Source organism: Tetrao urogallus, assembly GCF_951394365.1.
Source record: "Tetrao urogallus genome assembly, chromosome: 2".
Lineage (NCBI taxonomy): Eukaryota > Metazoa > Chordata > Aves > Galliformes > Phasianidae > Tetrao > Tetrao urogallus.
Window position 1 is genome coordinate 54,715,311 of NC_136814.1, and position 144,179 is coordinate 54,859,489.

At 37.7% G+C, this 144,179-nt stretch overlaps 2 protein-coding genes across 4 annotated transcripts in view; one reads left to right on the top strand and one right to left on the bottom strand.

The window, feature by feature from the left end:
- Positions 1-14,245: 14,245 nt before the first annotated feature.
- AHI1 (Abelson helper integration site 1) lies at positions 14,246-98,744 on the top strand (the record flags this gene model as incomplete). The annotated part of the gene is made up of 25 exons (XM_079532790.1): positions 14,246-14,333; positions 15,177-15,298; positions 19,893-20,503; positions 20,748-20,905; positions 21,870-22,080; positions 22,819-23,011; positions 24,956-25,051; positions 26,905-27,090; positions 27,653-27,808; positions 29,620-29,752; positions 30,090-30,213; positions 32,355-32,584; positions 34,677-34,780; positions 35,293-35,411; positions 38,148-38,278; positions 39,822-39,962; positions 44,345-44,547; positions 56,138-56,255; positions 74,037-74,095; positions 79,117-79,182; positions 81,430-81,592; positions 82,834-82,934; positions 83,981-84,028; positions 93,664-93,743; positions 98,522-98,744. The coding sequence occupies exons 1-25, from the start codon at positions 14,324-14,326 to the stop codon at positions 98,742-98,744; spliced, it is 3,786 nt and encodes a 1,261-aa protein (XP_079388916.1). The 5' UTR covers positions 14,246-14,323.
- Positions 98,745-126,489: 27,745 nt separating this feature from the next.
- Positions 126,490-144,179, bottom strand: part of MYB (MYB proto-oncogene, transcription factor) — a gene marked incomplete at both ends in the record, with an annotated part of 24,532 nt that continues 6,842 nt past the window's right edge. The window contains 10 exons of one of the 3 annotated variants that reach the window (XM_079550687.1): positions 126,490-126,606; positions 135,188-135,295; positions 135,855-135,965; positions 136,645-136,770; positions 136,857-136,971; positions 137,381-137,523; positions 140,428-140,685; positions 142,019-142,123; positions 142,522-142,602; positions 143,384-143,618. In XM_079550687.1, the coding sequence (XP_079406813.1) occupies positions 126,490-126,606; positions 135,188-135,295; positions 135,855-135,965; positions 136,645-136,770; positions 136,857-136,971; positions 137,381-137,523; positions 140,428-140,685; positions 142,019-142,123; positions 142,522-142,602; positions 143,384-143,618 (1,399 nt within the window). The remainder of the gene's footprint in view (positions 126,607-135,187; positions 135,296-135,854; positions 135,966-136,644; positions 136,771-136,856; positions 136,972-137,380; positions 137,524-140,427; positions 140,686-142,018; positions 142,124-142,521; positions 142,603-143,383; positions 143,619-144,179) is intronic. The other 2 variants (XM_079550688.1, XM_079550689.1) reach the window with 2 other exon arrangements.

The following is a 144,179-nucleotide window of genomic DNA, read 5'->3' on the forward strand; positions in this document are numbered from 1 at the left end:
TGACTGAAGTAATAGCCATCATAGATGTGCTGAAAATAAATTGGTTTAGATCATACAGAGAGGGTAGCAAACTTCGGGTTTTAGGTAAGGATAACAGATGGCACACATCCTTCTTTTGTGTATATACATATATATTTCTTGTACTCACGTACAGCTTGCATAAGCAAGTCTGAGATATCTAGCCTAGAGAAAATGAGCATACAGGTGATACAAATGCTATTGAAAAACTGTTTAGAAGTAGCTGTTGTTAATTCACTGCCACCATGGAGGCAGTATTAATGTGAGATTTGCAGGAGTCTGTCCTGAGTCTGATACTATTTCATGTACTAGTTATTAATTGAATGTTGTAATTAAGAGGAAGCTTTTTCAACTGCTGGTTACACCAACCTATGAGAAACTGCAAGCATTTTAGACAAGAAGGCTATACTTCAAAGGGGCCTTGACAAATGGGAAATAAATCTGAAGAAAAGAGAATGCAATTCAGTAAGGATATGTACAAGACTACATGCAAAGCAGTGAACACATGTACAGCTTGAGGAATGTTTACCTGGCAGTTCTGAAACTACAGAGATCAAGAGCTGTACAAGAATCAACAATATCAATGCCACTGGAAAAAGCATTCATGACTATCATCCAAAAGATTGTTAAGAGAATTTTACTTCTTCAACACTAGGACCTTAGCTGCACTACTGCATTTAATTTAGGCACCATGCTTTTAAAAATGTTTGGAGCAACTCCAGGGAGTCTAGAATAGAGCGACAGGCATGGCTGAAGATCTATTAAATATCATCTATGGGGAAGGACTGAAAGTACTGAGATTGTTCAGGCTGGAGAAAAGATGGGAAAAGTGTTAACAGTGTTCACATTTTGAAGAGCTCTCCCCTTTACTGCTTCAAAGAGAAAGGCAGTAATCTATTCTCTCTGTGCTGAGTAAAAGACCTAAATGGTAGCAAAAGGCAGAACAATGTTCTAAGAACAAGCATAACCAGTCCTTGGAGACCTGTGATTGAAGACGTTGTGTAACCTCCAGTTCTGGAAGATTTTAAGAACTACCTGCAATAATAGAGATATCATTCTCTGTGCCTTAAAAAGAACAGATAGATTGCAGGTCACTTCAGAGCCCTATATTCTACATTTCTAGGGCAAGTGTATCAATCTTTTCTCTCCACAGCTCACTTGATTAGAGCTAATCACTGCAACTACTAGAACTAGCCAGTAGAATTAATCTAGTGGACTAGTCTGAGTTACTCAAGAGTGATCAGACCATAAAATACTTCAGTTCAGGCAGTGCAAGCAAAAGGTGAGAACTAAGACTGAGGCTATTCAAAAATGCACAGTAACACAAAGTATGCTAAAAAGAATAGTAAGAAGCAAAAATGGTTTTGTACCCATTCACTGGTAGCTGTATTTATCTATGTGGACTGCTTTCCAGCTTTATCCAATAACGCAGAGGAATACTGGGCTGTAGTGGGAAATGGAGACGAAAAACCATTTGGAAGAGAAGGTGATTTAATAAGCAGAATGTGAAAGTTTCAGACAGTTGGTGTAGTCTCAAAATTATCTTTTAATCCAGTTGGGATCTGCAAATCTGAGTAAGAGTAATGATAGAGACCAGACACATGAAAAAGTAAAATGATTGAATACAGAGGTAGAATTCTGATTATGGAGAATGATGGAAAACTAACATAACTGATAGGAATCTGAGTATCTAAAATCTTAGGGAAAGACTGCTAATGGAAAGGCTGTAGGCAAGAAACAGAATTGGTAAACTCACAAAAATGCAGAGAGAAACTGAGGGCAATCAAAACATGAAAAAGATGCAAGTAATAAAATATCTAAACTTCAGGAGGAAACCAGTGAACATTGACACTATTATTTTCCAACACAATGGTTTTGTATATGGTTTTGTATATGGTTATTTTCCAACACAATGGTTTTGCAATAGGGCTTCCATCTCTCTGATGTATGGATATGACTGATACCTCTGCTTCAGATGTGGTCAGGTTGCCATGTCCTTGTTTTACACAGCTCAAAAACAAAGGCAAAATACTTGAGTCTTCTACTTCCTGAAGCAAAAGAGGGCTTGCCATTATTCTTTTGCAGTCTCAAGAAGTAAGATCTGCCTTTAAGGTACCTAGTTGAACAGAAAAAGGACACAGACTATAAAAAAAGAAGCCAGTTTAAAAAAAAAAAAAAAAGACACAAACACAGAAAGAGGAGGCAATACTACATTAAGCACAAACTGCATTCCAAAAAACAGAGAAAACATTAAAGAAAACTGGAATGTAGAAGAGAGTATCAAGGATAATTCTTAGATTTCTGGTTTCAGAAGCAAAGTTAGGAGCTGAGTTACTACTAAGAACACTGAAATCAAAAACAGGGAAAATAGAAACTTTTGGCAAGAACCTCAAATGATGTTATGCCTTTGCTCAGGAGATAATAGAATCCAGACAGGCATGGAAGTGGGAATTAAAAATGCAGATTTGCTAATATGTACATAGAAACAATGGCTAAAATAGATATTAATTATGAGTTGTGACAAGATAAGGATGTATATAAAGAAGACTATCATGTCTTCATTGAAGAGATAGGGAAAGAAGAATGTAAAGGTAGCCAAAACTGAAAACTGAACAGGTTGAAAAGCATCTTCAGTCAATTCCTGGTTTCCAGCTCAACAAAAAGGGCAGAAATGGGAGAACTGAGATTAGACTTACGTGCTGAATATATGAATTACTTATCAGATTTTTTCTTTTTAATGATAAACATCATTTTAATTACAAGCATCTGTTATTGCTTTGCATACTATTTAAGGAGGAATATCCTGTGCAAAATCAGGTGCTGTTTTATTCTGCATAATCAAACCAACACGATATTTAATTAGCCATTTTGAGTTCATTTTACTCCAATAAATTTGAAATATTGTTCCAAAAGTAATGCCTCCTATTTATTTCCATAGAACTATAAGAGATACAAAGATAATAACATAATAATAAGCATAATAACACTATTTGTGGGGGCAAATTTTCAGCAAAACACTATTTTTCAGCCTTGTCACCACCATTAGCTATGCATTTTTGTCAGTGACAAACAAAAGCCTACATACCATAATGTAAAAATCTGTCAACCAGCCTCGTACTGGTTCAGCATGTTCTGACAAACTTGCATGTTTTTTCTGTTCCTGCATAAGCTTTCATGGGACCCACTTGGCTCAAACTTTGCAATATTCCACCATCATTTCCAATTAATTGAAGGTGATATTAAGCTTTTTGCAGTTTGCATGGATGAACTGATCAAGCTGCTCTCACTTCTGTAGTGTGCCAGCTGTGCATGGCCATCTGGAATGTATGTGTCTTTCACATTGTGATCATCACTGCTGAAATGCACCACTTACTGCCTAAATGTGCTCACATCCACTGTTTGGTCTCCATAAAAATTCAGCAAGCATTGGTGAAGGTCAGTGGGTGCCATTTCTTCCAATGGAGGAATTCAAGGACACACATTTGCTTCATATTTCCATGTCAGATGCCATTTTGTCCAACTGCCCCTCTGCTGTCATCTGTGACACAGCAACATGCAATGGAATACTGATGGGAAGGTTCAGACTCTACTGCCATACCACCAATATCCACCTCTGCCATCATGAGATATTAAAATAGCAGGCATTACCTTTGGAGCACATTTGTAAATTGACTTATAAAGTATCATTATAAATCACATGTGAACTTTGATAGAATGGTGCCTTTATGAGAAATTAAAGTTGTTTTTTTTTTTCTGTGCTAATACCAAAATTTGATTACATTGCTGCACCAATGCAACACCTTAACAAAGGCAGTCGCCTAATTACTCAGTGCCCATAACTGCAGAAATAAACTGCACATTTGTTTGAGAGCAGAATTTCATGAGAAAATGAGATTTCCCACCTTTTCTGATTCCAGATCTTTTCATTGCAAAATCGCAATGAAGTTAAACATTCACACTGCTTCATGTATTTCTCAGATACCTTCAGTGTAACTGCAGCAAGGCTCCACAACAGATGGATCAGAAACAAACAAAAACAAGGCTGCCCAACAACCCGCTTGCAATAGAAATTTGAGGTATTTCTGAAGTTAAATGGAACTCTTTTGCTGGCAGGAATACTGATTTTTATTCAACAGACCACACTGGAAGCTTGGAAAGAGATGAATATTAATAATACAAACAAATAAACTATTCCAATATGATAAGGAATGAGTAAAATAATATGCTTAAATATTCTGAAAACAAATATATAAGAACCTACCAGAAATCTATGAATTAAAATCTCTGAAACGACCTAATGATACAGATGATACAAATCAACAGAAACATTTTAAAGAATACATTAGTCTTCTAAGAAAAGATGGAGACCACAAGTAATCCACAAATAAAAAACTATTAATCATAGGATACAATAGGGATATACAGCAGAACCAAGCTCTCATCATTATTCTTTCATCATTATTCTTAATTAAAGCATATTGTATAACTGAAAAAATAACACAAACGGAAAACAGTGTAATTAAAATCCATGCAAAGATGCAGTAACCATAGAAGGGAAAAAATGACATTTTGAAAAGTTAAATAGTGCTGCACTTAGTTGCAGGAAAAAATTAGATCCAATAACCAGTGTTTTCAAACACTTCAGAAAAAAATCAGACTTAGTGACAAGTGCTGTTACTCTGCCATCGTGTGGCGAGGTACCTGCAGCTTCTAAACTGTTTCCTTGGCAAGAACCTGCGTTCAAGAATACAAGACTTTGTAAATATTATTGTTCTGAAGACAGGGGAAAACAAAACAAAACAAAAAAACAGTAGAGTTTTAGCTAGAGTTCAGGAGATAGTGCTGGAGAAACTTAAATCCTACTGAAATCACTATCAAAACTTTGCTGCAGAGGGCGATGACTTCTCTGCCAGAAAAGGCAATTTGAATCTATGGCTTCTGCATCCTTATTTTCTGGCAGTTAAACAAAATAAGCTTATATCATGCTTCTTCGTGTTCTAAAAATAAAGCACATTATCAAGACTGAACACATCAGTACACAACCTGAGATAAGAGGGTGTGTTGATAGGAACTTCCTATAAACTTCAACCTAATTAAAACAAAGAATTATTCATTCAAAAATAAGTAATCTAATATTGCCCATTAACACCAGATCATAGGACTGTGCTACTTTTTAGTTTCAACCTCGCTTCAACTCTCTCCATTACTAAGAAAAATAAGACTGAAGTTTCATAAAAGGTTCCTAAACTGAAAACATCTTCACATAGACAAAAGGAGATTTATCATTCAAATTAGTGCATTGATTTTCTGTTATCAGCCTACAGGTAAAAACTGTAGCAAACTGTGAAAGAAGACTTCTCCATTTCAGAAATTTTAGCTTTGGGGGAATTGTCACCCACAATTAAGTGACAAAGCAGAAAGGAAAAAATAATCCATTTTCTACTAAAATTTAGAATGATAACTGCAGCTCAAAAAAGTCAGTGAGGGTAAAGGACATTCAGAAGCACACGCAAAAATCTTTACTGAAAAAGGGCTGAATGTTACATGCTTATGTGTTCCCCTGAACTACAGATACTAACTTCAAGGGCTGTGTCAAGGTCTGAACTAACAAGGAAATCTTTTCATCTCAAAGAACTGAAGCTCTGAGAAAAGCCAATAGAAATCTACACTGCCAAATAAGCATGTACTGACATTCATAGTTACACTATCCAACTATTTAGGGAAAAAAAGATTTCCAAAATAGCTAGGCCTCACAATTTGCTTTCAAAGTGCTAAAATCTGGCATAGAAGATACACTGATCTCAGGATATCAAGTATCTTGCATGACTCATTTCTAAGCTTACTAAAGGAGCTGGTAATTGACATTAGACATTTTGTGGCATTTCTTTTCCTAATCAGTATCACTAAATTTTGTCTGTGAGTTGTCACATAAACTACACAAGCTTCAACTTATATGAAAAAGTTTGTTTGCTCAGAACACCCAACGCACCAGAAGCTAAATTAGATTAGCCTATGAAGAGAAAATAATTCACAAACAACTTCTGCTAGAATCCCACTGCATATTTAGACCTCTGTAAATTGCCCAATCTAAAATCCATTTTCTATTTCATGCCTTCAAGTGACACCTAGAGGTTATCCCCTGAATGGGACAGATTTTACCTTTCTGTTGTCAGTTAGGTACTGACAAGAGCCACAATCCATTCTTCATTATTTCAAAATGCCCGCAATATTTTCAAATACACATGATATCTGCAAACTTCCTTAATGTGGACTACAATACAACATCATTGTGCATGTCTGTATGGGAACTGCTGAGTCACGGCCTGAACCTCTGATTGATCACCTGAGGCGAGCCATGAGTCAGCCAGAGGAGCACAGGTGAAGGCAATTCACCTGTGCTGCCGGAAGGGGTGGAGCCTGGCTCCACCCCTCCTAGACCTATTTAAGAGCTGGCTACCAGAGGGGAAGGATCTCTTCTGGAGATCCCCTCTCTTGTTGTCTTCTGGTGAGCTCAGCCGAAGGGTAAGCTCTTCCGCTTATTCTCTTTGTGATCATTGTCTACCTTGCTTGATTCTCTCGATTATATTGTGATTACAACATCTTGATATCTGTTGATTAAACAACTATATTGCAATTATAGCATCTTGATTATACAATGTCCCTTTCTACTTCTCATACAGAAGTAATGGAAAACTTTTGATACACAATCTACTTCACTTCAAAGGTGAATACAGTGAATACAGACTTTCCAATTCATTGAAGAAAAAAATTCCATGTACCCATGTAACCTTTCTTTTTCAGGAGTCTTGTTTTTCCCCACACAGCTGAATAGTATTTTTGGTTATGTTTTTAGGGAGGATGCACTGTGTTTGGAATATGCATACTTTTTTTTTTTTTTTAGTCACCCAGAGGTCATCCATGTACAGACAAAATACATCCCATGATTTTCTGGGCTGACAAAGTTCCCAGCTGGACTCCCTTGACTTACATTGCTTTTGCAGTAACAAGTGACAAGTGAAGCTTAAATCTTTTCCAAATACATTTTACTATCAGGAAATGCAAAAGAAAAAAAAAAAAAGAAAAAAAAAAAAAGGATTTTTGTGACATTGACTTTGTTACACGTTGTAACATTCTGAGCTGTAGAGCAAATGTCATTTGTAACTTAAAGAACTGCCTGATAACAGTAAATCATGTTACATATTATGAAAAGCACATGGAAATATCTACACTTAAAGCAGCTTTCTATCCGGAATATTCTTAACGGCAGAATAGTGATTTTTAGCCATCCAAGGATGAAGGTACCAAATTTGACATAAACTTATACTCTTGGTTTTATCACAGAATACACCACATCTATTCCATATGACTACCAACAAAAGCTGAAGTGTTTTTTTCCGCTTATTCCCCAAAAACATCAAACTAAAGCCAGCTGAAGAGATGGGGTGAAATTCCCCTCCAACATGGAAAACTGTCCTAACAAAGACTTGTTTATAGAGCTCAGGCTGCAGAAATACTTAGAGTCCTTTATAAGTGTAATAGCTACAGAACTCTTTAAGGTGCTTTTATGAAAGAAGTATTCCTGGAAACTTGATGTCTGATGCCAGCTTTATTTATAAGGTCCTCTAGCCCATTACTACTGCTGACCTGTGCCAAATCTTTGACAATATCAAAGCCGGCTTCAATGTCAATGAGTAAAAGTGAGTGCTGTTGAATTCGAAGTGTAAATGAGCATCCTAACATTCATATGTCACTCTCTATGCCAGGCCCAGCTTTCATCCAAGCCATGAGGCCTTGCACAATCTTGCCTTTCAACAGCCTTAAAAGACATTTTTCAGCCTTGCTGTAATATCTACATGTCAACCTAAGTCCCAATACCTATAAATTACAACCCTGTATATCCTGAAAGTGAATTTATACGGTGGGCACCAATTCTTACCTGTGAGAATCTGGTGATTCTCATTTAATCCCAGTACTTAACAGGAAGCATAATGTCATGAGTGACAGCACTCTTCAGAGTTCACCATAAAGGGTTAATCACTTTCATCAGTACTCATTTCAATATGTCTCACTTTCCTCAAGTCTGTTGGCTTGCCAAATCCAGCAATATATTCTATGTTTCTTTCTGTCTCAACTAATTAGATTAATTTTAATCATAACCTAGAAGCTTCAATACAGTGAAGAGAACTCCATCTATGAGCCTTTCTCATAGAGCCCACTTCCTAAATCACTGCCATGAAGGTACAGCAGTACCATTTGCTTTTCAGTTCCTTCCATCTAGACAATACACAAACCATGTCATCAATAAAACTAAATGACTTTTAGCTTCCAAAAACCTTGCCTCAAATTCTCCTTTCTTCAGTTGTTACAATATCTGCGCAGGATACAGAACTACCTCTTCAGCTTTTGCTCTGCCTAATCTAATTCTAGGCTCTTCCCTCATCTGCAATGAAACTATTGCAATCCACTACTTGGGGTACTAGCATACACCATGAAACCTTGTCACTGCAGTCTCTCCCTCACAGTGTGGCCACGGAAAGGCAAAGCAGTGCTTATGCATTTTTATACCAGATAAATGTGAAACTTCACAAGCAATCTCTAAGGTTAGAGTTCAATATGGTACACAGAAGGCTTTTGGGACTCTTCACTACTCACTGACTCACAGTGGGCTCTTAAAGCTCAACAAAACTTATAAACCTGAAAGAATAGTGCTTAAGTCATCTATCTCCACCAGCTCCAGTTGATATACAACTCTGCACTTTGGGAGTGAAGATGATTGCTTTTCAACCCATGTTAGTTTAGTGTTAATACTGTATGTCTAACACCAAATTTACTCTTAGAAGAACTACATTCTAATTCTCTGTAATTAACAATAATTAAGCAAGCATCATATTCTGGAAAGATTCTGCATATATTCCCACACACATTCTAATTCTTTGTAATTAACAACAGCCATGTTAAGAAGTACTGCGTGAAAATACAAAGCATGAGGAAAAAAATATATAGAAACTCTATAGAAACTGTTAATTTGGGAGTAATTCTAATTACTCTAATTCTAATTGGCTTACAAGTTCTGTCTATTTATTCCAAATGCAGTAGTTGTGATACTGCCTCATTCTCTACCTATCACTTAGGTGCACGCATGCATTTCAGATTGCAGAGGGCAAGCGACTACTGGAAAAAGAAAGCATCTGCCACTGGTACAGATATTAGTAAGCAATTTCAGGAGCTACAATCTTCTGACAGATTGCTAGGGACGGCTCCCTTGGGAAGTGCGAATGTCATGATTGCAGAATCCTTCACGTTACCTCACCTCTAGGTTGTACCCAGGGCCCACAGCTACCGCGCGGCACCACCAGGAGTCCCGCTGGCGGGCAGCTCCCGCCACCTCAGGGCGCCAAGGCCCGCGGGAGCCACCAGCACCACCGAGACCGGCAAAGCACCGCCCTACACGCGCACAAACACCCGCCAGGCCGCCTGCCCCCGCTACGCGGCCACCGCCTCCACGCGGCGACAGCACTTCGCGCACGCGCTCCTTGCCGGCGGGAAGACCCACGAGCACGTTCTGCGCGAGCTAAACCCAGCGCTCTCCTTCCTCCGCGCGCATGCGCCAGACGCGCGGTTTCCCTGGCAGCGGGGGTTGTTTTCGGCTAAACCACCTGCGCGGCGCTGCGGAGGGGGGGAAGCGTTGCGTAAGGGAGAGCCCACTGACGGGGGAGACGGTGAGGTGCCACCGAGGCGGACGGGCCCGATGTGAGTGATGTCTTCATGCCGCGGGCGGGTGGGCGGGAAAGCGGGGCCGCGGCAAGCAGGGGACGGCTGGGGTCCGGAGGCGGGCAGATCGGGATCCGCCTCCAGCCCTCTGCTGTCTTTCCCCGCTCCCCTTGGCGGTCGGGGGTCGGCGGTGGATGCGGAGTGCGCTGTGACGCAGCCGTTGGTGCGCTCGGGCGGTGCTCGGCACGGGTGGCGGCGTGGAGAGGACGGGCGGGCCTCTGGGCGCGGGGGAACCCATCGATGGTGTCTGAGCCTCCTACAGGCTGAGCAGCCCTAGGTTCAGCCCCTCGGTTAGCCTTGTGTGTGCCGCTGGCAGTGTTGGTTTGTGTCCCTCTCGCTGCCGCCGCTGCTCCGTGAAAAGGGAAACTGCGCTCTGGAAACGCTCGCAGTAGTCTGCTGATGGGAATTACCGTTTGTAATCGTGATTAATAAGGCAGAGACTTGAAATGAAGTAAGCAGTGATAGAAATCTGTGCTTCCGCAGTGGGAGCTGAAATCCATAGTTTTGCCAGCAAGACAGCAGCTTTTCTTTTAGCCTTCTCAGGCCCCAAACGTAATGAGAAGAAAAAAAAATTCCTCAGTTACTGTGAGGCTTTTTGGTGTGCTAGTGCCAGAAAGTCGGAGAGCATTTTGTCCCATCCCTGGAGGTGCTCAAGGCCAGGTTGGATGGGGCCCTGGGCAGCCTGAGCATGTGGGGGCAGCCCTGCCCATGGCACGGGGTTGGGACTGGGTGGGCTTTAAGGTCCCTTCAGACCCAACCATCTTGTGGTTCTGTGATCGACTTTAAAAAATATCCTCTCAAAGTAGTGTGAACATAAGTTATTTGCAGGCATGTCTATGCAGCTCTCATAGGCTGTTTCGGTAGGCAAGTTCATAGATACTTGCGTGGCATCAATAAAGTTGGCTGTCAGCTTTCTTGACTTAAATACTAAATTTTTGTGAATAATGCCCCTGCTTTATAAACTCATATTTATCATTAGTAAAAATGAACAGATTTGGCTCAGTATTATTTTCCTGTATAATTCTGCATTAAAGCTTTTACATGAGTCTAGAAGTAGTGGTCTGTAGAGATACCTGAATGAGATCTTGGTAAAATCCAAGAACTCCTGCTGACCTCACCTAAAGGATGAGATGTAAACAAAGAGCTGCTGGAAGATTTCTGAATTTCCATAATATAATACAATGTATACAAAATGTAATGTGTTATAATATAGATTGCTTTTGAGTTTGTTATTCATTTATTAATAAAAGCACAGGGTAAAGTGACATGTTTTGCGTTGAGAATAGCTGGATTGTAGTTGTGGAATATAGTGATTCACTGTACTGCAAATGTGAAAACAACAGAAATTGATGCAGAATCAGTTAGAAGTACAGGTGAAATATTAGAGAAGAGCAAGTTGATTGATTTTTTTCTGGAAGGTCTCCATTGGTTCTTGAAAGATTTCATGATTTATTTTTCCTGGTTATTCCTGATGGCTGGAATATACTTCTGTTCCCAAATCTGCATTTTTGTTGTTCCTGGATTGCCTTACGTTAATTAACATGGAAAAGATTAAGTCTGGTCAGGCAAAAGTAACATTTTACCAGATTAATCTCAATGAGTTTATTTTAGGTTGGGTGTCAGGAGGCAGTTCTTTACTATGAGAGTGGTGAGGTGCTGGAACAGGCTGCCCAGAGAGGTTATGGATGTCCCATCCCTGGAGGTGTTCAAGGCCAGGTGGGATGGGGCCCTGGGCAACCTGGTCTAGTATTAAATGTGGAGGTTGGTGTCCCTGCCTGTAGCAGGGGGGTTGGAGATTTGTGATCCTCGAGGTCCCTTCCAACCTGGGCCATTCTGATGGCTTGTGGTTGTTGATCTCTAATGTAAGGTTAAATCTCTCCTATTTTAAGATGATGTTATATAAACTAAACAGTTCTTATCCATGTTGATCCCTGATGATCTATATTTATACCAGTCTAATAATTGCTTTAAGCATGTCAGATGTCATGTAATTCTGAACTGGAAATGTGTACGAAAGAAAAGCACTGTCATTATAGGCTTTAATCTCAGTTTTATTGAGCTAAGATGGTAGATACTTTTTTTCTGAATGCTCAGAGGTAAATGGAAAATGATGCAGTCCCTGGTGGATTTGGCAAATGTATGCATTTCACAGAGACTACTGGTCACGTAAGATGAGCCTGGCCTTGGGAAAGGTATTTTTTCCATTAAGAGGAAAAGTATCTGCAAAATTAATTTACCTGCAGGTTGTTTTTTTTTTGTTGTTGTTACGTGACTCACTTATCCTTTGGCTATAAAATATATCCGTACTTGAAGTAGGTTTGTACTTTCCTTACTGCACTGCTTTGCTCTATGTCATCTTGTATTTTTTGTTCTTGTGAAGTACGCTTTATCATTTCATTTGATTTTATAATTATATTTTTGGAGAGGTGGGTGAAATCAATAAACGAATCATAAGAGAATATTACACATTCCTGCCACTCACAGTGAATGATTCCAGTGTTAGCATGCAAAGTTTTGTCACTGTATTATTTTCTACTCCTTCAAATTATGAGTATTTCCTAGTTTATGATGAACTATACTTTTAAAATGGCCATTTTGTATAACAGTACACATTTCAAAGGCAGACGTACTTTCAGTAGTGTTTTCTTCTTTCATTCCCTGAAAGAATAAGGCATTTGTGTTTCTTCATAACAGTCACTGTTTAATTGTACTGATGAAGCTTTGCTCTACAGGTAGGAAGATTTTTAGTAAGGGAAAATATTTGTACCCTGGGTGAAAGGATGAAGCATATTACAGAATAGATCATTTCCTGTGGAGTCACTTTGGTCATCCTTGGGCATTTCAGATGTTCTTATGTTGTTGGATGGTTAGTACACAAAACTAACAACATTTGCCAACTGACTAAGCAACACTTATTTAACCTCAAACCAACCCATACACTCTGCCTATTTTTTTTTGTTTGTTTGTTTGCTCGTTTCTTAATTTGGTTTGGTTTTGTCATTTAACAGACCAAGCTACTGTAAGTAACTGAAAGCTTGTACCAGAAGGGGCTAAGGAAGAAGCAAATAACACTGCAAGAGACAGGAAGAACCTGAGGCTACCATAGTGCAGATGCTCAGGCACATAATCTGCACCAACTCCTAATCTGTATACAAGTATTGTTCAAGAGAGTGCTAGATGGTTTGGATTGAAGCTGTTCCAGGGAGAATTAATCAGTATAGTAAAATTTACCAGTACATCTTAATTTACTAGGACTGTTGTATTCTGGGTCCTGTGAGTCCTACATAACATAGGCTTTGTTATGTAGGAAGAACTTGGAGTTCTTGCCTGACATGCTATTGGAAAGGTAGGTAGGGATGATAGTGTATTGCATAGAAGGCCAAGGGAAACAATGCATTTATGGGTCATAGGAAGGTAGGTTCCATTAGTTCCACTGTTTACAAACTAGCTTTTTTTTTTTCTTTTTTTTTTTATTATACAACTGTAATGATTACAAGGAAGCAAAATTGCTTCTGACGTGTTCTTGGCAATACCAAGCAAAATATTCACAGGTAGACCAGTAATCTCAGGAGAGCTGAACTCACCTAACTACTGAAGGGGCTCTCTGGCTATGCAGCACTCCTCTTCAGGAAAAAGCCTAGGCCTAAGAGATATTCTCCCTACAGTGGCTGGCCCTTACATGAGTCCAGCCCAGCTCTACCCTGGGTCCAGCCCTTCTGGTCAGGTGGGGAACACAGGTGCAAACAATGTAGTTGTGCCCCCTGGGCCAGCCACCCCTTTATCAGGTGCTCCATCAACAATTCAAGCCCTGACCTAGCAGTTCCCCTACAACAACATTCTCATTTTTCTTGATGAGGTGATAAATGCGTGTAATATTTTTATTTGCCTTCCAGCTTTGTTTGTATTGCATTTTCAAGCTTTTCTCCACAGCCAGGAGGGTGTAACATTTTTTCTTTACAGAAAAGTTTCATGTAATTGCTTGTCTACTTCATACAAATACTTAAACATAACATGTAAACATAAATATTTATAGAACTGCACTAAAGTTAGATTTGCTAACAACTGTGAATCTTTTTCATTGTAGGCTATCGGTTGGCTAAAATGGGACTTCTTTAAGATGCTATCAGATAGGAATCTGATTAGGGAAGTTTCAGTATAAATGACTTCATATAAATGAAGTGTACAGTAGGGGTACTTGTTCTTTGAGGGCAGCACTACGGAAATACTTGCCATCTATTATCTATTTAACTTGCTATAGCTTTTTATTTTTTGCTTTGAAATAACAAGTATTTGGTGCTGATATTTGACAGCAGAGAACTTGTAATTTAGAGAAATACTTATTTCTAGACTGTCTGAAAGACCTGTACTCATACTTGATGTTAATGAATATGCATTCAATTTGTAGCTTCAAGTCCATGGACTAGTTGCGTTAATTAAAGTCGTTAATTACTTTGGAGAAAAAAAAAAAAAAAAAAAATGAATCCTGAGGAAGAAGCAGCTGTTCTGTTGAGCCGCCTTTAACTGAGGACTGAAAATGCCAACAGGTAAGAATATTTGTGTTTAACTTCTGATGTGTATTTTAATAGATAGAACTATGCAATAGGAGCTTCTTCTGTTGATGAATTTTTAAGCTGCATTGCTTTTGTTTTGTTCTGTTGGTTGTATCTGGTTTTTGAAGTACTATTTTTTTTTTTTTTTAATTTTTTAAATTTGTCTGCTTTTTTAAATATTTTAATTACTGTGGTACATATGCTTTAGCTGAGGACTCAGTAACCTTTTCTGGTGGTGTGCTGGATTACATTTTAAAGTTAGCTATAAATTAAGCATTGCCTGGGCATAGGGTGGCAGAGCTAGAACACCTGCTACTTCAAGGGTCAAAATGCTGCTGATAACAATATTGTGGTTCAGAGAAAGGCAGAGGCTCTCAACATTAGCTGGTTTCAGATCCATAGGTGCTTCTTCCTCTTGCAGATTTGTTTCAGGCTCAGTAAGAACCCAGAGCAGCTCCTTTTCGCGGAGACAGTATGTTAACCTCTTTTATCAGGGTACCTCTGCTCATAAATGATGAGGGCAGTCGCCTGTGCTCTGCTTTGGCTAGCCCAAGGTCTTTTGCTGATCCTGATGTGTGTGCGGTTCAAAAATCTGCTTTCTTCAGGAAACAGATTAAAAACTGTGCCAGTTTCATCAGTGAGTAGCAGCCGTGTTTGTACCATGTTGCCAAGTAATCCTCTTGCAGTTTACACTGTCAGTGGAAATTCTTAACTGAGTACTAAACACATTTCTTGGTAACTTTTTTCCTGATAAAAATAATTACTGCCTCCTGTCATGTTAAAGCACTTTTGTAGGAGTAGTGGTTTTCGAATCATAGGCTAATTTACTTTTTTCAGTTGAAAGTGAGGCAAAAGCAAAAACCAAGGTTCGCTTTGAGGAAATCTTCAGACAACATGCTGGCCTGGCAGACAAAAAGAATTCAAGGAAAAAGAAGTCCCACTCTCAGGAGAATATTGTGGTAAGTTTGAATGCATCCAGCTTTTGGTTAGCTGCCTTTCTCAATGGAAAAAGACCAGGAAAATGTACTTCAGAAGTGAAATGTGCTGAAATACAGTTTATACTCTGAACAAAATGCTTACATGTCTTTTGGCTTAACGTGGGTTTTATTTGTTGTTTGCATACCAGAAGTTTTACTTCAGCAGCATGTCAGAATTATTTGGTAAGTAATTTTGGAAAGGAATAAATGATAAGTGCACTCATTTGAAGTCTGTCAGTACTTTTTCCCATTATGTTTTTTTAAAATTGTTGCAGTTTTTAAATTCACTATTGACTTCAGTAGGAATCTGAATGATAGAATAATGTGGAATTGTAGCCATAACAGTATTTGGTTTTGAGAGTAATACAGATGTGTAATACATCTGTGAATTGAGAACTGATAAGAACTTAGATCATCATCAATTTCATTCCCTAAAGTTACTGATACAGGAATTTACAAACAGTAAATGGTACTTGAAATGTTTTTTCATTTTGATCTCCATAATAATGTATTTTTTGCATTTGCTGAACTATGCTGCTTTACCTGTGTCGCTGCATGTGTACTTATGCAGTACTCCCATTTTAAAGATCATGCCTTAGCTTAGACTTGCAGATTATGAATGCTTCTATCAAGATGACCGCATGGTTAGATGACTTCTTTGTTTGTGGCATGTCTCTAGTTAAAAGAACCCGAGAGATTCCTCTGAGTTTATATCATAACATTTTTCCTGAACAGAAACATAGTGTTTGAGTCCTATACAATCCCAGCTATTGACGACGATTGGAATTTCCAAGGAAAGGAATTTGCTTAAAAGACAAGTTTTTTGATTTTGTTTTTCTTATTTTCTTCCTGTTAGGTTTTATGCTGTCTTTTTTTCTAGCAGTTGCATCCATTCCACACGTTGGAAGTGAAAGTTCATTCTTGTGTAACTTGTTAAAGACAATGGAATGCTATTTTATATAATCTCAGATCTTTACATATATTTGTTATTTATTATGTGACTACTAAATATACTTAGAGATAAAACTTAAAGTTGTCTTATAGAAGCGTAAGTTTGTCGTTTGATCATATGAAGCTAGTATTTATGGGTACGTATATATGTATTTACTTTGTGAGCCTTGGAGCATGTATTGGGTTGTCAGTAGTATATACAGAGAATCAGTGTGATGTTTAAAATATAAAAAAGCCTTTTGCTTTGCTGGCAGGTGTAACTACAAGAGTACTCAGTTTTTAGGTTTACTTCAGTAGCAGAGAAGGAAAGAGCATCTGTGCTAAGTTGTTATGTATTACAGGTTTTGAAACATAGTATGCAAACATTGCCACAGTTAAATGCAACTAGTAACAGCTTAAGAAATTAAGTGTCAAAACATCCTTTTGAGTATCTCAACCATGCTTACATTTTGAACAATGCCTCTCCATTGCTTAAATAGTCCCTGATGCAATCAGAGACAATTGGAACTATGGCCCTGTTCTAGTTCTAAAGTAATCGAGAGAGGATCACCAAGCACTGTATTGCTGTTCTGAAGATCATTCCCTATGAAAAAGAAATACCACAGTGGATGAAGGTTGTTCTATGTTGAAGCTCAGTGCATTACTAGCTATTAAATTACTTAAGCCAGCAGTCACAGCTAACAACTCCTTGCAAGGTTACCATCATTTTCTGATATAAGACTTCTGCAAAAGTGATACTAAAAGCCCTGCTAACACAATAATACAGAAATCTTTTGCAGCACAAATTTGACTATATGGGTATTCTGATGCTGATGGGAGTAGGTGACCTTTAAAGCCACTTCCAACCCAAGCCGTTCTGTGCTTCTATGAAACATGAGTATTTTTTTTTAATTTGTAAATTTTAAGGATGATGTGTTTTTGAGCACATAATTGCATATTCACATGCAACTATATACTATCACATAAGAATCTAATGCTTATTTTGATTTTTAAGTTGGTTTTCAATTCAAATGTTTCTGATGTGAAAACACTACTGTTTTGGAGTCAGCTAGCAATGCCTGAAGTACAATCATGGTGAACAGAAGCAAAAGCTGATGCACACCAAAAAAGGAGCATTTTTAGTATTAGTGTGGGCGGAGCTGTGAGCTTAAACCAATCAAAAAACTAAACAAAAAAGAAAAATTGAGAACAATATGTATTGAAACCTTGCACTGATAGTTTTGAATATTTCCTTAAAGCCTGTCAAAGATTTAAGAGCTCACATTGATATTTTCCATGCTGCATTTAGGTAGGAATTTCTATGAGTGATTCAGCAAATGCCTTTCATTTCTTTGTGAGAAATAAATGTTTGTCAGAAAGCAAGAGAAAGAGATGGTGAGATTTGTCTGGTTCTCTGCCAGTTTTGCTCACTTCATATAACAACTGTATGGAGTATCGGATATCTTTAAGTAATGTGAAATTCATCAGTGATGTTTGTCTTTGTGCCACATACTTGCCATAAATGGTTTCCCAGGTTTGATAAGAAACAGGTCATAGCTGAGAGCATGTTTCCACTGGAAATGTCCCAGGCTGCTGCTTTTGTTCTTACCGAACCTAGTCTTTCTTAAAGTAATAAAACCTTTTCTTCGTAGTCCAATGTTTCCTTGAGATCTGAGTTTGGAACTGCAGGAGGTTGCTGTGATTTTTTTTAATTGTCAGATGTGATAAAGAGACTGCTCACCTGCTGCATTCTATGTTGCCTATTAGCAGGAGAGAAAGGAAGCAGTCTGACTGGAAGGGGAGAAGCCATGGCAGTAGGGCAGGATGAGTTTCAAGACACAACTGATAGGAATGAAGGGATTGTAATGCAAATGGATATAGATGTCAGCTGTGGCTGATGAAGATCTACTTTGCTGCTTAGTAGCCAGAGGTGCAGTGGCTCTGACACCTCCAGGCAGGGCTGAAAAAGCAAGACATCAAGACACAGTCAGGAAAGGAATTTGCTATTAACCCTTCCAAGGCTAACAGTCTCTATACTTATTTTTTCCCCCATTGTACCTCTTATTACAAGTTATTAGAATGAGCTAAACGTCAGATCAAGCAAGGATTTAATACATTTATGTCAATATAGATTTTCTGGTAGAAAAGAAGATATAAAACTAACAAAAAAAAAAAAAAGTCTATGAAGTTTTCTACCAGGTGACAAACAAGACTGTGAGTCAAGAAATTCTTTCCTAGTCTACAGCCTAACCAGCTGATAATACTGAGATGAGCATACATTGAAAACTAAGGTGTTATATTCAAGGCAGGACTGCATTATGTGTGTCCATTTCAGGCTTTCTTTTTACTATCTCACTGCAAGCAGAATCAGTGGCCAGCTCAGCCCTTCAGTGAGTTGGCAAGTGCTGGTTCTTATTCTTCGGAGGTGTATCTGTGTTGTGGGAAGACATACAGTTGCCCATGTAATGCTTGATATCATGAGCAAAACCAGTTTGTGTTTCCAGGTTTCCACACATGCACATTTGAGAAGTTTTTTATAAAAGAAACTGCTGTCAGCTCTGGAGTACAGGTGGCAAATGAAAAGTTAGCTTGTGTGTTAGCCAGCCTGTGTGCATTTGCCTGTGCCCGATCCTCTCCTGTCAAATCAGCTGCACAAGCAAACCTGTTCTTGGGCAGGTAGCTTCCTCTGCCCAGTTATCCTAATGTGACAGTCCTGAAAAAAGCCACCTTGTTTGTTCTATGCTTTAAGCTGATGAGGTCAGGACCAGATGTGCTGGAGTTATTCCAAAGGTATCACTGTCCTCTGAGCTGCTTTTCCAGATGGGGTGCTTTTTCTAACTTGGATCAAGTGTGTTATACATAGACAGTTGCTCTTAGCTGATCTCCCGTGGTTCTGCTTTTCAGATAGATGATCTTTCTAGCAGTGTCCTCTTGTCTGTCCAGCACCCAGTCTGATGCAAGTGATGTTTTAATTACTTTTTGTAATTAAATTGTATGTGTAGAAAACATGGCCCAAGTTAAGATCACACAGGCTGTGTGTCTGAGGAACTGCTTTTTTTATGTTTTAAATTTGCTTTCACAGTGACAAATATGTGTTGGAGCAGCTGAATCTGACACGAGGTGGTGCTGGTCTCTGCTCAGAGAGGCTATCCCTGCAGCTCTCTTGCTACTAACATTTTACCTTATAAGTTTAGTACAAGGCTTGATGGAGTAATGATCTATCAAAGGCTAACAGTCAACATGATCTTCTTTATGGTCCCTGAAGCTTGTCTCTAACTTGCATTTTAAAAGGGTGAAAATATTTGTTTTCATGCTGCATGTTGTTTTCCAGTCTGTCATAGTGTAAAGCATACTTACGCAGTATACTTACTGGAGTGGATTTACTGGTTTCTTTTTGCTAGATATGCATGAGTCATTCGAAAACATATGAAACTGTACTGAAGGTGAAGTGTCCAAATACATTTTTTTTTTTTTTTTTCCAGTGTGAATTATCTGTTGTCTTTCAGTCTGTCACTTGTTAATTTTAAACATAAGAACTATTAGATCCTTGATTTTACTTTGTGTAATATTGCTGAAGAGATAACAAAGTAGTATGTTCATCCTTAGAGCGTGATTTTATTATATTTCATATTCTTTTCATTTATAGCTTGACACTTTTAGAAGTAACATCGATCTAACAAAGGAAAGTGGGCACGATGAAGCAATTATAAACAACACGTACAATCCTGAAGAAGAGAGTCCTCGATTTACAAAAAATAAACTCAGAGAGAAAACATCAATCGCAGAGAAAATAAATAACGATGTTGTTAGTGGAGAGGCAAGCAAGCAAGCAAAGTCTAACAAGAAGAAAAAGAAATCATTGTTACAAGAACAATTTAATGAGGAGGAAAATTTATGTGAGGCTGAATTGGAGAGTTTTGGAAAAAAGCTTAATGATTTTCCAAAGAAAAAGACAAAAAGTAAATCACAAACAGACATACCTCATCAAGGAGGTGATGGAAAGGCAAAAAATTCCTTCACTGAAGTGAGAAATGCAATTGAATTAGAAGAGGAAGAAGAGCTAATTCAAGCCTATCAGTTGCATGTGGCTGAGAATGAGATAAATGCAATTAAAAAGAAAATAAGGATGAAACTTAAAGAACAGGTGTCTGAATTTACCTCTGCTGTTCAAAGCAATGAAGTTGCACTGAGCGACGAAGTGGGCAAAAAGAAGAAAAAGAAGAAAGAAGTAGCAGTTGTATGCAAAGCTGAAACAAGGTATTGTGATAAGTATACCACTTGTGTATGAATCTTAAGCAACGTTTTTCATATTAAGATAATTCAGTCAGGGAGCTTTTGTGTTTATACGTTAAGTGGTGAGATAACTGGATAATTCTGTTATGAAATAGATGTTACAGAACACTCTTGACATTAATATTAAATTTATGGATTCTGAATCTTCCATACAGTTTTTCCATATGTCACAGAATGCAATTGTTGACAGTAATCCATTACATTGCAGTGCAATGTCCCTTTCTGAGCTGCAGCATCATCCAGCAGAAGGTAATAATGAAAATCATTTGTTGGAAAGAGAATTTGTATCAGAAGAACAGAACCTGGAGGAAAGCATGGAAAAACAGAAACCTAAAGCAAAGAAGATTAAAAAGAAAACCAAAAAAGGTCTGCTAGCAAAATGAATGGTGTGCTGCTATATCCAAATCACTTTGTTGTTTTTTTCCTTTTGTTTTTCATCTAAATATTTTGCCACTAGTGCTCCCTCAATAGTGGTTGAGACTGGAATTGGAGTTGCATCTGTTTCTTTAAATAGTTGTATCTTTTTGCTTCCAATTCTAATAATCAATTGTAAGGAAGTTAATTTTGTGTATCTGTATATAATCTTGAGAATTCATTTACTGGAGTTAGTTTTAAAATTGTGAAGATGTTAAGTGTATTTTAGGAATAATACAGAATTTTATATATATACCCTAGCTTTATATATTACTATTTAGTTTCATATTCTGATTACCCTTTGATTATTTAATCACATCTTACTTTATAAATAGCGTATTGTTTTAACCTGTTGCTCAGTTCAAATGTAAGAAATACTTTTTCAGGTAGCATGTAGTCATACTGGAGAATTAATTTCTTCAAATATTGCAGAGTCCAAAATAGGAAGCAATTTTTTAAAAAAGGGGTGTTACACAAATTCATGTTTTGCTAACTATTAAGGATGGCAGTCTCTCTGTAACTTCTAAATTGGGATGTTCCTCAGCAGGTGTTTGGTAGATTCAGGGAGAGTGCACTAGAGAAAGCATCAGTCGTTGCTTATATAGTTTTTAAAAAATAAAATAAAATTATAGGCCATAGCCCAGGACAGGTTAGTGAACTATATCAATTTTAAGTAATTCTGGCAGAGAAGAGCTTATGTCAATCAAGAGGAAGACCTCTGATTTTAAATATTTTTAATAGAGATAGTTTACATGCATTTATATATATTCTTTCAGTCGTGTTTTCAATTGTGTTTAAACTGTAACCGTGTTGCAAATTTTATGGTGAACATGAAATATTTTTACTCATTAAGCTGCTACATTAATCTCTGGGTTTTGTTGTTGTTTTTTGTTTGTTTGTTTCTTACTGTTTATAGAAGATAACACAGGAGTTTCTGCAGAAAATGATGAAGAAATGAGGACTTCAGAAATTTCAACTCAGTCTAAATTTGGTTCTGATGATGATCTTGTGTTGGGAGTTTATATCCATCGATCTGATCGACTTAAGACTGATCTTGTATCTCATCCTGTCGTTAAAATCCATATCGTTGATCAGAAAAGTGGCTTATATGTCAAAAAGGAACATAGGTGACTTTTGCTTAGTAAACTGTTTCTGTTGTCTGTGATTGTTACAAATACGTATGTTTTTTTCTCCTGTTAAAATGGATCATGAAAATAACTCTGAACCTTATGAGGTCTCTTGGCAGCTTCTACATCTCTGATAATGCTTACAGTAAATTAGGATGATGTTCATTCTTTTTTGACTCTTTAAAATTATCTGTGCTATTTTTTTTAATTGCTTTTAAGGTCTGCATGTTTACTACACTGTTTATTCTGTATTCTTTCCTGAGAGACAGTGTCTCAAATTTTCTTGGCTCAGATGCCAAATTAGAATAAGCAAGCAAAACTCTTGTGGTGTAAGCAGCATTTGCCTTTTCATTTCCATAAAATAATTTCTAAAATCTTTAAGTGAAGTTCAGTCCTTTACATTTTTCTAATCACTTCTGTTACTTCATTTCACTGTTATTATCCATAATTATCCTGAAAAGCAAATTCTAACACTTTTTACGCCATAGACTCTATCAGAATCATTATGCATAAATGTGGTCACAGTGGCATGATTGTTAGAATTTAAAAATTCTACTGTGCCACTTTCTGTGTACTTCACCAATTGTTTTAATCTTTGTGTTTTTTGATTATTTTTTTTTCCCTAAAATCAAATGTTATCTTATATTTTTCTTTCATTAATCAAAGTTACTGTTTTGTTTGAGTTTTGTGGTTTTAAGACATTAAAACTATTATAACTTTTTGGAAACTTTTATACAGGGAGAGGAAAGTTGTGTCTTCCAGTGAGGAAGAGCAGATCGACCACATTCTTCCTATTATGACACAGCCATATGACTTTAGACAGTTTAAGTCAACAGTTCCAGATTGGGAGGAACAAATCATATTTAATGAGCGCTTTAATTATTTTATTCAAAACACTGAGGAAAGCCCTCAAGTAATTCTGTTTTTTGAGGTAAGATAAAATATTTCAATGTTTTGATTGTTTTGATTTTGTAAAGTTTGTGTGTAATTCAAGAGTGTATATATGGCTTATTCAAGTGTTTTATTTCAGTTATATTGAATTACAAGTGAAGCTTTAATATACAGCACTAAGTGGATGTTTCAAAAAGTAACATTGGTGTTTTTAACACCACTTATAAATAAGTCAAAAAAAACCCTGATCTGTAAGAATCAAGTTTTCTTATGAACTCAGCTAACAAACTCAATGTAAAGGCTCATTAAGATCACTTCAAATCATGAGGGATGATACCATGTAAAAAAAGATAACACTTTCTTTTCTACATTCATATTTGAAACATTGAATGGCTTGAGTTGGAAGGAATGTTAGGTTTTCAACCGCCTTGCTGTGGGCAGGGTTGTCACCCACCAGATCAGGTTACATAGAGCCCCATCCAACCTGGCCTTGAATGCCTTCAGGGATGGGGCACCCACAGCTTCTCTGGGCAGCCTGTGCCACTACTTCACCATCCTCTCAGTAAAGAATTCCTGTCTAACATCTGATCTGACTCTCCTTTTTCGTTTAAAAGTGTTCTCTCTTGTCCTGTCACTATGAGACTAAATAATATATATCTTTTTATAAGCTCCTTTTGAGTACAAGAAGAGCACAGTAAGCTCTTCTTAGAGTACTTCTCCTGAACAAGCCCAGGTCCCTCAGCCTTTCTGCATAGGAGAGGTTCTTCAGTGCTCTGATCATCTTCGTGGCCTCCTGGGCTGCAAGAGCACACTGCTGGCTCATGTCCAGCTTTTCATATGAGAGCCCTCAAGTCTTTCTCTGCAGGGCTGCTCTCAATGAATTCTCCCAGTCTGTACACATATCTGGGGTGGCAATTCTTGAAATATGAAAAGAAGCTTAAGTTCTTGAGGGGGGAAGGATGGGGGGAACTCAAAGACGGAGTCAGTGTGCTTGCAGCAGTGTGTCTTTTCCATTGTACCAATGAACAAGCCATTGCCCTGTTTTCTATTAACATTTTAGAAATTGTAGAGTAGGTTTTTAACATAATTTTCTGCTTAAGTATTTCAATTATTGTAAAAAGTGTATACAAAGAGAGATTCTGCAGTATTTAACTGAAATTGCAAAGCTAATATATTATTTCTTTATTCCTTGTTTTTCTAATTCAAATACCTTATATATACAATCTCACCGTCTGTTGCTTTTTTTTTTTTTAATTTTCTGTGACACTCGTAAATGAACATGTCTAGAATTAAGAGTCTCCAGTTACTTAGCACAGATCTAACTACAGTTGTGTTTAAAATTCTTTGTGGGAATTATGATGGTGGAGCCAAAAGTATGACTACACCAAAAACCTGCTGTTTGAACACCATGGTTTTTGAAGTATAACTTAGAAAATGAAATGATTGTAAGTTTTTTATATGCTTCATAAATTTAAAGGAGTTGCTATATATGAGAAGATTCTGATCTGATTAGAAAAATGAAGGCTCTTATAGGCTAACTGATGAAGTTAAGAAGGAAAATTAACTTTTTGACCGATCTTTTTCCAGTTAGATTATTTTACAGCTTGTTTTGCCTGTTAGGAATGTTATCTGTACGTATCATATGTGAACTGTAGGATTTATGTAAATTATTCATGATCTTTTTCCTTTTTTTAATTGAGGAAGAAGGGAGAAAAAAAAATGAACCTGATCTTAAAGAAAAAAAAAAAAACACTTCTTTTTTAAAACAGATCATAAATAGTCATCAGGTAAATGCAAAAGGTCCTTTTGCTTCTAATTGTGTCATTGTGTGGAGGAAGTACTTTTTTTTTTTTTTTTTTTTTGTAACTGTATAACACTGAAATCCGTAATAAATCACATCTAGTGCATTTTTAGTGGTATTTTTTTATTGCTGTAAAGTATATATTCACTAAAAGTACAGTTATATTCCTACTAATGCTTGCAGATCCTTGATTTTCTAAGTATGGATGAAGTGAGAGTCAACTCTGATGCACAAATTCAGGACTGTGGTTTCCGAAAAATCTGCTGGGCATTTCTAAAGGTATTGTGAATTTTTAAATGAAGAAAATATTAGAAATCTTTTTAATTAAATTATATAAAATAACTACTAGTAAGTGGTAAAATACTTTTGAATATTTTCAGGCAGTGGTGATGAAAAACAAGTCCTTTCCTGCCTGTTCACATCCTTCCTTCTCTCTTCTCTAGATCAAGTCCAGAGGAAATTCAGTAAAGAATAACTATTTTTTCAAGAGGGTATAGAATGTGGAATAATTTCCACATTTTATTTGCTCATCAAGAATAAGAGACTATCTTGGACAGGGAAAGTAGGAACTTGCTATTTTGAGTTGACCAGTTTTCAGAAAGACTCCCTAGCCTCATAATAAAATGACTGCCATTTTTAATTGCAGAGCTTGAGATGCTGCAGCAGTGAGATAGAGCCTGCATGTCGTGCTTTTTTAACTCTATTTAGGGGAAACTCAAGTGTCTTCGTTTGGGCTTTTAAGATCTAACAAGATTATTATATGTTTTAACCTGCTTCAGGGTTGTTAGTTTTTAACTACCTCAGTGGATGATAAATTTTGACAGCCGTGAAGCAGTCCATAACATGAGACATACAGGAGAAGATAAATGGACTGCAAGCTTACGGGAAAGCACAGGGACCTCCTGATCATTCTGTAATGATTCTTATCTCATCCCAAGATGATTCTACAGGAATCGGAATCCCCTGTCTGGGTGTGCATACAGCTAGAGCTGTGCTCCTGAATGAAAGGAAGGATGGACTTCAAGCTCATAAATACAAATAAAACTGACCTGTTCTTCATTACTGTTGCATCTGTCCGCATTATCCTTTCATCTGTCTACGAGTGTAGAAGTGTCTAGATAAATGTCAATGGCAGTAGGTACACAGAATGAAAAACATAAGTGTTAACTTCTGACTTGTTCTGACAGTATGACTTCATGTTCAGAGAGGAATTTACATCAATTTCCTCTGAAGTGTGAAATTTTTTATTATATCTTCTGCTCTGAGTCAGTCTTAGTAATGCCCTGAGCTCTAGAAATCAAAGTTATCATAGAATCACAGAATTGCCCTGGTTGGAAAAGACTTTTAAGATTATCAAGTCCAACTGCAACTTAACCATTCTACCCTAACTCTAACAACCCAAGTGTGGATGAGGAGGCAGATTTGGAAGAGATTTTTTATGGATTCACAGTCATTAAGGATTTCGGTGATTCCAGCAAATGATTATTTAAAAAAAAATAAATAAATGAGGCTGCAGAGGTCTTCCCATATGCAGGATATCATTGCTGTGCATGTGAAATATACTTTAAGAACTAGACCACTGTCTAAGTGTTAGTCTTTGTGATTTCATGATTAAGGTATTTCATTATTTCATTACCACTTTTAGGAATAATAATCTTCCCCAGAGGAAAGTGGATTTCAGAATTTATGCTATGTTCATTTGTAATATTAGAAATAATGAAAGATTTTTATTAGTTTTGTTTAAACATTTGTAGTGGAAATGTTAAGTCATGGCCTGAACCAGTGATTGAGCACCTGGTGGGAAGGTAGTGCCAACCTTGGGGAGCTCAGGTGTATGCAATGCACCTGAGTGACTGGAAGGGGTGGAGCCAGGATTCACTCCCTCCCAGGTGTCTTTTAAGGGTTGGCAGTGGAGGCAGGGGTATCTTGCTGGAATTCCTGGTTGCCTAAGGCTTTCTAATGGTGACCAGCATTTTTACTTTCATTTTTTTGCCATTGTTTCTGCATCTATGCCTACTGTGCTTGGGCTTATCCTCGCTTGCTGCAGCCTAGACCCTTCTACCCCACTGTCACTGCTGTGTTTTCAATCACATTACAGCATTACACGCTTCTCTTTTTAATCGCATTTACAGCTTGTTGGTGCAAATGGAGTTCTAAACGTTGATGGAAGACTCCGTCTGCAATTGTATTACCCACCTTCAAAGACCAGGTCACATTCAGACGTTGTTGAAGTTTATGACTGGTGGGCAAAATGTCCTAGAAGTCGTTACCCATCAACTTTATATGTTACTGTAAGAGGCATAAAACTGCCAGATCATGTAAGTTAAATTTTATGTATTTACTGGTACTAGGCTCCTACAGAAAAATCTGTGTAAATAGCTTCAGTGTGTGTCTCATATGTGTGCATGTATATAAATGCTAGCCTTGTGTGTAGAATGTAAAATAGTACATAACTAGCTATAATACAACTTTGCATCTTAAGATATTTGTTCCAAACTCAGTGCTTTGTGGCTATCTTTGGAAAAATAGATGCTTTCTCCCACTTGTAGCATTGCATATTCTGCCATTGACAGAAAATTCAGGGTATTTTCTGGAAAACAGATATTCCTTCTCATTAGGAGAAATGCTTTTTTTAGTCACTGGACTCATGCAAATGTGTAAATTCTGTGAGAGGAACAGTAAGTCACTTACTTATGAATTGCTTTAAATAAATTTCCTAATATTTGAATCTCATGTATGAGATTCTTTCCAGTCTCTTCGTTTTTTCGTCTGTAAAACAAACAACCCACTTGAAGTTAAAAGTACTTCCGAATCTTTTCAGATAAGACAATGTTTATTTTATGAACTTTTTCCCTAATAATTATTTTTTTTTGCCTTAAGGTTGCCCCTTCTTTCCATTCTATGGTGGCTGTTCAACAGGAACAAAGTAGTGCAACACTGTGTGAGCTCCGTGGGGAGGGATCTAAAAGATCATGTGAAGTCAGTTCTCTAGAGGAGAAAAAAGAGCGGCTGAAGTGGTCAAGGCTTCCTGGACAGGTGAGGTGTTTTATTTTCCTTTTGAAGTAAAACATAATTTAAAGTTTTATTACCTCTTAATAGCTTTATCTGTATGATGTGTTATGAGGCATTAAAACATGAGAGAACAAAACAACACTACTAAAAGCGCAAAATGCAAAGATCTCTCTGAGGTAGCAGAGAAAGCACAGCTTCCAACCAATATAATTCATCCAACTGTTTTTCCCAGAAGAGTCAAGTGTTTTCGTCTTCAGAATTCTCTAGGAATCTGAAAGGCTATTCAGGTACGTAAGTAAGGAAAGTAAGTAAGTTAGGAAGACAGTTCTCAAGCTTAAGCTAAATTGTACACCTACTTTCAAGGAGAACACTTCAATATATCTAAACCTTTATTTCCTAGTAATGTTTGCTAATTATAATCCTAAAGAATAGGTAAGACTGTTCCACAGTGCAGATTTTCTTGCTACAAATGGCAGGTTCCCTGAAATGTTTATTCATGTTAATGTTAATTTTCCAAAAATTGCCATTCTGCAAGTAAGTGTTTATTCAAAGAGAAGTGAAAGAAAAATCCTAAGAATATTAGTTTGCAATAAAAATAAAATTGACAGCTCCTTTATTCTTAACTAAACCTTTGTTACCAACAGTGATCTGTTTTGTGATATGATGTCCACTGAAAACATTTTTGTAATGTTAGGAGGATGTTGCTCTGAAGAATACTAAAGCCAATGTTTTTCTTAAAAAAAAAATAAATAAATAAATAAATAAAAAAAAATTCAAGGTTATTTTCTTTGTATACAGAAAAATTATTTTAAGAATAAATTATCTTTAAAATATATTTTTATCTGTCTCCATAAATATAGATAGATGATATTTTTCCAAAATGCTCTATTGTGAACTGAGTTTCCTATGAAATATTTTTATATGAACTCAAGCTATATGAAGTGTAAGTAAAATGTGTGGTTTTTTTTTTTTTTGGAAGCTGAAGTTGATTCAACGTTGTAATCTTTTAATTTAAAGAGAGGTTAAAAAGAAAAAATACACCTCCTCACATATATAGTTTTTACCAAGATGCATTTACTTGTATTCTTAAGTGACGAACATATACTAAATTATTTCATAAGCAGATCATAAGAATATTTGTATATTTTAAGTGCATAGAAATCTGTTCATTTGTCATTCTGAAAAATAAATCAAATTTAGGTTAAATAGTCAAATGACTATTCTGGTTTGTTTAGTTTCTCTTAAGTTTTGAATTTAGTTTTGAGGAAAAAGCCCATGGATAAAAGAGGTGTTTTAAGAGATGATAAAACACTAATACCAATATAACTTTTTGACAGTTAAACATTGGAAAAATATTAATAATGGGGAATTACAATACCAATGAGGAATGCTGAAGGTGATTTGGCAGACCAAACTTTTGTGTGCCTGTGGTTAGTTTTCTGAGTTCACACTGCAGCTATTAAATTACTGAAAGTTTTACTTAGACTACTTAATGAAACTTGAGTTGCTAACTCCATAGCATATAATATGAATGATAGTCATAGCTAAGTGTATCTTAAAATGAAGGACGTTTTCTTTTTAGTTTTCCTTGAGTTTTAAAGACTTGTCAGTTGTATATTCATTTCTGTTAGACAAGCTAAATGTGGTGGAAGTTACACAGAACTCTCTCTATTTATGAGGTTGATTTTTTTTTTTTTTTTTTTTTTCTTTTGAATTCCCTTCAAATATTAGTAGTTTTTGAAAACTTATGCAAGACAAGAGCTGAGAAAGTGTTTTGAGTGTTGTTCAGTCAATATTTATAACTCTGTAATCCCAATTCTTGTCTGAAAAGCTAGGCTTGTCGCATTCCAAACAAACATCTGTTTTCACTGCGAGGTGGAGATATGGGCTGTTTGTGTATTCGTTTCTCTCATGATGGAAGAACCCTGGCAGCAGCATGTGCAGGAAAGAATGGCTATCCCATTGCTTGTAAGTTAAAACTGTGGAGTATTTTTCTATAACTAATGTACTTTATCTTAACTGTGGTTTTAATAATTTAAACCTGTTGGGCCCAGTATCTGAAGAGTTAGGAAGGGTTAAAACATCTGTGACATCTGTGAACCACTAGATGGAAGTGTATGCTTGCTGTCCATGCACATCTAGCAACTGTTTGTTACTGTTTTCTGAAAATGAGAATGTAAAGAAAATAAACTAACTTGTACTAGCAAAAACTCAGCCTCAGGTTAGACTAATCTTTGCTTTATTTGTGTACAATTGATTGTTAATGCTTTCAAAATGTTTATTGTTCTATTTAAACTTTCATTAGTGTATGAAATTCCTTCTGGACAGTTCCTGAGAGAATTCTATGGTCACCTTAACATAGTGTATGATCTTTGTTGGTCAAAGGACAGTCAACACCTTCTTACTGCATCCTCTGATGGTACTGTCAGGTACGTATGATAGAAATCTTCTGGTAGATAGCTTCAGCAGCATGAAAGAAATTGACACAATTTTGTGTGTATATATTTGAGAGTAAAACTTTCACAAAAAATAGTAGTATCTAAATGTAAAGCCCAGCAAACCAATGAATAAAAAAGGCTCTATGTTTCAAGAAATCATTGACGCAATTGGAATATTCTGTCCTTGCAGAAACTGACATTGTGTACTCTACATTAAACTTGCAAATTTGTACCTGAGGCAGGAAATAGAAAATCTAAAATTTCTGAAATGTGTTTGAATCTGCCATTTTGCACGTATGTAAATTTTGATTTTTCTGGACATATGGCTAAATATTGCAACTTAAATTGCCATAATTAGAATTGGACTGTCTTATTTCAATGTCTGAATGTGTACACACATTCCTCAACAATTAAAAAGTGTTCTACCATGCGGTGTTAACACTAAAATCCTAATCAGTTTGAGGTTTAGAAGCAAAACTCTCAAAACTGTAGAAAACAGGAAAATATGCCCATGACACTGCAGAATTTTGTTATGAGCAACTTCATAGATTTTCATAGGCTTTCTTTTTTTTTTTTTTTTTTTTTTTTTTTTTTTTTTAAGTTCTTCAGATCCCTATCTGTTGCTTCTGTTACGCAATTCAGTAATGCTACAGGGAGTTGCATAATTAAAATACCAGAAGAATTGTTAAATGATATATATGTGGAGCTTTTTTGCTATCCCCCTATCTTTTTCTGTGTATGAATAAAGAGAATATTTTATTTTATTTGGACTGGGGTAAAATAAGGTTTTTTTTATATTACAAGAGGTGTCGGTTTCAGTTGTTTATATTTATTTGTATGAATGCCATGAATGTTCCTAAATTCTTGAATTTGTGGCAGCAAGATGAAACTGCAGCCATCTACCTCCTTTTCTGTGTGCTATGCGTAGTCATAGTATGAGTTATTTCCTGTGTTTATTGCCCACTGCCTTCAAAGTGACTCAGTTCAGGAAAGAATTTTCTTCTTTATCCCTTAATGTTGGAATTACTTGACTTTTGAAACATATTAGAATTAAAGGATGAGCGGGGAAAGAACCTTTGTTATTTTAAAGTCATATTAGTTTATTACCTGGATCATCACTCAGAGAGTTGTACAAAAGACTGAAGGGAAAACTCAGAAGTTAATCCTTCTTTATACAATGTCTTCTACTGGCAATGCTGCCTTTGAGCCTACCTAAGATTTAATATCTCATTATTTCTGAGCAATAAGTAAGCTTTTCTGCTGTTAGAGCAAAACCATTCTAAGAAAGGTTTGTGACTTTGTACATTAAGTTGCAAGTTAATAGATGTACTCTTAGTGACTGTAACTTTGTAATGAGCTCACCTCAGAGTGATATTAGAATTCTTCAGCATTTGCTGGAAACAAAACCTCAAACTAAGCACTCAAACAATTAGATTCCACATTGTAACTGTGTGCTCTCTGCAGTGTGCTATCTGCCTCTATTTCATAGTCCGTGTACCATTGCATTTATGGGTTCATCTTAGGAAAAGGCTCAACAGATGAGCATGAAACAACACTTCTTAAGAAAAACTTGATATTACAGCTGTGGATAGTGAAGGACAGGAAATAAACTCGGTTCTTACTATGCATTTATCTGAAGAAAATGTCTTTGAGATCATGATCGCCACTGTATGGTAGATAATTGCTTTTAAAATTTTCTGGGTTTTTAATTTTTTTTATTGGTTCTGAATGCGCATTTGTGAGTTGTGCTTTTATTCTTTTTTTACTTCTATTTTGTTTTTATTGTAATGATACCTCACTTTTAATAATGTGTTTATAACTGAAGGAAAAAACCCAAGCCATTCCATGAAATACCTGGTGTATTTTAAAATGTGCAAAATATCCATTAAATAAGTACTCCTGAATTTACCTAGAAGACAGAGTATTATGTGAGGTATTAGACGTACCTTAATTCTTGTTTGAAAATAGCTTATTAGAGGATTATATGTGGAACAAATTGGGATGATTAAAAATGGCTGTTAAGTGTTTGCAAGCATTTGACTTTAGAACCACTAGCATAAAGTAAGGCATCAGTTTTACCCATGTATATGATTGCTTTATTCAGTAGATATCCTAACATTTTTTCCTTTTAGAATGTGGAAGATTGAAACACAAGTTGCATCTGCAGTGAAGGTTTTCCCTCATCCTTCATTTGTTTACACTGCTAAGTACCACCCAGTTTCTGACTCTTTGGTGGTGACAGGATGTTATGATGCTGTAATTAGAATATGGAATGCCAGTGTGAAAGAAATCCATGGGCAACTGCTACAAGAGCTTGATGGTCACAAAAGTTTCATCAACACGCTTTGTTTTGATACTGAAGGTATATACCTGGTATTACTTCTTCAAATATTACTTACTTCAACTGAAGACCAGTTTTGTGCAACTTGATTTATTTCCTAGAAGCAATGTGAAATGCTATGATAAAATCATTTTAGTTCTGTTTGTAATTAATATATTAGTATTGTGTGTTATTTGGAACTACTTTGGATAAGCACAAAAGGGACATGTAGTTCCTGATGTAATTGAAGGGTAATCAGGAATGGTAAGCATAGAAAAGATGTAGTCACTCAGCAGTGATGACTGGACAAATTTTGATAGCAATTTAAGTTTGCATTGTCCCTGTAACTATCTAATATTTGCTGGTTAATATTTTGTATATATTGCAGCAAAAAAATAGCAGAAGATAAAGTACAGATACTGCTATTCAGAGGATGCAAATGCAAAAGTATGCTGGTGGAAAGCCTGGTAGCTAGTGTAGAGAGGTAAATAGGGGAAAAAAAGCATGTTTGGATAAGGAATTGAAGAATTACGTAATCATTTAAGAGCAGAAGCAGGAAGTTTGAAACCAGATTGAAAGAACTCTCAGCACTTGAAAAGATTACGTGATCAGAACAGTAACAAAGACAGATGCTCTGTGTTGTTTGAAGTTGCCGACTAGAAACAAATAAAAAATAGAATAACAGAAATAAGACTGAGAATTTTAATGCTCTGCTGAAGTGGAAAGGTGGTGAGATAAGAGGGCAGAGATTAGTTCAAATGTTGTGAAGAATGTTAACTGGTAGATTAACAGCTGAAAGTGGGTAGTGTCACAGGTGCACTGACATAATTCTCTGGTTGGTGGGGAGAGTTGAAAATAGGTGAATGAATAATGTACTTGAAAGTATTTGACTTTGGGTATTAGTGACTTCCTTAGTAGTTGTGTGATTTGTTTTTGGAAATATTATTGGTTATAGTTTCTAAGTAGAGGAAATTGTTGCGTTTTTCCTAAGCAGAATTTGTGCCTAAGTTAAGATCAACTATTGGAACGTGTTCAAGTTGCTCTTGGGGAATATATAGATAAGCATGAGATGGTCATCACTATCATTCACTATCAATAAAAGCTGGGGAATTAAGGGATTGAGCAAAGCCCTGTGGAAAAAGACTTAAGACAACTGGTGGCTGGCAGGTGGTCAGACTGAATAGCTATGTACCTTCTCAGCCCAGAAACCAACTGTATCCTGGGCTGCATTTTAAAAAAAAAAAAAAAAAAAAAAAAAAGTGTGGCCATCAGGATGAGGGAGGTGATCCTCCTCCTCTACTCTGTGTTGATGAGACTTCACTTGGAGTACTGCATCCAGATGTGGAGTCCTCACTATCGGAGAGACATGGACCTGTTGGATTGTGTCCAGAGGAGGGCCACAAAAATGATCTAAATGATGGAACTCCTCTCCTATGAGTACAGGCTGTGAGAGCTAGGGCTGTTCAGATTGGAGAAGGCTCATAGGAGACCTGAGAGCAACCTTTTGGTATCTGAAAGGAGGCTGTAAGCAAAAAACGGACTGACTCTTTAGCAGGATCTGTTGTGGAAGGACAAGGTTTCAAACCTTGTGAAAGGAAATGGTTTCAAACTGAAGGAGGGAAGATTGAGACTGAATATAAGGAAAAAGGTGTTGTTTTTTGTTGTTGTTGCTTTTTAACTATAAGGGTTGTGAAGCACTGGAGCTGGTTGCCCAGAGATGTAGGTGACCTGTCCCTGAAGATAAGCAAGGACAGACTGGAGGGGACTCTAAGCAACCTGATCTAGCTGTAGGTGTCCTTGTTCATTGGAGGAGGGTTGGACTACATGACCTTTAAATGTTCCTTCCAACTCATGATTCTCTGTAACACTCACTGAGCTATGAATGTTCATTTTTAGCATATGAATAGAAAATGAATGAATTTAATAAAATTTTTAGCATCCTAGTGTCTAACTTATTTTACTTATGCTAGATTTAGCAAATGTGTTTTGTACTGACTATGTCATAGCAAAACATGAAGTAATTTGTTTTTGCCTATTCCTGAAAATAATAGAAGAAGCTTTCTTTTTGTTCATAACTCCTTGTCTTTATTTGTTCTTTTGTATGGTTTTCTGAGACGATATTTTTATTTCACAGGGCTCCACATGTTCTCAGGAGATAGTTCAGGACTGATAATAGTTTGGGATACATCTGTGAAAGGAAGTTCTCAATGCCTGTTTCAACACTGGAGAATTAATAAAGTATACAGGTTTCTTAAACTAGCATTGTAATTTTTATGTGAAGTGTTGCAAATCTAGTCACTTGATTAGAATTCATTGTTTAACTGGAAATAACTTGTTAACAATACAAAATCATGTTGTGATTCATTGACAGCATTTTTGAATTATTTCACACGTTTAATTTTGGCATATAAAACATGAAAATGCTTGAGGTTTAATAATGTCATATTAACAGATATATGTGAATTCATTAGATTTATTCACTAGAGAAAACAGCACAGTCACCTTTGTTAATACCTTTGAGGCCTAGTGTTCAGCCAGTGTTTCTGTCATCAGCTGTGTTTCAGAAGCTCACTCGTAATAGAATCTGCCTTGTGGTTATGAAAGGCTGATTGCTTAGGGATCTAGGATCAAACATTTTCCTTAACCGAATAGAGTGAAGAGAGCAGGAAAAGAGCAATGGAAGAGAAAAAAGAATAATAATGTTTACAAACTTGAGTATTAAAACACAACTTCTTCTCATCTTTCTGTAGGAAATAAAAGAAAATGATCTTAAAGGAATTCCAATAAATCATTTGGAGGTGCATCCAAATGGAAGACGTTTATTAATCCATGCCAAAGACAGTACCCTGAGAATTACTGATCTCAGAATGTAAGTAGATTTGGGTATTACTGTATGGTTACTTTTATTTTAAAATTTTCTTAGTGGAGAAATTGGATTCCATAAAACTGCTAGATGTATGATTGTGAAGAAGAGAGATGTCCTAATAATTAAAGGTTAGAAATATTAGTGTTGGAAAATCATCTCAAAACACTGTTGCATTGTAGGCCTTCTGTGTGAGGTTGGGTATGCCTTTTGGAATAAAATTGCTAAAAATGACTAGATGTCTTAAGCTCCAGAGTCAACATGAAAAATAACACTCTAATCTCCTGAAGATTGCATTCCCTTCTAGAAATGAAATCTAGGCCTGAGAGTAACTTTGAAATTTTAACATTCATATATTTTTCTTAGTTTCATATTGGGAAGTGCCTGGAAAAGTGTTTTCATGTGAAAAGTATAATGAAGATTGTCATCATATATATTGAATAATGCAATTATGTACATATTATGGTTGTATTGAGCAGGTGGTGAGATTTTTTTAAACCTAATTCTTGATTACTTTCTTCTTTTAATAGTTGTGAATGTAATGCTCTACTAATAGATTGCAAGAAATGAGGTTGACAAAATCACTGGAGTTAGTGAGGTTGGATGGGACCTGAAGAGTGTCTAACTCAACCCCACTAATCAAAGGACAAGAGTAGGTTGCTCAGGGCATTGTCCAATTGTGTTTTGAGTGTTTCCAAAGAATAAAAGTCCGTGACTTCTGTAAGCAGCATGGTCTAGTGTTTGTACATCTTCAAAGTATGAAGAAAAAAAAAAAGCTTAGGCTGTAAATGGAATATCATATATTTCAGCTTGTGGCAGCATGAGAAACTTGTAATGGCCTACTTCCTCCAGAGATCTCACTACTGGATATATTGGATTGTGTGTTTGAGCTAGCTGAAGGCTTTCTAGTCCTAAAAGTGACTCTTTATTTGTTACTGTAAATGGTAAATTATAATGACTGTGCTAGAAGGTTAAACTCAATGAAAGCCTGAAATCTGTAGATGAACTGAAGTAACTTGTAGCCTTTTTTATAAAGTTGATGTTGATGTCCTATCAGAACCATTTCAGAATCGTGAAGAGAGTTTAGTTTCAGAGAGAAAATTGGAGATGCATATTTAATCTCTATAAGGAGTTAACATGATATGCAATTGCACAATTGTTTTAAGTCATCTTATCGGTAGAATACAGCACACCTTTAGCCATGTATTCCTAGTATTTTCTGTTTATCAGCTCTAGAGATCTTTGCAGGGTAAGTCAGATCAGTGAACTGATCCAGCTGAAAATCAACCTACAAAAGCAAATGATTAATATTAATTTAAATCAGTTATCTAATCTAACTCATCTGATAGCTGCTAATACACTAGAGAAATGAGGTAGAGCCTGGGAAAATAAGGGTGGAGAGGTTAGCAGCAGGACTACTGCTTTGACCTCAGCCACAGTTACACTGGCTTAAATCTATCAATAAACCACAGAGTCAGATACCCAGGAATGATAAGTTTGCACGTCATCATTAACTCTTCATTCCGTGCATGAGAAAAGAGGGGGTGGAGGTCACAGATCAGCACAATTCACTTTGGCGGCTAGTTGTTCTGAACTGTCCTCTTTCAACTTCCGTATTTTTATCTTTTTGGACAGTGCTGTCCTGTCACTCAGGTATGTGATCAGCATTTTGTTTCGGACATTAGGGTTTCTTTCATATACAGGTTAGTTTCACATCATATAGAGCATCTCAGAGATACTGTCTTTTTGTTCACACAACCTAAACTCTCGCTTGGGAAAATATGTTCTTGCAATATGATCTTCAAAGCATCCAAAGATTGCCAAACGTAATCATATCTCAGATATATTTATTCAGAATATTGTTAAAAGTAATGCTCTGTCTTGTAATATAAATCACATTGCAGTTCTCCCAGCATATGTCCATTGCTTCTGCAGTAACCTTTTAAAAATTACTGTCCTCTTTGAGGGCTGTTTTTAGCCTATAACTATTTTTCTTGCCTCAAAATCTGCATCACAATATAATTTCTTTCTTCACTTTGCACTTCTATACCTCTTCTAGCTGTATGTGATGTTGGAGGTCTCTTGCAAGCTGGGCTGCTGGTTTAAATCCTCTTGCCAGTTCTGTCTTACGTGATGCTTACAACTTATTTAACAAACTAGTTTATTTTTAGATCATTATGACTATGCTGACCAGTAGTTTCTCAGTGATGAAGATTCCTACTCTTAAATAGGAAAATGGTATTAAAATATTAACATCAACAGTAAAAGATGTTTGTCTAAAATTTGTTGATTCTTCTGCTGCTTTTGTAATGAAGTAAATAATAGTCTGAAAAGTGTAATGGGAGATGCTAGATAAATTTACGCATTACTGAGTTGCAGTTAAACTCAAAAAGCATAATGAAAATATATTTGGCAGAGCTTGGAATAATAGTACTAATTTCCACATTTTCTTTGAAGCCCTGAATCAAGAAAATTTGAATACCTATATCTGTATCTATTCTCTATATCTAAGTATATACTTTTTTTTTTTTAATGAAAGATAAAAATATACATGTGTAATTTCAAGTTCATTAAAAAAGTAGGGAAAATGAAGGGTAAGAGTTGCACTCAGCAAGAAGTGGGTGCTTGTATATTTACTTGAGAATCACTGTTTATTTTTCTGAGATACAGGAAGGAACTGAGACAAGAAGTTGTCTAAAATGGAAGTATTTTCTACATTTACAGACTATTCTTTATTTTCAGCTTGGCTACAAAGAAGTATATAGGTGCTACAAATTACAGAGAGAAGATTCACAGCACTTTAACACCATGTGGTACGTTTCTTTTTTCTGGAAGCGAAGATGGAAAAGCTTATGTGTGGAATCCAGAGACAGGTAATTGTCTTACGATTTTAACTGAATTTGTCAAGATTGAGAGGAAAGGATTCTCTAAGCTTTACTGAAACGCTTTTGATATCAGATGAAACCATCAGTAAGATGTTCTTAAATCTTGGAGCCTTAGCTCCATCTTTTAAGTAGTTGTTGTTAATTTCTAATATCTAATTCTTTAGAGGAAACAAATAGGCAGAGATAGAATTTGTGGTATTCAGCAGGAGTGGAGCACCTTAAGCCGAGCTGCAGTTCCACAGTTCATTTGTGCAGATAAGCATCTTGAAATACACAAAAATGTTTTAAGTCAAATCAGTTATTTTGTTGATTGTTTTGATTTGATTTGTGTTTGGGTGGTTGTTGTGCTTTTTCTTTTTTAGTTTGGGGATTAGGCTTTTGTTGTACAACACGTTTCTCATTTCCCAGGGCTGGAGATTCTGAGTGTGTTAGGCCTTTGGAGTAAATTCATAAATTATTCCTCAGACTTAATAATTTTAAAATAACTTTACTACCAAAATATTTCTGGAATATATCTAGATGAGAAAAGATAAAGACTTTGTAATCTTGACTGTATGAGGTAATAGCAAAAAAAAAAAAAAAAAAAAAAAAACCAGCAGTAGGTAACAAGCGCTCTCTAGTTTTCTTGACAAAAACTTGTCCTTGATTATGATGTGAAGAATTTTTTAAAAGGAAAAATACTAAGACATTTAAAACTGGTAGCTAGCCAGCAGTTTCATTTTGGATTTCTTTCCACGTTTCCAACTAGATCAGCTCACATCCATGCCACTACATGATTTGTCTCAAAACTTAATATAAGTAGATAAATATGATACGGGAGAGAGAGACTGTGTTAATATATTTTCATTCAGCTTTCACTCTTTCTTACTCAATGTACCATGTATATATTCACACACAATGTACACAATGTGATCATCTGAAACACAAATTTTATTTCATTTTTTTAATAACGTTCACATCTACAACTAAGATAGATATCAGTGGTGAAATAAAAGCACAAGCTTTTATTTCATTACATGTGCTATGTAACACCACCTTTCCAGAACTTGCTTAACAGAACAGCACAATTCAGCTAACCTGATGCATCCTCTGGGGTTTCCTGTAGCTGTTGCAACACCTCTAACCTTTCTGACTTCTTGAATAACTCAAAAACTTGCAGTGCTTTTTGTTTGTTTTGTGTCACGTAATACCTTTCAATAAGGAAATTATATAAAGAATGTTTATTTAGAGTAGTGGTCAGTACATTTAAAAAATATGAGCCTTAACCAATTCAAGAAGTAGTATATTCTTTAAGTACCTGATTTTTTTTTTTTTCTATCCTACAGTAATATATCATTTTAGTTGTTCAGCTGAATGTTTGACTCTATTTTAATAGTGTAGGAATAATTTAGCTTACAGCTTCAGAATCATTACCTACTTCAAAAAGGTAAACAAAGTCTTTAAGTGTTTTGGCACTCTGCAAAATACTGCAGTTACTCAGCTGTATCAGATACATTTCCATGATACCAATAACTTTGTTTCACTTCTGCAGGAGATCAGGTGGCAATATATTCTGAACTTTCCTTTACATCTCCACTTCGTGATGTTGCCTTTCATCCACATGAACATATGGTGTCATTTTGTGCCTTTGGTCAAAACCAACCAATACTTGTATATATTTATGATTATAAAGGTACAGTACAAACTCTCTTTATACGTATACATGTAATTTGAATATGGTGTGTATTCCATATGAATATGGAGTTTTGAGATGGTGAAGGGCCTGGTGCATCTCTCCTATGGAGAAAGGCTGAGTGAACTGGGTCTGTTCAGCCTTGAGAAAAGAAGACTGAGAGGGGACGTGATCCAGGTCTATAAATATCTGAGGTGTGGGGGGCAGAATGGCGAGGCCGGACTCTTTTCAGTGGCGAGTGGAGACAGGACAAAGGGAAACGGCCGGAAACTGCAGCATAGGAAGTTCTGCACAAATGTGTGCAAGAACTTCTTTACGGTGAGGTGACGGAGCACTGGAACAGGCTGCCCAGGGAGGTGGTGGAGTCTCCTTCTCTGGAGATGTTCAAGACCTGCCTGGATGCCTACCTGTGCGACCTGCTGTAGGGAACCTGCTGTGGCAGGGGGGTTGGACTCGATGATCTCTAGAGGTCCCTTCCAACCCCTACAATTCTGTGATTCTGTGATTCTGTCATTTTTCTTTACTTCAGTAGTTATTTGCATAGTGTTTGTACTTCTTTTGAAGAAAAAAAAAAAAAATGGTCAATTGGTGATAGTAAATATCCTTATTCGGGGAGATACTAAAACATGACTGGACTTAAGCTGGAACAGGAAATTGAATTAGACACCAGAAGTCTTTCTACTTCAATGATGTGTTATTGTGTGATTCTCTAACAGCACTTCTTGGCATTTAGGCAGCATTGTGCAAATACACTGATCACTCTGAAAGTAATGCCTCCTGTTTATTTCCATGAAAACTGCAACAGGTACAAAGAGCACAATAACACTATTTGATAGAGCAAATTCTCAGCTACAGAACACTTATTTTTCAACTTAGTCACCAGCATTAGCAATGAATTTTCATTACTGATGAACAAGCACCAGTGTTCTGTGCTTGTGAAAATCTGCACCAGTGGAATTGACCCATTGATTCACAAGTGCTGTGACTGCAACTGTTGCTTGGAAGATGTTGCCCCATGTTCATCTTTCATCAATCCAAACATATGGAAGTCAGAATGCACCGAATCCAGACTATACAGTGAGTGTGGTAAGACAGTCCGCAGTTGCCAAGATTGGCAATTTGCTCTTCGGATGGGTATGGGGCCTGTTGTTGTGTTGCAAGAGAAAGGTTGTCTTAAGTTTGAACATTCAGTTTAGTCAGTATCTCAGTGTAGCTGTCAGAGTTCATGGTTTGTCTGGGTACAGGAAAAGGATTTCCCCTTTACTATCCCACAGGACAATGCACATCACTTCACCTGCTGAGGGCTGTATCTTGAACTTTTACTTCAATATGGAATTCATGTCACTACTTGGTACACAACTGTTTTGACTCCTGCTTAGATTGGTGACACTGTGTCTCTTGACTGGTAATGATGCAATCCAGGAAACTGTTATCTTCCTCCTAGTATTAGTTCAATAGCTCCTGACAAACTTGCATAGGGAAATCTTTCTTTTCCTGTGTGATCATGTGTGGAGCCCACGTGGCATAAGCTTTGCAGTATTCAAATATGACCACCATTCTTTCCAATGCATTGAAGTTGATCTGCAGTTCTGTATGCAGTTTCAGTTTCCTGGTTGTAATGTGTCAATTCACACAGATGAGCTGATCTAGACATTCTTCTGGTGAAACAACAATGTCTGGCCACCTGGAATTTGGCACACAACACTCACTACCTCACTGTGTTCACATCTGCTCTTTGGTCTCTGTAAGCATTCAGCAAGTGTCATAGAATCACTAAGGTTTGAAAAGACCTCTAAGTAGATCTTACATTCTAGTCATCCACCTACCACCATTATTTCCTCATTAAGCCATATCACTTAGTTCCACGTCTAAGCATTTCTTGAACACCTCTTGGGATGGTGACTCAAGCACCTCCCTGAGCAGCTCATTGCAGCACCTGACTGCTCTTTTGGAGAAGAAAATTTTTAAATAGCAATAGGACTAGAGTTAATGGCTTCAAGTTGTGCTGGGGAAATTCAGGTTGGATATTAGGAAAGGTATTGGTGGTATGTGAAAGTTGGACTACATGATCTTGGAGCTCTTTTCCAACCTTGGTGATTCTATGATTCTAAATGTCCAACCTGAACCTCCCCAGTGAACCTCGAGGCCATTTCCTCTAGTTCTATTGCTAGTTATTGTGAAGAGGAAGCCAACACTTCACCACAACCTCCTTTCAGGTAGTTGTAGAAAGCATTAACATCACCCCTGAGCCGCATCCTCTCCAGACTGAACAATCCTAGTTTCCTGAGCCATTCCTCATAAGATTTGTGTTCCAGACCTCTCACCAGCACAATTGTCCTTCTCTGGGTGCACTCCAGGGCCTTGATGTCTTTCCTTTAATGAGGGGCAGAAAACTGAATGCAGTGTTTAAGGTGCAGCCTCACCAAAGCTGAGTACAGGAGGATGATCACCTCTCTGCTCCTGCTGGTTACGCTATTTCTGAGGCAAGTCAGGATGCCATTGGTTGATGAATGTCAGTGGGTGTCATTTTTTTCTACACAGAGGAATTCCATTCCATGCTTTGTTTTATATACACTTCCCTGTCAGGTGCCATTTTGTCAGACTGCCCCTCTGTCTGTTACATGGCAACAAAATGTAACAGGATGTTAGCGGGAAGGTTCAGCCTCTACTGCAATACCACCAACATCCACCTCTGACTTCTTGGTCCAGCATAATAGAATAGGAGGCATTATTTTCAGAGCACCTTTTGTATTACTTAAAATCCCCTTGTCAATATCAAGGTGGATTATGAAGCCAAAAAAATAACATTGTCCTGAGAATTAATGAACAGCTTAAAAATTCTCAGTATTTCATATTAGGCTTTGTTACTAAATAATTCTTAGTAGCGTAGAAGATAACTGATATGAGATCATATAGATTTTTTTTTAATTAATGTTAAGCTTCTGATGTGAATATGTGGCAGACAATGTTTATTTCTCATGTTATCTACTTGTTAAAGAGAAGATGGTCAGAAATGCTAGCTGTGAGTTTGTGGTCTGCAGAACAAAATCCAGACTGTCCATTGCACTTTTCTCTGGTTTTGTGTTTTGTAGCTAGCTTTAGCAGTGTCACTATTTCAATTAAGGACGTATTATTAGATTTTGATAGTAGATAATGTGAATGAGAATTAAGCATTAAATCTTGCTCATCTCCGACAGATTTTGTTGTTTAATTTACATTTGTCATGATTGTAGGTTTATAAAGCTAATCCTGACTTCATAACTGCTTTTTAAATAACATGCACTAATGAGATTACTCATATCAAATCTCACAGTTCAAGTTATTTGTCTATTGAACCACTTGACTTTTACAGGAAAGTAAAGCGGAATGACTTTGCAGTCAATATTTAGTGCTAAACTTCAACCTAGTATGGTACATGCATTCTAGAGAGCAGTGGAAAATTTGTCAGTTGAAGGATTCCTTTAAAACAAATTTAGTACTTTTCAGTAGGCAGTGAATCTGTAAAAAGCTAGTAATGTGTGTGCATGTATATTTAGGGATCACACTGATATCACACTGGTAGTTATTTGTATCATCTGACTTTAGCTAAGTCACTGGTGGCAGTAAGATTTTGCATAGGTTGTGGTTTTTTCTACATTGTCTGTTACTAACTTTTTGTTCCTTTTCTGGCTGAAAGCAGACACTGCTTTCAGAAAACAGTCTTATTGCTGCAGTGTTGAAAGAGTTAATCATACAGTAATATTAATTTTAGTCATTGATGCATTTTTTTTCAGACTCCAACAGTATGTGTTTTACACACACCAGAAGTTTTATAAATATCTTGGACAGAAGTTACATGTAAAATTAAACATTAACATTTATTGACTTGAGACCACAGTGTGAAAATTACAAAACTCATGTTATTTGTTTAAATGAGAGAGCGCACAGCTTCCATCGAAAGTATCCTGTTCTAGATGAGTCAGCTGCTTCCTAAGAAGAACTCCTGTACTTATACATGTGTCTAACAAAGAAAATTTCAGAACAGGTGTAACAAGGTTATTTGAACTTACTGCAAGCTATATACTTCCTTGCTTTTGAAAATATTTTGCCAATGTCAGTGTTTCTTTGTGGAGAGTGCCACTGTTTATCAGCAATATCATAATATGAGTGCAGAATGAAAGGTTATCGAACGAAGATAACAGAAGGGAGACATTGTGATCAGGAAGTGTATGGGGAAAGTTTCATGTCTTTTTGAGGTTTTTCTCCTTAGCACTATTAGTACAAATTCTGATGGCGTTTCACTGAAGATGTGACTGGCAAAATGATAGGGGTCACTGAACAGTTTTTTTTCTCTTGACAATGTAAGTCTTCACCTGACACGTTAATATTGGTTGTTTTCACAGTTGCACAACAAGAAGCTGAACTTGTAAAGGATCTCAGCTCATCACTTAGCACAGCTTCTCCAAGAGGCCTGCAAATTAGTAGCAGTTTTTCTGAAATACCTATGCAAAAAAGTTCAGTGATGTCTCCAGCAGATCAGTTTGCCAGTGTTGCAAGAACATCAATGCGAATGCAAAAGCTGAAACAAAAACTTGATTCTGTAATGGTAAGTCATTTTTTTCTAATGTAGGAGTAGGCATTTTTCTCAAAGTTCATATTCTTAACTTATGTAGCATAACATATGTGTATAGTCTTGAGATCTCTTCAGAAATGAATACATATTTCTGTAATGTTGTTGCACCTCTGACTAACTCTTTAGAAGAGATCAATCACATAAAGCTTAATTCTTGTTGTGTTTTTTTTTTTTTTTAAATCAATTACTGGCAGTTAGGAATGGATTTTTTCAACACCCATTGCTGTTCACACTATCTACTCTCTGGATCACTGTAGCTAAACTTTAGGAAGGTTGTTGGTTGTTATTTCTTTTCATCTATTCACCTATAGAACTATGTTTGGCCTAAGAAACAGAAGTTTCATGTCAGGGGACTGACTGTGTAGGGCTCAACTGTGTGGGATGAATTGCCTTCTGTTGGGTGCAGCCATTTCCAGTAAGCTCCACAAAAGCAGTTTGGACCCACTTCACGATGAAACTGGAAATGATCAGAAAAGCATATGGTACCTCTAGAAAACCATTAAGGAAAAATATAGCTGCAAGGGGCAGGAGGCACCAGCAGAAGGTGCAAAGGGAAGCACATGAGGAGGCATATTTGGAAATAGAGAAGAAAGGATTTGAGGAAGAAACATAGAACCATGCACAAATAGAGCTACAGGATGAGATAATGGAAAAAGCACAAAGAGAAGCACAAGAGAAGGTGTGTGAGGACACAAGAGAAAAGATAGGAGTATGTACATCCCTGAAAGAACTGCAACCCGTGAGAAATTCCTGCTGGAGCAGGTACAACTCCTGAGGGGACTTTGGCCTGTAGAGGACCCACACCAGAGCTATTAAAAAGGGTAAGAAACAGTGACAGACCAAGAAATACTGCTAGTCACTAACCCATCTCCTGCACTATGCATTGCTTTACCAAAGGGACTAAGTGTAACACAGCATTAAAATAAGGCAGCTAGAGACTACAAAAAGGGAAGAAGAGATGTTTCAAATGAAGTTGAGGCAGATAAAGAGGAAGGAGAGATGTTTTCTTTTAGTGTTTTTTTTACTGCCTCAGTAGTTTCTCAGTATCTGAATTGGTAATTAAAAGCTTTTGTAATTGACAATAAATTTAAGTAAGCAAAATTCACCAACTTGAGGCTACCTCACTTTTGACAAGAAGGCAAAATATTTCAAGAGTGTGCAGTTATAATTAATATTCACAATTACACGAACTGCATTTGGGTTTCCATGTATTATTTTTCACTTCAAGTACTTTTGAGTGCATGTTGATTTTTACGTAGCCTTAGGCTTTGTCTGCATTAATAATAGTGGTCATTAGATTAAGGTACTTGCTACTGAGGACCCTGTAGCTATTCTCATCAAATTTTAGAGGTTTTCATTAGAATTATATGTAGTCTGGTTCTCTGGCCTATACATCCCCATTATGCTTGTGTTTTGAAACTATCCAAAGGAAAGCTATCTCAGCCCTGTGATTTCTGGACTGCAATCTCTTAGTGGACCTCATTATAAAATGCCATAATAGAGCATGGCTAGTGGTAGCATGTGACTGCTATCTGTACATCTGGCCACACATAAGTAAGCAAGTCTTGTTTATGTTTTGCCTATTTTGTTCTTCTTCCTCTACAAGTGAGCCCTAGTGCCTTGAAGTTTATTATGGGAAATGAGAGACATAGTATGAAGATAATCAAGCGTCTAATTTTGCATTTGGGGAAAGTTCTTTAGAAAGACTTTCAAGGAGAAAAGATTCGTGCTCTTCTGCATGTCTTCATCTGAGGAAGAAGATGGGGATAATAAAAAAAACTCTTGGAGTTTTTTTTTTTTGTTGTTGTTGCAGCAGTTTGATCCAAGAATTCTGGGTTCTCGGAGACAAATCTGTTTTAGTAGAGTCATGTGATAGACTACAGAATGATGATTGTGAGCTTTTAGTATCAGTTTCTGTAAAGTACACTGAGATCTTCTGTCAAGAATTTTGCACTGCGTGTTTCCTGTAGTTAGATGAAACGTTGTAAACTTACTGTGTGTTTAAGAGGATGACTTTCAGCCGCTGTCGTTTTGTAATCCTAACCTCCCATTTATAAATGACAGACCAGTTCAAGATGAACAAGTCCACTGTTAGCAGAATTGTGACCAAAGTCTTGGACAGCATCCTCCAAGCCCTCTGCTCGTGGACCATATATTAGGGACATTTTAGAAAGGTCATCTGAGCCCTTTCACTGCATCGGTTTCTAAACAGTGCAGGATGGCTTTTTAAAAAGTCCACATCCAGTCTGATGTCTGTCCCAGAGCAATGTTGTTTACTGAAACTTGTAGACCTTCCTTGCAGAGATTTATGAACAACTGAGGTCTTGGTTAGAAATTTCTTTTCATCTGAAGGACTTGTGATGCTTATATTTTCAGCAGTCTATCAGGAGAACCAGTAGGGACCTCGTTTCCAGTGAGAAACAGGACATTTATTGTATGCAGCTGCAGTATCTGTCAGCCTTATTAGGAATCTGAATATCTGCTAGGGTGAGTAAGGAAGTTCCACTTGTGCAAAAGTAGAGCCTGGATACTTGCAGCACTTTATTCTTTCAACATAATGATTGTCTAAGTCTTCCATTAGATAGAAACAGAGAAATAACTGATTTGATAAGTGATAACCTTTGTGATTTATCAGCAATAGCAGTAATATTGCAAATTTTTCCGGACTTTTAGATCTTGTTGTATCCAGTAGAAGCCAACCCCTGCCTTGCCATCAGGCAGTTTTAGAGGGCAATAAGGCCTCCTCTGAGCCCTCTCTTCTCCAGACTAATCATTCCCAGGAATGGTGATGAAAGATGATCGCCATGACAAACAACCACAGGCTTTTTTAAAGCTTTATCCCTCAGATAAGTAGAAACCATACCCAACATGTACTTGTGTGCGTGTTCTTGGAACTGTGAATACAATCCTAAATTGTCTTGTGTGCTGATGTTACCATATCATTAGTGTCTGCAGCACTGATGAAGTCATTAACAGCCCTTTGGTAAAACTAAAGAAGACCAGTTCTGTGGTTCTGCCTGAGGTTCTGAACGCTCACCTCATCCCTTCTACTCTGTGGAGACATGTAAGAGTGCAGCATGCCTGCCTTGGTTGAAATCACTGGTATTGTTGTCAGGAGCTGTTGGTAAAGGATGCAGCTGTGTGCATGCAGCACAGAAGTCTGTGAATGGTGATGTTCCCTCACGGGGATTTTTTAAGTTATAAGAGGACGAATTCCATAGCAGAGCAGGACCTCTGTAGCCAGGACACAGATGTGCTGCCAAAAACACCTAGCTGTCCTCCTAAGTCTTCCAAAAACAGCCTTCATCTTTTGAACTTTATCTAGCATTCATCACTGGTCTTATGTTTAGTGATGGTCCTGAAATCAGCAGTTTGCCAATACCACTGGCATAAGATTCTTGCTGACAGAGGAGTTGTGAATGCTCAGCATAAATTGTTGAACAGTATTGTTTCCTTGGGTAGGTAGCACTGCTCTGGGTGATTGAAGAGGTGTGTTAGCACTAGATGAAACAAACAGTTAAGGAGCAGTACTAGAAAGAAAAGCCTTAGCACAGGGAACATCAACAGAAGGAAGGGCTTGTAAAGAGGAGAGAAGGATAGTAAGCAAGAGAAATACAGTTCTTGTAGACTAGAACCGCTCTGCAGTGCGAGGCGCGCAGTAAGTGAGAATGACTCTGGAATATACACAAAAAGTGCGCTACTTCTTCCAGTTAAAGATACTAATGTAGATGCACTTTTAGTTTTACTTTCTTGGAAAGTAGTCATGCATGTAGATTGAAAGACTGCTCGATTCTGCTATGCATGGGAACATTCTACATGATTTTTCAGTGAATCTCACGTGATGCTTCTGCCTTGACTTGCAGGCACAGTATAGGAGGAATGCCTTCCTTTTCTTTGGAGATTTGTTAAAGGTTTGCTTAAGTCATTGTAGTAGATGGTTTTATAGTTTTTAGTAATCAGTCTTCCACTTAAAGTTTTGTTAAAGGAGTTCAGTCTGCACAACTTGGATAAAATACAGTGACTGTTCCATTTCAAGACCATACAGCTTACTTACCACAGCAAAGGTGGCAGTGTCTTAAACCTCCAGTGCAAAGGCACACTCAGATTATATAACCAGTGTAAACAATCAGGTAAAACCAAGTTATTCCATAAGTAGCACAACATATAAAGTATGGTTTCCTGTGGTTTTCGTTTGTCTCCTTCCTGCCTGGATTTTATTGCATTTGATAGAAGTTGTGTTTTGCCAGCTTTTGCCAAGGTTTCTGTTACTGTGTAGACTTATTTGAGCTCTTGTTTTCTATTCTACAATTTGATTTCATCAAACTCACCACCCAGCACCTCACTGCGCTCACACCCACTGTTTGGTCTCCATAAAAATTCAGCATCAGTGAATGTTAATGGGTGCAATTTTTTCTGCATGGAGGAATTCAGTAACACAACACGTTTGCTTCATATACACTTCCATGCCAGATAAAATTTTGTCAGACTGCCCCTCTGCTGAAATCTGTCACACAGCAACAACATGTAACAGAATATTGGTGGGAAGGTTCAACCTCTGCTGTCATACCACTAACCCCCACCTCTGATGTCATGGGCCAGTGCAATAAAATAGGTGGCATTGATTTTGGAGCAGCACTTGTATTACGTATTTCTGCCTTGGGGAATTAATGCTAAGGTTCATTTGTGTTCTCAGAAGTTTTTGATAGAAAAACAATCCGTCTTCAGACATAGAAGGATCACTTAAATGCTTTTCTTTCAGTGTTTATGTACTTAAAATTTCACTTCCGCCTATCAATCAAAATATGTGTTTCTATCTTTTCATAATGAGGGTAATATATGATATGTAAATATGGAGAGAAGTGCTTCTTGTAGAGGTATCCTAGCTGTGAATTTTTTTTTTTATTTTTTTATTTTTTTAGTTTTTTTTTTTTAGTTTTTTTGGGGGGAGGTAAAAAATTCCATGCAATAACTTGAAAGAGAAAAAAAAGATCTTAACAACAGCATCTGTTTATACTCTGTAGTACTAATCCTGGAATCAATTATATGTTGGCTGCCTCATCTCTTAGTACGTGAATGATTCTAAATTAAGGATGCTTGGATTTTCCAGTCATCTTCACAGCATATTTCTGTGTAAAAATACTATGAAAATGTTATAGAAGTGATTGCCAAAATTCTGTTACTCAGATTTTTCAGTGCAATATGTGGAATTCTTTCCTATACACAGAACTACCAATAACTGTTCGGTGGGTTTTTTTGGTTCTTTGACCATATTACTTCACCCGAATTCATCAAGAGAGTAGGTACTGGGAGAACATCCAGAAGTATTCTATCTCAGATTACGTTTAATATATAGAACTTTGATGATTAAGCTGTATGACTGTATTTTGATATCTGATACTTCTGGTATGTACTATTTTTCTTTCCATGACTTTCACTTCATATAAAAAGTATGTCAGGCATGAGAAATGTATTGCAGTCATTTTCTGGCATAAATCTATAGCCATTGTAACTATTTTATCTGAGGATGAATTAAGATGATGATAAGCATTTTAATGTTGTGGATTTTGCTGATTGATCCCTTAATTTTATTTATTAAAATTAGTTTTCTTGCCATTAAAGTTTGTGTAGTATTAAAAAAATGTCACTCACTGTTTGTTTTCTCCCTGCTGAACAAAGATGACAGGGATATCTGTGCAATGTTATTTTTATTCAAATCATATATAGAGCAGAGAAAGCTTGGCTCACTCATACTGGTAAAAGAGAACAGATTATATCTGCCTGTGCAAACTGCCTCCAAATCACCAAAGCGTGGAGAAAGCAGCTTTTGTTAACAAGGACATTTTATGCAAGAAAAGACCATAAATGTACACTGATTCAATTCACTTTCCTTCAACGTGTTGGGTACAGGAGGAACACAGTTTGTGGCTCAAATACTGAAATACTGTAAACCAAGAGGAGTGTGGATGCCCCTTCCTTGGAGATGTTTAAGGCCTAGTTGGATGGGGCCCTGGGCAGTCTGATCTAGTACTTGATCTAGTGGCTGACAACCCTGCCAGTGGCAGGGGGATTGGAATTTGATGATCCTTGAGGTCCCTTCCAACCCAGGCCATTCTATGCTGATTCTGTGATATGTAAGAATAAACATCAATGGATTTTTAATAAGGTTTTGCAAATTCCTTTTATTTTTCTGTTAACTGGAGTAAGCAATTTCTTTGTTATTCAAACAAAAAGAGATTAACTATGGATTTACATTCAAAAGTGCTGCTTTATTATGAGGAAATTGTCAGGGTTTTTTGTTTTTTGGTTTTTTTTTGCTTTCTCTAAATGTGCATTACAGTTAATCTTTGGAGTAAGCAAATGAAGACTAGTCAACATAAATTAGATTACAATTTTTGTTTATGTGCTTCGTTTTAGAAGCAATGTAATGAAATGCAAACTGGTTTCTAGAAATTCACTTTTTTGTGGTCTAGAATAATTGGGATGATAATGAAGTTTTCACCAGGAGGGAAAAAAAAAAACACACACACAAAAAAACACCTTTTGGACATCTCTGGAAAAGCAAAGAAATCAGAAGTTCTACCTAGAAAAAATTTGTGTGGTAGGAAAAACCTAGAGTCTAAGCAAATGCTTTGGTAATAGTGAATTAACGCTGGGAAGGAGTTTACAAATGTCTGAGTATTTACAGAGTTACCTGAATCTGCATGCTGTGTTTAGGATTATGTCCTAATGGCTTTTACCATCAAATGGAGAGGAATTGGTTTCTATACATATTTAACCATCTGTGAGTCAAAGAGTTTCTGTTGTCTGTTTTCTTTAGAAGGAGAAGACAAAAATCTTTGGGTCCATTTTGAATGAAATGCAAGTTGCATCTATTTTCATTTCCATGCAAAGGTTGTTTTTTTTTTTTTAACTAGTGAAGAAAAGTCATGGATTTTTTTTTTTTTTTTTATCCCACTGTATTTTTGATAGCAAGAATCAAAACCAACCTTGATGGAGTCCACAGTTTATGTATAGCCTACAGGATTTTACTGTGCTAAGATACTACTTATGCTGATACCATTGGCCAGTTCTGCTATCTTATGTATTTCCATGCATGTTTGTATGCTGAAGAAATACCAGTTTTCTCCAGACCAGGAAAGATCATACTCTGAGTATGACTGAGTGAAGCTGCATAGCATAGCCTAGAATTAACTGCGTTGTACCTTGAACAAAGAATTTGGTTTTCTTTGTGGCTAAAAGAAAGAAGCTTAATACTTTTAATTCTTAACAACAACAACAAAATCTTAAAAAGGAAGAAAGGTTTTGCGGTAAGCCTGTCATTGAAATGCAGGAACTCTGTGGCGTTACTGAGCAATGGAATATATATAATTGCTGTGAGCTGAGACACATCTGCTACAGACAATGGCTTTGTCTGTACTGAACAAAACTGAAAGAGTAAGAGGTGGTATAGAGCTGGCCAAATTGATTTGACTTGCGAGTAAGCATATATATATGGAAATCTTGCTTTGTATTGATTAGAAAGACCCTAAAATTGCATTCCTATGAAAAAAAAAAAGGTCCTTGTCAGCATGTGAAGTTTTACAGTATTCTGTTTTTTTGTCTCTCAGAATTCACTTTTAATGTAAAAACTAGTTCTACTGAAAGTGCTTATTTGCATAATTTGCATAGAGCTTCCCATACACAAAAAAAAGAGCAATGCAAATCAGCTTTGTTAAAACTTGGCAAAAATTATCTAGGTATCCTTTTATTGCTACAAAAACTACACAAATGTTATAACTTTTAGTTTTACTCAATTCAGGATAGTAGCAAACTGTGTCTTTGATAAAACTGCGGTTTTTGCATGAAGCAAGCAAAGTCTGTTGTGAAAAATAAGTAGATTGATGGTTGGTCATCTTAGCCAACTTTGCTCGTTGTTGTAAAGGTATTTAGCAATGTCTTCCCTCAGCATGAATTTCAAAAAAAAAAAAAAAAAAAAAGTGAAAAATTGCTTCACTCTACTCTGTAGCCTTCTGTGTCTGTTGTAGGAAAATTAATTAATTACTTTTTGTAAAACACCATACTTTACCTAGAAACACCAATGTGAATCATCAGTTCTCATTTTAAAGCTGAATGACTCCTTTCTCTGTTATAATATTGTCAGCAATTTTTTTTTTCTTTCCGGACCTTTTATGAGATTTAAATAGCACTTGTGAGCATGGCACTGAGGTCATAAAAACTCATATTCTGCATTTAGTTCAGATGGGCAGTCTTGTATATTTCACCTGCAGTGAACTTCCCTGCTATTAAGGGGAGGAATGCATCACTCTTGTCGGATTTCTTACATTTAAAATGGAGGTGTCCAACCTTTTGTCTTGCCTCGGCCTCCGTGAGTGAAGAGGAATTGTCTTGGGTTGCATATAAAATACATGATATAGTCAGTGTATGTCATAGAAAACAAGGGCAACAAAAACATAAAATGAGGAGATCAGACACGTATAATTTAAAACTTTGTTAAATCTCACTTTATATATACATAGTGTTTTCTTCCTTCTTGCTTTTAAGGACTTGGAGGAGAATAGTAAGCTAGATCTTGTTTTGTGTTTTTAAAAAGCTGATTTTTCTTAAATCTAAAGGAGCACATTCACTTCTAATGTATGTGTCTAGTGCATTTCATTTAAAAGCATATGTAATGAGTGTTTGGGCAATACAAGAGGAAAATAAATAAACAAGGAAAAATAATAATAAATAAACAGGAAAATAAAAAAATAATTTAATTCATTAAAATGAATTAAATGCTGCACAGGTATATTTTATGTGTGTTTTGTATCGCTCACATAATATGATTTAAGCACCACAATCAAGACAATTTTCTCTTGATTCCCTCCCCCCTCCCTGGGATGAGCCAGAGAAGTTAAGTGTTTCTAAGAGCTAGTTTTAAATAGTTTGCTCTGCCTTGCTTTGTTTGATTATCAAAGGCTGATACATTTTACCCGTCTTTATTCCCTGTTGCATTGGGAATTAATTGTTTGCTGTCAGAGGAATTCCAAAAAGTTTCATGACTATTCTTAACTGGAAAATATACTTTTGTTCTATTGATGATGGAAAAAAACCATAATGTGTGCCCATCACAGAATTCATGCAGGGGACTGATCTTCTAATTTGTCTTCCTGCAGAAATGCCCCCACTGGAGTTAACAGTCAGTAACAGGAGATGAAATACTGGGAAACTGAGCTTCACATGTTTGCATAACAAGGTTGCTTTTCTGTATTTGAGTAAAGACATAAGCTAATGGTTTTCTACCGTATTTGTGTGTATCAGAGAAAACTTCATATTAATGAAACTTAATTGCTTACATATGTAAATTTTGCAAAAAACAGATTGGTTCTGGTGTTGTTCAGAACAGTCCTTGCCATTCTACTTGCATTTCACAATTGCTGCTTATTGACATTCAGCTAAATTGACTAATACCTAGATGTGTTAATGCTTTTATATCATGTCCACTGATTGTTCTGGTTGCCCAGAGATGTGGTGGATGCCCATCCCTGAAGACATTCAAGGCCAGCCTGGACCAGGCTCTGGGCAGCCTGATCTAACTGTAGATGTCCCTGTTCATTGCAGGGGAGTTGGAAGGGACCTTTAAAGGCCAACTCTAAGGATTCTATGAACCTTTCTCTCCAGTTTTGGTATATAGTCCTGAGACTTATATGCAGCTGCTGAGAGGGTACAGTTTTTATCAGGTGCTTCTTTCAGTACAGTGAAATCCATTTTACTACCTAGTATCCAAATATTGTTAATATTAAGGTCTGATATACTAATGCAGAAGAGATGACAGAATCACAGAATGGCCCAGGTTGGAAGGGACCTCAAGGATCATGAATCTCCAAACCCCCTGCCACATGCAGGGCCACCAACCTCCCCATTTAATACTAGACCGGGCTGCCCAGGGCCCCATCCAATCTGGCCTTGAACACCTCCAGGGACGGGGCATCCGCAACCTCTTTGGGCAGCCTGTTCCAGCACCTCACCACACTGTAAAGAATTTCCCACTGACATTCAACCTAAATCTTTCCTCCCCCGACTTCAAACCATTTCCCCTCGTCCTACAGTTATCAGCCCTTTCAAAGAGTTGATTCCCCTCCTGTTTATAGGTTCCCTTAAGGTATTGAAAGGCTGCAATGAGGTCACACCATAGCCGCCTTTACTCCAGGCTGAACAAGCCCAGCTCCCCAGCCTGTCTTTGTAGGGGAGGTGCTCCAGTTCCCTGATCATCTCTGTGGCTCTCCTCTGGAGTACTGTGTCCAGAAGAGATAACAGATATCCTCCATGTCTCAGTCACATTACTCAGCGTACATGATTGGAGCTGTATTACATTCAACTCAGAACATCTGCCAAGGGCCAAATACTTGGCCACTTTTATCGAAAACTGTTGAACTGTTTATGATATGACAGAAATGGTACTTAGACAAATTATACCACTTCCGGAATTGTCTCTGACTCTCTTTGTTCTGGCCGTCTCCATTTGTTTAAATAGAATTTAAAAGCCAATAGATTGAAAATTAGGAAAATGTGACTGTGATATTTTGGCCCCCCAAATGAAGGTTAAGGGTCTGATTAAAGATTACTGAAGCCTAAGGAAATGCATCTCTGATAGTAGGGTTTTAGTTGCATTAAGTGACTATACTACATTATGTAATGGGCTTGATTTTTGAAAGGGTTAACAGTAATGGTTTGTTTAATATAAAATAACTCTCCCCAAAATTTTAGTATTCAAATATTTTTGAAGGGGAAAGTTTCAAATATTTTAAGATCTGTTTTTCCCTCACCTTTGGCCAGTTTACCAAAGGAAGCTAGATAAAACATTTAACAAATAGTGAAATTCTTGATTTGATTATGTGGAAACCTCTGACCGTCATACATTTTGCATAGCCTCTATGAGATAATGTATTGAGTAAGGTTTGGGAAAGGTTTATGCATTGCACTAGCTTCGTGTATCCCAGGAAATACCATAGCAAATCAAATTTTAACTACATTATCTTTGTTATTATGGAAATTATGACTACATGTATTTTTTGTGTAGCTTGCTTGAAGGATGTGTCTGGTATTTTGGATAAAGTATACTTTATTGACTTGCAGAAATAAGTTTGGTGTTAGGACTGATTTAAGACTTTTTTTTTCATCTCAGACTAATATTATGTAATCTCTTCTTAGATGTTGCATTGTTTGAGTACTGAAAAGTGAGAAGTTATTTTAAATATTGCAGTTTATAACTGTATATAAATGCCATTTAATTTTGATATGCTAAGATGCAACAAGATAATTCAGACTTTTTTTTACGCTTTTCACTACTTGAGAATTTTTGTCTCCCAAAAAGTGGGATTTGTTTTGTGTATTTGTCAATACTTTTTCCACAACTAAATGTTAAAAAAACCTACCCACAGAAATCACTATTTGCCATCTGCTTGTCTTGTATTTTTTCCTATATTTTAATAATTCTTTAAAATGAGTAATTGTTTCTCTACATGATATTGCATCAGGTAACCCAGGAAATTACACGTTGGTTTCTGATTTGTCTTTCCTATTACAGACAAGCTCAAATCTCTTGCTTCCTGCTACATCATCACTGTCACCGCACTCCAAACTAAGACTGCCAAACACTTTGAGCACTCCATTGAATCATCTGTATTCTTTCTCAGGTAAAAGCGGTAAGTTTCTTTCTTTATATTATTACTCTCTAGCAAATATGCCAAAACTTCCGTGATATTTTTTTTCTATCTTTATAAATTTTGCTTTGTAGCTCTTCCAGGGAGTGGCTAGTTTGTTAAATGCGATTATCACATTCCACCCGTGAAGGGAGAGATATGTGACCAGATTTGTAAATCCCTTCAGTTAGATTAAGGTGAAAAGCACTTGGAGTCCAAACACAATCATCAATTTTAATGAGAATTTCTACAATGCAATTACCTTAGAAGTATTGGCACTCTTACAGTTGTACTTATCTAAGCTTTGCAGCTAACCTATGCAACTTGATAGAGCCTTGTGTTACTTAGCAGCTTTATTAGACTGGGAAAAAACAGGAGAAAGAGAGAAAGAGATGGACTGAGTAGGTGATCCCTGGCCAGGTACCAGCATTTACCTAGCTAGTGGTGATCCTCTGTCTGTGAGAACGCTCATCCAGAAGTCTCACCTTTTCTAAGGAATTCTTGTATGCCTGCTAGTTTTTGGGGTCCACAATTATTATCAGTTGGTCACTCTGTCCTCCTTGAACGTGGGAATTTGGGCCAGAATGAGACTATCGTATCTCCAAGTGCTCCTTCCTCCAACCACATCCGTGAGCTGTTTGTCTACTGTCATGGTGATGGTTTTATCTCGCACATATTTGAGACAATTCCAAGCATACCACAGACAGAATTTCTTGTAGATCTGCTACAGTGATATTGTATTTTTCTTTAAGTTGTATATCTATTTATTAGTGCTGTAAGTTGCTAGAACAGTGTGTGATTGCCAACTTTTCTTAATTTAACATTGTGTTTAATGTATCTTGAACACAGGAACTGCAAAACAATGAAATCATATATTTAAAATCTTACGTATTAATGTAGGAAACCAGCAATGAGAAAAGTAGTTTATTTAGGAGCAGTACTGCTCAGTAGTCTGTTTGCACTTGGATTTTGTCTACATTTAAGAGATGTTTGTTTTTTTTTTCTAAAACATCTCGTGTTCAAAGATTTTGAGAAAAATATGTGCAATGAACCTGTGTGTTTTTGTGGTGCTTATTTACCACAGTGGAATCTTAGTTTCCAAGCGTTTCTGGTTTTCTATCTTTGAGAAAAGTAAAAAGAAGTCTGTGAAATGGTGACCTGGAGAAAGGTAACAGATTTAAAACGTTGATTGTAGAGAAGGCAATAGTATCTATAATTATACAGAATTATCTCCTAAAGGGAGATCATTTTCTTTGCGAATCATGTTTGGACTACATGATGTATTTAGTAAGAATGAGTCCTTAGCATGTACCAGAAGATGAACCAATCTTGCAGTCACTTTTATCTTCAGCACAAATGGTTAACTACCAATTAAGTTCTTCTATTTTAAGAAAAGAGCTGTTAGAGCCGTAATGATATCCTTGTATTTCTGAGCAAGTGTGTATTGTTTCTAGCACATGAAAATCTTACAGAAAGAGGATACATATTCTGTCTTGTACTTATTCTGTTGTTACTTGTTAAAATAAGTGGTTACAATAAGTGGGCTAGTCCTCTAAAGGACTTGAACATATACTTTGTTTCAAACATGTATATGTAATATTGCTCAAAGCAGCTCTCTTGGAGCTCGCAGAAGAGCAAACGTGTTGATGGAGAATTCTTAAATAGCATGCTCAAACAGATACGTGCTGAGATGTTTGTGTGCTTCCAATGTAGTTGTTGCAGAAAATGACTAATATCGCAACAAAATCCTCAGATACAGAGTGTTAATTATGGAGTAGAAGTATAGTAAAAAGAAATACATTTTAATGGGCTTTCTTCAGTCAATGAAGGCAGTAAGAAAATCAAGTTTTCTAAGGGAAAAAGACCATGAAGAATTCAGTGGCACGTGAATGAAATAGATTTCCTGTAGGAAAATTTGAACAAATCCTAAATGACTTTTATCTGTCATTTTGGAGACTTTCAAGTTCTACTGATGTGACAGAATTGTCATCTTTGAAATGCAGGAGTAAGCTCTACTCACCTAGTTAGTCTTTTGTTATTTAATGTGCTTTTAGCTATGAACTGCTAATTTAATTTCACTTTTGGACATGATACAGTATATACTAAACCAGATCTACTTATTTGTAGAATGTGCTGGAAGAAGAAAACCTTTTTTTTTCTTTTTTAAATGTACATATGCACTATTTCCGTATCGTATAATAATATGGCATCATTAATTGCCTGTAATATAGGAACCACTCACTTTTATTTAATGCATGTTAGCCTCTTCCTGAGGGTTATGCTGGCTGTTACTCTCTCCTCCTCACATTTTCCTGTCACCTTTTTGCTGTGTATGTAATGCATCTCCAAATAAATTGCAGAATGCCCATTGCAGTGGAATCCATTAACTCTGTACCTGCTATATGTTCTTGTTCTATTAACATTGCAGTTACATCTTGAGATATGGACAGTATGGTAGCCTAGGTACATGCAGCACTTTATTATTTTAACATAACAAGTGTCTAGGTCTTCTGTTAGGTAGAAACAGTGGAAGAACTGATTATTTAACTTTGTGACTACCAGCAATAGCAGTAATACTGGAAATCTTTACTGACTTTTAAATCTTGTTATATCCAGTAGAGGCCAACCCCTGCTTCTCAGTCAGGCAGTTGTACAGAGCAATAAGGCTGCCTCTGAGCCTTCTCCAGACTAAGTAATCCTAGTCTCCTCAGCCACTCCCCATAAGACTTGTGCACCAGACCGTTCACCAGCTGTGTTGGCTTTCTTTGAACATGCTCCAGTGCCTTAATGTTTTCCCTATAGTGAGGGGCTCAAAACTGAACGTAACACTTGAGGTGCAGCATCATCACCAGTGCCAAGTACAGAAGCAGAAGATGTTGGAAAAGCCACCACAGGGATAATTGTCTTGTGGCAACCAAGCATTCATAGTGATATGACTTTTTGATCCTTCAATTTCAGTTCTTCCTGTTATTGTGAAGCAAAATTCACCAAGCATTGTCCTGTTCATCCATTAATAGGGAAAGTGAGACTGGTTAATTTTGATAAAACAAGTTGAAAGTTGCAAAAGCGCTAGCTTTCGATTGTCAGTTTACTGATGTTAAAATCTTCAATGTTTTTGTTTGCCTTGCCTCCTTAATATTTTAAGCATTTTTGGATAGTGAAGATACTCTCCTACACACAAAGACATGGTTTTGTAGATGTCATACCGTGAGAAACTGGCTTACATTTTATGGCTGTATTCAGCAGTGTCTCTTCAATAACTCTCACTGTGTTCAGAGACTGTTTTCTGAAATAAATTCAGTGTTATAAGTAATTATAATAAGTGGTGACCCTAATTGTTAACTATGTGGGAGACTGAAACTCAACTATAAGTATTGCATAGATCCTTTCACTAAAAACTTGACTTCAAAAACCAGTTAATTAAACTTGCTTTTAAAAATTAATTACATTATGTGCTAGAAACGTGATGGTTCTTGTATCTTGAAAAAATCTCAAAAACAAAAAAATGTTTTGGCAAGGTTGAGAATAATTAGAAATTTTCCTCCATTAACACAACTGACAGTCAAAGGTGTTTTCCACCTATATAAAGCAAGAGCTTCAGAGTGGTCTTGCTCATTCTCTGAAGTTGTAAGCAAAGCTGACTTTGTATTTAAGTCCTCCGTTGTATTTGATAGACTGTTCAATATTCGTCTTTTCAATCGTAACTGGGCAGTAAATTTCTGTTTTGGACATGAAAAAACATTTTTGCGTTGATTAAAGACTTTTAAAATTCACTTTTGTAGAAGTAGACTTTAAATCAAGTACATCACGTAACAAAATTCACATTTTTGTGGAGTCACTGAAGTGTAAAAAGTTATATCCTTACAGATATGTTAGTATCACACCTTTTTTTTTTTTTATTTTAATGTTTTACATTTCTTTCCCAATGCTATAACATCTGTCCAAGGAGGTTGTGGATGCCCCATCCCTGGTGGCATTCAAGGCCAGGCTGGATGTGGCTCTGGGCAGCCTGGTCTGGTGGTTGGTGACCCTGCAGCACACTCTATGATCTTTGTGGTCCTTTTCAACCCAAGCCATTCTATGATTCAGTGCTACCATTACAATTCCTGGAGACTCTAATGATTTATTGGTTTTTTGGCAAATATTTTCCTTACTTAAAACGTAATTCTGTGAAGCAAGGATGTGTATAGAAAGCAGGTTCAGTGTGGCCTTACTCTTTGCAACTGTGAGGAAGAAACTACAGACTTATGGAAACTATCATTAAAAATGTATCAAATGAACAATGAATTCAGTTTTACTATTAGAGTAGCTTACTTCACTAATGTGAAAATAAACAACAGTTCATTAACTTGAAGAGACTGAAGAGATATTAAAGAGGTGACAGAATGCATATGAATTGAAGAGTATATGTATGCTGTGTTGTCCCAGTACAACATGCAGTGCAATATTTGTAGTGTATCTCTGATGTTTGAACAGAGTTTGGTGGCATTTTCAAAGAGAACTGAAAGTGCTGGTTAACAGACAGAAGATGACTTAAGTGAAAACATGCCGTACAGCCAGTAGCAAGCACTGCAGGCTTTCCCACACTGCTGTACAGAAGTTATATAATGCCAACCCTGAAGGACTGTTTCTGTTTAGTGGGAGTGCCAGTACAAGTGCCATTTAAGAGGGGTCTGTTTACAGGGACCTGATTCATGCAAGCAAACTGCATGGCATGGGCATCACTGAATGTCTTTTTATATATATATATCTCTCTTAGCATTACTGTAAGTACTGTACTTTAACAGATTTTATATTAGAAATAAAATCTCTGTTTTTGGTTTTTTTTAAGAAATAATTTAAGTGTGTATAAAAGATTTACTCTGAAGAAGATGAAGTTAAACAAAGAAATCAGTTTTGTCTTGAAAAATCTGGGCGGATGCAGTCCCTGTTAAACTTCAGTGTGTGCTGCCTTATTAGTTCACCCCAAAGATTAATTTAGATTCACTGTGGTGAGAAAAAGTGCTTAAGCCTGAGTGTTGTACAGGAAGTCTTATACAGGAGCTATGGAAATGGTATAGCAGTTTGCCATAATGTTCTAGTTCAAGTGAAAGAAATTTTGAGTTGCTTTGAGATCCTTATTTTCAGTCCTGCATCTTAAAATCATGTCAGGCTCATTCTGTGGTGAAGACTTCCAAATACGTACCAAATAGTTCCAAATAGTGGGGTTACTGAACCATGTTTATTTCAAAGGTTTGAATGTAATGCAAGATACTAAGGGGAACAAGCAGGTAATGGCGGATAATATTTTTCTTTTTTTTATACATTAGAATATTATGAAAGGGAAGTAGATAATGTGTAAGAAAAGAATGAAAAAAATGATACTTACACAAAAGTTTTCGTATTTTTCCCCCGGTGATCTGATATTTTCTTTTTAATCTTTTCCTATTTATTCTTAGTACTTCAGAGAGAGAGCTGCAAGCTTCCTTTTCACCATGGAATGATCATAACATTACATTGAACTCACAAACATTATGGATGAAAATAACTATTATAAGAAATAACAGAAAACTAGCACTGAATTTAATAAATTTTATTTTATTCCCTAGGTTTTTGCCTTTTTTGTTGTTGTTGTTTTTTCCTAATAAGCAAAGATAATGTCTTTAAATTCAATAAAGGCTGTATTTTAATAGTAGGGCACTGCATAGTTTTGGATTCAATTGCTAGAATTTCTTTTTATTCTCAAAAGAAGATAAGAACTGAGTAGAGACAAAGTGCCAGCTAAATACACACATCAGATTTTCGGCAAATGTGAGCTGAGATATCTACACTGAAGCCAGGTAAAAACAAAGCAGAACATTGAGTCTAAAATGCTTATTATGTATGTCTACATGTTAATTTGAATAGGAGTTCCCATGGGGAAAATGGTTCATTTTATTGTGTTCTTATCTCTCACCTTGCGTTTAGGGACAAGATATTAAAGAGAGCAGAGTAAGAAAAGATTTTTTTTTTTAATTGAAGAGTACCAGGACAGAGCTGCATCTTTGCCATGGCTCACAGGCTGCTCAGGAAATTCTGCAGGGAAAGGAACTTCACAGACCTCTGTAGCCCCCTCATACTGTGCCCCCACTATCAGTTGCCAGTGTCAGAGTTTTGGCCCAAGGCACAATTATAGGACCTCAATTTAAAATAAAAGATCTGAGTGCTTACATTTATAAAATGAATAGTAAGAATCCTTTTGTAATTTGAAAACAAAAGATGTATAAATAGATTCATCAAACCACAAAAATTTTCCAACAGGATAGTGAAGACACAGAGACAAAACCATTAACGTTAATGACAATCTAGTTCTTCAGTTTTAAAAGGTTGGTTATCCAGTTTCCTCTGTCTGATTGATAAGATGTTATAAATGTCAGAAGAGTTTGTATTTTCTAGTTAAACTTGCAAGAATTGTTTATACTGAGATCAAAGATACACATGTTCCTTTATTATATGTTCTTTTTCATGTTTCTTCTAGGCAAGTTAATTAAAATATTTCACTAAAAATTACACCAAACACATAGCACAATAACAGCAATCTTTGAAGATTCCAAAAACTTTATCAAAAGAACACCATTTATATTTACTTGAAATTGGTGTGTTAAGGTAATTACTGCTGTGCCTTCAGGGTAAAGGAAGCGCTCTCAGCCAAATTATACAAGGGTGTGGATTAAATGGAGCATTACTCTCTGTTTGGCAGCAGCAGGTATAGATTGCAAAATCAGGGTGTGACGTAGTACTGTAGAAGGTCTCTGCCAAAAGTGATTTGGCCTGAGTGTGCCCTTACTTTCTCAATTATATGGATCCTAAAACAACCAGATCTAATTAATTCCTAAGTAGAGAGGTCTTGTTAACTGTTTTCAGTCTGAGCTTGTCTGTATTTTTGGAACTATTCAGGCATGAGAAGGTACATGTTGACAAAGTGGATGCTTAAATGGAATTGTAGCTGTAGAGATGGAAACACTTCTGCCAAAGAGCTGTTGCAGTGGAGTACCAACTCTGCCTGGAAGTAAGTTGTCAGCAGGGTTGCTCTGTGTGTAGAAATAAGCATGCATGAATGAGGTGATCCAATTCATCCTTCTGTGTATTGCTCCAGTCCTTCTGTTCTTATCATTTCCTGAGGAACTGAAAGGACTATACAAAAGAACTGGTGCACAGGAGGCAGACATCTCCCCCAGAGGGGACCTGGGTCTCTTGATTTCGTTCTCTGTTTTGACAAGTACTCTTAAAAATGTCGTTGTTTTTAAGATGTGTTATTCATTCTTTGTTTGCATAGATACTTCTTTGGCTATTTTAAATAACTTTTCTTAATTTTGTAGATTTTTTTTTTTTTAATCTGTGTGAAACAACTGAACTTTCATGGATTCAGGTGCGGCTTGTTAACCTCATTGCTGAAAATCAAGTTCAGTCAGAACCAACTTCCCTTAGGTGACCAGTTCTTTTAGTACAGTGCTTTTCAAACTAACTTTGGATATCTGTGGGCCATATTACAGTCTGCAATTTATGCATTGTTTCTGGGACCAATGTAGCTCCTTATGGCTTGGTACCAGTTCTGTTAGTCTGTAGAAACTGATGGTAGAGGATGCTGAGAAAGCATGAAGAAAAAGTACAGAGAAATGAGGGCCTGTATGGGTGGGTAACTTATACCTCGCTGTTGTGACTTGGTAATATTTACAAAGCTGGCCTCAACATGCTGCTTTGATCCAGATGAAGTGAGAGTTTCACCAGAGCTTGTCTCCTCACTGTTGGCTTGCTTTCTTGCTCACTGGAGGTTGTAAGGAACAATGAGTGACTTCTTGTTTGCTTCAAAGGAGGTGACAGAATCACCTTAGAACTCTGCATATCGCTTCTTCAAACTTTTATTTTGGAGTTTTCTGTCACCTTAAGGCACACTCAAAAGAAAGAACAGGTTGCACATGTTCCTTCCTTATCTTTCAACTCATAAGTGGGACTTGGTCCCCTCAGTCTTTACTTCCTCCTTTTCTCTTAGAAGATCCAAATGCCACGTAAGCAACTTAAAAAAAAAAAAAAAAAAAAAGAAAAATGCAAGCAGAAAAGGTCTTTAGAGTATTTTCTGATCACTTGACCCCGGGCCTAGCTCCAACATGCGAGACAGACCTTTTGCACAAGGCTTTTATTCAGGCTGAATAACAAATAGTGTTTGAAATGCTGCGTATCTTATCTGAGGATTGGTTGCACTTTGTGGCATCCCCATTCCCTGTCCTGTCATTATCTCTTTTTATGAAAAAGGGACACTGTCTCTACGTCAGAGGTAGCATCTGTTGCCTCTCTGCTTTTTAATTTTCTAGATTTACTGAGATATGTTACAGTGATACATATAGATTGATGCAAGTCTTTCCAGAATCTGTGTAGAGCCTGATTCTGGCCAAAGGAAAAAGGCTGCTGCAGCTAGTATGCCAAAGAATAAAACAGAACGTTGTAGCTTACTTAATGCATGTTGAACATCTTTTGTTGTGATAAATGGAGTAATAAAAGGACATGTTTTGAGAATTCTTTCATGTAACTTCTGTTTTTCCCCATCCCCCAGTACAGCATAAGAAGCAAATCCCCCAGCCTTTTTTCTGATATGGACTGTAACAGCTTAGATGGACTTTGTATGATGTTGTATTTTCTGTTATTTTTTTTGCACGAAAAATAGAGAAGCTTTGCTTCCCTACTCCTTGCGTCTTTAAATTTTTATTTTGGGTAACCACATTTAAGTTGAGTTTACCTCTATAGTAATATTAACAAAGTCCTTGAGGTTTTTTGTTTTAGGCTGTCTTGAGCAGCAAGGTCTTACACCTTCCGTGTTTATTCAGGAGAATCTGCTGTAGCGAAGCTCTTGTTAACTTCCTACAGCACACATTTCTCTTTGAAGAACTTGTGTTGTGAACTAGATGCAACCTAAAATTGACTTAAAATTTACTTATTTTAAGGACTCCAAGTCTCACTGAGCTGGAATTTTTCATTCTGGAAAGGAATTCAGAATTTTTGTTTTGAACTACATATAAATAAATTTGTGATAAGTTTTTCAGCTTTTGTGTTCATCTGTTCAGTCTTAAAATATTTTACAGCTCCTTTCTAGTTGCTTCAAATTTGACTTCTTCTGTACTAAAAGCTGAATCATATGAAGTATAATTGTGCTACTTTTTCTTGGAGAGTCTTGAAGTGTACTACTTATGTAATGGGCATTTAACATATTGTGTGTACCTTGATAGCAATGTTTTATCAGAAAATTGTCCTTGTGCTATGGTGCATAAGGACTCATCCATCATTTTACCTAATCATATATGCAAAAGATTTTCAGTGATTGAATTTGTGGTTTAAATTAAGGATCTTCCTGTAAATCATCTTCTCTTCTTACCAAAAACAAATCCTTTTCAACGTAAGTTCCAAGAAACCTGCAAAGAGAACAAGGTGTGTCTGGAATTGTCTGTATCACCAGTGTTTGAGCTGATAGTTTGGGCATGTGCAAATGTGGAGAGGCCATCTAGGAAGATCTAATATCCGTGTATTTTTATGTGAACGAGCCTGTTAAGGTATATGCTTTCACAGTCCCAAACTTTGACAATGCTAGTAGATGGTTTTCTTTGTTTTTCCTGGTTGTTTGATCTTTTCAAATTAATAAACTTTTTTTGTAGCAGTTAGCAGTGAAGTCAGTTTTAAAGAAACCCAGGTATCTTTAATAATGCACAATGTATAGTAATGGGTTACTTTCATAATAATATATGGAGAAGAATTCCCTGTCCTTGAGCATTCAGATCTCAAAATATGCCATTTCTCTTATCGATGAATATGAAAACTTTGCTGCTGCTTTTGTGTGAATTTTGGGATACTGGAGATGTGATACGAGGCCCCAGTCAGTGGCAATTTTAACTGCTCATATTAGTTAAAAAAAAAAAAAAAAAAAAAAAAAAAAAAAGGAAATAAAAAAAGAGAGGAAGGGTGATGTAATTAACTGGCCATTGCTGAATTTCGGTTGTGAGAGGAACCACATAAAGTAAATTACTCTGTTTTCCTTTCTTGCTTAATTTTCATTCTTTGTCTTTTTCTCTGGTCAGGTATGTTTCCTAAAGACATGAAAAGACCTCCCGAGGTCAGCAGATACTCAAATTTTAGAGCTGCAGGTAACAGTTGAATTCTGTGTCAAATCCTGATTGTCACAGCATATTTTAGGAAAACAATGAATTCTCTTTAAAAGCTCTATTTCCTCTGATTTGAGGAGGGTAAAGTAATACAGCACAATGGATGCAAGAATACTACCAAACACCAGTGTGAGGGTTACTTCTTCACTGTTGTGCGCTCACAATCCTAGAGTACTGCAATTTCTCTGTTTCTTGAACATACTTTTCCAAAGGGTAACATGACAAGCTTTGTTTAATACAATACAAAACAAGTTTCCTTTTCAAATTTAATTTAGCTTTTTTGCCTTTAAATGGTTCTGATGAGCTTAGCAAAAAGACTAATCACTTTCTGAGGATATCTGTTAGAAAAATAACCCTTGTTAATCCAAACGATGTGTCACAGTCTGTGTTTTCCTTGCATCTTTTTTATCTGCTATCTAAAACTTGTAAATAATATTGCCAATCTGATTTCAGAATGCTGATTGTATCTACACAGGCTTATTAATGTTTGTTGTAGAGTCATTTTCCATTCTCTCTGTTATAGAAAGAAACAACAGGATACTGTAGCCCCTGTTTATTTTTCAATTCTATCTAATTCCATTATGATGTAACGTTAGATGTTGTTATAAATTAGCACGTTCTTGATTAGCATGAATTCAATATATATTCTTTACTTCAAAAGAATGCTTAGGACACGTGCTACTACTTGCGTTGTTTATATATGGTACTGTAGAAACTTAACATTTGCAAGAAAAATGTAAGATGATGATTTGATAAGATTACTCAGAAATAATTAGGTGGGTGTGTAGGCTCCTAAATGTATTTGATTTTAATCTCTAATTAAAAAGTTAGATTTTTTTTTTATTGTTTTTGTGATGCAATAGCTTTTACTTCATTATACCTTTTGTAAATAGGGGCCAAATTCTGCCTGTTCATTATGTCTAAGTACAGGATGAATATGTGTATATGGAAACAGTATTCTCCTCAAAGCCATTGTCAGTCTGTCTCCATAGTTCCTTTTCAAGGATTATTCCAAGATGCAGAATGCTTACGTGTTTGTGTCCTTGTACACTTTGGACCAGAAATGAAAATGGTGGCTAACCTTGTATGAGTTATCTCTGTGCATTCCTTTGGCTGATGGTAGGTATAATTATCTTTGTGGGATATGGCACTGCCAGAAGCATAGTGTTTTTCATGTTGGTGCTGTCTGATTCTGAGATCTCTTATATGAAGGTTGGAATTAACTGGTGTTGCAGTGAAGATATCTCTTTGTGGATCTACAGGTGTGAATTCAAGTCTTGCTCCATCCCAGTGATCTAGCAGTGACTTAATTCTGCTTGCAAGGGCATAGTTGGTCATTTGGGCTGGGGAATCAGACAACCAGATGTAGTAACCATAGCTATATCAGTCCTTGAATAGGAAAGTTACTGTCTTTAAGCATATTAGACTAGTTGTCTTGCAGAGTTGTGGAGAAACATGACTGACTCATGGTTTCAGAAGCCAAGTTTCTAATGCCTGGAGCTGGGGCATCTGCTGGAAAATCACTTGTGGTGTGAAAGAAACAGCAGCAGTGCGCATAGAACTGCATGGTACTGAATTCTGTAACTCTCTGGAGTTAGTTTTCTAGATAACAATTTCTAAGAGCAGCATTTAGTAAATCACTGGTAAAGAGGTGAATATTACATGTTTTTAAATAGAAAGCTTATCACAGAATCATAGAATTGCTCAGATTGAAAATCATCAAGTCCAACCTCAATCTAACCATACTACCCTAACTCTAACAACCCTCCGCTAAATCATGTCCCTTAGCACCTTATATCCTCCTGTTCAGATTTTTCTGTATAGTGTCATATTTTACATGACAGCCACAGCCTGATCTACTGACGTATGTTCCCAAGCTACTTTTAATTTGTTAGAGTTTCTGTGGTAGTAATGGGAATGGGGAAAAAAAACAAGTGGGTATTATTCTCTGCCACCTACCAGCACAGCTCTTTTGGCTTTTTTTGTTTGTTTGTTTGTTTTGTCACTGCCACCTAAGTCAGTCTCCTGCCGTAACTGGAGCAGCGACATTTGGCAGCAGTAAAGCTGAAATTTCTTACTTTTTTTTTTTTTTTTTTTAAGAGTATGAAGAAAGGTTCTCATATCTGAAAGATAAAATAAATGAGCTTTATAGCAAGTAAGGGAATAAGCAGAGGTATTTTATTTGTCCTGTTGATTTTGTGCATTGTTTTTAAGTGAGTAGATCTAGACAACAAATTGGAATCTGATTTAGAAAATAAGTGCTAAATTGAGGAGGAGATACAATTTACTCTGAAAGAAAAATAAGCAGGGAAAAGACAAGGAGGGGCTGTACCAGCATGGGCTTACCTGTTGTTGGGTAGAGTTCTGCAAGCTTGCAGAACACATTGTAAGAACCATGCAAGTGTTTGCAGAAGTCCTTTGCATTCAGTAGTTATGCTGTCCTAACACTTTTGTATGTACATTTAAACATGGCATGTGAGAACTGTCTGTTTTAAGTGATGTACATGATACAGACTGAAAAAAATTAACTCGTATCCTTTGGCCTCACAGTAATAGCAAGGAGAACTTTAGAAAGGCTGCTAAATTTTGTTCAGAATAAGACAAGTAGCAACTTTTGAAATTAATTTTCTCATTCTACAGTTTCAGAGGATTGTGTTCTGAAGTAGTTTTAAAAGTTATGATACAGATTACACTTAGAAACATTTTGCAACACACTTTGATCCTATCCATTTTCCTCTCAGTCAGAGCCATGAGATTTAGACTAACTGGTGTGAATTTGAAGTGTGTTCTCTCCTGCAGCGTTGGATATTAGTAAAATGTGTGTTTTGGTGGTAAAACAAAAGTGTACACCCATTCCTTTAATATTATGCGAACTGCATCTGAAAATGTTTGCACTGGGTTTTGTAAGTGTGATATTGTGTCCAAGTAAAGAGAAACAGTTTCTTATCCAATATCTAAGCAGTTGTTTTATTTAATGAATTCTGTTTGATCTGTTAAAGTATAATTGTTGTGAGAATAAAGCCTTTGAGGAAAAATAAATATATGTTTATGCCACTGCAAAATGATCATCTTTCTATTATATTATGCCTCACTTGAAAAATCCCCAAAAGGAGTTCCGCTGCTCTTTTTGTTAAAAACAAATAAACAAAAAAGCTGTCCTGTGAAACCTGAATTAGAGATTACAGTGCATACTAGAATACCTTGTTGATAGAAAATTCACAGTTTTGAATAGGTGACTCTACTGAAAACTGAATCCTTTTTACTGAAAATGGTTGTAAAGCCACAAAAGATGGATAGGAAAATGGGCTGAGCTGATACAAGCATATGTAAGTTATATGAATTGTTTATTTGAGTATATTTTAACTATGCTATGTTGCAAGAGGCCACAATATAAATTACAAGATGTATGTCTGCAATAAGAAATACTGTTTCCTAGAAGCATAGTTTATTTTCATGTTATTTGTATGTCTTTATGTCTTTCAGAGTTTGTTTTCTTTTCCTTTTAAAAGAAATTATTAATTAGTTGTAAACTTCAGAGTAATTTGTTTTTTCTCCATGTGCTTTAGAGGATTCATCACAGGAATGAGTATGAATATTATCTTTAGTTATTTGTTCAGTGATATTCTTCAGTGGTTTTCTGAGGACACTCCATGCTTCACCTTCAGTTGATTTCCCTAACTGTAGTTTCTGTGAGATAGGAGTTACAGGAGTTTTATCATGCTAAATACCTTTATTAATTAACAGAAAGAGTTTATCAAGTGAATTTCATGAAGGGAGAAAAGGAATTCCTTCAGAAAGTGAATAAAAGGCATGAAGTCTATGATGAGTGCTCTCTCAGTCTCTATTAAAGCAGATTATTTTTCGTATGAATATTTAATATTAGGTGGTTGTAGATGCTTCAATAGGGTAATAGTGTGATCATATGACTACTGAGAATTTTTCCCCCTCTTCTGGCTCTCTAGTTATTTTAAAATGCATAATGATGATGCTGTTTAATAGGAAGTGTTCTCAATTAATTCCTAGTGCTTCTGTGTGGCATTGTTGCTGTTATCATTGCTGTGACGTAGAGGTTACTTCCTCATATAAATTTTTATATAAACCTAATCACAGAATCACAGAATTGTAGGGGTTGGAAGGGACCTCCAGAGATCATCGAGTCCAACCCCCTGCCAAAGCAGGTTCCCTACAGCAGGTCACACAGGTAGGCATCCAGGCAGGTCTTGAACATCTCCAGAGAAGGAGACTCCACCACCTCCCTGGGCAGCCTGTTCCAGTGCTCCATCACCTCACTGTAAAGAAGTTCTTGCGCACATTTGTGCGGAACTTCCTATGCTGCAGATCTGTGTTGCGCTGAACTCTTCTACTTCCTGTGTATTTCAGCCCAACTGTTTGGAATTTTATCAGTTCATGCTGTGCTTATCTAGAGCAGGGGTTCATGTTTTTTTTCTTTCAGTGAAAGCACGTAATGAAGCTGGGGATCTCGTAGCACAGACTTACCTTTTGGATATGAGAACAACTACCTGGTTTATGTCTTTTCTCTTTAGTCTCAGCTACACTGGCAGAAATTATACTGCCAGAAAGTGACAAAAGATGCACTTTCAATTCATTGCTTAAATAGCACAGGAAGCTAATATAGTTTCAGACTCCTCATGGAAGGAGGCTCTGTTTCTCAAAAGATATCAATTCTATCAGCATTTACATAACATCAGTGCATACTTGGATTTACAAAACAATAAAAGCAGTTAAACTGTAACAGTCTGGAAATTCTGGTCGTATGATAAAAAGCAACGGAGCCAATCATATTAAGGCATTTAACATCCTGTTTAGACATCAGTGATTGGTTCCCCTAGAAAAATATTCTTCTCATATAAAATTCCATATCAGAGAGACCACTGGAGAATCAGTGCAGGGTGTAATAATAATAATAGTAATAATAATAATAATAATAATAAACAGTAATTCAAATGTTAATGCTTTCATGGGGAAGATTAACTTCTTGAGATGTACAGGGTTTTGGAGGTGAGGACAGCAGTTTAGAGGGATGTTTGAGTTCAAATTAATCCTCTGAATCAATAGAAGTGCTTCTCCGTTAGAGATTCTGAAGCATCTGTAAGATAAGGCAGCCCAGAATAACCTGGGAGGATGGTTTTTCCAGGCGTGACCTTTATCTGACTTGCTCTAGGTGGGAGCCTCAGCAGGTTATGGTGTTCCATAAAAATCATTTTTTGGATGAAATGCAAATGTTTTTTCTGCAATTCTGGCCTCAGTTTCACTACCTCACTGCAGTAGGTCAAAGTTTGCACATCTAGGATCAGAGAGATCTGAAGCAACCTCTGCTGAGGCTGTTAGTCACACCTGCTCAGTGTCGTTTACACACTTCATCAAGTGTGGAACTGTGTTAAGCCAATAGCTGTGAAAAATTGCTTCAAAAATCTACTGCATCTTTTGAGAAGGAAGGGATGGATATTCCTTTGCTTGCTGAATGGACCTTGGTTCATAGGTAAGGGAGGTTTCTACTATTGTTTTTAAATGTCATTGTCATCACTGTGAGTGCTAATAAAGGAATGCTTGATAACTGAATACAGCTGAAGGATGATACTGAAGAATAGTCTGGAGTAACGAAATGAAGTAATAGGAATTTCCTGCTTGTCTTGGAAGAAGGCTCTGCTCACTGGAAATGCTAAGTCAGAGTTGGTGCTATCTGCTAGAACTCAGCACAGCACTCTTGACGTCTTTAAGTTTCAAATCTGTCTCTTCCAGTGCTTGCAGCAGAGCAGGTTTGTGCTGCCTTTATTCAGGTTTTATGGTTGAACTAATATTCTCCAATTAAGTCTTCACCTGATAAGTAGCTGCATATAGAGACCCACAGGAGTACTCACATACTGCTGGAGAACTCCAACAATGCATCTTTGAAGAAAGTAGTCGGTGCTACTGATTGTATGTTTAAAAATATATATATCAAATAAACAATTGATTTGATCATATGGTTTTTTTTCAACTCTTACCTTAGCATAGATAAAACAATTGTATGGATGAAAAAAAAAAAAGATTTTTTTTTTTTTATCTTGCAGACATCTTATTAGTCTTGAGTTCTGATTGCTTTGGATCCAATAGTTGATATGACATCTGTAAGCAGTGCTTTATCTACCAACTTGCAGTGTTGTCTCTGTAGCAGCATGTCTTGTAACTGTTGGACTTTGTGAATAGCAACTTTGTAGACTGCAGCATTAGTGGAAGCACTGACCTTTGGCATTAATGCTGAAAAAATGTTTTGAGAAATAACTTATTTAAAGAAAAGAAAGCTTGAGGTCTGTCATTGAATGTGTGTTGAATTCGGAAAACGTTTTCTATTCTCACCTCTATTCCTTTTCCAGAAATAGAAATACTAAAATTAAAAAAAAATCAAGGCAAGTCTTTCAGAATAAACTTTCAGAATTTATACACAATTTTTTGAAATGATTTTTAATTGAAAAGTTAATTATTGTACTCAGGATTTCCCATAAGTAAAAAATTACTGACATGCAGAAGATCTGCAGGAGCATGGTTTAACTCTGATTGTTTGAACTTGCAGCTTTTATTATATTTAGAAATATCTTAATATCTTAATGATTAAACATTTATGAACAAATCTCCTGTGAAAGTCTAAACCACTGGGCTTCAGAAAGTATACAGTAAGAGAAGTTATGCAAGCTTCCCCATGGACCTCTGCAAGTGCATGGGAATCTGAATCTGAAGAAATCCTCTTTATTCAGATACTGGGCTTCTCAAGAATAGGATTTGGAGTGGTAAATGAAAATGAATTTTCATAATTTATTCCCGTTTGAAAACAAATCTTGTTCCAAATCTTGTGTCTCATTGAGAAAATGCAGTGAGCTTAACTCTGTGTTGTCTGGCCTCTCTATTCTTAAGAAAAGAGAAACCTTTCTCCAGCAAAGCAGTAGCATTTTTCATTGTCATGTTCAACAATTTTCAGATTTTTGTGTCTTTTTAAGATGTTTTCTTAAGTATACAGCTGAAGAGACCAATAACAAAAGAGAAAAATCCGTAAATGATGAAAGGATTTCTCTTGGCTTAGTAGTTAACATAATAGTTCGAAAAGAAAAGAATTTACAAGTGCTTGTTCAAATGCACTGTACAGAGAGTGAATAAAATAAACAGCAAGATGTGTTGTGATAGGGACTCAGATGATCAAAGAGAACTACTGAATAGGCATACTTATTCTTTTAGATAAAATAAGGAAGTAATTCCTTTGAAAATTTTTGTGATCTGCTGGAAAACTTCGTGTGCGTTCCTTGGAAATTCAGTGAAGAGAGAAGCAATACAGGCTAGATAATAGCATCAGCTCTGAGCACGAGGTGGCATGTGGACATTACTCGAGCTATTTCTCCAAATCATTTGAATGGAAATATTGGATTAGTTAACCTTGTGTCGGGTCTGTTAGTTAAATACACCCTCCAACTGTTTCTGACTGAAGGATGCATAGTTGTGATTGAAAGATGCTGCTGCTTTTCATTAGAATTTTGTCAAATGTATCCTGCTAACATAATGACATTAAAATAAAATGATTTATTCGGTGGAAGAGGATAACAAGCAAAAAATTCACAGCCTTTTCTTTTCGCAGGGTGTTTCAGCCCAGTAGGAAACCCTCTTAGCGGAACACTATTGGGCAGAATACAGATGGTAAGGAATTCTATCTTTGCATTTTTTTAAAATTGATGTCTAACTATAAAATGTCATTATTCACAAGTTCTCATGTAGAGAGGTGGCTTTTTTTTTTTATCCTACCCTTATTCACAAAAAAAAGTATCTTCAAGCAAATTGTCTGTGTGGGCAAATAAGGTTTTTTTGCAGGTAGCTGATTGAAAGATCAGATATGTGTAAATAAAACCTTTTTTTTTAATCACTTATTTATTGTTGTTTAGAAATAAATTGGTAATTAGAAAGAGAAAAATGGAGCAAGAACTTGAAATTAAATCCTGTGTTTTTACTAATATTTTTGCTAATTTTTACTAATATGTTTGCTAATATTTCACCTATTGTAACAAATGACATCACAACTGTTCTCCATTAATTTAATGGCTCCTCTCTAAGTCTCATTGAAAACTTATAGTAATTTTTTCCTTTCTTATATTTCTCATTTCCTAATCACTGTAATAAAAAACAACAGAATCTATAATGCCATTACTTCCAACTCATTAACCTGGATTGAAGATTGAGCATAGAGGGGCTAGTGATGGAAGGGTAAGTTTGTTCTGGGCTGAAATTACACAAGTCTCTAGATGACTTGGGCCTGTTGTACTCAGATATTAATGCTCCATCCCCTCATGTATAGAATGCCATGATTTAATATTCTGTGTTAATAAAGTTATGGAAGGCTTGTAAGACACATGGGATTCACCAAGTAATTTTGAAACTGCAGTTTTACATCACTATTTCTTTGTTGACTAAATGGTTGTTGTTTACACGTTTCCAACTTTTTAACCCTCATAATTTTTACGAATAAGTATGCATTCATTTTTCAGTTAGTATGTTAGTTTTCTGTGTCACAGAAAGCTTTATAAACAAACAGAAGATCAACTAAATAATAAATAGCAGCTTTTTTTTTTTTTTTTTTTTTTTCCCTGAGGGTTAGATTAAGGGTTTTAATGTTTTTGTTACATTTTCTGGTGTATAAATAATAATGCAGAAATATGTATGTGTTGCAAGTACAATTAAACGAAGTTGTTTTAATCAAGCAAGTAAAATATTAACAAACGATAGAACAGCTTTTGAATAACTTCAGGAGCTCGAGTATTCTCTGTACATCTGAATTGATTCTTTTTTTTTTTATTATTTTCTCTCTCTCTCTTTTTCTTTTTTCTTTTTTTTGTTTCCCTAGCCCTGTGGGTTTTACTGCAGCAGCTGTGTTTGCATTTCTGTTTTCTGTTTGTACATTGCAGGTTTCAATAAAGTGCAGCCTGGCACAGGTTGTTTTTTTTCTTTTTTTTTTTTTTTCCTCTAGGCAGATTATAGATTCCCATGCTCATTAAATATTGAAGAGGTGTAATCAAATAAGGAATGTAGTCATCTGAAGCCTAAGGAAGTAACTTTACAGTAGTTTTCTGACAGCAGACAGATTCATTAAAAGACCAGAGAAGAGTACGTTATTCTTAGCAGTTAATGCTTTTAGAATCATTTTAATTTAGGTATTAATTCCGTCCTTGTCATTCTGTTTCCTGTAGACTGAATTTGTGCGGTTAAGTGTCCTTAGCTGAGTGTGTGTTGACAATTAATTGGACCAGAGAACATGAACAAAAATGTGACAGTGCTAACAGTATTCAATTATTTTATGTTAAGTCTCAGCTTATTTAGTATTTCATTTAAAACTTCAGTTACTGGAGTAAAGAGTTTGCATGACATTCTTAAGGAAGGAAAGGATTAAGTTAATTTCTAACCCTCGACTCTATAAGGAAAAATGAAAACAATGCAGTAACTGTGAACGTTCTGATTGACTCTGTAAATTTAAAAAATGCATTAGATGTTATCAGATTTTTAAGCCAGTCTCAGGGCTTTGGCTGTTAAGCTCTGAGGTACAGATCTGTTGACCAGACAAGGGAAGCTTTGACATTGATTCCCAGTGTCCTTGCTGGAGTGTCTGCACAAGGAGCACTCCAGCTTCTCTTGCATCCTTGCAGAGAACAGGTGCAGGGAGGTGGAGAGAAGCAGGGGCACTGGCAGCATCCAAGAAAGAGATGATGTCCTCCTTCATGTCACTGGGTCAGTCCTTCCAACAGGAACAGGGCAGAAGATGACTTGGGCCCTGGATTTACAGTCATCGTATTCACCATGTTTGTGTAGTGTATGCCTAAGTCTGATCTTAGACAAGTTTATTTTTCAAATTGAGTTAGTAGGAGTTAATGACTAAATGTCATATACCTTGATTTTTATATTTATTCTGACTGTAAAGAATTTGTTTGCATATAAGGGAGAAGCATATGAAACCACCAGTAAACTTTAAAATTTTCCATGATTTTTTTCTTTAAATTTTTATATTTTTTGTATTTGAAATATAGAAATAAAATGCTGGTTTTTTTTTTTTTTTTTTTTTTTTTTTTAACAGAAAAGGCAGTGATAACACATCACTTGTTCTTACTCAAAGCTGCTTCTCGTAAGGCTATGAACACTATCTGCTATCTGATGCCCAAATCTTGCTGGCCACCTTACATCTCTGAATAAAAGCAAAACCTCCATTACCACAATCACTGAAACTACTCAGTTATGGAGAAGCCATAAACATTTTAATTAGTGCTGTTACCAGTGACACTTGATATGGCAATTCTCTTATCAGCTTACTCTTACCTGAAATGCTCTCTTATTATTAGTTCTTAAAATGTTTCCTGTTTTTCTTAGAAATATCTAAGTTATCCACGCGGGCCTATTGTGGATATCCAATATCATGTTCCATAGTCTGAAGCTAGATCCATTTGTCTTTGTCTGAGGATGTTTCTTATGCTGAAAGCTCCTTGCAGTTTTGTTTGAGTCAAATCAATGTGACATGGCAGGCTTTTTTTCCTCACAGATGGTCTACTCACTTTCAGAGCAGCTCCTAAGAACTTATCTTTAGACCTCACATCTGTTTGGATGGAAGAAAAGGATTAATTAGCTTCCATCTTGCATTAAAAAAGAAGACACTAATACTAAGAACACTGCATTCACACTCTTCAGTATATATGTGTTGCTTTACTGCAATCCTAAAAATGTAGCTTAATCTTGTGATGCGGCGCTAAAAAAATAACATTCTTAAACTGAACAGGCAGTTGTTTGCACCAGGTTTTTGTTGCAGAGTACCTGGTAGTTAGCAGTATTTGATGAACAACATGGCACTGCAGAGCCACCTTTGGTACTGTGCAGGGTTGGCAGGCCTGTGGTAAGCAGCTACGACACAATTTCCCGGCTGGTGCAGCAGCCAGCTGCCATCAGGGCTGCCAGTGCGGTTAGGGGCAGCTGGGCCCTGCTCCCTGGGCCTCTCAAGAAGAAACTCTCTGGATTGTTGTTGCCTTAGAAGTTTAACGCGGCATCTGAGAGCATTCAGCGTAGTCTCAGGATGACTCATGGATTTCAGATTGTTATTTCCAAACTACTCGCTCTCTTCAAGGTCTTCTTACGCTGAGTGTTTGAGAGCGCATAAATACTTTATTAAAAAGAGAGAGACAGATTGAGACACAACAATGGGGCAATGTGAGTACCTGAACTAGATACCTAAATAATACTGCTAATAATTCTGATGAATCATTTTTGAGCAACAGGAGGCACTCCCATCCCACAGGCTAAGCACATTGCCTACACAATTCTCTTAACCTTGACAGTGAAAAGTGAGAAATAGCTGGATCCTGTAAGGCTCTGCTAGCTACCAGTAGACCATTGATCATGCCTCATACTCTGAACTGTGCTTCCATTGTTCTTTGCTCAAAATTTGCTTATCAAATCAGGCGGTTACTTTTTTTTTTTTTTTTTTTTAATTCTCTTTTGTGTGTACACGTAATTAATCAGAACTGTGGGTGGTAGGCTGAGTTGTTTTGGTAAACTTTAAGAACTGAGTGCAACTGTTCATTTCTGTATTGCATTCATCAGTATGCATTGCTTGTGTATATAACTACGGTGATGATGCCTGGAGATGAGATCGAACCTTGGTTTTCAAGAGCATGAAGAATGTATTTCCCCTATGTGATAAGCTTAGCAAAGTTAAGAAAACAATGTGTAAGGGCAAGAATCTCTGTCACAAGAATGTCATTTACTCTGCTGAAGGTTGTAATAATGATGTTGCTTGGATCAACCAAATTAAGAAATAGAAAATAAAAGAAGCTGGGTAGAAATTCTCAAATTTCAATGTTGTTTGCAATGTGGCACAAGCTGTTACGGGTGGAAATGTTTACTTCATGTTATTCTTTGATTCTTCTCTTCTAAAATATTTTTATTACTATGTAATATTTCTGTTCCACACAGTACTTAGTATCCTTTGATGCATGCAAAATCTAGGGGAAACTGGTTTCCCCTTTGTGAAAACAGGCCATTGGAAAAAATTAGGCAAAAAAATTCCATTTCTTCCATTGTTCTTTTTTTTTCTTTTTCTGCTAATTTTTCACTGTATTTCTATTTTATATTTTGTTGTAAATTAAGGGCTGTTGTTTTTTTTAATAGAAATCAAGTTTTGTAAGTATTGGCACATCCTAATGATTGCCCTATATATGCAGTGGTATTCCTGTGGCTTTACTGGAAGTCTGAAGAGTTAAGTGGCAAAGATGGAGCTATTAGAACTGAATGTTTAAATATTGGTTATTAAAACCAGCCTGAAATTCTTCCTTACGCGAAAGTGAAATCTTCTGAATATCAGTTCAGAGGTAAAGTTCACTGCAACGATTTCTTAAACATCTACTGTAATATTTGCAGTGCAGACAAGCTTAGACTGTATAATCATCAATCCTCTGTCCTCCCACATGTTGTCTTTAGTGCAGCGTACACATTTGAAAAGCTTTTTAAGTTCTATAAGTATCTGCATAGCCAGCATTACTCTGGATTGCTCAACATCACTTCTGCTTTTTCTTTTTTTAAAAAAACATTTTTATTGCAGATTTTTTTTTTAAGAATAGGCAAGACATATGGAAGTGTAAAATTGTAGTATATCAATAACCTTTAACACTGTGTTACAATATTTAATCTTCTAGAGTGATGACCGTCTAACTGCACTGGGGGAAAGAGGAGGAAGCAGTTGTCTGCTCAACCAAGAAACAGTAAGTATTATGTAATTTTTTGCAGTACCTGTCACACTGCATCCGTGTCTTTGAAAGCGTTGTGTTTTTTGGCATGAATTAAGGATTTTTTTTGCCACTCTAGATTTTCTTGTTAATGTGTTCATAACCATCTTACTGGTGGTTTTACATCATTTCTCAAAAATGATTCTTTAAAATGTTGATGGGTATAGATTTTTTTTTTTTTTTTTTTTTGCTTGAATTTGTACTCAGACAACATTTAACACATATCTGAATGTCACATCAGGAGAAATTCCATTGCTTTGGGCATAATTATGAGTCTTTTACATTCTTCTTTGGTCCTGAGATACATTTCCTGTATTTCTCTCATGCTTATTTTCTGGTTATTTATCTCTAGGGAATATTATGGCAATTTCCACATTTCATTTAAACTGTCAGACTTGCTAAACCAGTTGTATTACAGGACACATTGGTATTTTAATTTTTTGTTTCTGAGAGACAAAAATAAGTGGGACTTGCTTGGTTAGTTTGAACTGTTTGTTGGCAGTGTTTCCATGTTAATTAATTTTTGTAATTTTTTTCCAAACGACAAAACATTGCAATGCTATTTTACAAAAGGCACTGCAAAAATAAATAATCATTACTCTGCCTTTCATTCTGCCAAATGCTAGTGTAAAATTCCTTTTACCTTAAGTGACCTCGTGATTTTCATAGTACTATTACTAAGGAAACCTTAACCATTGAGCTGAAGTGGGCATTGTTAGAGCACCCCTTACTGGGCATGATCATGTAAGCTTCCAGTTCTGCATGGTTTCTGTATGGAGCTCTGTAGTGTATTTTAATATGGTTCTATTCTATCATTCATATTTCTTTAGTCAACATTACTTGTAATTGCTGCAGTGTCTTTCTTAATGCTAGGAGGAGAGTTATGACAGAAGATGGTCCTTGTTTAACTACTTAAATATAAGTTCATGCTTACTGAATGCATATTTAGATAAATCTCTTGTGTACTTACTTGTGGTGATATTACTTCTTTGTCACCAACCAGCTCACAAATTACCACATACAATTTTCAGTGGTAAAAGCATTTTCATATTTTCCCATTCATAAGTGATTCATCAGTGAAGTGCAAGTATGAAAATACAAATGACATTGGCTATATTTTTACACACATAACTCATAGGTGATCATACTAAAAATGGAAATAACAAATATAAAAACACAGCAGTTCAGCACTCTTCAGATTTAAATGCATGCATAGGTAATAAAAAAAAAATTGTGCAAATCTCTATTTGCATAGTAACTTTACTGTCTTTAATACCCTATACCCTTCTGTCACTCCCTAACAATCCCTGTTCCTTATCTTTTTATTTATGATTTCATAAATGTGAGGATTCTATATAGGGGAATAGTGCCCTTTGTATAAAGAAGTCGTATTTATGATCTTCACTTACAATGAAAGAAGTGAGCAATTCCCCTCTTCTTTCAGTTCACCTCTTTTCAGTCATTTCTGGCTCTGAATTTGTCAGAACAGATTTTTGTTCATAGAGCATGGGAAATAAATAAGAAATTATATTTTATATTTTCACATTCAGAGTAGAAAGCAAGCTTCTGGCAATGTATTCTATGTAATGTGCATGGTGCTGATCACCGTTAGCACTTTCATCCTGAAAAGTATCGATGTCCTGTTTTTCACTGACAAATGGCTTTGTTATGTGAGGTGGAATTTACACCAATGTTTTTGCAGATATTTATAAAATACTTTATGCAAATGCGTATTTCCAAAGAAACAAGAAAAATGTGAGGTGATCAAAGCAAAACTTTGCAATAACATTTTTCCACTGAACTTTTCCTTCTGGTGAAACTGTAGCACTGCTGAAGTATTTATTTGAACACATATGCTTCATACGCACTCAGAGTGGGATCTGAAGGTGGTGTAACAATTCTGAGAAAGCGAATGTATGAAGTGTTTTTTTTTCTTTTGCTTCACAAGTAAATTGCTTATAAAACTAACAGCTGCTGTTTTGAAGCTAATCTTAGTGAATTGAATGTTCTTAACCATTTCTAAAATCCCACAGTCCTTTATCTTGCCTCTCCTGCTGCTTTCCCACCACCCCTGATCCCATTAGCAAAACTCGAGACAGCCTCAGCTTTTACCAAAGTACAGCTTTGGTTTCAGCTGCTTTTCTGCAAGAGGAAGTGAATGTTGTGCTTTTTTCTCTGTGGCATGGTTGTGATAAAGCTGTGGTGCTCTTATCTCTCTTTTAGGTAGTGGCTCTTTATGACTACACAGCGCATCGATCAGATGAGCTAACCATCCATCGCAGTGACATTATCCAAGTGTTATACAAAGATAATGATAACTGGTGGTTTGGCAGCCTAGCGAATGGACAGCAAGGCTATTTTCCAGCTAATTATGTGGCTGGTGAAAGTAAGTTTACTGCTGTCTTCCTGGTATACTGATGTGGGTTTAACTGATGGTACAAGATTTTACCATGCTGTACTGCTTATTATTTTGAAAATAAGAATTTATGTAGCACACAGGTGGCATAACGATGATTTACTATGATGCAGAAATCATATAAAATTAGCTAACCGTGTAGCAAGTTGACATACCTGACTTTAGAATATATTGATGCCTGATTAAACATTCCTGCTTATATTGTATGGCTTGATTATCAGTAAACTGGATTGATTCCTCGTCCCTTCTTACATATAACCACCTGATTCATGCCCTACCTTGGCAACGTTTTAGTACATATTTTAGCTTTTCACTGGCATCTTAGGCTTTTTAGGCAATATCTGTTAGATCTAACCGATTGCATCTTGTAAAAACTCTTGTTTCCTCCACCCCCCAGCTCTTATGGAGAACGCTATTTCCAAATAGATGAATTCCATTATGAAGTTTTAAAAGAACAATCATGGTTAAATCTTGCATCTGAGCACTGAACTTGCTACAAGGCTCTTGTAATTAAAGTGGTTAGGATTAAACTAATGCAACTAAAACTGTATGTAAGTGAACAAGATATATATAAGAGTCATATATACATATATCTTATATGTATAAGAGTCATCTTAATGAGTCAACTGATATAAAGGTGTTCAGTGTCCTGTCAGTTGATAGTATTCAATTTATGAATATTGCGTGTGATTACATGCTACAGGAAATACATTTGCTTTCCTAAACTATCAAGCTATCAGTTATACTGGTATTTAGAAATCTTTTAACCCAACGTTTCTCAAGATCTTCTCCTCTATTTTCTAGTTCCTTCCTCTGTCTTCCAAGTGAACTCTATTATCTATGCCTCTTCCTTTAAAAACTTGAACATACTACTGTGCTAACTAGACGATGCTACTTAAAATTAGCTGAACCGCCATCCTTCTCCTTTGTCCTCCTCCCCTCACACATCCTGTGTATTTTCTCCTTCCTCTCTTTCTTGCAAAATAAGCCAGAGACCTTGAATCTAAATCGAAACATACTAATATAAACAAAATGAATGGGCAAACTTTGACCCGTTATCTTACAAAGTTTAGCTTCAAAGTTTTTTGACCAGTTTTAGTTCACATACAATTATTGGCTAGACAGTAATGTCACAGTTGCTCATATAATGTTGATACTTCTCCTATTGTTTCATAGTGCTCACAATAGTGAATTATGATTTCTGTTTTCAGAAGAGTATGCAGAACAGCCTTCAGAACTAGTATCAGACTGTGCTCCTCTTCTACCCAAAGGACCTGAAGAAATAGAGGAAAGTTCCTCGACACCCCATAAGGTATTAATTTGAGAAGAAAGGATTTTTTCTGCAGTAGTGATGGAGTATGTCCTTTGTATGCCAGATAGACTGTATTAATTTTCCTTCCTTTTTACAAAAATTGTGACATGTAGACTACATTGTAGGACAGCAGATTTTTGATTTTTTTTTCACAGCAGATATCTAACATTCATTTCTTGTGTGGATCTGTTTTGTCATGTGGCAATTAAATGATCTATCTTACTCTTGCATCATTATAATGAGCACCTAAACTACCTCTGTCTCCAAGGCTGACAGAAGCATTTAATAGCTACCCAGCAGAAGTAACTGTTGAAGGAACAACATGGATTTGTCAAAACCTGACAGATTTTCTGTCATTTGCTTGTCCTTCCTGTAATATACACTGCATTGTTTAATTCTTCAAACTTTTTGCTATGAGATTTCCATATCTGTCAGGTTGCTTAGAGAAGGAAAAGAAAAAATGCTGTGATGTTTTCTCTCTAGAGTTTTTTTTTAATCTATTTAGTACTTTCCTAATTAAGATGGGTAATGTCATCATAAAGCCTCATTACCAGACCATGCAATACCCTTCATACAAACCTACTTAATTGTCAGTGGATGTTTCTGTTTAAAAACTGCTGATGGTCCTCTGATGTGAATGACTGCTCCCATCCTGTACGTTACTCAGGAGGATACACTGCAGCAACACTATAGTTTGAACGAACAAAGGAAATAAATATCAAGAAACCTTAAACAGAACAGTGTAAGGCTTTTTTTATGACTCCACCGCTTTTTCTCAATTCCAAGTGTAATTGTTTTCTGCAATAATATGTAAGATACTACTTAGTACTTCCAGAGGTTGTCTCTTTGGTTAATTATTTTTATCCCTAAAGAACGTTCTTAGTAATTAAATAGGAATATTTACCAGTAATTAAGGCTTTTGTCATGACCAGCTCTAACATCACTCTCATAGTAAACAGCTTTTGAGTTGCAGTTGCATATAGCATTTTGTTTACATACTATGTACTTTTTTGCATGCAGAAATATTCCAATTTTTGTTATTTTAGTTAAAAGTCAGAATGCAGTCAGAACAGCAGCCAGAAGTTAGAGAAGATGTATGTAAAGGGGAAAAAATTAAGCAGGATGTTGGTTGGTTTTTTTTGTTTGTTTGTTTTTTTTAATGTTTAGAGTTACTGCTATGTGCAAAGCTTGTCAAAGGATTCTCATGTCTCAAGACTGTGATCAGAAACTTTGTTTAGTTTATTTTTCCCTTCTGCAAAGTAGGGATTGTGTTTGTCTTACACCAAAGGATAGTTTGTAAGCAAAGAAGTGATAGAAATGAATAACTGTTAGAATGTAAGAATTATATTTTATTGCAATATGTTTGTAGCTCTCCTAAGTATTCTTTCTGCAGCTACTCATTTAGTCAAATGCTACCAATATCTCTGATTTTAAAAGGACTTCTGTTCAGATGCCTCAAAGGTGGCTTGACTTCCCCATGTACTTCTAGAAAATTGAGTATAATATTTCATCTTATTTACAGGACTTAACGTATGCAGAGTGTCTTGGTTACTTTTTTTCTTTTATCAGATGATTTATCTTTGCTACATGATGTATGTTGTAATGTTGAAGGTTAAAACACTCAGAGCCACTTCTATTAACCTATTCTGTGCAACTTTTGTTTTTATATATGTGAATAGGGAGGTAGCATTCAATAAATTATTTAGTGCAGGTTACTCTCTTGGCAGTCTTATTGAAGCCAACCGTCTTGTAGAAGCCAGCTGCTTTAAATTGAATTACTGAGTGTTATGTTTCTAACTATACATTAAAAATGAAATTAATCACTACACCAAGTAGTAATAATTAATCTGAAGTATCTGTTACGACTTGGTAGCTGAAAAACTTCTAGCCAAACCATTGTCCCATAAAGGGAGGGGTGATTTACTTCCAGATATGTGATCTCCTCTAAATATGGAACAAATATAAGAAAAATAACTACATTACTGGAAAGCGTGAAGATTTCATTTAACTGTTATCTGCATTACCAGAGGCAAAGGTATTACAGGGGGAATATGTTGCTATACTCTGTTTCACACATAGCAGATTAGAAAAAAAATGGAGAAGAGCTGGCCTATATACTGTCATTAAAGACTTTATAATTTTTATCTTAATTTTTTTTTCTGTTTCAGTTTAATAGAAATCTAGTTGGTTTACTAGCTCAAAATAACTGTTAAGCACACTAACCAATGTTAATTGCTTACTAACCAGTGCTAACCAATGCTAACTAATGCAACCGGTATTTATTATTCAACTTTATGAGAAATAATGTTTCATTAGTCTTAGATTTTGTCAAATGTCTGTGGCTGACGTACTGTTCTAACAGTAGTTTTTATATTACTAGTAGCACTTGCAGTAGCGCTTAATTTTAGTAATTTTTCACTGAGATTTTCTTTACTGTGTTCTGTTCTGCTGGCACTTCAAATTAAATTGAAAAATTTTAATTTAATCATTAGTTTGAATTTTCTAGTAAAGCACATGTAATACATACATATATTCAAATGATATAATGCATAAGCTTGCAGTAGTAGTCCAGGCAGATGTGTTGGTTTTCATCTTGAGTAGCAGTGAACAGTGCCACAAAAGAGAAAAGTGCTAGAAAAAATGGAATAGGAGGATATACTTAGCAATATTAAACAGTGAGTAATGACGAAGAAAGTAAGTAAAATAATACATGGTGTAGAGAAGTGCACTGGATGCATCCTCCTTCCTCCTCCCTTTTGTTAAACAAGATCTGGGAGAGTTAAGCCATGATGGAATGAATGCAGTGTTGTAGAAGGAAATTTTTGTTTTTGTTTAGTTGATCTGGTGAACTAGCTCCTACAAGAAGCTATCAAAACTTAGACATTCACAGATACATATTTTTTTCATATCAAAGCTTAGGCTGAGATAATGACTAAAATTCCAGAAGCAACTAAATGGCTGACAAACACAAATCTAGTTGATTTTTTTTCCAAGTTACGTAAGTATTGAGTGTACTGACGTATACATTGTATAACTCACCAAAAAGATAGTGAGTTGGAGTTGCAGCAAATGAGTCAATTCTCTGTGGGAAGCATGAGATGACTCGAAGTATAATGGTTTTTAACAAGAGCTGCTGAGTGCTGCATAAAAGAAGCAAACTGTCAATGAGCTGTTTGTCATAGTGAAGTTCTGCAGAGCTTTGGCTTTCAGCAATACCAGATACTTCTCAGACAAAACTGCTAAGAGGACCACTGAGTGGGCTGATCAGTTATGGCAGTTCTTGTGTTGCAGCAGTGACACAGCAACTTTTCTTCCTATTCTTTTCATTTTTTTCATTAGTAGAGCTGAAAAGAAACACCAATTTATTCTACATGATAAATATGAAAAATCATTGTTTTGTAATAGCAAAAAAAAAAAAAAAAAAAAAAGCCTATTTTCTCTGGGAAAAAAAAAAAAAAGAATAATTAAGTTGTTGCTTAAGTTGTTACCACAGACTGGAAAATATAAGTAAATGTTTTCTGTTGAGCTTCTTTTTTGGCCACAAGCATGCTTTCCTATATACTTATATCCAGGTCTGATGTGCCTCTTGTTCTTCATGTATTTTTTGAGGAATGCTGAAATATTTAGTTCTGTTAAGACTGTAGAAATAAAAAGAACATCTAAAAGGTAAATAAAGAATACTTTAGTTCTAATCACTGAGAATACCAGATAGTCTTTTTAAAACTAGTTTTCCGACTGCAGGTATTATAAGCACATGTATCTAGTTAATCATCAGAATTTACAATGAGTGAATAAAAATCGTTAACATTAGAAGAGTATGCAATACTTAGGATCCAACATTAATCTTTGCAAATAGAGACCATTTTCTTGTAGTTCAAAGAGCTTTCAAAATTATTTCTACCATCAGCTTTGCATTCATGATATAATAATTTTATGCAAACCTTGTTTTCCTGCGTTATGAGTTACTTAACTCCTGAGCCACAAAATTAAGTCATAATCATCTTTAATTACAACATACATTTAAACTGCCAATAGAGATTTCGTGGAGTGAAGTTCTCACTATGCTGTTGAAGAATCCCAAGAAATGGAAACAGACCTGTCATCCGGCTGTTCCAATACATCTACTGTTTTCAGGTTCCTTAAGGTGAAAGCAGAAAAGGCAGGAGTTCAGATAGTGTTCAGTTAGAAATGAGAATTTGTGATTTTTTTCAAAACTTTAGCAAGTCTGAGATACTTCATTTTTTGACCAGAAATGTTCTACTGTCTAAAAATGTTGTGAATACCTTTTTTACCACGTATTCTTTAAACTGAATCCAAAAGGATTCTGAATGTTAAGTATTTCAGTTTGAGGTTATGTAGTAACAATAGAGAGGAGTGATTAAAAACAAATCAGTAATTAAAAATATCCATACAAACTGTAAGAAAATATTTTTTTCTAGTATATGTATCTTGGAAAAGTGAAGTCAAGGTATAAAATAATGTTTGTATGCATGAAAAGAGATGGTTTACTTCCTAGAACAACATTCTTATTGCATGGTTTGGATAATCTGACTAGAGATGATCAAAATTTGACTCCATGTATATTTAAACAAGGTTTGAGATTATCACTGTGTTCACATAAATAATTCACATTCTCACTCTTTTTTTTTCCCCAGAGCAGGTTATTAGACTTAGCCCCACATCTGTAGAAGTAACCTGCCAACCTATTGAGGCTTTTCCTCCGGGCTTAAGCTCGCTCAGTGTGGTTGGATGTTTTTGTGTATTCAAAATTTATTAATTTTATTTAAAAATTAAAAAGCATAGAAAGCTTACTCAACACTATTTCCAAAAATACTAGCTAGAGATTTTGCTAGTAGTTCAATCAAAACAACGCCATGTTATAGTTTGTTCTGCTTCTATATTCTTCTTTGTTTCTTTCTTCTAGTTACTGGGAAACACTTCAGTGACTGATTATCTGTTTGGACAAGGAGGAATAAGGAAAAACAGAACTTTGAATGGGGACTCATTTTAAAAATTGACATGATAAAACTTTCACAGTGAATAGAGCTGAAGACTTTCAACACAACACACAGAGGTGTGTTTATTTTGAAGGTCCAGAGAAGTTGCAGACCCACAAAAATGGGCTATTAAATTGGATTAAAATACTGAAACTAGTAACTGGTCTTCATCCTTGCCTCATATGATTACAGATCTCTTCTTCTCAAGTCATGGACACCTTCTGAGCTGAAAGCGTATTTTTGTAGAATCACTCTGCAAAGTTGCTATGTGTTCTTCCACAGCACTGTAAAATACATATATATTTGCAATATATTTTGCAAATCATCATCTTGGAATGGTAATTACTTTGATTTTTCCTGTAGAAATCTAAAGGAAATTTACTATGGTAGCATGTACTAGGAAAAGATTATTTCTCTTAAACATTATCTCACCTATTTCATCTTTTTAGTGCTATAGTTTCTTATTTTTAGATTCTCTGTTTTCCTGATAAAAGGGAGTTTGTTCTGTTCAAGTTGAATTCCTCTCTATTTAGTGTGCCTGGTCCTAATTCTAAAATACAGAGGTAGTAGTTCTTTCTTACTCAGGTCCCAAACCACCCCCATGGTTCCTATGAATTCCGTCTCATATATATTTGTGCCTCTGTTTATACTATTATTTAAGTTATAGAAATACTGTTATTTGGTTCGTAAGCAAGCTTATTTATTGGGAAAAGTAGATATCTCATGGTATCACATCCATAGTCATTTGCTGTAAGTGATTTCTGTCTGCTTAAAGATAGGAAGAATCAAACTGAGCTGAAACAGAATCGAAAATACTCCTGATGGACATTTATATTATTAAAATGGCTCTCGGGAGCAAGCTAAATTCTCTCTTCCCCATTGTTTTTCCTTGTGTCCCCATAGCCTCTTTCTGAATGGGATTGAACCATTTTTATGCAATTTAAGCAAATTTAAATGCAAAGCTTTAACCACAGATAAGTTCCCAGAGGCCAAGAATTCAAGACTGAAAACACCTGTTCTAAACCGTAGAGCTTCAGTCTGCTGGTCTCTCATAGCTGTAAGCAGGCCCAGGATTTTGCATTTTCAAAGACTAGATGAAGCAAAGCCTGTTACTCTAATATTCCTGCAGGGGAATTTCAAATACTTAGTTCAGGAGAAGAGATCAATTTAAATCAGTGTAACTCCACCAGCAAAGCCTCCTGTCAGTTTTTTACTTAATGGGGACATCTTTGGAGAGGTGCAGTATAGGAGGCAGGAAAATTAGGAGCGTGGTGTGGTGTCACAGCATTTCTCCTGAATTTGATTCACTAGAGCAGTTTTGACAGGGGACATCAACATAGTTCTGGGGATGTAAAGTATGTTGGTATAAATGTTGTCATCCACAGACTGTGTAATAGAAAATATAAAGTTAATTCTAAGAGAGTTTAGTGTTCTAAAGATTAGTGTCAAAAGACAAAGACATGTTTGTTTTTGCACTTTGTGATCCAATAAATCTTTTATTAGATTAGGTTCTGTAGAAATAGCTTCTCTGGGAGTGTTAGCTTGTACACAGGGGTCTATAGAGCAAGCACATTTACTTCCATCACTTCAGTCACCTAAATAGAGAAGGAAATAATTTCACATTGCCTGCACCATTCCATTCTGTCCATCTGCCTCTTAGTCTGTCAGAGACCTCTCCAGACCATTGGTTATAGGGACAACTCTCCTTAGCTTAGAGGAAAGCACTGACAAGGGCCTAGTCTTATGAGACATTGTCCTAGGTATTTCCTTTAGAAGCCTTCTGCTTCATGTTTTCCTATGAAGTGTGTTCTGATGCAACTGATTTGTTCTATGAGTAGCACAGGGAGCATTTAATGCCTGACTTTCTGCTGTGGATTCTGCAGCAGGGAGAAGGACTTGTGTAATTAATAAGTGATTGTGTATTTAGTTGTGGTTTTTTTTGTTCTTTTTTTTGTTTTTTTTTTTTAAGAATTGAGCCCAAATGAAGTACAAAGTATGCACATCTTCTAGAAAAGGAAAGTGAATACTTTATTGCAATATGTCTTTATGATAGTAAGCATACTAAAAGGACTTTCAGAATGAACTGATATTCTCCTGCCTTTCTGGCGCATTGCATATTTCAAAGAGTGGAGAAATAGAATATAGCAACAAAATGGAGCACCAGAGGTAGTACTCTACAAAATTTGTAATATTATGTCCAGTATTTGTTCTTTTGAACAGAGAAATTCAAGATATTCACATTAATTATCTGACACATTTTCTTTTGAGCAAACACAATCCTAGTAATTCTGCAATGTGGATGGTTTTAATAGCTAACACCATATCTGTAACTGTACTTAATAGTACAGTGTTGTCAGTACGCTGACTATAGTGGAGAGTTGTTCTGAGTTTCCTGTGAAATCTGCCCATACATTACAAGAGGTCAAGAGGTTTAGAAAGAGCAGATAAGCAGTTTCATCAGTCCCTCTGTGCTGTAGACTTCTGTTGCTGTTTACATGTACCCCTGGCGCACTGTCAGCATCTAAGTATTATCACAACGTCCTTAGCTACATACTTGCATGTCCCTCAATACTCCCTTGCCTCATTCACTGCACGGTTTTCATCCTCTTGTAGCACCATCTTCTCGCAGCTGCCCCCATCTCTCTTGTTCCTTCAGTATTGCTGCTGCTTGCATACATCACTGAGACAGGAAAAATAGGTCAAGGACTGGGCTAAGGGAGATAGGAAAGAAGAGACGATAGTGGCAGTGAGATGTGCTTCAAAAAGATCTTGTTTCACTGCGGTTCCTGCCTCATTACATGCTTGAAAGTTTGTAGGAATGAGGTAAGAAAGAAAGCTATCGTATTCAGACAGTACTCTGGAGAACTGGGAGTCTGTCCCTACATACCCTAGGAATTCTCATTAATTACTGTGCCAGCTGAACACAGCTATTCCAAGGTAGTCCAATTGCATGCTTTTCTTTCCTTGGTACCCATGCTGAAATGCTGTGCTTGAATATATAAAAGCCTACCTATGTAAAGAGTAGTTTTTAAACAGATCATAGGAACTTTCAGTTAGGCTGTTTAATTTAGTGGGTACTTTAACCTCATAACTGTAAACCAAGGATAATTTTCTGTGTTTTGGTACTGAAAAGTATTTTAAAATGTAAGATATTTCAGTCTTCTGTAGTGATATTTAAGGAAATGCTACTGGAATGGGCTTTGGAAAAATCCATACATAATTATATTATTAGTAAAATATAGAAGTTCAGTTATATTCACTCAAAGGATAGTAAAAAAAAAAAAAAAAAAAAAAAAAAAAAAGTTGAACATTGTTCACACAGGATTTTCAGGGAAAGATTTAGCTCTGACAGCAGGCAAAGGGAATGTGTGATTGTATTTGGCAAGGAGCTCAAAGTTACCAATGCTGTAGGAAGGATTTGTTATTTAAGAGTCATTTCCTTTTCAGCAGTCCCTTGTATGTTCATATCAGAGGCATTTCTTCCTTTTGAGTTTACTTTTATCATTGACGTAGTCTGAAGTTTATGGCTGTATTAACAAGGATTTTGTGTGTGAAATAGGTTTTTTCTCAGCCCAGTGCTACATTATGCTGATTTTTATGTAAACTAACCCAGAAAATTGTGTTGTTTCAGCAGACTATTTATAGTGACTAATGTTTGAACTTGGTTGTTGTGGGCAGCATGCATACATGAATTCAGTAACTCAGTGGGGTTTTGGTCCTGTTTCTTTTAAGTCATCGGTAAAATAATACCATATCACAAAATAATATCAGAGAGCTGGATGAAGAAAAAAAAGTTCAAATATCACTCGATTACTCGCATCAAATAGTTGTTTTGTTTTTGTTTTTGTTTTTTTCAATTAATTAAATTTTAAGAAAGTAATTGAACTCTTCATGGCCTGAAACTGAGGTTTGGAAAATGCGAATTCTGGTTCTAGTACAGTATTTGCATGTGAAGATAATTCTAATTCAGATTCACTTAATTAGAATAAAACCTGGACAATAGCACTTGACAGGGAAATGCTAAGTTTTATTCTTTAGAGCTTTGAAATCTGTGATGGATAAGTTTTGTGTTTGAAAACAGTATTTTCATTCTGTTTTAACATATTGATTTTTTAAAACATGCTGATTTTGTAAAAATTGCTTACTTTAATACACTTATTTTTTAAAAAAATTGCTGTGTAGCAATGTATTGTTTTCTGTTTCCATTCGATCTGGAGTTACTGTGGTATACCTTGCATATGAGGTCACACAAAATGAAATAAGTAGTTGGCAGACTAGACGGTCAAGAGCTATCTTTTTTCTTTTTTCCCCCCTCTTTGTTCCTTCCAGAAAATTCTTGTTGATTTTGTGTTGCTTTTTTAGATGTTGTATTGTTGTCTGGCACTTTAGAACTGTTGAAAGATGCTCACTCATTTTTAGCTGCACTTTCAGAGATGGTCGTGTCACTAACTGACTCTTTCCTGGAGCCATTCAGGCTGATACCAGAATATTAAGGATCTTATTTACAAGCAGATGAGTACTTCAGTGCTTAGCAGAACTGAGTGGGCAGATTTTTTTTAACACCATAGCTATTTGAGAAATTCGGAAACAATGTACTAGGTTTTGCTTTAGGCAGGCTATGAATCTGAAACTGAGCTAAAAAATTGTAATGATGGGCCAAGTTAGTTTCAAGACCAACTTTAAGACTTTACTCTGCAAAAGATCCTGCTTTTTGGAAAGTACCAGATCTAATCTCACCCTCTCTTCTATGCCTTGGGCTCTATACTATTCTGAAATAAACTTCCTGTCCAGTTTCCAAGATCTTCATAGGAACTACTCTCTCAGGGCCTGCCTGGTTGTTACTCCTGGTTTTCTCTCATGTATGCTGTACCAAACGGATGCTTACAGAACGTGGCAATCCCGTCAGCCTAAAGTACAGGTCCACATCCACAGCAGTCTTTCATCAATGAATTTGTGATATTAGATCTAAGCCTACAGTGTGCCTGGAGGTCATGGCTGGATGCGTAGTGCAGGCGATATTCCAAGAGAACAAATTTTGAGTGAGAACATCAAGCCTCTCAGTTGGATTGGGTTGTGTCCTCCATGAAAGTGAAAGTACATGGGTAGTTACCAGCTATTTGTGAACAGTTTGTGTGGAAGGTGGCAGAGAAAAAGATCTTTCTGTGAAAATGTTAAACTCAGGAAGAGCAGTCACCATGTCCTTTTGAGAATTCTTGCAGCAAGTGAGTAGCATAGAGAGCCACTAACTACCTTGCATTAGTAATGGGAGTGTTTACTTAAACTTTTCTAGTAAACTGAAGTTACCTAAAGGTTTGTTTTGTTTTTAAAAAGGCGGGTGTGTTGTTAAAAACATACAATGAGATGGCTTTATAGCATTCTATCTTTATCCCTGCAGTAGCAGAAATAACTGTAAGTCTTTACGGACTTGTATATATTGTAAACTTAAAAGCAGATTCTAAATTTCGGGTTTTTACATACTTGTAAACTGTCTTTTATTTGCAAGTCGCTTTCACTTTTTTTTAAGCAGGCTACTGTTTCCTTGTTTGTAACCACATAGTAGTTAACATTTTATGGCTGATAGACATTCTTTTTCAAATGAGGTATATTCTCTCCTTATTCAGGAAGCTGGTGGGTTTTCAATGCACATGTGTTGTCCCTGTTGTCTTTCTTCTTTTTACCTTCCTGCTTTTTTTTTTTTTTTTTTTTTTTTTTTTTTTTTTTTAATTTTACAGATGTCACCAGTCATCAGTAAGTCAGGGGACCTGAAGTGCATCTCAGAGCGTGACACAGATAGAGACTCACCTGCCACACAGTAAGCAAGAAATATTTTAAATAATTTGTAGTGTTACATCTGCTAGGAAACAGTGACAAATGTCTGCAGGGTTATTTTGTCTTAGCTAGCAAAACAAGAGAATGGCTCTAGGGTACTCGCTCAAAAAGAGTGCTTCATGCCTAAAATGTGAAGGAAATAACAGTTTATATATATACATATGCAGAAAACTATATACTGTTATGTATATGGTAATCGTAACTAAATGATAGAGCCTTGTCCTGTGGCATTCCTTACCTGTATGTTAGGCTTTATTTATACAAACGGAAGATTCTTTTTGCACTTTCTGAAAATTAATACAAAATGGAAAGGGTCACATTCTGAGAAGACATAATCTAATACTTAGATTATGTTGCTTGCATTTCCTAAAAATTTTGTGCATTTCTTGTGTGAAAGCTGTAAGAAGGTAAGATGTCAGCGTTTTGAACAAGAGCTTCCACAATGTTTTTAGCTATTGCAAGCATTTATACTTGGAAAAATACACCTAAACGTACTTGTACTTGTTGGGTTTGTCATTGCAGATATCTGCATCTAAGCAAAGTTACTTCACTGATTATTTTCCAGATTGGTTCACTCACCATTTTGTTCACCACAAAGAATACTTGCATATACAGTATAGACAGATATTTCTCTCTGATTTTAACTTTTAATTCCTAAATTTTTTTTTACGTCTCCACCAGTAGCTAGATTTGAAAATAAATTGTGAGCAGAAAGTTTAATACCCATCTTTGATGAGGAATGCATTGTAAAATTATAGAATTCAGGGTTGAATTTTGACCATAACTATTCTCATAGGACTTAAGGAAGGAAATGCCTTAAATGTGCAGTTACTGTGACAGTTGACACAGTCAGAAATCGGTATCAGAAATTTGATAAAACTGAACTGCATTAATGGAACTAGAGCAAACAATTCTTTTGAGTGCCTTTTCTCAAGTAACTATTGAAGACTAGGGCAACACAGATTTAAAATGTGAAATCACAATGATTTAATAAAATTCATGAATTTTGAGTCATGTCAAATGTTAAATATTAATTTTTATGAAAACTAAGTCAACCCTGAGAATAGATCACACAGCAATGTCATCTTGGAGACACAGAACCACCAAACTCCTCAGTTGCATTTCAGAACACTGAGACAAGACACATGCATGCCTGTGTCACTGGAACGTACACCCTTCTGAACTTTCAGGCGCTGAAGCAATCATGGAGATGAAGTCATGTTTCATGTCACTGCTGTCTGATTTTGCAGTATTGCAAGCCTTATTTGCAAGTTCTCAGGGTACTAAGCCATTTATACTTGATTGTTAGTGAGGCAGTGACAAATGCCATGAGATAGTATTTGATGTTATCCTTTATCAGGGGAAAGTTAACATGAAAAGGAAGAACTACAGTGCAGTAAGTAACACAGTGTTGTATTTTCCTTCCCTGTGACCAGAGATTCTAGACTTCATTATGTTATTGCTGCTTTGAAAGTACATACTTTGCGAGTTTTTCCATGAACTAGAATGTAACATACCAAGTTTTTCTTTCAGAAGTAACTGTAAGTTCTTGCCTTATTTTAAGAGCTGAAAGAGACAAGGATCTTCTTGCACCTTAAGTCACTTTGAAAAACTGTTTCATGTTTCTGCTTATACATTATTTATACTGTACACACTAGATATCAAAACATCTCTGAAACATGGCTGCATATTTTTCATTAAATATCTCACTTCTTTGTACCTAAAACCATGATGAAGAGGGATTAGAACAGAGCTGTAGTTTTTCCTGTACACTGCATTTGTTGTGATTTGAGGTACCCTAGAAAATGACATATATGCAAATGTTAAGATGGTAAAGGAAATGATGTTAAGATGGTAAATGGAAATGTTAACTGGTAAAGTTTGTTACTGTAGCATCTAAAAGTTATTTCAACATGACTTGAGATCCAGTTTAATCTCTACTTAAATATTTGCTCCATATAAAAGTTTCCATTCTCTTCATATTTTCTGAATAATATACTTAATATCACTGTCACATATGATTATATAATAGGAATTAAGTAGTAGCTAAATAATAGAATCGTAGAGTGGCTTTTATGGCCACTAAATCAGGCTGCCCTGGGCTCCATCCAGCATGGTGTTTAATGCTTCCAGGGATGGAACTTCACTCAGCCACCTGTTCTGGTGCCTTAACACCCTCTGAGTTAAGAATTTCCTTCTAGCATCTAACTTAAATCTTTCCTCTTTTAGTTTAAAACCATTCCCTCTTCTCCTAACCCTATCAGACTGTGTACAAGTGAGTCTCCCTCCTGTTTATGAGCACCCTGTAAGTACTGGAATGTCTCCCCGCAGCCTTCTCTTTTCTGTAGTGAGCAACCCCAGCTCATAGGAGAGGTCCTGCAGCCCTTTTATCATCTTTGTGGCACTCCTCTGGTCCATCTCCAACAGCTCTACATCTCATGCTGGGGGCTCCAGGCCTGAACATGGTACTACATGTGGGGCCTCACAGGGGCAGAATAGAGGAGGACAGTCACCTCTCCCTTGTCCTGCTGGCCACTCATTTTTTGATGCAACCCAATTTACAGTTTGCCTTCCAGGCTGAAAGTGCACACTGCTGGCTCATGTCCAGTTTTTCATCCACCAGAACCCCAAAGTCCTTGTTAGTAGATCTGCTCTCAATGAGCTCTTCTCTCAATCTGCGTATACACCCAGAATTTCCTCAATCCAAGTGCATCATCTTGCACTTGGCCTTGTACCTCATTAGGTTCATGTGAGTCCGCTTCTCAAGCTTGTCCAAGTCCCTTTGGGGACCGTCCCTTCCTTCTTTTTTGTCAACTTTACCACTCAGCTTGGTGCTGTGTGCAAACTTGCTGAGGCTGTACTCAATCCCACTGTCTAGGTCATTGATAAAATTTTGAAGAGCACCAGTCTCAGGATGGAGCCCTGGAATCAGTTGAGATGTGATAACTAGGTACACAATTTCTCTATGGAGAAATGAAATTTAGCACCTCCACAACTCACTAGACCTTTATTTGAACCTTCAGGTGAGGTTTGCCATTTTTCCTATTAAAATGGTATGGCCACAATACCTGCTGTAGAATGAACTGAATGGTAACATACCTTTCAGAATTTCCAAATGGAAGATAGTTTTGCAACAGTTTGTTGAAAACAAACTTTCTCCAAGGTGACAGGTGTTTTTTTTATCTTAGCCAAGCAGTTAACCTGTCTTCTGCAGTCTCTAGAGGAAGCAGAAAGCTCCATATAATAGATACCAAGTGAAATAGGGTTTTTATTGGAGTATCTCAAGCATTTGTTACATTATCACACCTGATGTGATTGTTCAAATAGTAAAAAGATGAAAACTACTTCTCAGAATTAGATTAGTTTTATGCTGAAAATCTGCAGGATAGCTTCATCATTTAAATATGCCATTTCTCTGTGCAGACTTTTATCTCATTATGTATATTCTCATTTTACAGTTCTCTTGTGCTACACAAAGTAGTGCTCTCTCCATAATCTTACAATGATTATACATCAGATCCAGCTGAACACTCAATTTGGTAGAAAATTTTGTTTAACGATTAATTATGATTTTGAATCCTGATTTTCTCAGGCAGCAATACTTCTCAATTTGTCCTAGGAATACTAATGCAGAGGGTCATAACATCCTGAATCTTTTCCCTTGGGATATTGTAGTATTAGAGCTGCAGCAATTTATGTGTTTGTGAACAAACAGTTTAGTTTTAAAAATATGTATCAACCTTATAGGTTGATACATATAATAATATATGTATTATATATATATATTATATATATATACATATATATAACCCCGAATTATATATATAATATAATAATTCCATTAGCAAGGTCAATACATGAATGTTTTAAAGTATAAAAAGTATTACATTAGTACAATATCACTAAGTGTAATGGCCTTGCAGCAGAGTTTTTGGGGAAATTAGAAACATCCGTTGCATTCTGTAGTCTTGGTTCTTCTGCTTAATTACATGCTTCAACAGCATCCAACCAAACACAAGCCAGTGTTAGTTTGTGCAATGTGCTGTACAGATTTTGGATGAAGACAGTAGCTGCCCCTTGTAGATTACAGTTAAACTATTATACAGTTAAAGTTACAACTTCTGCCTGGCATCATCTGCAAGACCAGTCTTATTCCCTTGTTCAGGCAGCTAACTGGGAAAAATAAATGAATTTGACTGATACCTTTGTCATTTTCTGAAGTCTAACAAGTAGGAATAGACATTTAACTGACTAATCTTATGAATGTATCTTAGTTCAGAAAAGTTAAAATAGGAAAGCTAATCTTTTGCACTTTACCTGACTGTCTCCCTTAAAATGTTTAATAGTAAACCATGAATTATCTTTAATTGTAATAATTTTGATGCATAAACTTAGAAAAAGAAAAAAATAAAAAGACTCTTGCAATGACTTCTGTGATAATGGAGATTGTAATTGGTATTTTTTGTTACATCTGTTGACTGTCTATCAAGACTTGCTGATTTTTAAGATCAGGATCAGTTCTTTTCAAGGCAGTGCTGTGACATGGTGAAAAGCATCGTAGTAAAGTGGTCACATATTTTGTCCTCGTGTTTTTTTCTGTCTTTGTTCTGCAGTGGAACAGTAGTTTTTGTAGCTGTTTCAGCATTGTACTCAAGGGGAACAGGCAGACAATTGCTCTAACACATCAGCTGTGTGTAGAAAAAGCTCTAAATTTGAGCTAACTTTGTTTCTTTTACTCTTTTTATATCCACTTTTCTCTAGAAGCGTAAAGAAAAAGAAGAAAAGGATACAGAAGAACGAGATAGAAAATCAGCCCTACTTAATGGGTCTCGATTCTCCTGTATCATCAGCTAACGGTGTTGAAAATGAACCTACAGACCATGGGGTGGAATTGAAGAGGAAGAAAAGGGTGGTGAGAGGCTCAAACTTAATCACAAGTGGAAAGACAAATACTGCTTTTGAGCCTGAATGCTATGATGTGTAGTCATCATTTAATTCCAGATACTGGTGTGACATGTAGTATACTCTTACATTTGAATGCTGCAACTGCAGCTTCACTTCTAGGATTGACAAGAAATCAACAACAACAAAGAAATTAATCAAATGCACAAAATGGTGCTGGTTGTGAGTTACCAGTGGTGTAAGCCTGTTCAGAACAATTTTGCTCAGGGTTCCTTGAAATTAACAGAACTTGAATGCTCAGCACCTCACTGTACTGATAAAATCTGAAATGCACTTTCATATTTCATGAGAACTCCACTGACAAATGTAGTGTTAACCATGTGATTGTATTCTAAGTCAGGCTGACCAGACATTTCTGCGGACTGCAGTTCAGTCTACTGCAAACAGAGAATAGAGTCGTAAGTGTGATCTAGAACAGAACAAGCCTTACCACAACTGAAGTCCTTGGATAAGCATTTTATGGTTTTGTTGTAAAATTGAGCAGGGTTTAGAATGGTGAAATTTCAAAGGAATGCTGTACCTGAAAAAACAAGCTTTTAAGAATTGTGTTCTCCTGATGGGAAATATTCACTGGGACCACATTTTGCAGCACTTAAGCGAATGGTTTAGTATCTATGCAACTGCTCTGACTTCATGGAACTACCCATGCTTACCAATACAAATAAGTGTTGCAAATTCCAGGCACTTATATTTTCAAATGAGGTTTTGTGCACATAGTAAAGGTGCATTGCAGTTTTGTCAGAGTTCCTGGCTGCTTTGGCAGAAGTCTTGCCAAATATACATTCTTCTGTCTGAATGAAATATTTTATTTTAAATTGTGTTGTTTGCTTTACTTTTTCAGTTGTATGTCATTAATCGTTTTTTTGGAGTTTTTTTTCTTGAGTATTATGTTGTACACTTTCACTAATATCTGCAATTCTAAATAATTTATGTTTTATATTAAATGAAACACTTTCTATCAGTTAGTGTTGATATTTTTTTCTGGCTGATGATGTCCATTTTATTTTTGCTCTGCTAGGAAATTCTTCCTCCTCCCTCTCTGAAGCAATAAATAACATAAAATTAGAAAGCCCTTATTTAGTAGACGAGGCACTTGATTCCATTAAAAAAAGAAGTGAGAAAAACAGTGCTGGGCAGTGATGTGTGAAATGCCCCCAGATGCAGAGCACTAGTTTCTATATATTTTAATATCTTCCCTGCACATATTTTATAGCCAGAAAAATCTGTGAACTTGTTTCTTTTCAGTGAAAAGGAGCAGAAAATTTTCTTTTTAGTCCCATTGGTAAAAGTAATTTGCTTACAATCCTAGCTACATGTCTAAGTGCATGTGTGTAGGAAGTTCTCCTCTAAATGGGGCATGTATGTGTGCTGGAACATTAGGAATGTCTCTTTTCCAGTGGTCAGTTGTATAAAATTATCTTAGTCTTGGGACTGCTGCTTTTGGCAAGGTTCCTAGCTTCTTACATTGCTGCTTTTTTTGCAATATATTTGAATTTAAAGGGATTTAAAGACTTTATAATAGAGAAAAATCTCAACATCTTAGGTTGCTCTAAAATATCCTGGGTCACACTTAAAATAAGGGTAGAGCATGTGACATCAGGCTCCGCGTCAGGAAGAGCTGAGCAGTAGCCAAGATCTGGGAGCTCATTGGAAGGCATTGTAAAACATTAATTTGGCATTGTGGATGCTGAAGACAGAAATAACACTTCAGATAAACACCACAGAGAGATGGTAGTTCTAATCAAAGGCACAGCACCTCCTTTCATGCTTGCGAACTAGGGCTCCAATTATGTTCACTGCTCTGAAGCTGAATAGAGCTGCTTTGCCACACTTTCCAAATTGAGAGGAGAGGCAGCAGCAGTGTCTTCCAAGGCATGGTTCCAAATAACAATTAAGCAGAAGAAATCAGATAAGAGCCAAGCATGAAAATGTGTGGAGTTGGAAATAAACTTTTCATAATGTTTTCTTGTAATTGCAATATCTTTTGTTTCTGTAATTTTTTCCTCCCTACCACGTACTTGGCTGGACTCTTCTATTGCTTTATACCAGATTACTGCTGTTTTAAAGCTTTTTGCATTCGTTTGATAGAAAATGAAGAAAAGTAAGGATCTGCAATTAAAAATTAAAAACCAACTCCAAGTGTTCCTTCAGTATTTAGGTTAGAACTTGCAGACAGATCGCTTCTCAACAAATTATTGACAGGGCATTATAGAAAAGACAGTTTTTACTTTTTGTTTTCAATTTTAGGAGTTTCTTCATTCTTCAGATATTGTCACTGGTATTCTGAAGTTGCAAGAGAGTAATACTTTTGAACAGTTTGGAAGAGGATAGTGTTTTTTAAATGGTTTGAAATTAAACTTTCTATAATGCATGTTGTTTCAATGTTAATGCAACCTACGTATTTTTTTATGTCACTTCAACATGAACATTGTGTGTATTTGCTGACAGTTGTCCAAGTACTTAAAAGAATTCACGGCAAGTTCAGAATACCTATTGAAATTTTTCCTTGTTTGTGTAAGTTGAAGAACTATAGTCAGTACTCTAATACATGAGTGCCCTGCAAAGTTGCTCACTAAGCCCTGATATGAAATACCAGAATTAAAAACATCTGTTGGAGGAGTTTTTACAGGGTGATACTGGTTCATTGCTAGCACAACACAGATAAAACCTTGTTTAAAAAAGGGTAAATAGTGGATATTTATAACTGCCTGGCGATAACAGCACAGTAGGTCTTTCATTGTTCTGGTGTTTTTTGATTTTATGTGTGTGTGTGGTTGCAACATAGAGCTGCTATTACATTTTTATAATTTGGCAGAGATATTGTGAACAATGAACGCATAAATTAACAAAATAGGAACGAAGGGATGGCACTTTTTTCCTGTGTTTCCCAATAGCCTTCAGATTGCATTTAGTTTTTTCCTTAAAATAGTTTGAGGAACAGACAGCGTAGAACACAATAAGTGTATTTGTAGCATCACTTAATTCAGAAGGCAATAGGGGATGGATCACAGTCAAACAAGGGCTAATGAGAACACAGAGGAACATGACAACCGAAAGTCTCTGTTGACTAGTGAACTAAATCTGCCGGCTGGACCCAATTGTCTGATGGAGAATTGAATGTCAGGATCACTTAGGGTTAACAATGGCCCATTACAAGCAAAAGCAGACAGCTATGAAAAATAGCCGGCATGGTCGCCGTTCTGCAGAGTCTGTGGATGCAAACTTGATAATGAGGCACTTCATTCACTACATCCTTCTGCTCTAATTACTAAGGTGAATAGGAAATACTTCATTTAAGGCGGGAACAGACTAAAGCAAAAACACTTGTTTGGTAAACACAAAGAGTGATGGGGGGGGTCTAATGATCCTTTTCTAGCACATATGAAATTAGTATGTGTGCAGTACAGCCTATTTAATGGATGTGAATTTGGGAGGGGATAGCAGTGTTTTTGAACAGTAAAGGAGGGCTGAAAAGATTCGTGTACAGGCTTGTGCTGAGGTTTCTTTCCTAAGTGTTCTATCCTATGGCTACATAGAATGTTTTGGACAAACTAATATGTGGATGTACACCTGCACTTGTAAAAACATATTGCATCAGTTCAAGGACTTACATTGCTTGAAGTATAAATACGTGCATTAGGAGAAGAACTGTTGCATGTAAGGAATAGAAACAAGCAGAGGTCTGAGAGAGGGAAATAAGCAGCTTAAGAAGAAGACTACTGTCTGGGTGAGACTTGCAAGAATGTGGCAATTAGAAATTGGAACTTAAGAAGAAGGAACAGAAGATAGAGGGCAGGCGTGTTAGAGCAGAGTTTGGGTGTTTTTTGGACTTCAGAAATTAAGATATTTAACCACTTCATCTTTTGATACATTTAAATGTTGTGCTATTTACAGGAGCTTGGATGAAATCTTGGAGCCTGTGATGAATGTTCTCCTGTGGCTTCTCAGAAATCCATGACTCAGCCATAACTTTGAGCTGGAATCCAGAAAGCTCCACACATCTGGCCTATGCTGTTGGGGGTGGCTGGCACTTTAGTTCCCTAATTCTGCTGCTGGCACAGATCTTTAGAGGGCACTTTTCTAGCTGTTGTCTGCTGCCATGTGTGCCTCTACTTCGGTTTATTGTCCTCTGGCCTCTTTATCCACTGTAAAGCAGAGCAGTGATGAGAACATCACACACGACATTTATCTACTAGTTGGAGCATCATGTGTCATACAAATGAACTGTTATACAGAAATGTGCCTCACACACAGTGTTTCTGGCAAATGCTGTGCCTGTTACATTCTGGCTGGCTGCTGCCTTTCCCTTCAGGGCGCTCTGGTCTCCAGTGGTTACACGTGTATTGAGAGTCCCAGTCCTGTAAGCTGCTCAGAGTCAATGCACCGCTGTACTCAAAGCTCCAGCAGAGCTGGCCAGGCTTCTAGGAGCCACATCATGGCTGTAGTTTGTACAACAATGTACGCTGACTTAAAAGATTGCAAAAATATTTTTAGCTGGCTCTCATAAATGAAAATGATAGCTCTGCTACGGAGTTCCCACCTACAATTTCAGCTACCTGTTTTGTGTTGGTTTTTTTTTTTTGGTTTTTTTTTTGTGAGGATTTTTTCAGGCCAAATTAATTTGCACAGTTTGGTTGTGGCAAACAAGCTGATGAGTCCTGTATAATGCTCAAATGCAAATACTCGGAAGAAACTGCAGATGCCACATTTAGAAGAAAAATGTTTCCACACCGGTAAAGCAATATCAGTAAAATCTATGCACTGAGAAGACATCACATTCTTTTTGCACTTATATCGCCTGAACAGGCAGGGAGCATAATAAACTAGTGTATAGCAGCTGTAAATTTTCTGAGGATTTATCTAACCACAAATACATCGAAATGGGGAAATAGGGCTATATTAAACTGTGCAAGATGCTGCTGGAACTCAGCCACTTCTGCAACATCCTGTAATTAATTTATTATGACAGGTCTGGCAAACTGAAACACTCAATACACTTGCGACAGACTGTTATGATATAGCTGTTTGAAAACCCTGAAGTCACATAAAATGCACGTATAACTGGAAAGGAAAAAGAAAAAAAAAAGAAAAAAGGCATCAGCCCAACATTGCCCTTATTTCTCTGAATCTAGAAATCTTTCCCAGAGCCACATTTGCTAACATCAGGCAGTGTCTGTGGCAGAGGCAGAGCAGCGTATGAGCTGAAAAGGAAATCCTTGCAGAATATATTGGCTTAGATCCTACTCTGCTGGGAGTCAGAAGGGCAGTTAATGATGTTCTGTGGGCATGCTCAGCGAAGGAGCCCCTTTTTCGTACGCTGAGTCAGTGCAGGCCCCATGAAATTCTGAACTGGAGCTGAAACACTCAGCAATGGTTTAATTTTCATTTGATTGCTCCTTATCTTTGTTTTTTTGCCCGTGCTAAAAACATTCGATTTTACTTAATAATAGTGAAGAGATTCCAACGAAATTCTATGAGCTGCGGAATGAATCAGTACAAATTTCTCACAAATCATTTTTTTATGTCTCATTATTTTGTTCTGAGGGAGATGATTAAAGTAGGTTCTCCATGCACTGTACGACTGTATCAATAGAAGAAAATCCTTCTTCCCGCCTTCCCAAATTTTCTTAAGAAGAATAGGTGGTTTTGCTTCTGTGCTTTCTCTTCTTGTTTTCAAGTGCACAAATTAAGCCTTTCTGAGTCTATCCACATCTGCAGGTGAGAGGAGCATGGTAAATGCAATTAGTGCTCATCCCCACGTGTTACTCATTTGGCAGTGGTTGTTTATCACAGACTGGAAATGTTCCTTTAGTTCCACTACAAAAGTGGTTTCTTTTGCCATTGCGTCATCAAACATTTTTTTTCTGTGTATGTCATGGGGATTTTTGACACCTTTGCAAGGACACTTTGTGAAGCAAGTTAATTTTATGTTCTGGGTTAGTTTTAGTGCTTAACGGAAGTGTACAGTCTTTGCTATAGGAGTGACATCAGCCCCAGACTCATTAAAAGAAATGCCATCTAAAGCCAAGCTCTAACAGCCCACATAAGCCTATAATAAGCTTACAGGGGGTGGTTAATCCCCATTGTAGTTTGGTATAATGTCATAAAGAGAAGATGACATCATGAAAAGGGCAGAAGGGGCACTCAGCGCACTCTGCATTGTGGCCCAGGACACCGTCCAGACTCCCTCCCCATCCCTTCTGCTAAACAGCAGCATGGCTGGTCCTGACTGGACCGAGTTGCTTCTGAGGGTGTCTAAAAGCATCTTTTCTGTCTAATTGCAGGTGGAATGCTCGTACAGCTCTGAGGTGGGGCTGCTCTGAGCTGGCATGGGCTCAGGCTCACTGCTTTCCAGGTGTGAGCTGAGTCCTTAAACCAGCACAGGTGAGGAGGCTGGAAGCTCTGACAGGCTCCTTGCCACATACTTGAGTGAAATGGTGGCTGAAGCTGCTTTTTCTTTCCATTCTATCAGGCGAGGTTGTTGTTTTTTGTGTTTTTTGTTTTTTTTTTTTTAAAGATAGAAAAAAGCCTTCGATGACAGTTCTTGGAATTCAGCATTGCTGGAATTTAGCTCCTTATACTCTTTGGCAACAAAATAGCTTAGCATTTCAGGTCACATTTGGAACTTGAGCAACCAGCATTTGCTGAGAATCCCCGAAGGCAGTTTTTTGACATCAGTTCATATGCCAAGAGGTATAGACTTGGCTGCCTGAAATTCAGTCTGTGAATAGCCTGAATTCACAAGGTGGGAAGAAGAAATCTGTTAATGCCCAGGTTCTGATTGTTGAACAAATTGTTGAGGGGCAGAAACCCATGTGAACACTATCTGAAAGTACCATTGCCTGCCTCCTGTTCTCCCCGTTACTGAGATCCACCTCTCAACACCCTCAGATTAATTCAGATTATCATGTAGTAAAAGCCTGATTCACCTTGGCTCACCAGGAGAGCTTTGGCTTTTATTACTTCTTTTTCTGGATAATACTTAGTATTCATTTTTTCATGCCAGTAAAACAGACATGAGCCATTATAGGGCCAGTAACTGATAGTCATATCACCACCAATGAAGGTTCCTCCTTGGCTATGAAAAACTGAGAGGATTGGAGGAGAATTTCATAAAACTGAAATTCCTTTCTGCCTAAGCAACAAGTGCACATAGACTTATTCCGCCACCAAAAGATTAGCCTAACATTTAGCTCCAGTTGCTTATTCTAGGAATAAGTTTCACATGGAGAGGAAAGATCAAGTGCTGTAGCACACTGAGGTTGACACATGGCTCAGACAAAGCCAAGATTCAGTCTTTGTAGGCTGAGGTTGCTTCACTGAGTCATCCAAACTTTGCCAGGTTCCCACGCTAGGAGTAGCACTGTAACATCCATGAATGTGTTGGGGTATCACTTTTTTTTAATTATTATTGTTTTCCTTTTTTGAATGTGTGGTAATATGTATTGGAAACTTATCTCTGTATCATTGAAGAAACCTGTTCCTAATTTGTTTGAACTCTTGGTATCCTTTTTTCTGGAACACTGCCATCTTACTGTGGACCTGGAATCAGGCAAGCTTAGAGCTTTTCTTGGGACTCTACAGTGGAAGACACAGCTTCCAAATTTGAAGACATGCGTATCTGTACCTGAAACTTCAGCTGGGCAGAAGTTAGCCTCTCTTGCAGAGTCCCCTTGTGACTGGAAGTTTCTTGCATGAGAATATTTTGCAGGGTCAGATTGGATTTCACGAGTTCAGTCAGAAAGAAGCAAGGGGTTTGCTTGTGCCATGCCAAGCCCACACACTTGCCATTTGAACCTGTGCACAGCCAGCAGAGGAGCACGCGAGCAGCACGCTGTCACTTTGCTGCTTGGTGCAGAAGCACGGATCAGGCACACTGAGGACCCGGGACTTAACGATGCTGCTCCCACCCTCCCTCAGAACCTTTCACCACTCCCTGCTGGCCTCCTGCCTCCGCTCTAGCATTCCAGCTATGAAATGGAGAAATGGGATGGGTGGCAGCATGCCAGGCGCCTGGGCACCAAAGCCCACGCCTCTCTCTGGCGGACACCCTGCCATCCATCCCCAGTGACTCACTTCTTCGTACAGCTCAAAGAACTTATTCACTCCTGGACAAATGTGTGCAAATATTGATAGAGCTGCCTTGTTTTGTACCGGCCTTTTTGAAGCACGGGGTTTTTGTTTAGGTTGGTTGGCTGGTGGTTTGCTTCTATCATTATAACTTTCTTTGACTGGAAAGATTTGAATGGAACTGGTTTTTGCTGCTTCTGCCCTAACGTGCTGAAGCATCTGCTCTGGGAGGAAATGCACTTCACCAAATTCAGTGTAAAGCTGTGGAATCACAGTGCTCTCCAAACACCAAGGAAATAATTTCACAGAGTATGTCGAAGTGGCTTTTTGCTCCCGTTTTGTTGGATGTAATTTGCATCTGTTTTCATGGCTTTTTTTCATAATGTTTTAAACTGAAATATGATTGATTAACTTTAATCTTTAACAGTTATCTAAAAATCAATGACCTTGTTCTCCTAATTTATGTTTTATGGTATTTAACAAAAATACCAGCAGTGATTTTTAAGATAATTTCAAAAAAAAAAAAACAATAATTAAAGTGTCACAGGAAGTGTTGACAGTATTGATAGTTTGTCACAGAGAATTTCTCTGCTTCCTTGATGACATTTTTTTTAGGTAAAACCTTTGTTTAAAAAACACTGATGTTGAATACTGTAATGAATTTCCTTTCTGGTAGTGCAGCTGTTCTAAGTGAATAAGACTGCACCGTAGGTGTAACAAATGTTGATGTTGGTAAGATTTTTGTTGCTGTCTCATATGTTGTTTTTAATAAATGAAGAGAAATACGGTCTAGATGAAACTATCGTGAGGAGTTGATGCATAACTAATTAAAAAAGAAAAGCTGCATTCAAAAAAGACTTACCCAATTTTAGTTATCATACCGAGGAGATATTGCAAGGGAGGTCCTTGAGGTCAGTTCTCTGTCACTTCTATTCACTATTTCCATTAATGAGTTGGGTGAAGTTGTAGGATTTGTAAAATTTGAGTGTGACACCAAGAGTTTGAATGCTCTTTGCAGGACATGACCATAATTAAAAATGATTCTGGAAAATAAAACAAATGATGAAATTGCTAAAATAGCACTCAGTGTAAAATACAAGAAGAAGGAAACAAAAGGCAAATATATAAAATAAATCTTGGTTTTATTGGAAAAAAATATATGTTAGGGGCAGTAGGCTCAAACACAAAGTGAATCAATAATACACTGTCTTTTTTTTTTTTTTTTTTTTTTTTTTTTTCTTCCAAAGAAAGTTATCTGAGTGTTGATATTAGTAGGGATAAAATGTGTCCCTGATGTTGTTGAACATCTGATGTTGTGTCACCAGGAATACTTTGCTTTAGTTTTAGTCACTGCATACTGAATCCTGTAGACAAATTGAAGAGATCCCAGGGAACAGCAGTGACAACATGACAGCGATCCTTAATCTTGTGTAGGTTTTTATAGAAAGCAGCAGCTTAGCAGCCCTCTGTTTTGTATAATCTATGTGTTTGTTTTTGTTTTTGTTTGTGTAACATAGCTATTATTTTTTCTCTGTCTTTGGTGGGCAAGATTAGTTTTGTTTGACAGCAGTGCGACAGAGCAAAAACAAGTATTTCCGGGACCATCTAAATTAGATGGTCGTATATTTGCTTTCATTCTCTGTGTTACATGTGTTATTAGTTGCCTTTTTGTACCTTTAAGATAGCATTGGTAAGACCTACCAGATCAGTGCTGGGGCTTGACTGCTCTTAGGAAAAAAAAAATGACAATGAAAGTGTTTTAATCATTATCTTCCCTGTTGTAAATCTCTAACTGGAGCAAAAATCCTGACCCTGAATCTTTCTCCAGATCTCCTGAGCCCATGGCTATTCAGTTTTAATCGCACTGTTCCAGTGATTTATGGTATGGCCTTGGGTAGATTGAACCTCCACCTCTATTTCCCTGTCTTTAGCTGGAGATACTAATATTTCTCCTGGAGACAGCCCGGGAGCTAATCTGTATAAGAATGCCTTGACAATATACAGTCCTCAAGCCCTTGTCTAACATCATCTCAAATGTTTGGCTGTCGTGCACTGGTATGACTCAGTAAGTAGTTGGCAAATAGTCTGTATTTATGGTGAGACTAAGTTTGGAGGGTTTTTTTAACATACTTTTGTAAACTTGCAGTGTTCAGTCTTGCAGCTTGGATAGATATTTGTATTGATCTTATTTTGGGGGACTGGCAATAGCAGATGTGTGATGAAAAAGCTCTGAAGAAGGTCTTTCTTTGGAAGGGAGGATTATTCAGCTGTATTGGTGACTTTAAGACAACACGCTTTCCCCTGGCAGCTCTCAAACAGGCTGTAGAGCAAGCCCTGCTGGAGCAAAAATCTGGGGTGGAAGTCTAGCCAGAAAAAGCCTTGAAGTGTATTCCATGGCAAGGAAAGAGAAGTCTTTTCCCCTCAGGTTTCTTGCGTTCGTAAGTGATAATTACCATCAAAACAGAGAAGATAAATACTGGATAAGCTGTCAGAGAAAGTACTCAAGTTGTTGTACCCCACAAACAGGAATGCACCTAGCACTTTGAACATTGTGCTAATTTGATGGCAAAACACATTAAGAAGCAATAGGGGAAATGGTGCTTTTTTTTACAATATTTGAAATAAAAATGCAGTGTCAAAAGATCCAAGGGTCCTGCTGCAGTTCTGGTGCTCATCTCACTAGTGAGCACAGCCTCATTGAGGGTTGGAAGTACCTTTATGTTGAAACTGGACTAGCAGAGGCTGTAACCACTTAGGCTGTTGAAAAATATGTGGCCTACTACTATGGTAGGGAAGGAGGGACTCCCAGTGGGTCCTGACCTGTGCACCTTCAGTTCATCAACTCACTGAGCAATATGTTTAAACCGGAATAAATACCACAGTCCAGTTGGAAATATTTCATCATTGTAAACTGGGCCTTTTTTCAAGTCTGTTTTTCTTCTTTTGTGATTTCAGTCAGTGAGTGATTTGTAATGATCTCACATTTTTTTTTCTCAATGGAGGAACCTTTCTCCAAGTCTCAAAATTAACACTATTTCTATTCAGGAAATATTGTAGCCAGTGAATGTAACCGTTTGGCAGAAAGGAGAGAAATAGTAGTCAGGAAATTAACTTCTCTGTGTTTTGGTTGGGTTATTTTCTCCACCCTTTCCAGTTCCCACAAACACCCTGAAAATGCCAAATTTACTCAAGTATTAGGCTGAGAAATCACTTTTTGCCTTCCAGCAAAATGTATTCACTCCAACTGTATTTTAGTTTCATACTATACCAAGTACATACGGATTTTATAGCATTTACATTGAATAATCTGACCGACCATTAAAATAACTTTGGATTTGGTGGCAAGTGATGGAAGCTGCACATTTGTTCTACAGCAACTGATGTACAGCTGAATGCACTCAATTTATTTTACTGTCTGTGGTGAGAACCAAACTTGGCCCTGAGAAGGTTCCTCCATTGTCTGCTCTAAAGAGGAGCAGCTTCAGGGTTTAACTTCCACCCTCCATCCCTTATACAAGCTGATTTACTATAAACTTTAAAATGCAGAATTTCTGACAGTATAAATGTTTACACTATTTTATTTCTGGGCAGGTTGCACTGAAGCCATGGGAGCTGCTTGGCATAGCTGCTCTGTATGGACCTGATTGACCTCTGCATGCATTTTAGCAGTGGTGCTGATGGCAGAGAGGTTCTGGGAGGCCTAAATAAGAATGAGGCACTCAGATGCACTGGGTCTGGGCAACGCTGTTCCTCATCCAGCTTTCTGCATGCACAGCCTTTGCTGTGTGTTCCCGTGGTGCTGTGCTCACCCTTCATCCATAGGGAAACCTCAGGCTCTGGCTGCTCAGCTGCTGGTACTTCATGTAGGTCATGCTGACAGCACCTATTGTTCCAATGCATTTGAAGGGCATCCAAGTTTTGGCATCATTAGATTATTGCCATGGTGCTCAGGTTGCAGATCCTGTACAATAAAGGAGTTCTGCTTCATGTTCAATCGCTACGAGCTGTTATCTGCAGCTTTCATCTAGTCTCCATTAATGAAAGAACAAATCATTCCAAGGACTAAATAGATGTTTGACCACTCAAACATATGCAAAGTGATATGATTTATGAGTGGGAGGAAGTCATTTTGCAAGCTCAAATTCCACTTGCTTTGGAATTTTAGTGTAACAGAGTGAATCCAGTCAAGTCCTGAAAGTCCTGAGCAATGGCACTAGTAGCCTTGTGTGGTCTGCAGGGAATACATTCTGTGTTACTAAGCTGTATGAGCTTTCATCTGAAGACTTAAAGAACAATATTTCAAATCTCATTTGGTTTCATTTATTAATACTGTTGACAGTGCTGCAAAGAGGAAAAGAAGACTATTCTCTATGAGATTTGCCAATCAGAATGGAAGGAATGAGCTTGAAATGCAACATCTCAACTGCTGAGGACACGCAAGAGGAGGCTGAGCAAATCTGCTGCAGGAATGCTTCATAGGCTTGGTGCTGCCTAACTACAGTGGAATTAACATGACATCTTGACATTCTTTACAACTGCATTTTCTATTCTTTTTCGCCAATATAATGTGTAAAGCTTGCTGCTGGAGTGTCTTGGCGCTGGCGGCAGACCTCCTTCTCTCTCATGGGTCTGAGCCATCACTCCGCTTGATATCACAGCTGTAGCATGTAGCAGGCCATTTTGTGGAGGGCCAGGCCTGTGGTGGCAGCTGAGGTATCCTGAGCTCCAGGCTGGTGAGGTGTTTTGAGCTGGAGTGAATCTGGGAGCACCCAGCAGCACCAGCACTGAATCTGAACTCATGGTGCCAGCATTCTTCAGCATTATCCCCCCTACAGCCTGCTGTGTCCTGTGTGTCCTATATGTCCTGTGTTTACCAAAACCACCTTATTTATGACTACAGAGGCTTTGACGAGTCAGAATTGAGGGTTTGTCACAACTGAAGACCAGCCACAGAGCTCTCTCTCCACCCTGAAAACTGAGGTACAGAAATCATGAAAGACGGTCAGAAAAACAGAACCAGGCAGCAGACATCTCAGTTATTTTTTCTGTATGTACCTGTCTCAACTCCGAACATGGTCACACCAAAGGATGAAGGTAAAAATAAGCTCAGGGGTCACTTTCCTATTAGGCCCTCTTTTAATGGCCTTGCTCAGCTTTTTTTCGTGGTGCCATTCTTGAAGCTGTGGTGGGCAGCTGGGGGATCCAGAGCAGAGCTCAGCTGTCACTTGGGGTGACCTGTGAGGACATGTGCAGAGAAGTAAACATACCTCGGCTTCCTGACAGCCATCTAGCTAGTGAGGAGATGAAAATTAGATAAATATTTGAGACTTGTAAATAATAATGATCAGCATTTTCTTCTTATTGGGGGAGGTATAAATAGCAAGAATGAGATGAAAATGAGAAGCAAAACTTAGCCTGCATGTAAATGGAAGAATCCTAACACTGGGATTGGGGAATAATCTCCCCAGGGGAGCATTGGAAGCCCATAGTTTAGGACCTGAACAACCAGACAGAGAAGGAGTGCAAGAAACTGCATCATGGGGAATGCCTCTGCCTTTTGCAGAGGTAATTTGATTTCACCTGGCTTCTTCCAGAAAGAAAGTTAAGGATTGTAAGGCTTCTTGGCCACTTCTCCTTGAAGATCCAAAGGAATGTTTAATGTTGACATCTCAGCCAAGCTAGGTCTTTGGGAATTCTTATCTATCCTCAAATTCTTATCTCTATGTTCAGTTGTTTATATTCCCCAACTTCCTGTCTACAGTACTTATCCAAGTTTATTGTTTAGTTCTACTATTCCTTGTTTAACAACTTTTCCTTTATGCTCAAGCATTGGCTGTGCTTCAGCAGTGAGTGATTTCTGTGTTTATCTTCACGTTCTCATTCAGGTGTGAGAAACAACATGCTAGTGCTTGGAACAGCCTCAAAGATCCCAAGATGCAAAGTTTTCCCAGTACTCTGGCAGTCTTTTTTTTTTTTTTTTCCAGCCTTGTAGCAACCTTTTAGTTTGTGCCATTGTTTTGGACTTCATTTTGTTACTCACTTAACTTTAAACTTGGGTGGTGCATTGAATTTTGTTGGGTGGGTTTTTCTGGGGGGAGGATGGAGGGTGGTAATGTTTTTTTCTTAGGTCCACTCCAGGCAAAAAAAGGGTTAATTAGTCTCAGTAAAACATTGCCAGTCACTAGAGACTGCTGCAACTGAGATGAAAAACAAGACTGCACCTGTATGCTGGCAATTTCACATAGATTCTGGTCAACTATTTTTCTCTAGCGCTTTGTTCTGCCAGCTGCCTCAATGCTTTGGATGCAGGTGGAAGGATGGACTTTGCTATCTATAAAAAAATTAAATGGTGAAGACCAACTTCCGCTTCACCTCCCTGGGGATCAAAGTTATTGTATTGCCACATAGCATGGCAAGGCACAAAACAGGCAACAGGATGTGTGTGCCTGACTGCTGCGCGGACTCAAAAGAAATTTTTTGAAATTTTCCCCTTTCTTTTCCCTTTCCCTTTCTTCTTCTTTTTCTTTTTTTTTCTCTTTTCGCATTTTTTTTTTCCTTTCTTTCTTTTTTTCCTTTTTTTCTTTTCTTTCTTTCTTCTTTTTTTAATCTTGAAAGACAGTGACTGCATGGAAGGAATCCCAAACTGAGTACAGTATACAGAAGAGAGAAGCAGCCACTTTATAATACGTGCCACACCTTATCATTATTATATTTCCTCAACAGAGGAGCTTTGTATTTCTTCCAATAATCTGATGTGAGGCAAAAGATTGCGCGGGAGCACTAATTGTAAGGCTTGATGTGTGCTCACAAAAGAAGTTCTCACAGAGACCCTATACATTTATGTCATAACGTGCTGCTGTAGGATGAAAATAAATAGTCCCACCTGCTCATGAAGGTACCTTCATTGCCCGTAGTGGTGCAGCAGATAGCACACAGACCCTTTGAAGGGCTGTATCTATTCTCATGACAATATAAAACTCTTAAATAAATCTGGTAACAGCAAACTCTGCTTAGCACAATGGCAACTTTCTGAGTTTGCCTTACAGTGTGTCATACAACAATGCACTCCTTCATATTTTTAACCACTGTTGTGATAGAAATAAACAACAATTTGATAGTGAAGATATTTAAATTTCAAGGAAGCATAAAACTTGTAAGATAAGTTTCCACTAAAGGACTGTTAGTATAGGGAAAATCCCAAAATATTCATTGGAAAACTGCACAGAGCTCTGTATTGTTTGTGTGGGCTTTGGAAATACTATTAAAAGAAAAGACTTTTTTTTTTTCTTTTTCTCTCTTTTTACTCAGTGGTATGAACATGAGTTTAACTTAGGTTATTTTCTAAGATTACTCTTTTACACCACTACTCTGTAACCCTAAGCCTTCAAAGTGTCTTAAAAAGAGGAAAAAATACAGAAGTTGCTAAATGGAGATCAACTAGTTACAGCAGCTGAAAATAACCCACATGAATATTGCAATGAAATATGCGGGGGCTCTGAAACAGGTAGTTGGTTTGTTGGTTTGGTGTTTTTAATTGTATTTTGAGTTGCCTTCTCATGGTAGTCTATCTTTAATCAGTGTATTTTTATGTTCATGGCATGGGTAGCTGGCTACAGAATAACATTTGGTATTTAGAACGATTATGAAAATCTCACATGCCAAGACATGCCATGGAATATACTGAGCTGGTTTGTAGATGTGTCTACTGCAACAGGTACCATCATCTGGTGTGAGAGGCAAGATGTAACAGGGGTTGAACAAGGGATCTTGTCTGATTTAGTATACAGTGTCCTCCTATGCATTCTGGCATTTGGACTCTCTCACGTGTGGCATGAAGGACACATTTAACTTTGTGTAGGAAGGTCTTGCTGATGCTCATTTTACAATGCTAGTTTCATATGTAGTCATGGGACACCTCTTCGTCCTACGTGCCTCGTGTAACTTATGAATGCTCCTATAGCTGTGATTATTGAAGGACATGGGTGAGATTCTGCTACCTGCTACAAAGAACAAAGTCAGTAATATTTTTGCACTGGTTCAACTGTTAGTCTAAGAAGCTGTATTTGGTAATCTAATAAAAATATTGCTTTCTCTATAAACCTTGTCTTACTGTGTTGTAAATGAGTTGCTTTTCTTGATAGCCAATGCACTCTTACATAATCCTGTGTTGCATGGTGCATGAATGGGTTTCCGGACTTTCTATCCACAATCTTCACTGTTATCTCATGTTTGTCTGAATATCAGTGCTATGAAGATAAATGACTCATTATTTCTCTTTGGTTTTGGGAATTGCATAAAAGCATTTACAATGCTATCGCTCTATTTTATGTCTCTATTCTATCATATGTCCAGACACATTAGTTATTTCTTGTCTTACAGACAGGTTGAATTTACTGTCACATTCATAGTCTGAACTTTTTGCAATAGGTGCTATTTGCAAATTGTCTATTTTAGGTTGTTGTGAGCTCTTATTTGACATCATTTCAAATTGCTTCAAAATGCAATTTGTGTAAGTGGTATAGCCTGTGTAGAATGGTGGAACCAAAACCTGAAATACTCCCATCTGTTAGCAAATAGTTAAAACTGAGGTGCATGAATGCAGATTATTTATACAGAAGAAAAAACGTGTGCTTCAAATGGACCAAACCCATAAAAAGGTGTGATTTCCTGAAGAGAACTTCCACTTTGGGTGTACAAACTTTGAATGAGCCAAATTAGTGGATACAGTCTGAGTTAAAAGCTATCCTGTTTTGTTGTTAGCATTCCACTTGGTAAGGATTTGTTTTTGGACAGGTTTTAACTGTGCTGTATAGGCTTACATGTTAGGGTGTGCTGGGAATGGCATCCAATTGCATGTGCAAACACAGAAATATTCTTTTGATAGACAGGCAGTGCTGGACATGTCTGATGACGCAGAGGTGCTTGGTACTCTGCTTACTCAGCACACTGATGGATTCTCTAGATCATCATTCATTTTTACTCTACACATTTTGGTCTTTCCTATGAAAAACTAAGATGTTCACTAGATAGAAATCCCAAGGCTATTCACGTCACCCTTGTCACATTGAAAAATGTACATTCAGTCCTCTGTTTCTGTTACTTGATTAGCACAAACATATGCAAGACTTTCTGTGTAATTAAATACATGGTTAATTCAATGCTTTCAATAATAACCAAATCTATGGGACTGCATAAGTAGCACACTGCTGATTTCCAAAAGTGAAAACTACATAATGAATCCTGATATTAACTTAAGATAAAGGGACTGCCATAGGGGATATCTAAAATAAGATCAAATTAAGGTATTACATCATTTGGCCTACCACAGGTTGGTTTTGACTGTCCAAAGACAAACACTGTGTTTTTTCTTTCAGCAGAATTCACTTCTCTCTGAGGCTTTTCTTGGTATTGGAAAATCAGTGTTTGTGAATCTACGTGACAGGAACCTGTATTTTCTTTCAGTCCCAAAGCATAGGTGTTTCTGAAGTAGTGAAATAGTATAGAGGTGCTGAAAAATATGGATGTTTCTGAAAAAGTTTCATAGATTTCATTCCTATTTTTGCTGTATCTGCATTTCTCCTGTAGTATATTGGATTATTCCAGCAGACTAAGTATGTTCAGATATGAGTATGAGGAAAGAATGCTGATCCCCATGATGTATTAAGTGCCTAAAATTTAAATAACACTGTGGTTAATGAAGCTTTGCCTATATTAATATGCTCATTCAGTTTACCTGTGCTTCACTCAGAAGTGCATTCTGCATATCTTTCCATTAAAAGCATTTGCATCTTTTCAATTACTTTTCTTTGCTTGAATGTAAAGTGTTGGTGTAAAATGTTGCCCATCTTTTGAATAAGCAAAATGAAAATTATCATTTAAAGTATAAATTAAAAGTCCATTAAGGCTTGGGAGCTCAGTACTTCAAAGTTAGGGGAGTCAGAATTGAGGCTCTCCGTGCAATTAATTCACCCTCCTCTCACTCCCCACTTTTCTCTTTGTGCATTATAATACTAATCTTCATTGCACAGTCACATTTACATGCGTGCACACACTCATATGCAGATTTACATGTGGATCCTAGCCAGTAGTTTCCATTTCTTCCAACTTGTCCTTGTACTCACTTTGCTCTGTATCTCTCTGCACTTGTGTCAGGTGGCTTCCTTTCCATTTAGCCTCAGCAAGGGGCAACAGGAGGCCCACTGGGAGACAGCAGGAGCTGAACTGAGCTGAGCTGCTTCATGTCTGTCCAGCCCTGGGGCAAGGAGCACAGGATGGCCAGCTGCAGCCTCTGATGGCTGGTGCTACTGGGAATCACAAACAATATGCCCTCATAAAATTTCAAGTCCCTGATCCGTAGTGTGGAGGCAGGAGTGTTTCTCCCTTGAAAACAATGCAAAAATATTTTTGAATTGGTATCATGGGTTAAGACCAAGTGAGACTGTGGAGTCTAAATGATTTTTTAATTACAGATATATGCAATGCAAAACAAAAAGTCAGTTAAAGTTCATGGGCTTATGCTGAGCTATGCTAACTAGGCATAGTAGGGCAAGGATAAACTAGTTTTCCTCAACCTCATTCTCAGAAATGGATGAACCATTTCTGCTACAACACTTCTTTTTTTTTCTTTTTTTTTTTCTGACATTTCTTTTTATTTGTTTTCCACTCTAGAGTATATGTTCTAGTCATTCTCTTACCTGTGGTTAGAGTTATTCAAAGAAGACACACTCTAACTGAAACTTGAAGTTCCCTGCAGCTAATCCAGTACCACCTTGCTTGACTGAGAATCCTGAAAATGCTTAAAATAAACATGTTTTTCAAGGTGGACAAGGCTGCCTTTCTGCAATGAATGAGAACAAGAACAAGAAGTCTTAGGTAGTAAGAGTCTCTTTTTCATCAGAACTTTGCATGTGACCAGCCAGTGGGAAATACATTGATAATTTAAGTAAATATTTTTCAAATGAAAAACACTTCCCACGTATATTTTTGGCTGAGTATCAGCAATTTCACAGTGGAAAATATCTGTGCAAGACACATATAAAGACAGAAATAATCCACTCTTCCTTGTATATCAGGGGACCATGTAGCTGAAGTGTCCTGTCTGGAGTGCAAGTTCTGATCTTTTCAAATCTTAGCTGCAACTCACGCAAGCCTAAAATAACCAGAGCTTAGACTATTTGTGTTTAGCAGTATTCTTAGCAGTTATTTACTGATCTGTGTGTGCTTTCTCATACAACCTTGATGAACAATACTGAAAAAAACAAGGAAAGCTATGTCATACATTACTTCAGTCTCAATGAAAAAGCAACAGCTTGAAAAAAAAAAAAAAGGCATCTTTGAAACCCATGGATTCCCATTTACCAGAATCAGGACAGGAGGCCAAGCATTCACAGGATGTCCTGGAGCCCATGATTTTTCCAGTCAAACTTTTTCAATCCTCCTGAAGAAGATGGCTGCAACACAAGTTGGCCAAGCATGTTTTCAGATCAGCATAGACAGCTGTGGCTTTAAACAATGGCAACCATTGTTAGGTCAATTTTAAAGTAGGTCCTTAAAGTTAATGTGATTATGCAAATGTTGCCCTAACTACCGTGGCTGTCTTATATCCTTCACAAATGACTGCACTGTCACTTTTCATTATGTGCATACAGTCCTGGTGGTTTGGTGGTATCATTATATCTCTCGGAAATGGACCATGTAAAGGCCATTCACTGTTGGCACTGCATGGTGCTTTCCCCCAAGCAGACCAACCTTGACCCACAAATGAGGGTAGTAGGGATTTTCAGGCCGAATCCTTCGTGTGTTATTCACATGATTACTCCCATTGACTTCATTTGAAACATTTGCATCAGGCATTGCACGAACTACATTAAAACGTGATTGTGAAATTAAGTCCAGTCCATTCTGAACTGCAGCGTATCCGGACAAGCCTCTGTAAATGGCTTTATGTGAGATGAATTTGTGACACAAATTCAAAAATTAATCCATTGTTCATTCAGAGAAAAGAAAATGGCTTGGACAACTTCAGCCATTTTTCCTCCCTAGCATCTTTATTGTTATTTGATTTTAATCATGAAATACACTTTTACATAAATACGTGATCACAAATGAGGAAGCTGAGAGATCTCAAGATCCATGTGTTCTGGAAGGTGGCAGATTTCAGACAACTCATCGGTTGGGGGATATGACTGATTTCATACTCCTGGTTGCATTGCTTTCAATGAAAACCAGTGACTTGCAGTTTCAGTTCTCATCACAGAAGATGTTCTCACAGCAATCTCTTGTTTGGATTGTTTTCTCTTTTTTATGAGTCTGACGTTTTTTCTGAATTCTGGCCTGTATGATTTCTGTTCTAGTGGCCAAGTGTCTCCATTACTCGAGTGTGCGATACACAAACTGTGATAGGCTCAGCTGCTAGTTGGGATTTATGTCTCCCCAGTAAAACATCCTTACAGTTCTTAATAGGATAAGTAAAGGTATATTTAGGGAGATACACGAATTTGTTTGCATGCACTTAGCATGGGTAAACACAAAAAGCAATCACGTCCTGGGGTAAATCAGTGCCTCTCCTTTACTGACTTGCAGCACCTCTCCTACAAATGCAAACTTCCTTAGGACATTCAGTGCCTGGAAAATGCGAGGCACTGAACTGACGTGTTGTGTTGTTCTGCTGTGTTACTCATCCTGCAGCTTCTCACAGCATCTCATCGGTGCTCTAGGACATCCTACAGCCATCCTGCCCTTTGCCTGCCTACATGCACAACTAATAGAAAACTGGTAAGACCATACCTACACATGTAGCCATCAGGATGTCCTGCTTCCTCTAAGCTTGACTCTAGTGGGAAGTTTGGATTAGGGAGTAAAAACCTACTTTGGCATAGCAATACTGAAACTGTAGCACTCAGCATCAATTTTAAGCAAGTGCATGATCCAGAGTGAGACTTCAGGCCTTCTGGATTACTTCCTGCCCTTTAGACAACAGACTAATTTCTGCTATTGAAAATCCTTCAAAAAAGTCAGTTACATGTGTTAAAGAGGAAGGAAGAGGAACTCGTACCCCAACAGTTAGGAAGACAAACTAAGATATCATTTAAATTTCACACTCTATCCATTCAAGCTGTCATATAAAAACCCAGTTGTTGCATTGATCAGGTGCCAGAGAGGATGATAACAGGTTATTTTTTTGAATGTCAGACAGCACAGTAAGCCTTAGAAGTGACAACTTAACAATAGGAAAAAAAATCTGGCAGCTTATTTTAATCATCGTGTAAGTGAGTTCGCTGCTCTGTGATGCCTGTGGCAAAATCGCAGGGCAGGTGTTTCAGGCTCACTCCTCCCCTGTGACAGGGGGGCTATTTTTTGAGATCTAAACTAGTTGTGCTGGTTTTTAGTGTGGTGATGGAAAGATGGCTATCACATTGGCTCTGTACCTTACTGCTGTATGAAGGGCAATTTGTATTCTAGGCTTTCTGTTAGAGGATGTGGCTACAAATCAGAGGTTGGCAAGGAAAGGATTACCCTAACCTCTTTGATTAGAGAAAATTAAGGGCATGCCTTAATTGGATTTAACTCAAGATGCCTCACTGTGGGTTGCTGCTCCTGGGGACCCACCACAGGACGTTCATGAAGTGGCAGGAAGCACTGTCCCCATCCTATTCCCTGCAGAAAGGATGCCAGGGCTGATCCTGATGGGAGAGTAGGCAGTTCTACCTGCCTGGGGAGGTCACCTCAGTGAAAGGACGTTGAGCACAGATGGAGCTTGGCCAGAGGATGGTACTGGATATGTATACAATCCCAGTTCTCTCTTTAACAAGGGCAATTTCTTACGTAGGGGTAACAGGACTACCATCGTAAGTTCATGGGGCCTGTCTACATCCCTGCATGGGGCCTGTCAGCAATGAAGTGAGAAATAATCCATATTCTCCACTGTCACAAAGTGAGGCTTTGAACTTTCTGAAGTCACAGAAAACCAGCTACTTTTTGCAATCAACTTTTAGAGGTGTTTGGGAGGCAAAACCTTTCAGAAGCTTTAAATAGAGCTGAATCTGCTAGAAGCAGCAATGGGAAGTCTAGGAATGGCCAGGAGAATGAGCAGAGATGAAAAAAATGAAGCATCACCGCCTTTCTTTGTTACTTCACTGAAAGGTGTTTCAGGTTTTGACTGAAGCAAATCATGGCAATTCCTCTATTTTATTGTGGTGTGCGGTGAGCATGGTTAGGTAGGTACAAGCCGAAAAACTTGTGAAGGTTTCTATCTCCCCACTAGCAGCAGATGCAAGCAACGCAATGCACACCTTTATCTACACAGGAAGGCTGAGCCGGTGCCTCTGAGGTCTTTGCCTAGAACTAATAGGAACCTAAATGCTGAAAACTCATCACTTAGATAGCTATGGCCTCCCTCTGAGTTCAGATAACTCTCACATTGATGCACATTGATGAGAGAGTTAATGAAACATTAGAAGAAGCGAGCAGAGATGGGGCTTGCAGGAAAGCACACCTGCATGCACACTTTCGAGACTCTCACACTGCTGACTTTATCAGGACTGCCACGGCAGGCTTGCAGCTGGGCCAGCAGGAACTGGGAGATACAGAGATGGTCTCAATGGTTAGGGTAGAAACCTGTTCATCAGAGAGAACTTCCTGAAACTTTCTTCTTTGCTGTTGGTGAAAACTCTGACAGGCATGTGTGAAAATTGTGTGCTGAATCTGTAGTGATGAGCAGTAATTTGATCAGCTAGAAGAATTCTTTCACCATGAAATGAAATTTCCTCAGGTGTAAGATGAGCAAGTCTGTAAATGGGCATCCATGCAGCCCAAGAGGCAGAGGCTTGTTAAGAAGTAAAACAAAATCAGTAACTGTTGTGATATTCAAGTATCAAGAGGCAGTGTGAAAAACCATGATCATAAAGAACTTACAGACAAATAATGGTGGAGTGGCTACATTTTCAATTTAACAATGCACGTTGCATGTCCAGTGTCAGTTTGCAAGCACATCTGAAGGCAGAATTTGGACCTTCATGATTTATCTTTATTATGTTACCTGTAGGAGTCACTGAGAGCAAAGAAGTCACAGATGAGTTTGTGGTGGTACCAGGGATCTTTAGTGAAAACTGCTGAGACTTCTAAGTCAAGTTCAAAGAAAAGAGTCAAACAAAGGGAACAAGCACATCTGATCAGGAATGATGGTTTCTATCTGAATTAAGACACTATTCCGGTAATTGGGAGAGGCGGGCAGTGTCTTTCCTTGGCTGCCCAGTTAGAGCATCAGAACACTGAGCCTGAGCAGCACTGGGGCTATCAGCTGATACCAGTTATGCCAGGGAATAAGGAGGCAAGTAAAATGCAGAACAATGCCTTAGAATCATTCACCTTTCCCAAATAGGAATATTTTTAAGATAGTCTTTTTCATGTCAAGGGATATCGAGTTTTTTAATAGATTTATAAGAATATATTTGCTTTCTGAACTTTGCCATCAGTCCTGTCTCACATCTGGCATAGAACAGAAGTACAATTAAATGTGGCAGGAGTAGGAGAAGGTGAAGACCACGATGCTACAGCCCTACAGCAACATTCTCTTCTTATGTGACTGGCTATATATACTTCAGAAAGAGTTGGTGGCCACTGAGTTAGCTAGCTTGGACAAGTATCCAGACAGTAAATACTGAGAAAAAAGCACATTTTCTTCTGGTTTATTTGAAAAATCACTTCATGTTACAGAATATTCAATGCTGAACTGTGCTTTACCCTCAAGTAGACTTGCAGTTTTGGCTCCTAACTTCTTGTTATTCAAATGGTAGTTTTTGTTTTGTTTTGTTTTGTTTTCCTAAAACATTTCCATCTCTGGCACCTTCTCAGTGTAGTCTGATGCTTGTCACAGAGGTATGACTTGTGGGATTGAAGTCGTAGGAGTTCAAGTCCCACGGGTCCTACTTCTGGGACAGAGTATGTCTTACTGAGGAACAGTATACTGAGGAAAGCTAGAGGGTTACATAGTCTAGCTGGGAAACACCTCATGCTCTGGTATTTCCCTTTATTTTTGCCCTGGCTCCTTTGCCTCTTTATTTTTAATTAGTGGCACATGCTGAAATTATAATTTACATTCTTTTCAGAAATCAAAAGAATTCCCACTGACAACATTATTAAGTTGGAATTTGAGCCAAATATCTTACCTCCATTAAATGAGAACTTGACTGAGCCTGTTTCCCCTTCATTTTGGTAGGTTACTCTGACTTTGAATGGGTCTGGGATGGCTATAGACCTGCACAAAGGGTCACTGCAAGGCCAAACATCTGCCCTCTGACACCATTTACACAGAGTTTGCTTGCCCAATACACAAGAGAGAATCTGACAGTCACAGAGGACACCTCTTGAACTGCTGGAATAAAGGCATGTATTTTGACTATAGGCAGAACATAGTCACGTGGGGGGGATATTTGTGTGAGAAAGATATGTAGGAGGTAGCAAAGGAAATTTATTGAGTATTGGTGGAGGAAAACTAATTAGGTTCCTGGGCTACAGCATACAAACAAAGCCTTTTCCTTCACTCATGCTGAGCACCACATGCATGCAGAATCATATGTAAATCTCCCCTAATCTAGCAAGTGTTTTGCATTTTCAATGAAATGAGAGAGGAGGAAAAAGAAACATTTTCCTCTATATTAGAGGTAAGCATGCCCATCAACAAGAGAATTATGGCAATGATTTTGCATGTAAAAGTGCATTTTAGGCAACTGTAGATTTTGGGGAAAAAAAAAAATCCTCATGCTGGGCACCTGCAAGGTGAGCCTCTGTGCTTCCCAGCACTGCTCTGCACTGTGCAGATAGATAGACCCTAGATAGCCAGCCCAGTCTAGTATTAAATGGGGAGGTTGGTGACCCTGCATGTGGCAGAGGGGTTGGAGATTCATGATCCTTGAGATCCTTTCCAATCCTGGCCATTCTGTGATTCTGTGATAATCTGTTTAAATGCCTCCATGCCCGGTACAGTTGCAGCTGGAGCCCCATATGGCAAGAGCTTTCCCTCTGAGACTGGATTGTATGCCTGGTGTTTCTTTCTTTTTCTTTTTTTTTTTTCTTTTTCTTTTTCTTTTTTTTTTTTGCTTTTAAGCTGTAACATGTTGCTTAAACTGTGGCGTACCTCAAAGGCAGACCTTTCCCCCTTCCCAAGTTGCATGCCATGCAGTCCTGCAGTCCCCTCACACATCTTGCACAAGTGTTTCTATGGCTCAAGCCCACAACCTTCACACACACAAGCACTCCTGCAGACTTCCTCTTCTCTGTAATCTCTACTCAGATCCAGGGTCCTGCCTGCAGTAACTGCTCCAGAACTACCTCAGGGTTGGCTCTCCCTAGGCCCCCTGCTACATAAGCCTGGAAATTGGTCCTTCTCTTCATCAATCCTCTCCCACTCCTTGTGCCAACCTGTAGGATCCTGGAAAGCTCAGGTTCCCCTCTCAAAAATTAGTGCAGTGCCCAATATGAGCCCAGCAGAGCAGAGGAGCAAAGGATGCTCCTATCATGGTACACATCCTTGCTGGGACATCTCTGCTCTGAACAGCCATGAGACTTTGAAGCTGCCCAAGCCTTTACCAGCAACCTACAGAGAGCTCTGAGGACTGAGCTCAATTGCTTCCTGCACAGAGTTGAACTCTGCTCTCAAGGACAACTTTGGAGAGCTTACATAACCATCAGCAAAGGATGCACTTCAGGATCCTTAATAAAGTTTTCCTGCCAAGTTGTTCGCTTTTTCTTTTTTTTTTTTTTTTCCTTTTTTGTAAGTCAATACACTCCCGCTTTCCTGGGGCTGGACATTTTCAGGTCTGCCCAATTACATGCTGTACCAAGTTTGGTGCTTGAGTCTCAAAATATATACCAACCTCTGGTTTCTTAAGAAAGCGTGGAAAAGTCTGTTATATTTTAGTAGAGGAGCTCCAGAATATTTTGCTCTTAACTCTGTTGGTCCCCGATCTGATGGTCCTCAATGAAGAAATAAGTTAGCTAGTATTTTGGGAGAAGAGCAGTTTGGCACAAAAAATGCATAAAGCCTCCCACCGGCTGAGGCTGACCTGGACTTCATGTCACCACAGATGTACCTTGAGCCCACAGTGTCCCATGTTTGGTCTTGTGCTGTGCTTTTTCAGCTTTTCAGCAACTGAGGATGTTGAGGCTACTTACGGTGTATGCAACACTCTATTCCTTACTTATCTAAGTGTGCTGGAAAAAAACCTTCTTGGCTAGATTGTTGCCTAGAACACTGCCTAAACACTAAAGATAAATAAGATTAGGAGACCATATGGGTTTAAGTAAAAAAGAACACACTTTATTTATCTACAAGGCAGTACATTGTCGTATAAAAAATTAAGTGCAGGTGAAGCTGCACCAAATGCTATTAAGGCAGCAAATTCAAAGGCTGTTATTTAAAAAAAAAAAAAAAAAAAAAAAAGAGGACAATTAAAAAAAATAAAATAAAATCAGTGTTTTGCCATACCGATAAAGATTTGGTATGGCAGTACAAAGAACCATGTATTTCTAAGAACCTGATTTAGTACGTGAGACCCAAGGTAGGGAACAATTAGCTAGACATGGAACAAAACAGATAACACGAACAAGACAGTGTTCTCCCAAACATATGAAGGTGCAATACATGCTGTTACGAACCAATGTGAAACAAAACCACACATTGAGACAATTAAAAAAAAATAATAATAATCTCCCAGGAACAGTGTTTAAAAATATTGCTTATTAAAAAAAAAAAAAAAAAAAAGAAAGGGCGGGGGGGAATATAAATGATGTAAAAAAAAATTAAAATAAAAAAGTCTGAAATGCTAGTGCATAGTCAATTAGCTAACATCAACATTTGTTTTCTTCCCATATAAAGCTCTACTGCTCCTTTTACACTAGCAGCATGTCTACACGCTAAGGTCTTTAGCAGCAAAACACAGTATTCATTTGGCATTTACAAAATTAAATTACTGAATAAAAATATAATTTTTCTTATAAATCTATGTTTCATACAGTAATATTTTTTTAAAGCAAGCTAATTAACCCCCCCAACAGAAACACACAACGTATAATGGTCTAGAACCATAAACAGAATGAAAGAGTATTTCAAGAGGAATGGATGTGTGAGCATTCACGAACTCGATCAGTTTTCCCCCTTTGCACAGACTAGCGCGTGTAGTAATGCTTTTTTACTTCAATATTTTACACCAATGCATTTTGTTCAGTGATTTAAAATACATCTGTTTGAGTACCTGCTCTGTTATTATAAAAAAATAAAAAACAAACAAACCCCCACCCCTGGATAGCACATCACTGAAATAACAATACTGGTGTATCACGTCTGCTTGATCTCAGAAAGTACAAAAAAAAATTGCCTGTATTGTAAGTCTGCACTTCAGATCATTAATTACTGATTAAAACTTTGTACCTAATAATTTAGGCAAGTATCGTTCATTCACTCAAAAAAAAAAAAAAAAAAAAAAAAAAAAAGAAAATTCTCTTAAGTTGGGTGAAATCCAACAAGAAAATATATGCTCAGTGACTAAATGCACTTCGTGCTCTCCCAACTGTTGTACCACAACAAAGATAGGCTCGTCTCCCATTCATGAAAAGTCCTCATGCAGAGGAACAGGGACTTCCCAGTGAACGAGGAGTGTTTGCCAACCATAATGCTTCTCCGGAGAAGTCCGTCGGCCCTTTCACATCACCAGAGTCCGGGTTGGGAATGCGGCCATGTACTTGCGTGCCTGGTCGGTCAGGGCCATCTGGTCCTCGGTTTTCCCGCAAGACGCCGACTCCCAAGCGTTGTTCAAATGCTATGTTGGAAACAAGAGGAAAGATTTGGGGTGGACGTCAAGGCATTTGTTTGTGGGCCCCCAGCTGCAAACCTGGCAGCAGGTATCGAGCAAGCCTGCACTGGGGTGCTGTGCCAACTCCAAAGAGAGGGGCCCCTCAGAACAACAGGAAAAAAGCTCCATCCCTGCATCTCAGCTTGTGACTGCAGGGTGGACAACCAGACCAGCTGCACAACAGCACACCAGCAGAGCCAGGATTCAATGGCTCTCAAGTTCCCACTCACAGTTTCTTCTCTCTAAGTCCATACTAAGGACTCTGATGACCTGAGCACAGCGAGCAAGCAGCTCTGTGCCCGAAGCTGCTTTCACCTGCGTGGAGCAATTAGCATGTGCCTGTGAGCAGAGCTCCTCTGGCAACAGAGGAGACGTGGGGGGACCCTTGGCAGAAGCAGGATTTTAATTATCAAGAAAGCCATTTTGCTTCTTGTGGTATTTATGGAGGTTAGAGACACCATTTAGTATAATGTTAAACTGAGATAAACATATCTGCACAGAAGGCTGTGCACAGTCTGTTTATTTACTCCCTACACATACAAGATGTTTCTCATTGCCTTAAGCTATAAACAGTAATGAAATTTCAAAGCTCCTGGAACTTACCAGTATTACACACACACTCATATACGTGTATTGTTTTTGTGCTTCAACTCTTTCAATTACTCAGTTTATTTGTTTTTCCACATTGAGATATTCACTAAACCCTGAATAAAAACCATATTAGATACAGACAGCTAAGCATAAATTCCAAAAATGTGCACAACCGTGCTCATGCAAGCTGCCTGCCAGCAAGGGGTTCATGGGACCCCTCAAGATTAAGAAGGCCTAAGCCCAAGATCCACCAAGAAACACAAATCAAGACAAACCTTTCCCTGCTTTCCTCTACTTTCAGCAAGGTTAATCTTTGCAGCTCAAGATCTACATCACTCAATGAGGTGGCCAAAGCCTTCTCAACGCTTAGGGCACCAAGCAAGTGTACTTACTGAACTGCAAACTGGCTGCTAAGAACAGAAGCACCCCAGGATGCCCATGGTTCTTTATGCTGCTCCTTCTAGTTGCTAACTGTGCAAGAGGATCCTTAAAGTATCCTCCTGAAGAATGCTCTTCGGGTTGTAAACAGTGTTATCCAAGACATGTGCAGTCAGAAGGCAGCATAGGAAGTGCAGATAAATTTCATTACAGACCCTAATCAGAGTGCTGCTACACAAGGACAGAGGTTCTCTGCTCTGGAAGGCTTGCAGCCTAAAATGGATAAAAGCAGTGAATGAGCTGTGTGACCATGGTGGGGAAATGCAGGTTAGTCCTCAGGTTCCCCAGACATAGCTCTCTCTTATCTGTAGACAAGTTCCAAATATTGTCTCTGCTACTGATGCCTTTCTGCAGGCTGAACTACTGCTCAGTTTCAGTAGGAGTTCCCTGTGTAAAGGAGAAAAAGGTCCAGCCTCAACTCATTAGTTTCTACAGCTTTTTGTGGGAAACCCGCATCTGTGAAATGAACAAACACACAGCTACCTCTTACAAAAGTGGTTCAGCCTGGGCAGCTTGTGCTGTGAGCCTTGGGTGCACACTGCAGCCAAAAGCAGGTGTGACACACTTTTTGCATATGACACGCCACAGATTCTTTTATACTTTAGTTAAACAACTCCCAGGGTGACTTTTTCAAAGGTGCCTACATCAGCTGGCAACCCACAGCCTCCTACTGATCCTCAGTGGGACTTGGGCACCTGCAAATACTTTCCCTTGCTATTTTAGAGGCATTTGCATCAGGGACCAAAGTAATTGTTCCCACAATGCCATCGGTTTTGCTTAGAAGTCAGGTACGGTCTGTCCATCTCAAAAGCAATTGGCAACTACAAAATATCCATCATTTTGAGGCAGAGAAATATGTGTCCATTCAGTACTCCCCCGTGACCTTTCAAAGCTTCAAAGTAACTGGTTAAGAGAAGTTAGAGCAGCAGAACCCTAGGTAACTGTAAATATGTAAGGGAAAGCCCATCCATCCCTATACGCCAGTTTTTAAAAAATGGAAGTAACTTGAGGCAAGTAGTGTCCCAATTTCATTAATTACATTTCATTGTTAGTACCTACACTGAGCTCTTTGTATTAACAGCCATGTGCTTAGGAAAGAAAAAAACAAAATCCCCATCCCGTATCTCCCACATCTCAGCAGGCTGCTGCACGTCACTCCTTCTACCTGAAGCCTGCTCCTCACTCTGCTATGCCAGAGGCGTAGCAGACGCTGCATGGGCTGCAGCCCCCTGTCCTCCCCTCAGAGCCAGCTGTCCCCACACCCTGGGGGAGCAGGGTCCCCAGCACACGTCTGCCCCAAACTTCTTACTCAAGCTCTCCTGGAAGGACAGCACAGGACAGTCCACATTACTCAATTTTGACCCTGGTAGTATTTTCCCAGAAATCCATTACACTTTTTTTTTTTTTTCCCCCTTCTCTTTTGGGACAATTTACAATGCAAATTTACAGCTTACATCGAGCTCTCATTGAAGATGGTGAGAGCTTGGCGAATACAGAAGGATTTGACCCAAAGTAGTGTATTCACTACAGCAGCGTATTTCAATTTTACCCTGGGGAATTCGGGTAACATTTACAGTAGGTATTTTTAATAAACTTTTCCCGTCCGAAGCCTTGGCTCCGAGCAGTGAGCACATAACAAAGCACAATGCCTTGCCTTGCCAGCCCTGCCGCGCGGCACTGGAGGCACGTGTGAAAGTCATCTGAAGGCGAGAGATTCGACTGCCGCTCTTGGCAGCGAGCGCTGGGTCCCATGACTGATGCACAGCATGTTGCCTGGGCTGAACATCCTCAGCTAATGGATCGCTTAGCAAAAAGGGAAAGCAAAACTGGAGGCTGAGAAGCACGGCGCTTCCTTCCATGCCAGAATCTCGGTGAGTATTGACAGGACTCTGCTACTGGAAAGCATCACTGCCCTGCAGACAGCAGCATTTCCAGGACTTATGAGAAGAGAGGAGACCCGGGCAAATAGCTTGGGGTACGCAGGAAAACAGCACAGAAACAAAATCGAAATGTTCCTTGTGGAAAACGCTCACTGTGTCTCCCCTATTGCTCTGCAAATCAATGGATGAAACACAAGAGCTTTGTAATTAGAAGCCAAATGGCTTGACCCAAACTCACTGACACTGATAGGCGTGCTTTCATTGATTCAGTGGATTCATTCCATTTCAATTCAGCCATCTAAGAGTGGGGTGTTCCCCTCTCAGCCAGTGGGGAAAGAACGAGACTTCTGTGGTATGATTAATTCCATATATGTCTTCCATTGGCTGAAAGAGCAGAACACTACTCTTAATTTTGCTGTTAATTAAAAGAGTTTAAGCCTTCTCTGCCAGTATTTCCACAGCTGCATTTTGCTCTTCCATGCACAGCAACTTCTTAAGTTACAACTGGGACTCGTGAAGAAGCAGCTATGCTACTGTGTGTTCGCATTGCATAAAATCACAGACCTCCAGTCTTTTCCTGATGTGTCATTCTCACTGCTTCATTTTTTTTAACCTCAGTAATCCCCTCAGCACATCCTTCTCCTGGCAGTGGGACTACCTCACTTATCCTGCAAGGTACCTTCAGCTGCCCTTGAGCAGATATGAGCAGCAGTACAGACTGTTTAACTGGGATATGCAGTTAAAGCACTTTAAATAAAAACTTGGACCATCTAGAGAAAACAGAACCATAAGGAAAGAAAACCTCATGGAAATTTGCTCTTTGGACTTTAATTAAAATAGCCAAAATGTTTTCAACATCTAGAAAGCCCAGACTACCAGAAGGTATCTCAGACTTTTTCCCTATTGCAAAAAGCTGGACTTCTGGCTAAATAATCTGCAGCACATGCCATAGAAAAGGTGGCTTAGAACAGAAATGTAGAATTCTTTCCTTTGCAGTGAAACGATCAATGCCATAGCTCGAAACAAAGCATTTTCCTTGCACTATGGTAAAGTATCATCTAGGACAATTTGGTTTTCTACTCCATGAGGATGAGAAAAAAGGAAGCCCTCCTAGACCAGTTAACTACTTCAGTCCTCTACTCCATTTGAGAAGGCAAAGCACCATTCCTGTTCCTCTGAGGCATGGGATGATCTTTTCCTAAATTCTGAGGTTTCTGCCCATTTTCAGAATTACAGCTTGCTACATGTGTGAGAATAGGATGGCCCAGCTCTCCAGCTTTTATGATAAGTCTGACATCAGTGCTAGCAGAGCTACTTGGTGGCACTTTTAAGAACTTAACTCTGAAGCCCTTCATTAGACAAAACCCATGATCAAAACGTATGAGCTTTCTAAGATTAATGCGAGAGATATGGAAATGGTCTGAGAACCTGCAACTCACATTAGGATATTCAACACCTTTCTAATTGTGACCTTCAGTAATTTTATTTTATTCACAAATCAGAACACGTTGCGAATGGCTGGTAGTCAAATGGTCCATTTTCTGCAACAGCTCTGCAGCTTCTCAAAGCAGAGACCTTTGCATCTGCAGCAGGCAGCTACATCTGCGGAGTTGTTCACAACCTAAATTCTGCTGCTCTGGGAGGAAAGCACACAATGGCTGACCTGTACTTCTCAACCACCTTTTGCTTCTGTCACTTATGCAAAGCACAGAACATGAGAGAAAGGATAACACCCTCAGGGCTACTTCTCTTTCCAGTGAAAATCTTGAAATTCCCAGGAACTGAGCACAGCATGTTTCCCCCTTTCCCCTTGATTAATCAAAGAAGGGAATAAGACTATGAGACCCTCTTGCTCCTCAAGAGTCACAGAGAGGAGTAAAAGAAAGGCTGCACTTGAAATGTGCTGATGCAGGAGGGTGTGCTGCCTTGCCCGTAAGCACTGTCTTACAACAAGCTGCAAATGAAATTCCACAATTCTTTTTTAACTGAGAAAAATAAGGTAATGACAGCTCATGATCATGAAAAGGTTAACCAAGTAACTGTTTTAAAATCCTTTAGACTTACTTTTTAAAGAAAAGGGTTACATAAACCACTGAAAGTCAGGAAATTCGAGCTGAAACGTGTCAGTCTGTGGTTAAAAAATGGAAAGTGACAGGAGCTATGGGTTTAAGAACATTCTCTTTAGCTTGCAGGTCTTTTACCCTGCGTTGTTTCCTTTGTTAGTGGGGGAAGAAGATATCAAAGCAGTGCTATTTTCTTAAAAGGTTCCATTTCATGGTGTCTTTTGATAGCCCGCAGGGTTAGGTGGATGGCCTATGATTTAGCCTACTTTTCTAACTGTTAAAATGTCTATGTTAGGATAGTTTGTATTGTGCACTGCTACTTGTGTCACTGGCTACAGAACATAATGTGAAATAAAACGTAACTTTTAGACAGGAACAGCCAGGAACATCATTTTTATGTAACCTCTTATTTGGTGCAGTTCAAGCGAAACCCAGTACAGATCTTCAGTCTGCCTCAATAAGGTCTTCAGACATTATCCCAAAATCTTAACCCTTGAAGAATTTCTTGACGAAGCCAAGATCTCTCTGCAGTGAGACTGAGTATAGTTTGAGTGACAAAAATGTAGGATACTGGTTGTAGCTAGCTCCAACAAATATAAAACAAAAGTACTTGGGATTCATGCAATGCACTCTAAGCCCAGTTCCACCCTAAGACAACACAGTGGGATGGCGAGACATCTCCTGTTCCTGACAGTAAAAGAACATCCCATACACAACCATGAGATTTACTGTGCAGGACAAAAGTGCTGGCTGAATCTTCATACCTTACCAGAAAAACCCTACATACGGATGCTAATACACCCAACATTTTATGAAGAGGGGAACAAACAAGAGTGTAAACCCAAGTTTCTCTACTGTTTTTCTCTCTTGCACTAGTGCAAAACTGATAGCACCCTATTCCCAGAGTGGTTATATCCAGCTACCTGTCTTTGCATGCCAAATGCTGTGACATACTGTTCCTCCCAAGTTGATGGTGAATCACGATGTATTCATCAGCAACTATTTACCAAGTTGTGCATGACCAGCTCTACATCCTGAGAGTTTGCATGGAACATCTGTAACTAACCAGACTCCAGTGAGTTTGTGGCCAGACACGTGCCTTTTTCTTTAAGTACAGGCAGTGAAAGTTACTAAAGCAATGAAAAATACTGCAGACTTATAAACATACTACTTCCCTCTTACAAAAGTTTAATTTAAAAAAAAAAAAAAAAAAAAAAAAAGAATTTTAGGAACAAATTGTATTAAAAGCATAACTGTGGGGTGAAAAAAAAGTGTAGCTCATTCTCTCTACTCTCTCTCTCTCTCTCTCTCTCTCTTTCCCTTCTCCATGCACACAGCCGAAGGTGGAAAGAGTGCTGTAATTCTTACTTGGACTAGAGTCAATGAAATTTGCTTAAGTCAGAAAGGTTGGATCAGACCCAAAGTATTAACAACAGCAATGTAAACATACACAGACACAATTATATTTCACTCCGAAGAGTTCTCTAGTGTTTCATTTCTACCTGCAAGGAATCAATGGATTGAGTCCAATATTTATACGTGTCCGTGTGTGTGTATGCCTATCTGTATATGGGCAACACAACAAATTATGAATCAGAAAGTGTAGAATGATAACATGCTAACATCTGATCCATGCAAAATGCTACAAGTCAAAACTGAAGCACAAATGCCAGCATTTTCAACCACTTTGCACCCTTTAGACAGGTCATGTCCTCTCCATAGGTGAATGGGGAAAAGCATTAGGGGCACAGCAGCAGTATATCCCTTTTGGCATGCATCAGACCCAGACCGTGGCTCTTTTCTGTACCGCACAGCACCAAATACCCCTCTGATGTGAGACCAAGCAAGTCTTACAGCGGAGGAAGCAGATGCTCCTTCCTAACCAATGACACCAAGTCCAGCACAGACAGCACAGTGAGGGACAAATGATACGGCGCTGTTATAAAACACCTGTGTTTTATTCTGAAAAAACTGTCTATGACACAGACACAGTTACCTCTAGCCTCATTTTTGCTTACATTTCAGCTGAAATGCTCAATGCTTCCTCATCAGCAAAGAGGGTTACATATTGGTACACCAAGAAGCTGAATCTAAGCATTCATTTTGGGGCTTCTTACAACTGCTTTGTTTTTTGGTTCAACACTTCTTAAGCACTGAAATGAGATGGAAAGTTCTTCTTAACTCAGTTTCTACTCAAGGAAAAGTCCTCTTTATCCAAACAATAAGGATATCTGACTTCTAACATGCAAAACTAAGGACTTTTCCTGACCAAGGAGTAAAGAATGGGATCCAGAACAACCTACAACCTGACTTATGTAAACTTCCTGACCAAAATCAGCATAAGTTAGGAGAGAAGGTTAAACAAGCTCTTTCATTTACAGCGGCTTGTTAAGAAATTATTTTTAGATAGCAGGAAACATAACATTGTTGTGCTCAAGATCAAAAGTTCCTACTTGACATGCACCTTAGATGCTGCATTTTTATTACAGGCAGAGCACAGGCAACCACCATGTAACAAGACAACACACAGCTCTACCAAAATGTTAGCTAACTCAACATTTTGCCCTAACCTTACTAAGGAGCACAGGATATGGCCTCTCAGGTGTGCCCTCAAATGTGTCCCCAAAGTGGGAGCCATGGGCTGTTCCACCATGAGATGGTTCAAGTTCAGTGCCCAGATGACCGCCCCTGAGCCTGAGTAGCAAGGACGTACTACTGATGTTTGAAATGCAAAAATGGGGCTGTGTGTAAAATTTTAGTAGCTTACATTATAATGCCAGGCTAGAGATCCTTGATGCAAACCCTGTTTTGTTCATTCTTTGTTATTGTAAATAACCCCTTATGTAAATTCTGAATAGAAGCAGGAAAAGAAAGGATTAGCCATGTAGACTGTCCGAAAGTCAGTAACTGCGGTGTTATTTATGGTTTCCTTTCTGACGTGACTCACTCTGAAGAATGACTTTCTCCCAACCCACCCACGTGGAGAAGGGATAAAAAAATCACTTATCCACCTGCCTCAAAAACAAAGGTTGTGGTGGAAGGATAATTAATCACTATCTAGACTGTGTTTTGTTCTCTGAAAGATGTGTGAGGGCCCGATCTAAAGCCCACACAAATTGACAAAAAGGCTGCTAAGGATTTTGGTGGGCTTTAGGTCACACCCAATGGAAAAGCAATTTATGTATTTGAAAATATAGCAAGTTTATACATTTGTTGTTAACACCAGGAACAACCACAGCTACCCAAAATCCAGCCTGACACCCGGCTGACATTAAAACAGTCACAATTTTAATTCTGCTCAGGGGCTCTAGGATGTCCAGGGAGTGCTAAGGAAGCACTGCAGACCATCACTCACATCTCCATCTCTGATGCATCGACAGAGCAGGCCCTTGGGGACAGACCCCAGCTCTGTGTCATGGCAGCACAGTGTTGGGCTGCAACTGGCCAGGAGTGCTGGCTGAACCTGTGCTGGCACAGCTGGGCTGCCCAGGTCCATTCTCCCAACCCAAGACAGCTGACAAGCTCTGGCCAACGCCGTACTATCAACATACATACGTACAAGTGTATGTTTGTTACCTGCAGTGGGCTAGCTAGTGGCCGGTTCCTAGGTACAGCAAATGTTTTGTGGAAACTGCTCTCCTCTTCTGACACTGGCATCTTTAAAATTGAGCTGGTAAGAAGATTCTGAACAAGGAAGGAAAGAAAAAAAAAAAAACGTTTTCAGGTATTTAAGAAAACCACTTGAATTTGAATGTACTAAAAGCAAATTCAGCCTGACTGTGAAGCAAGCAATGGTGGGCTCTGCCACAAATGCAGCACTCAGCCTTAAATTCTCAAGTACGAGAGAAACATCAATTTAGAATAATCTTGGTGAGGCACAGACCCATGCATAAGCCAGGCCCCCTTTGCACAAAACAAAGCAGAGCCTCTCGTTCTTTTAACAGTTTTAACTCCGCAGTCCAGTCATTCCAATACACAGATGCAGTAGTTCTCCAAGAGCACACTCTATGCAGACTGCACAGACTGCAACTGCAACATCAGCTACCTTCTATAGGCATCATAGCAACCTAATTAAGAGCAGGATTTTGATTATTACGTGTTTAATACAGGAAAACAATACAGAAGTAATGAATAATGCTTACTTGTGAGGAAGGTCAAACAAAAAAAAATTCTCTCTTCCTTTTAAGAACTTTCCAGATGTAAAACAAAATAATCATTTGGCAGTGTGAAAATATGCACTTACTGGCACATCTTCCATGGAAGATGCATGTGTAAAGAGCTGAGTGTTCAGGTTTTCTCCTTCCCAGTGGTTTGAGCAAAAAAAATTTCCAGCTTTATCTGTAGGAGACTCCACCTGAAAGCAGGAAAGGCACCGTGATAAAACCCAGCATCTAACTGACCAGAGAGAGATCAATCTGTCAGTTGTTTGACAAATTGAACAAATATTCTTCACAGCTGCACATAACACACATTTACAGTACTTTCTTTTACTGCAACCTTGCTCTTTGTTGAAAATGATGTTCAAGGTTCTCAAAAAAATCCCCTAATATAACTTTGAATACTTGCACTCAGTGTTCTGTCAGTATTCAAGAGTTTAATCCTCTAAAAAGGACTGAGAATATATGTATTTTTAGAATTTTAGTGACAAAGTGATATAATGCAGCATCCCAAAATGTTCAGGTTTCTAAATCACTCCATGTAGCTTGGTCCCCGTGGGGTTCTTCTATAGTCTTCACCAGTATTAGAAAGATTCAATCCAAATTCCTGTCTAATTTTTTTTCTTTTTAAGTTTCAAATGAAAACTGCATTAGAACAGCCTAAGCAAACCCCTGCTGAAAACAGCAGAAAGACTTCTATGGAAATCAATGGGAGATGAATTAGACATGCCTAGTACACTATATAGAACTGACAGTAAGATCTTGGGGCTCACATGAAAGAAAAACAGACACAGCTCTTTAATAGAAAAGGTATTGGTCTAAGTTTCTCAGCAAAGAGGGCTGAATTAAATTGCCTCAAGTAAGTTTGCGATTTACCTCTTGTTTGATTTTCTTCAGCAAAGGGGGTCCACTTTCATGTAGCCCTGCCACTATCGCAGATTCCTCTGACTCCTGCTTGATAACGTCCTGCAGATCTTCTACAAGATGAGTCGGAGTTTGAGGCTGAAAGGAGGAAACGTTACACACGGGTCCCAGAACATCCCTCTACACTAATATCAAAGCAACTTTTATCATTGTTTCCTTCTTACCAGCATCTTCAAAGGACCATATTTGATTTCCTGAGCTGCAAGTGCGTTTTTGAATGGAGTGGGTGTTCTTGGAGAGCTCTCTAATATCGACCTCTTGATTGCAGGAGTTCTGAAACTTTAGAAAGAGGAAAAAAACTTTAAAGGAACTGGATGGAAATATTAACTCCTTACAAAAACACATGCATAAAAGCAATCATTGTGGTGAGATTTTGACAAATATTTTCCTTCAACCATATAATCCGTTTTGCTCTTCTGTGTTCTTCTGGAAGAACATCTATTTAACTTGAATAAGGTGGAATGGCTTTATTTAAAAAAAAAAAAACAACTGATGAGCCTATGTGCATGGTAACAGCCTTCCTCTGCAGTTATGCAGTGGAAGTTTTATTCCAAACCAAGAAAAATCTGAATGCATTAGCACATAACTCTGCAGGAAGCACACAGTTAGCCAGAACTTTGGGTGCGTGCAAACCTGTAAAAAATGAACTCTCATGAACCTGGCAAGGCAGCGTGAGAAAAAAACTTACATATGATTTTCCTTCTGAGTTTTGAAAGTCTGGTCCCTGTGGAATGGGGTGGTAACAGCCACCTTATGGCCACACACCGGCGTGGAGGTTAGTGCAGGGTTGTCCAGGTTCAGATTTTCGTGACTGGGCGATGTGTTTAAGAACTGTAGACAGGAAAAGAAAAAATCAGCAGGGCCACCTAGATTGCGATGCTGACTTCTTCAGTTGACTTTACTGAACAGAAGAAAAATAAATGGTTTCCTTCTCATTGCCATAAGTGACTCTCTTGTCCCTACCATACGGGTAGGTGTGTGTAGAGTACCTGACTATGTGTAAAAACAATATTCTGCAAACTATCTGGTTAGAGCATTCAGAAAGTAAGGACTAATGTTTCTACTGTGGGAAATCATAAACAAGGTGACACTCCATTCCAAACAAAAACCATCTCTACCACTTAAACATCTGATGTGGATTTTTTGCAAATAGAGTGTAATTAATATCAAGAGCTTGAGGTAAGAAACAAGAGAAAATGAGTAGGGGATGTTTCATGAAGAAACCCTTTGGAAATGGGGTTTCTACAATTCCACAAATTTTTATTAGGGGAATCTAGATACTTCTGAAGCAGTAAATAAGGCAGATATGACAGGAAAATAAATTTCTTATTGTCTCTCTCAAAACAAAGTGCTCCATTTTCACAACATAAAATGAAATTTGCTGCCTACAACGGGTGTGTGTTTTCCGCTGACTGAAAAGGAGGTGGAGATAACAGTTTGAAGAAAATTGCTTTTCCATGAGTTCCTCTTGGCAGCCAAAAATATGGCTTCCATTTCTAGTATCTATAAATCTATGAGTGTTGTGGTATCCTTCATTCAGACACTGATTTACCAGGTTACCTGCTGGACTTCACGTGTACCAGATTAGAAAAATACGGTATGTGTGAAAACATGGATTTTACTGGACAAGTGATATATGATTAAACTACCTAACATATAACTGGAGATATGGTGGGAGATCATTATCTTGCCATCTATATTCTTCATGAAAAAGTATTTATCTGACTTTAATGCCAAATCAAGGAAAAAACAACAGAAACAGACAAATGAAAACAAAACACTTTTAAATAGTGCTGCAGCTGTGAAACAAAGCAACAATGCACAGGAATTTCAAAGTGCACACTGGACAATTGTAAGAGGCAGACCTTCTCCTCATTCCTATTCCACTCCGCCCCACAATTAGAATTTTCTGGTTGTTGCCAGTTTGTCTCACAGCCTGAATGCTATTTAAATGCAGTTTGGGGTTTTCTAGGTCAATGAATCATACTGTAAGTGGACAGTGATGGAAAGTATTACCAATGATCAGAAATGTTTAACTCTAGTAGCTGAAGGAGTTAACAGCGTGAGCAAAGCAAGCAATCACAATCCCCTACAAAAACAAACCAAATCAAAAAGAAAAACCCAAGCTCCACAGATGAATTTGAAAGAAGAAAATCAACAGTTAGCTTGCAGATGATCTACACTCAGTGGTGAAGACTAGGAATAGTGAGAAGATTCAAAAATTGAGTGAAATCAACGAGTGCAACGGTAATTAGTCATTTGTTCCGAAGGATTAGTTTCTAAATTGTTAACACTGCAGTGACTTTTGAGAATTAGTAACAGCTGTGCAGAAGTCTTGATCTACCTGCGAGGGAGAGAAGGGCAGGCTTTTGACAGGGGAGTGCTTAGAAGTTGAGCTGCTGCCATCAGCCAGTTCCAAGGTGCTACTGGGGCTACTGGCTAAGGGGCTGGCATGCCCTCTCCTTTTGCGAAGGACCAACGGAGTCGCACTGCCCTGCGAGGCAGACAAGGACTTTGGTGAGCCAGGAGGGCCCTGACTTGACATGGTTTTGCTCAGGTTTGAGGTGGGGCGTCTTGGAGGTCTACAAGCACTGGCCCCTCCATGTTGCAGCTGCACGGCTCTGCCTGAAGTAGTTTTGCCAGCCAGAATGTCTGTGTCTTCAAAGAATTCAAAACTGCTGAGATCACCCCATGATGAAGGATCCTGAAACAACGTGGGAGGCACGGAGCCATAAGACAGTATATAGTGCCACCTCATGAAAATGCAGTGTTAGGATACAAAGACTTTCCCAATTCAATTCTGCTTGACCGTGTTTATTTGTTTACTGATTCTCAAATCTCTTATTTGTGTTTTTGATCAATATGTCAAGCATATCGAGCTAGCACTCTATCAGTGTTGGTGAGGTCCTAAAGAAACAGTCAGTCAAATGATGTCCTTGCTATTGGCTAGTCCAGCATTTTCTGTGCAGAACAAAGACAAAAAATCGTTAGGAAAAAAAAGCATGTGCCTTAGACTCCCAGCCAAGATTGGTCTCCTCTGAGCCAGCACAACTGCTCTGGAGGTGCAGAAGGGGATTTGGCACTGCGTAAAGCCGACCCCTCCGCGGCTGAAGCAGAGTGCCACCAGCAAACATATTTCCCCTCATCATTCCTGTTACACACAGTAGCCGGGAGATCGCGATGTAAAAAGGACATGTCAGTGTCACTCAGCTACCTTGGAGTTAAAAACAGTGTTTTCAGTTCCTCACACATGCTAGGGTAAACCCTTTTTGCTCTAGGAAGCAGCAATTGATGCTACGACAGGAAATTTTAAAAAATGATGCAGATACATGATCAGCCACATGTAAACCTACAGCATGTGTCACTTCCAATCTAAAAAAGTATTATTTCACTGTTTAAAATCTTCCATGGTGTCTCTGCTTTTAGCTTAGGGAGATGCAACACAGTAAGAGGTTGTTTCAAACTCGTAATGTGTCATTCACTAATCACATTCCCATACCAAAGTGTAGCAGGAAAGGGAGACATGCACAGAAAGCAAACGCTTCCACACTCAGGGGCTTCAATTACAAGCAGACATATGTTGTTATTTCAGAAGCTAAGCTTCGGATCTTGTAGCAACTAGAAGTTACTCAGAAAAAAAACCAAAAACCAACAATACTTTTAGGATGGTCCCAGTTCCTCTCCCCTTACTCCTTGACCACACACAAATGCACCTGAGGCGACAGTTCTACTTACGGAGTCTATTAACTGGAGTGTTTCTGCAAATTCTAAGAGATTCTTAACATTATCCAGGATGTTGCTCTGGTGAACAATCATGCACCGTGCAGGGGACGCACTTTCCTCAGGTAAGCAACCATGATCCACTGGCGGAGATGGAGTACAGTGGTGATGTTCCCCCAAACAGGAAACAGGTGCATTGTCACCACTGGTCCTGGTATTGTCAGCAACCGTGGTGCTGTGCCAGCCGGGGTAGTTTGCTGTGTGGTTCTGTGTCTAAAGGAAGAAGCAAAAAAAAGGAAAGGAGGGGGGGGGGAAAGGCAGAAGGAACTTAGCAATGAAATTGCATAAGGCGTCAGATGCCACTGGAGGAAAGATAAAAGTGGTTGCATCATCATCTAAAAACTTATGCCTATGAAACAATTGTCAAGATGTTTCCTTTCATCAGTGCAAGACCTTGTTTTAAGTAATTTCAGCACTGTGTTTGTTATCCCAAAGTTACCTCATAATTCACTTCCAGGATTATGAATGTGTGTCATGACTAGTAGATTATCAATTTGTACTGCATTACTCCAAAAGTTCAACAAGTGTCTGCAAGTCATTTTCTGTGAGAAGCATGAAATGGCAGGGTTTCCCTAGTGAGCACTCAGCACTGTAGAACACTAAAGAGTTTAGAGTTAGAGTTGCTTTTGTTTACTTATCTCCTTCTCTTCTTCTATCCCTGTCTAACACTACAGCTTACACCAATGCAATGAAGAGGCTGTCAAATCAACGTGGTTAGGAAAGCAGAAGAACATATTAACAGAAGTTTCTTTCCAGTGTGATCATGCAACAGAAGAAATTGCAAAACATTAACTAAAGTTAAGAAGTGGCCAAACTAACGTATCGTGCATGCAGTTGTTTTTACTATTATTTTAAATATTACCCAAAAAAAAAAACCAAAACAAACCAAAACAAAGAATCTGCTGGCTATCACCTTTCTTCCAAAATGATTTGTGGACTCTTGGCTTTGGTGATGGTGTTAAGTAACTAAGTGAGGGTTTTCACATATAAACATTCAATGGCACATACAACAAAGTGTAAGAATTCAGTAATAGCCAGCATTTGTTCCACACATGCAGTTATGAAGGATCTACCATTATTTGGAGAAGTAAAACAAACTGTCAAACATGCACCAAGTCTGAAGCTTACAAAGTGTATAAAACACAGCTGAAGAAAAGAATACAACAGAGAAGAAAAATCTAACGTATAGGCACTACATTTTCATCACATGAACCATTGCACACTTTGAAAAACGCAGTTCCCATTGGTTTAAGATCTGTGGGATTTTTCATTTGAGTACAATCATCACATTTCCAACATTATGTAATGTTACAGAGCCCAGCCCTGCTCCCACTTTGCAAAGTAAAACACCTGCAAATTGAATTTTTTTTTATCACAGAATTTACAAAGCAGATACAGAGTATGCATGTGCTATGTTTCATCCTTTTAAAACAGAAATATAGAGCCTCGATTAGTATCAAAGGCAAAGGGGGAGTAAAAAGTTAAAAAGACAAGCACTGGGGTAATGCTGCTATCCCTCCATCCAAGCACACAGTGACAATCTTACTGGTAATGCCTGCTGCCCTTTCAGTTCATTCTCAGTCGACATTAGTAGCAACTCTAATTCCTTTATTCGTTTTTCTTTCTCAGGGTCTTCATCATTATAGTGTCTCTGAAATTAAGAGTTAAGGGAAAAGAAAAGATAAAGGTCTGATAGGATGTAGCAACTAAAATGCTCGTGGCTTGCCGTTCTGTGGTTATAATAGCCAAATTAGACTCAAAAGATGAAACAAATGTCAATCGTGTTTTCCACTATCAAAGTCCCTGCTGAATTTCAGTTCAGACATTTGAAATGGAGAAAGCAAAATCTATCACGCTAGAAGACAACTACTGTGTGTTAAATTCACTTCAGAAAAAGCAATTATTAGCCAGGTCAGAACTCCCCCACCTTCCCCATTTTCTCTCTTCACACATATTACATTAAAATGTTTCCTTAAGGTAAGACGTCTGCATTTTGACTTAGCAAAGGTTTAACAAATTGTCTCTCAAAATGATGTTCAAATTATCTACCTGAATAGCTGCAGCAGCTGGCTGAGGAACATTGACAATATTTACATGCAGTGCTACTGGATATGGGATCTGACCAGGGACCTAGGCCAAAAAGCAAAAGAGACTAAAAGTTATTACTTCTGGCATATCACCTGCCTACGTTGTGAATCTGCTTTAAAAACACATTTGCTTTTGCAAGCTTAATATTATAAAGAAAAAGCAAAACAAACAGCTTTTAGAACATGACAGTGAGTACTACAGAGGGAGAAAGAACATTTACAAATGGAGCATGTACCCTCCTGATGAAAAAAATGAATAATTTGTAGATTCATTTGTGAGATGTTTCTATCTCAAAAAAAAAACAAAAGATGCAATTCTTTTATCATCTAAAACTATATTGTAAGCATTTAAAGCAGAGGCCTGTTTAATTATTAATTTCATTATTAATTGTTAATAGGAATGGAATCAGATTAAAACACTACTGTTTACTTGGTTCTGATAGGGAATCCATTCACAGAGTATGGCCAAAATGAACCCAGAAGATTTTGAGACAGAACACAGAGTTAATCAGATTTAACTCATTTTCAACATGTCTACCACACATGTTCACCACTATAAAAAATAGCACTCAAAACATTTCCAGTGGTTACAAGATGCTAAATATGCTGAACCTGACTCCACCTGTACGTCAGCAGTGGATTTGAAGCAGGCATATACCCATCACTGCTTAAGTCCAAACCATCCTCACCTGACCCCAAACATAAATCAATTCTCCACGAATGGGAAAAAAAACCCAAAACTTTGTTTTACTGGAAATCAACCGAATTGCACCCACCCATCCCACAGAAGGAAACAAAACCGAAAAGCGCTTCCAGGAGCTTACGTTTTGTGGCTCAGCAATGTGATAATAGGGGTAATCACTGCCCAGCGGGGCCTGGCCGGCCCCGGGGAGTGGGCCTGCGGGTGGGTTGTGGGCAAAGGCCATCAGGTGATTGCTCTTCTGGAAGCCGGTGGCTGCTGAGGGCAGCCCGGCTTTGGAGGACTCCTGCAGGTAGCCCTCCTGCTCGACCTTCCGGCGCATGGTGGAATTCCAGTGGTTCTTGATAGCATTATCAGTCCTGCAACAGAAACGTGTACGCATGAGGAGTGTTATAAGTGAGGCTAATAGGCAGGAGGACGCTGTTAGCATTTGTTCGAACCCTGAGCAGTGCTCTGACCTTCCCCTGGGCCTGGCCCTTACAAACGCTACCCTCGACCTCTCAGGAAAGATGCTCACAGTAAAAGGGAGGGAAAAAGACAACTGAGCTACTGTTGTTTATACGCTGCCTGAAGCATTTAAAGCATATAAGCCTGAAGTACTCAAACTGCAAGCAATGAATACCATCAGCTTCACCCCATTCCCATGAGGTGAGGTGACACTGAGCCCAACACTTCTCTGATGTTCCCCTGAAGACTACCAGCACCACCTTTGCAAGTCTTACTGTTTTATTGTGACTCACTACTAGAAAGAAAGGCTATGGAGCACAGCTGTCAAAAGACCAGCTTCCAAGCAACTTTCCAGCTGACCACCTAGGCAATGAGAGCACTGTACTCTGCACACAAACCTGGTAAACAACACTGCTGTGATGGCTATTTGCCTCAGAAAAACTGAGGTTCAAACTCTCCGAATCATGGGCCAG